General features: G+C 42.7%; 2 protein-coding genes across 2 annotated transcripts; one reads left to right on the plus strand and one right to left on the minus strand.

Annotated features, from left to right (window-relative positions):
- Positions 1 to 1779: 1779 nt before the first annotated feature.
- Positions 1780 to 10412, minus strand: EXOC1L (exocyst complex component 1 like). Its single transcript, XM_072132010.1, has 3 exons — positions 9917 to 10412; positions 4668 to 4798; positions 1780 to 2470 (listed from the first exon to the last, which is right to left on the minus strand). The coding sequence occupies exons 1-3, from the start codon at positions 10035 to 10037 to the stop codon at positions 2207 to 2209; spliced, it is 516 nt and encodes a 171-aa protein (XP_071988111.1). The 5' UTR covers positions 10038 to 10412; the 3' UTR covers positions 1780 to 2206.
- A 6663-nt stretch (positions 10413 to 17075) lies between these two features.
- LOC140125598 (uncharacterized) lies at positions 17076 to 87359 on the plus strand. The gene is made up of 18 exons (XM_072144519.1): positions 17076 to 17208; positions 17283 to 17356; positions 17621 to 17732; positions 20044 to 20118; positions 22004 to 22092; positions 22313 to 22475; positions 28342 to 28422; positions 34208 to 34272; positions 44512 to 44589; positions 67936 to 67996; positions 68298 to 68439; positions 69371 to 69450; positions 71959 to 72022; positions 80330 to 80401; positions 81568 to 81635; positions 81739 to 81801; positions 82950 to 82997; positions 87125 to 87359. The coding sequence occupies exons 1-18, from the start codon at positions 17179 to 17181 to the stop codon at positions 87344 to 87346; spliced, it is 1587 nt and encodes a 528-aa protein (XP_072000620.1). The 5' UTR covers positions 17076 to 17178; the 3' UTR covers positions 87347 to 87359.
- The last annotated feature ends 55316 nt before the right edge of the window (positions 87360 to 142675 follow it).

Raw genomic sequence — 142675 nt, forward strand, 5'->3', positions numbered from 1 at the left:
TCTTATTCCTTATACACATGGTACACATTCACCACACAGTATGTAGTCACCTTCACCTCTCTCACTTTAGTCACCGCACATCCTATAGCATACTCACATCACACATCACGCTGCACAACGGATCACCCCACACTGATATATTCCTTCATGTAATCGTTCATGTATCATCACCTCCTTGTCCTTTCACCAGCAGTCACACCCACACATATCACCTGCTCCATGCCATATCATTCACAGCACACTGGATCAGGGACATATAGTTCACATCTGCACTTGGCACATTCACTCAACATACACATGTCACTGTGTTCACACCACTTTGACACTTGGATCAGGTCCAACACATTATTTCATTATATTATCTATTAGGTTTTGATGGATGTTTATGTTATATTATCCCATTATAGATATTTGCCTGTGATGCTTGATCCCTGCTTTAATCCTTCCTCCTCCTATGGAATCCCTTGGAGAGCCCGGGAGTACTACAGAAACAAGAAAGTTCCTACTCAGGAATACTGCCCATTGAAATACATTTAGCCGATCACATTCCGAGATAAACACTATTGGACCGCACCATACCGATGTACTCACCTGGAGGGGCGGGCCGGCCCCCGTTCGGGGGTGGGGTCCTGCGGGTGTGTGCCGGCGGGGCGTGGCCTGTGACGTGTGCGGTGTCCCCACATGGAGGTGGAGGAGTGGGGATGCCGTGCGCGTGCGGGGCGCGCGCGGCTGGCGCACATGCGCGCGGGCTCAGCCTCGCGGCAGGCCGGAAATGACGTCAGACGCCGACATCATGTGAGCCACATATATGAGACAGGATCATTTGGTATCCAGTTACCCCTGAGGAAGCCGCAGGAACGCGGCGATACGCCTGGGGACGCTTTCTCCTCCTTACTCAGATGGACTTGGGTGATATTTATCTGCTATGTTACTATTTTACTCTGCTGATGCTAGCATGTTTGATCATCCATTGTTGACCTATTGATCTGTACTATTTGCACTTTGCCCACATGCATTGCCGGACTGTCAGGCATTAGTGAGGAGGATGACTCTGTCTTATTTTTACAGAGATAGGATGGCACATTAGGTAGTGCCCTTTTAGGTGTTTTTAGAGCATACCAATAAACATTTTCATGTTTTATCTTTATAAGTGATTGGTTTCTGGTTTATAACACTTACCTAGTAGTTTGTTTAGCATGCTGTGCAATTTCAGTGTTTTTTCCACATATATCATATATTAGTGGAGAGGCTATCAGCTTTATATACAGAATTATTCAGACTGAGCGCGGGATTTAACTTTCAAATTGTGTCGCAAGCTCAAGCACTTAGATGCACCACTAAAAAGATGGTGAAATCTGTCGGACCTGAGCGGGGAAGCGACACATGAAGGATATTGGGCGCACGATCTTAGTGAATCGCAGCACAGTGCATTATCGTCAGACAGTGCACTTTAGGTGAACTCCAGCGGGAATGTAGGTAAATGGGCCCAATTTTCTCCTTCACTTTCATACAACAATGCTGCAATACCTCTCATAACCATTATGAAAAAAATGGCATTTTCAAATATAAATCAGTCTGTAATCTGACGTAGAGGCTGCAGTGATCTGTGCTGCATCCTTTCATCAATTTATCAATGAGGGTGCCAAAAATGGGATCTCAGCAATCTAATATCAATGGTCTTTCGTAAGAAAAGGACATTCATTTAAAAATCCTTCTTAACTCCTTACAGACAGCAGTAATTTCCAGCGTCATCTATGGTGTTTGCCTAAAGGTATAATTCCTTTATTTATATATAGCGCACACAGATTACCAAATCAGTTCCTGTCCCCATGGGGCTCACAATCTAATCAACCTACCAGTATGATTTGGAGTGTGGGAGGAAACTGGAGGACCCGGAGGAAATCCACGCAAACACGGAGAGAACATACTAAACTATTTCAAATTGCAATTTTTTCTTTTTTACGTGAAACTTTGTCTCTTCTTACACTTGTTTTTAGATAACAATTACTACTTCTTTTTACTTATTCCTACAATTTGCTAACATTTGGAAAGTTCAGTAAAGTCTGTCATAAATCATGTACTCTACAACCTCAACGGTGCATGCTCTAACACTATGATATTTACTCAGGACAGATCTAAGGACATTTGACCGTGACTTTCAGTAGATCATTGAATTAGGTCATCTTATTATTGTGTACCATGTAACCTAAGGAATCGGACATAAAGATAAGCACAGAAGATTAGATGCATAAAAACATATTCTCATAAGCACTAAACAGTCCCCATTGTTGGAAGACCAGATAACACCATCTTCTATGTAGGAGGAGTCAAAATTTAACACCTTGATGTCCCTCTTTGTATGGAGAGTGTTCAGTTTAATTAGACATCGGGCAAAGGCGTATTTGGAGGCACAGCTGTAGGCTTCTACATTACAGACTTCTTCAAACATCATGTCAAAGTATGGGTTGTCCTGCAAAATAGTGAGCAAATGAAGAACAACATGAAGAGCAACATTTGGTAGGTTATGTAGGATTATTTGTTACTTAGGGCACATCTCCTTTCATTTGTGAGTAGTTAAAGGGAACCTGTCACAAGATTTTACCCCATGAAACTACTGGCTCTATCACATAGGGCATGAATGTCCTTTCTACTTTAGTGGTTTAAGAGGGTCAATTCGGAAACCTTCATCTTTGGTTCTATAGTATCTAGAAACATGCTTTTTGTGTCATAACAAAGATAAGAATCTCATCTTTCAGATCTTTTAGGCTTTTGGAGCTACAGAACCAGAGATACAGGCAGCTAAATATATAGTTGGAAATGCAAGCTGCAAATAAAGATCCAGTTCTCTCCTTTTTTTAACTACCTGTATTCCCAGCTCTGTACCTCACCGAACCATAAACCAGATGTGATATGAAAGCTTAGATTCTTATCTTTAATATTTAATTGTTGAATATCTACTATCTACTATTTTTTTAGATTTTAGCTTTATCATTGCCTCGGGTAATTGGTTATCCATAAAATCAATAAATTCATATGGCAAACTGGTGGCTACTGGTGTGCCAAATGCATAGACCCAAGGAAGCTTCATCAAGATTGTGCAACTGCCAGATGACTCTACCTTGTCATAAAGAAGAAGAACAACTTTTGTAGTATATCTCCAAAGGTTATGATGTATTTATGTATCCATGTATAAACTTTTCCTTCATAGGCGTACAGCATAATGGAAACAAATAAGCTGCATATGGAAGAAAGTTCTGTCTCTAATCCCAGCTATAGGAAGCTACTGTATAAGTCAATGTACAATGTACAGGGTAGCTACATTTACACAATCACAAAAAGTTAAGAGTATTTTTCTTTCTGGTGAACTTTATGGAAAACTTAAAAAGTAATTGGAAGTATGGAATAATGACTTCCCCATCTTATTTATGTAAACAAACACCAACCCTGGTCGCACTCCCACAACAATCTTAAAGTGCAGTAACTTGTCATGTGACCTTGAGCATCAATTACAGCTTGACGACAATGTCTCATGATGTTCACAAGGCCTCTAATTTTCTGCTGAGACCTCTCACTCTACTTGAATGGAAGTCTACAGGTTATTGAGGTTCTGGTGTAGAGATACAAGTCTCTACTTGTACAAGCAACTCCCATTCCATTCCCTAATGATGCGACCTCAATAAATTTTTCATCCATGAAGACGCAATTAGGACTGTGTTGTTGATGCACAATGACTGGATTAATGATGTTATTGGCGCAGTATGGGCTTGTCACTGTACCATTCACAAAGTTCTGTACTAACTAAACACATTTGAGACTTTCATCAGTGAACAGTAGTGAGGCCTGGTCCTTCGTTCATGCAAGGTATTGACACCTGTGCCCAGTGGTGTGGTCAGGTACCCCTAAAGGTTGCCTAGCACCAGGACTATGCTGATCGTTATATGACTATAACGATTTTGGTGTAATGTGACTCTTGGGTGAGGCTTCCCTCCATTACATCCTACTTTAAACCTCACAATGGGAAGGTACTGTTGATAAATTGTTAGTTGTCATCTTGGTCTCATAATAACAAAATGTGAGCAGCATGATGAGGAATACTGTTTAAAAAACATTTCTAATTGAACCAGGAAATTCATTGGTCCATACATGGGTCAAACACCTGTTGTGAATTTTGCTGTTAAGCTCCTTATTAAACAACAAATTATGCAACATTTATGGAAACAGTGTACAGTAGGGCATGTGCATTCAAAAGTTTAGAGACTGTCACATTAAGTTCACATGTAAAGTGTATAGTACTTGTTAGATTCATCCTCAACCTTCTCCTTCAAGCCAAATATCCATAAATGTTTTGTGAGTAGTATATAAGTGACACCATAGAGAAAGCCTGTTTCCAAGGAGCATAGCCTATAAGGTTCCCTACTGTTTAGCTCAATCTGATATAAGGAGATCCCCACCAAAAGTGTCATCAAATTGTAAAACTGTCATACATGCGTGGTAACGCTTGCCTTTTACCAAAACCCTTCCTGAATTCTAAGGGGGGTCAAGGGCTGCATTTAGCACCCCCAAAATATATCAGCTACAGTCTATAATTTGGTTCTTGTCCCCTGTATGTCATTCATGCATGTAAGATGTTTTGTGGTTATGAATAAATGTAGTAGTAATATACTTACGGTATCTGGCTCCTTGCCATCAATGAACTTCAGATCTTTTAGAAGCCATATCTCGGACACTTCATATATTTCATCTATACAAGCTCTGTAGTGTTTCACCAAGGATATATGAACTTCCTCCTCCTTAGCCACTGGAAGATAAAATTCAAGTTACACAGTGTCTGTAATGATATATAATGTACATGAATCATCATGCCTGAAATATTCAACGACTTTAATGTTCCTCCTGGGACTCTTTCAAGTGGCAATGAAAAAGACTTGATTATGTATAGATGTCTTTTGTCTATAATTGATCTCTTGTTCCAGATGTCAGGTTAGTAGAAAATCAACAAGGACAGAAACTATCTTTTTGTTATTTGGATACAACTGTTTGCTTTAATCAATTCCTACTGATTTTTTGGGAACATTTTCCCCTATAACAGTGCAAAAACTTATGCCTCAAAGTTACAGTTCTATATAACAATATTATTATAATGGAGGGCACACAGACATGTGCAGTGAGCCCTGATACTGAGCTCCCCAAACAAGCCTTACCTACTTCCCTCAGCGTCCCCTAACTGCCATAGGACAACTAGAAGGCAATCCTTCCTATCCCCATCCAAAACAGGACAAAAATAAAAAGGGAAGCATACACAAAAAACAGGTTGCAAAAGAGATAGCAATGAAGTACAGAATTTTATAAGAGTAGTCTAGACAGTAGCCAAGACCAACACGACAGCAATGCAACACAATAAAGGTTGGACTGAATGGGAACAAAACACTTTTATAAGACCAGAACCTCTTCTCCAGGTTGATTGGAGCAGAGCTCTCTAAGTCACAACAGTTAACTGTTGCTAGACCAGATCAGACTGAAGGAGTATATGGGTATGGTGCAATCACAATCATGTGTGTTCACACAGGCAGATTACATGAAATATAGAGACAAAATCAGTGTCTGCTCAGATGGAAACCCTGGACTGAGGATGGTGCTGGCACAGATGTTACAACTATCTAGGGTGTTCAGCAACTAAAGTGCAGAAAGTTGGCGACTCTTGGGGGAACTATAAGAAAAAGTATCAACATAGCGAGGCTCCAAGATCAAAAAACTTTCAGAATGGCAAACAACTTTTATTAATTTTAAATAAGCAGATTTCTCCCCCAGATGAGACCCAATTGATAATATAATAAGTTGATGAACCCTTGTTTATAGCAGTAGTTTGGCGACTCTTGGGGGTGGATGGAGAAAGTATCAAGATAGCAAGGCTTGTTATAATAATATAATAAGAGAAGTGATGCCTTTAAGGTATTGGCCACTAATGCAATAGTTTACTGGGGTAAAATTAAGGTTCTGGTATACTTTCTCTGTAGTTGCGGGTACCACTTCTTTATTGGTTGGCAGGGAGTGCCAAGGACAGAGGGGACGTTCGTATATACAAAAGTGCACAGCACTCTTGATCCACCGAAATCCAGCAGGACACAGGAAGTCCTGAGTCCTGCTGCCCGGTGGTAGCGCGATCCAGGGTTCCTGCAGACTACAGAGAAAGTTTACTGTGGAAAAATACAGACTAAGTGATCACAGAAACATCAACATTTAAAAAATAAATTGTGGTGAGGAGAAAGCGATGCATTATACAGCCACCGTAGCACCTATAGGGTACTTGTACATGAATTTACTGCACACAAGGAACCTTAATCCTTAATATGAAAGGACATGATTCTTTTTCCAGCATATAATGTTAGCAGCTTGCTTACATCACTTATTTGGTCTCAAATACCTACTCAGCAGATAATTGAAGTCTTTAAGTGAACAGGTTTGACCAACCCTTCCAGGGGTTTAGGCCTTTAGTAATTTTTCTTCCTGCAAGATATTAATTATCTGCTAAGTGGAATTCTTTTCTCCACTCTCATCTTGCAATGGTTAGCTTTCTACTAAAATACTGTCCCTGAAGACTCACCTATATTTAGGTAGTTACAAAGGCTTAGATCTCTTGGCCACAGATCAATAGAATCTTGGACAAATACTGTACCTATCCCATTATTATTTGCTATCAACTTTGTAACTTTTGTAGCACTACAAAGGCAAAAGTGATTGTAAGAAAAACTTTGGGGGTATTAAACCCTCAAAATCACAAGTAATGGAAAACACTTTAGTACAGTAGAGTGGATCCACTGATCCACTTAAAGGGAGTCTGGGTAGTCCACCCAAATAAGCATCTAGGTATATTGGGGGGTCTGGTTGTGCCTGCTGATGCACACGACTTCCTTTTTCTATTTGAACAATGGCTGATAAGCTTACACTTTACACAAGGGTGGACATCCCAAAGAAATAACATGCAGAAAGATGTAGACAGGTGCACCATTGGGCAGAGCTCCACCCACAGTGCACCAAAAGGTTAATTTGCATTTAAATGAAAATATTTTCATAAAGGACAGATTGCTGGGAAAGGTATCTTGGTAAGCCTCATTCCCTATACAATGACAGTTCTACTTGTGAGAGGATTTGTGGATACTGGGTGTTCTGTGTTGGCTTTGAGACATGAGTCCACCATCCACTAGGCAAGTTGAGCCCCACTTGCCTCAGGCAGCACCACCTGCAGCAAGATGGGGGGAGCATCAGGGGTGCAATCACCTGTTATAAAGGAGGATTGACACCTAAACATATAGGGGCACATTTATTTACAGGGTCACAGAAAGTGCATTGTCCGACTCTTATGCACCGTGCCACGATTCACTGAGATTGTGCGCTTGAATCCATGAATGTGACGCTTCCCTGCTCAGGTCTGACAGAGTTAACCATCTTTTTGCGGTGCATCTTAGGGCTAGCGAAACTATTTAAATCCGTGCTCAGTCCGGCCGTCGACACGCCACCTAATTTGTGTTGCATGGAGGCCTGCTGCGCCACAATAAGGGTTGCATGCGCCGCAATCCCAGCGCACGCGCTTCTTAAATACCTGTGCAAGCCGTTTTAGCCCTGAAAACAGTTCACAGTCCGACAAAAGTACAGCACGACCCTTAGTAAATGAGCCCCAGAGTCTCTTGACACCCAATGCCAGAATGGATGTGAGACGCTGCTTGGAGAACTGACCTAATTAAAAAAATATCCTGATATATTACTTCTGGATGTGGTTTAGGGGCCGCCAATCTATAGTTCACTTCAGGCAGCAGAGAGGGAATATTTATCCTTGCTTTGGTAGACAACTAGCCTTAGGATTTATACAATGGGACTCATTTACTAAGGGTCGCAGACCGCAGTTTCTTCGGACTTTCTCTCTTTTTGCGGGGATTACTCGGCTTGGACAGGTATTTAACAGGTGTCTGCGCCAGAATTGTGTCGCACACACCCATTTTCAAGTGACAGAAATGGGGAGGGGGGCGCGTGCCGTCAGACCATCCGACTGATTCGGACTGAGCGCAGGATTTAACTTTTTAATTGTGTCTCAATCTAATGCACTTACATGCACCACGAAGAAGAAAGTGAACTCTGCCGGACCTGAGAGGGGAAGCGACACATGCAGGATATAAGGCGCATGATAATGGGCCTAAGGGACATGCACATGTTTTCTGTTGGACTTTGCACATCCTTTTCTGTGCAAACTGCTTGCACAGGTTTTTAGGAAGTGTCCATGCCACATTTGTGTCGTACTACACTGAAGAGGGTGTTCCAGTGCTCAGTCAGACCGTGCGCCAGATTTAACATGCAAAGTCCGACAGAATTGTGTTGCATGCCCCATGTTAAAGGTGCACAAAAAAATAGTTGGTGAATTCTGCAGGAGCAGTGCATGGGGCGCCAGATTCAAAAAGATTGGGTGCCAAAAATCCTGAACCTAGCGCCCCCTACACTATACACAGGCAAACTGCACATAGTACAGACTGCACTGTTCTTAGTAAAAGTGCCGCCTTGTGAAACCTTCTTTTACATATTGAAAATTGCAATGTTTTTGTTGCCATTTCAAGGTTTACTTACATATTAAGGCTGCATTCACACTACAGTATGGGGGACGTATATACGGCCGACGTATATGCGGCCGATATACGTCCCCCATACACTTCTATGGGCTCGCGGCGCCCTACGAGAGCGGTACGGTGCAGCAGATGTGCGGCACCGTACCGCTCCGTAGCCCGGGAAAAGATAGCACATGTCCTATCTTTTCCCGTATTACGTCGCCGCGGCCACACATCGCTATGGAGAGGGGCGGGGGTGAGCTGCGCTCACCTCCTCTCCCCGCGCTGCCGTGTGCCCGCCGTGCTACGGTGCGGCGGGCTCACGGCAGTAGGAATGTAGCCTAATACTGTTTCGAAATGTCTTGTGTTTTAAAGCTGCAATGCTAAACCACAAAACAGATTGTTTTCAATATTTCATTGAAACAACTTGACAGCAAAAAGAAAAGTATTTGTAGCATTAAGCTATAAACTAACTATAAAGCTGTTGAACAGAAAGCTATAAGAAAAGCTATAGAAGTTATAGATGTATAAAAGCTAATGTGCTTCCATGGGGTATAGTAGATAAAAGAGGAAGATACATTTGGCTCATGTTGGCTTAGGTGCACCATAGGGTATTATTTATAGCTGAAGCTGACATCTCTCTATTTTTACAACTGACTGGATATGGGAAACGTATAAGTGCTTTAAAATGTGAACTGCAAACTTGTAAAGATGCCATGTGTGTGGACATCAAAAGAAATCAATGTCTTCATTCAGTTAACCATTCATTGATTTCTAGTCAGCAGCAAATGTTTAATCAAAATGTATAACATGCATAAGCCATAAAATAGAAAAGTCAAAAAGTGTCAATTTCACCAACTAATAGTGATCTGCATTGAGTGGTACAGTAGCATGAACAAAAAGGAAATGATCTTTTATTCTACTGGAAGAGAGAATATAAAATTGAGGTTAACCTTATTTTTAAAAATGTAAGAAATTTCACATCCAATTTTAAAATAAAATGAGAGAATTCTCTTTAAGACTACCAACCAAATTTGCATTGGAAATTAATCTTCTAGGGGGTTGGTTCATTCCAAGAAGATGGGCAATATGCATAATTTGTGTGAACTGAAAGTCATGGGAAATCTAGTATGGATTCAACTTCACACTGTGACATTGCTTTGAACTATCAGTATAAATTTACTGTGTGTTACAAAGGCAAACAACTTTCCAGAATGAAATCCAACAATCTACCTGAATCGACATTGATACATAATAAAATGAAGTCACTTAAAATGATTATAAATACTGCAAGTGAAAGTGAAGCTTTGACATACATGATATATTACCTGAAGCACAGAGATAAAACCTCTCCTTGCTTTTGGACTTTGTCTCGATGAACTCACACAAAGTGTGTCCTTTAGGCTTGAAAAGTTTTTTCTCCATGTCTTCCTTTAAGAGTGATGACATATCCAGTTGTTGATTGTCTTATGTAGTTAACAAATAATCCACATTCATAAGAATGATCTCCTCCTCGTCCCTCTATGTCCTCTGTAGGCCTTTAAGAACCATAGAACAGCAGCACCTTATCAGCTTCCAAGCGTCTGAAGAAGACCAATTTCATGGAAGTCTTTGTAGCCGATATCCTCTACGTTTATGTTGGTTGACCTCTTGCGCGCAAGGAGTTTGCATGAGAACTCATATTTTGACGTACATAGAGACGCAACTTGAACGTTCTTGTCATTTGTAGAGATTTTTAAACTCCAAAATGGGTGAAAAGGAAAGCTGTTTAGTTTCCATTAAAATAATCTGTTAACAGCTGTCTTGATGTATTGATTCAGCTCCTCTTCCATTAAGACTATTATTACAAGTAGCAAATGAAGGCAGGGCTGTCTTTTATACTGCTGAACACTTAACGCTTCCCACAAGTCTATACCCATGACGTTGCCTTAGAAAAAGGAGCCAGACAATTCCCAGTCCAAAACCGCTTTTTAAAACCATGCAGCATCCCTTGCATTATCACTAAGAGCACCACTTCATGAAACGAGCTGTATTCATTTATATTCGGCACTGCCCTTCACCGGGGGCCAAGAGTTATTTATTAAGAGACACTCTCTTGGTATCCAAAATCAATTTTCATTAAAAGTGAGCACAACAGTGCAGTATTTCTCCCTATGCTTCACTTTCACATACCCTATTCAACACTCAATCCGTTATTGTGGATATACGATCCCGTTGTGTGAACTGGATCTATATTACTGCAATGTAAAGTCCTCCTCCATCAATTATATTTAGTACTTAGCAATGAGATTGAGTTCCTAGGATGGTCGATTGAATAATAATGTGTTATTTTGATTAGATCAAGAGAGGAAGAATATTAAATCATCATAACAGTACAGCGATGGAAGGCCACTGTAGTAAATCCTATTATCTATGATTTCATGGAACAGAGAATACGCAGCACACTTCACTTAAAGTGTAAGTAAATATTTGAAAAAATTGCACAAATTAATAGTGCGGATGATAATAGTAAACTTTGTAATGCACTTTATTTAAGAAATATATTCCTGTGTCCTTCTTTTCCTTCTCCTTTGTTCCTTGTTTAAGCAGTTCCTACAAATTCTCACCTTCCTTCACTGAGAGTTCAGACATCAAAGAAGCTGATAATGTTCTTAATGACTTAACTGTTTACATACAGTCCCTGGAAAGTGATATATTCTCTATTCCAAGACTTAAAGATGCTATCTTTATCTGTTTTAAAAGGCTTTCATATGCTCACTACAGGAAAAAGAGCAGAAAAAGACATAGACATAGAAGCTGCATTACAATAGAGTTTACTATTATAACTTGCTCTATTCATTTATAGTTCATTCATAGTTACTCTTTAAAACCAAAGAAGGATTTCTCCCTCTTTCACCAGGAATTTAAGCATAAAAAGCATTAAAAGCATAACAGGAACAATGCTGGTACATGGGAGCTAGAGCAATGTAAGTACATTGGGGCACATTTACTTACCCGTCATTTGCGCGATCCCCGCTGTGCATTGTCCGATGATCATGGACTCCAGTGTGATTCACGTGCGCCCGATTTCCTGCTTGTGTTGCTTTTCTGCTCAGGTCCGCTGGAGTTTACCATCTTCTTCCCGGTGCATGTAAGTGCTTGGCTTGGGACACAAATTCAAATGTTAAATCCTGTGCTCAGTCTGAATCCAGTGGATCGTTCGTTGGCCCGCCCTCGATTTGTGTAGCATGAAAGCCGGCACCAAAATCCGATTGCGTGCGTCACAATCCCCTTTTTAATGCGGCGCAAAATGGTAATCATCAGAATATCCAACGTTTGTGCGGTTCGTGGACCCTTAGTAAATGAGCCCCATTGTCTTATTTCATTAAATCTCATCTGGCTTCTGTGGGTTTTACAGAATAGGTAGCTGATCTTCTTATATGTATTATCCATGGCCTCCTTTCATCTAAAATCCACTTTTTAGTTCATGCTATTTAGCCAGAAGGGCCTCTCCCCCCTGGCACTGTGACTGTAATAATCTTATATTTATTATCCATTGCCTTCTTCCTTTAAAAATAAACTTTTACTATTATGTTAATATGTTAATAAGCCTAAATGGCTCTAGTGGGTGTATCCAGAGCCCATCAGTGCAGCAGTGTAACAGGTGTCACGGGTGCTCCAGCGATCCCTGGTGCACCCGTGCCCCTACGTGTGCCCCCCATCCGGCCGCTGCTTCGGACTCACCTGTCCTGGCTCCTGCTCCCCAGCGGAATGCCGAGAACGTGTCCCCGCCTCCTAGGGCGCGCGCACGACTGTAGGAAATTTAAAGGGCCAGTGCACCGCTGATTGGTGCGCTGGCCGAAAACCATCTCCTTATAATTCCTGCCTCGCAGGATCTTTGTGTGCCTACACCATTGTGAAAGCTCTCCTGCGATATTCCTGCGTTCCTGTGTTTTCCTGCATTCCTGTGTATTTCTGCGCTCCAGTGTGTTTCTGCTTCGTGTTTCTGTGTTACCAGAGTCCCTCCGTGTTCCTGTGTTACCAGTATTCCTCCATGTTGCTGTGTTCCTGCGTTGCTGTGTTCCTGTGACCTTGCATCTCTGCCGCCTGCTCTGACCTTTTGCCTGGACCTGACCACGAGACCATGATCTCCTGCTAAGGTACCTCGACCTCAACTGCCTCCGCGGGCTAGTCGCACCTGTGGAACGACCTGGTGGTACCTTGCCACAGCAAGTCCATACCGTTTTGCGGCAGGCTCTGGTGACCAGGTGCCACTTAGACTCCGGTCCCAGGTGTTAGCTAGTACCATCTCCCGTGGTGGTCTAGAGGATCCACTGTGCCTGAATCCCGACAACAGGCTATTACAATGAGGCTAATAGGTTTCGTTAATAGGGGAGTGGAGACCTATTCATCTCATTGTGACAACCAGTGAAAAGACATCACTGAGGAGCCCTGGAAACAGCCACCAGAACCCCTCAGGCTAATTAGCATAATTTTAAAGGTTGATTTTAGAAGGAAGGAGGCCATGAATAACAAATATAAGAAGATATCACAGTCACAGTGCCTGGGTCTATGAGTAAGTGCCCCTGGTTTATCATGATGTTAGATTTGATTTTGATGGTAGATTTTCTTTAATCCTATCTTTCCCAACATCCTATTCAGGGCTTCTCTTGAGCTGCACCAATTCTCTGGAATTCCCTAACCTGGACTATCAGACTAATATGCTATCACCAAAACATCAAACGTGCTATTAAAACCTCTCTCTTTGTTAGGCCAATTATATTAGCTAACTCCAAGCACTCTGCATGCACAATGTATTCTGTGAATATAGATGGTGGTTGGTGTTTGACTCATGAACCATTATTTATTCATTTATATATTTATTCTGATACCGCATAAAAAATGTCTGGACCATTAAACGCTTCTACCATGTCATCCCTTTGTCCTTACAGACTGTAAGCTCTTGTGAAGAGGTCCCCCCATTCCTATTGGTTTATCTGACCATGTTATTACTCTGTAGCGTTGTCTTATTTGTACAGGCAGTCCCCGGGTTACATACAAGATAGGGTCTGTAGGTTTGTTCTTAAGTTGAATTTGTATGTAAGTCAGAACTGTATATTTTATCATTGTAATCCCAGCCAGAACTTTTTTGGTCTCTGTGACAATTGGATTTTAAAAATGTTGGGTTGTCATAAGAATCAGGATTAACACTAAAGCTTCATTACAGACGCCTGTGATAAATGTTACAGATGTTTATTGTAGCCTAGGACTAAAGTACAATAAATTACCAATATCCAGAGGTCCATTTGTAACTAGGGGTCGTATGTAAGTCGAGTGTTCTTAAGTAGGGGACCGCCTGTATATGTCCCCCATGATCTGTAAAGCCCTGTAGAATACTATGGCGAAATATTAAGATTTTTTTATTCATTGAGTATTCCACACTATTGAGTCTATATAAACCATTAAGTATCCAGCACTGCAGTAAACAAACACATCTAATGTTTTGTTGGTCATGAGCCCAGTATAGACATGTAAACATGCTAATACATGCATATTATATGTCTGCATAACAGCTCTGGTCTCTTAAATCTCTTGTTCTGGGAAATAGCACTTTCTGAGCAGGCGAGTAGTTGAGCAAAGCTTTCTCAGGTAATGGGGCTTATTTACTAAGGGTCCATGGACAGCTGAAAGGCCTCTTTCACTAGCCTCAGTGAAACAGAGACACATCAGTAGAGTGGGCTGCCACCAACTGCCCGTTTGATATAAAAGCGGTCCGTAACGTCATTATACTGTATTGGGTGAGGAGTCAACCCAGTAGCATGTCTAACCAAGACACAGATTTGGGAATTCCTGGATTGAGATAAAAGAACAACGCAGGTAAAATTTTATATGTAATTGCCTTAAAGGGGTTGTCCAAGTTTTGAAAAAAAAATATATGTGGCCGGGAGCGGGCTGCCTAAAACAATAAAGCTGTACTTACCTTCCGGTGCCCTCCGGTATCCGGCGCTGCTGTCGCTCCGGTCCGGGCGCCATGTAAACAAACATGGCCGCCGGAGCAGCGCTGCATTCAGCTTCCGGCCGGACCCGACAACCTTCCGGCCCCCATACACAATGCTGTGTATAGGGACGGATAGGCGTACCCAGCCACAGCCGGCCGAAAGCTGAATGCAGTGCTGCTGCGGCCATGTCTGTTTACATAGCGCCCGGACCGGAGCGACGGCAGCGCTGGATACCGGAGGGCACCGGAAGGTAAGTACATCTTTATTGTTTTAGGCAGCCCGCTCCCGGCCACATATATTTTATTTTTTTTTAAACTCAGACAACACCTTTAAGGGCACAAAACAGAACACCCAATAAGATATCTGTACAGTTTTATTACAGTGTAGATAACAAAAAGAACCAATTCACTTATTCAATTCTAGCTTCTCACTGGGAGGTTATAGGATCAGGTTTATGGTGTCATCAGATCCGCCTGGATCTCTGGATTCTGTTGAGGCATGACCCACTTCTGTATATCCCAGAACTAACTGAGACCAGGTACGCATGCGCCCCGCTGCCCTGATCCCAGACATGTATTTGGCCTTGGGCTGGGATGGACCATAACTGGCATATGGACTTCTTGGATTTATGATTCTTTGTCTCTTTGTAAAAAGTGGAAGGAATTCTAAGAAAGGTGTCGTGCTGCCAGATCTATGAAAGTGTTAGGGCTTACTCCCCCCCCCCCCCCCATGCAGGAAACAACACACTCTATCTTGTCTTCTATTGAAGCCTATACCTTCCATAGAGGTCATTAAGGTACCGTGTATACTTCAGTATAAGCTGAGTTTTTCCAGTGCAAAAATGTGCTGAAAAAACCTAACTCAGCTTATACTCAAGTCCTTAAAAAAAGAAAAGTGTACTCACCTCCCCCCCCCCCCCCCTGGCATTTCCTCTTCTTTCCATGGATTTTACGGCTTTCGCTCAAGTCAATTGCTCAAGTCATTGGCTGATGTAATCAGCGAGCGATTGAAGTCATGGTGCGTGCGACAGCAGGGGCTATACTGGGGGCAGGGGCTGCAGGCTATATACTGGGGGCAGGGGCTACGTTCTATATACTGGGGTGCAGGTACTGCTGGCTATATACCGAGGCCAGGGGCTGCAGATTATATACTGGGGGACAGGGGCTAGCTATATACTGGGGGCAGGGAATGCTGGCTATATATCGGGGTCAGGGGCTGCAGGCTATATACCGGGGGCAGGGGCCACAGATTATATATTCGGGGAACAGGGGCTGCAGGCTATATACTGGGGTAGGGGCTGCTGGACATATAATGGGGGCAAAGAGCTGGCTGTATACTGGGGGCATGAGCTGGCTGTCTATATACTTGGCTATATACTATTTTCCCAGTTTTCTTGTTAAAATGAGGTTCCTAGGATTATACTCAGGTCAGCTTATATATATATATATATATATATATATATATATATATGGTATTCAGGATAAGGCTTTGGGGGTTGGGACATGTGCAATGCATTGATGAACAAGACACACTGATACTATTTCCTCTCTTGCTGTGTATTTTATATTTTCATCATACCAGTACACATCTCATGTGATGCAGCCATTGCTTGTGCAATCCATTGACGCTATCCACTTTGCACAATTCCTAATTAGAAGATGCTCATGAACAATATAACTTCTAAGGCCCAGTTAACATCTGCATTTAAACTTTAAGTTCCACTTTCTGTATGAGGAGAGCTTAGTGGAAACTAAAAGCTGAAGGTCGACGGAAGGTCTTCCATTCACCTACTGTACCCCATAGACTTTTATGGACTCACTCCACCATCGATTACACATCTGCTATTAACAGCAGAAAGAAAGATGCTTGCTACTGCACTATTTTTCCCGCTATTTGTGTAACAGAACCTGCCGAACACAGGTGTGAACTTAGCCTTAGTCTCTGTAGCTACTGAACAGGGCAATTATGGATCTGGGGATATTTCTCTCAAAATTTGGTCATCCAAAAACTGCAACAAATACTTTATGCAAAATACTGGAAATAAGAGCTTTAATCTAAAGTAGTTATTCATTAATGAATGTTAATGTCTTTAGCCATGGCCATTGAGGATAGCTACTACTTTTTGAATACGGTTATTGAGAACATAAAATGGCTTATGGCTATAGTATAATGTAATCAAATGATTTAAGGATTTTGTGAATTATTATTTCCAGTGGTCCAGCTATACAGGGTGTAGGTGTAGGACTTCTTTACAAGGTCCAAAAACCCTTCTGCCACCAGTAATTAATGGCACAGAGAGCTGTTTTATCCACATTTGGGCACTGAAGTTCTACATGTTCAGATGAGTTCCTACTAGATTATGGCAAAGGAAGAAGGATTCCCTGAATAATTTGAGAAGTGACAAAAGATATGACGACCCAACACAGCGACTCATCCTCTGTTCCTCTGTGTTATAGAGCAATGCTTCATACAGGAAATATCATGCATTTAGTAAGCAATGTCTCCCTGGCTACACATACCACAGGATCATTGAAGTGAGTAAACAGGTTTCTTCATACAGTCGACTGTGTTAGCAACTCATTGTTGTCACAGGACGGTGTATTGGCTGCAGCATGAGTACTGAGCTCCTTGCTAACGAAAAGGTAATGAATGATCTCTGACTTATAATTCTCATAATTCCGATACACTAATATAATATATCATTTTATCTTTGCAGAGATGTTGTCAAAGATTCCAGCGTGTGGCCACCAATATCAAGCATGTGTGTGGGATGCTGCTCAATATGAAAAGGTATTATAGTAACCTGGAGACTTATGGTCAGAAATATAATATACATATTATTGGAATATTTGGGACTTGTAAGTTAGTGTCCAAAATACCATTGACAAGTTCTGAATGTTTTTATTGCTTTGCATGTGGCATTCTGGACATGAAAACACCAGGGTTACTGATCATCTATAACAAATAGTCTAAAACAAGAAACTTTTGACAACTATAAGACATTGAAGTCTATAATCTGTAAATGTATATGTTCTTTTTAATCATTTTTAACAGGTACATTGGAAGAAACAGTGTCGTTGAATGGGCGATCTTCCACCTCCAGATGCAGATTCACAGCAGAAGAGATTTGCTCTTTAACATCAGCAGCTTCTCAAAAAATAATTTGGTAATTAAATATCTTGTGTAAAACCTGAATTGATAATAAAATGAATATATAGCTGGTTCTGAAAGTATTTAGACCCCTTTAAATATTTCACTCTTTGTTTCATTGCAGCAAATTGATAAGATCAAAAAAATTCCTTTTGCTCATTAGTGTACACTCTCCACCCCATCTTGACAGAAAAAATATGTAAATGTAGATATTTTTGCTAATTTATAAAACCCTAATTTATAATTTATGATCCATCTTGAGATGGTTCTACTCCATCATTGGAGTCCATTTGAGTTTAATTAAACTGATTGGACTTGATTAGAAAATGCACACACCTGTCTAAATAAGACCTCACAGCTCACAGTGCATGTCTGAGCACATGAGAATCACAATGTCTAAGAAACTGCCCAAGCAGCTCAAAGACATAATTTTGGCAAGGCAGAGATCTGGCCAGGGTTACACAAGAATTCCTGCAGCACTTAAGGTGTCTAAGAGCACAGTGGCCTCCATAATCCTTAAATGGAAAAAGTTTGCAATGACCACAACTATGGCAGTCCAGCTGAACTAAGCAATCATGGGAGAAGAGCCTTGATGAGAGAGGTAAAGAAGAACCCAAGATCATTGTGGCTGAGCTCCAGAGATGTAGTAGGAAGATGGGAAAAAGTGCCAGAAAGTCAACTCTCAACGTAAGCCTCCACCAGTCAAGGCTTTATAGCAGAGTGTGACAATAGAAATCTCTCCTCAGTACAAGACATATGAAAGCCGCATACAGTTTGCAGAAAAACACATGAAGGACTCCAGGACTATGAGACATAAGATTCTCTGGTCTGATGAGACGAAGATTGAACTTTTGGTGTTAATTCTATGTGATATGTATGGAGAAAACCATGCTCATTACCTGCCAAATACAATCCCAGCAGTGACACATGGTGGTCGCAGCATCAGGCTATGGGGTGTTTTTCAGCTGCAGGAACAGGATGACTGGTTGCATTAATTGAAGGATGCATGAGGCCGAATACAGAGATATTCTGGATGAAAACCTCTTCCGGAGTGCTCTGGACCTCAAACGGCCGAAGATTCACCTTCCAACAAGACAATGACCCTAAGCACACAGCTAATATAACAAAGCACTGGCTTCAGAACATCTCTGACTGTCCCAGCCAGAGCCCTGACCTTAACCCAATTGAGTGTCTCTAGAGAGACATGAAAATGACCACCAACGTTTACCATCCAACCTGAGGGAACTGGAGAGGATCTACAAGGAAGAGGCAGAGGATCCCAAAGACTCATGGCTGTACTAGCTCAAAAGCTGCTTCTACTCAATAGTGAGCAAAGGGTCTGAATTCTTATGACCATGTGATAGTTTAGTTTTTCTTGTTTAATAAATTAGCAAAAAATATCTAAATTTCAGTTTTTATTCTGTCAAAATGGGGGGCAGAGAGTACAAAAACACCTAACTTTTTTGATCTTACCAATTGGCTGCAAAAAACAAAGAGTGAAAAATGAATAGTGTTCTGAATATTTTCTGTACCCATTTTATGTACATGGATGATTTATACAGAATTGGGAAAAAATCTTAGGAAGGTTTAAAGAAAATGCAGCAAATTAATCATACTTTCTAAACAGAAGTTCTAATAGTCTACATTTTTTTAATCAATAAACCAAAAGCAAAGTGAAGGAAAAGGGAAAGATCTAATTAAAAAAGTGACCACATGTTGCCTAAAAAACAGAAGCTTGCTCTGGCACCTCAAGCATCTTTATCCAGGTCTCTTTCTTACTATAAATATGCAAATTTAACAGAACCTTTCTATACAATTTGAAATTCTTCGAGAGGATCCATAACAAAAATTTGCAGTTCACCAATGTGTCCCACTTTAATGGTGAACTGAGTGGTTAGCATTTGGTCATTGCCAAAGTGCCCGGAGGCCAGTGGTGAACCTGAGCTAATACCTATTGGTACAGATGACCTTTTGCCCAACCAGTCTATTGGTTCAAGGTCTTACCAGGATGGTCTCAGTGTACATCTGGGGACAATTCAAGCCTTCCTGCTGTCCTATGAGGGATTTTGAAGTTGGAAAGATGCTTAGAGGATGCAATATCAAAATGCTGATCATTTGCTATTAGGAAATACCTGTGCCTAAAATGTTTTAACTCATCATATATCACAATCTACGGAAAATTCTAGAACAAAATATACACTGTGTGTTCCATTGAGTCTCATACATTTTTGGACTGCCAAACCCTTATATAGGATGCATTTATCATGGGTGTAATTATACAATAAAGCTGCAAAGTGTATTGATTTTCTTTTTAATTATTACTTTAGAAAAAGGATTTTGAAACACTGAAGAGCTTGTTATCTGTACGTCCAAGGCAGAGGAGTCCTGAAATTCTCCGACAGGTAGGATAAAAGGCTTATATTTGTTCTGGAATATTGATTATCCATTGTAAGTGTTGGTGCAGAGCTTTAATTGCACTTAAAATGTCATTCAATGCTGGGGCTATCAGGATGAACGACTCTTATCACCTGACCTGCATTCCTATACTGACACCTGTCTGAATAAACAGTAGAAAAGTTTAGGTGCTCATATTATGTATGAGTAAAATTGTAAACTTGTTCGGGAACCTCCAGCTAAGAATTAAAAGGTGGATTATACCAGTAGCATATTATGTTTTGAAAATTATTGTGACTAGTTGCCAGGAATTATTCCGTTTATTATTATTACGTAATTTTTACCTTTAGTCATTCCCATTATTAGTGTTATTTATTCATTGATATTGTAATAGCTTCAACATATTTAGCATGAAAATTAATAAGATGGGAGCTAGAACAGATCCATGGGATCAGAGGGAATTGAAAATTAAAAATAAGGAATGAATGGCAATAAAAATAAAGATAAAAAACATACATTTTCTCATAAACGTCAATAGAAAATAAAAACAAATAAAACTCAGATAATAAAACTTATGCAGGGTCGGAGAATAGACAGACAAAGACAGTAGGGCCTTAACACTAAACTAAACTCTCTTCCCAGCTGTCCCTGCCTAATTGCTCTACCTTCCCTAAGCAGTAGTATACAACTGGTTCCCATTCCCTTTCTGCATCATAGTGCAAACACAGACACAAAGACTAGATAATACAATACAAACAAAGAGGGATATCAACAAAAACGGGCCAGAACCGAGACAGAATAAACACAGCTGGTTTAGTACAAGACTATGGCAAGCAAAGAGCAATAGACCACAAAACCCTTTATGAGATGCCACAGCCCTGATTTAGAATATCATTGGATTCGTTTCCTTACATCAGACAGGGCAGCAATGAGAGTGGTGAGAGATTCTGTCAATCACAGATGATTAACTGTTGGTAAACTAGAACAGAGGAGACAGAGTTTGGTGGAATTAATCACGGCTACTATGAGTAAACCGGCATTCAGACTAGCACAGACAGAATGGAACAAAATGACATTATCAGTACATCCTCACCCGTACTTTTTGAACAGAGGATGGCACATGCACATATGTGTATATACATATATATATTGATTTATATGATCATTTCATTTAGGTCAATTGATTTTATTGCCAAAGTTTTTAGTCTTTGTTTTATTTCTGTTGTTTCTGTTATGTTTTTCATCTTTATCTTTATTGCCATTTATTACTAATAGGCAACATGTTCTGTTATTGAGAGTGGGGGTGTGGAAGAACATTCTTTATGCAACATATTTTGTATGTAAAATGCTTCCATACTCGATGTCTGATGGTCTCTTTTGGTGGATTGATGAATTCTTGATCTTATCTATTTCATATCAGTAGTTGTACTGGGTAAATAATCTTACTAAGGCTATATTCACATGACCGTATAGGGATCTATACACGTCCGACGTATATACGCAGTATATACGTCCCCCAGAGACAGCAATGGGCGCACGGCGCCATACGGGAGCGGTACAGGACATGTCTTATCTTTCTCCGGAATATGGCGCCTTGTGGCATACATCGCTATGGAAAGGGCTGGGGTGAGCAGCGCTCATCCCCTCCTCCTCTCCCCGGCACTGACATGTGCCATGCTACGGTACGGCGGGCACACATCGTGTGAATGTAGCCTAAGGTACAGGGTAAACGACTGGATCTATTGAGCCTCCATGTTGTAGGCCCTCATTTTGGCAGCATGTCACTTTTAATCTACTATTGCCATGATTGACATGAACTATACTAATACTATATACTATTCTAATCTATATAACTATTAAATACAATAAACAAAAGATTTGTTATTCTTGAAGATACAATCTTGTCTAAAGAAGAACAGAGCATTCCAGAGTCTTCGAGACAAGACACAACTAGCACTCTGTCAGCATCTCATCTACCAAGAGTAAGTCTTTAGATTGCACAGACACTTTTCAAGCGAAAACCGTGAAAACTCACCAAAATTTGCACAGAACCTTAATTTATCCAGATGTCATACATATTGGTAAAACTTCTATATCTCCCATTCTTAATACCCTAATAATGCTGACATTATGTAATTTCCAATAGATTTACAAATGTAGATAAAGATGCAGTAATATTTTATAGGGTTTATATTTTTGCAGATATGAATCAAAAACCTTAGTTATTAAAGAAGGACACATACCACGTGAGTGTTATATCATATTATCTGGACGGTTAGATGCAATGACAGAGGAGTCCTGTTTAAAGAAGCAAAGTTCTTCATCTTCCACCTTATATGAAGTTGAAGAAGGAGACCTTATTGGGGTAATTTCTGCATTTTGTTTAATGGAATGGAATTCTACGAAAGGGCTATTATGTTTGGTTTGTTAATGGGGTTTTCGAATATTTTCAAAAATTCCAACATTACTGGTCCAGTCCCAAGGTCTAGTCCACCCTGGTCCATTACTGGTCTAGTCTCCTTGTCTAGTTCTGACTAGTACTTATGTGACCACTGGTAATGATGTCACCTGATCCAACAAGGAGTGGTAGCCCTTATATCCAATGAACACTGCTAGGAAAAAAAGATGTTCTTTTGAAGGTTGAGTATGTTTTTTTCCTTTATTTTATATTTCTACCTGCTCCTTGCAAATTTTTGAAATTGTTATAAAAAGAAAAATAAAACTTTGTAAAATGAATATATGTAAAGTATAAAACATTCCCAAAAGCAAAATCACAGTTCACCAACTCAATAGCATTAATTGTAGATTTACACAAAGTAAGCCCGAGAAAATATCACTCCTAGGACATGAAAACACAGCACAGAAACACAACAAACACATGTTGTGAGTGTAATGTTCAATTTCTATGGCAATCTCTGAAGGGAAGAGATAAGATCTGGGGATATTTTTTGTTGTTGTGGTCGGGACCTATATTCAAAATGTATTCTCATATTCCTTGCATTTCTGCAAGGAAAAAGGAGGTCCTTAGACCCAATTTAAAACTTAACTTTTATTGTTCCTTATTGTTATGAACAAATTTAGATTTTACATAATATTTGTACAGAGGTTTCGGTGCTAGCCTATATTAACGTGAGTTAAAATCGTGTCGTGGTGGGAGTGGGTACTGGATTCTACTGTGATTAGGAGATAGGAATTTTGGATACTAGTCAGAGTAGATTTATATATACGCCCTGGTGTGTGTAAACCAGGGGGTATGGTATATGTATCCCCTCAAAAGAGGTAGCAAGTTCTTTTAAATGAAAGGCTCCTTGGAGATCCTCTTGTACTAGAATATGATCTGCTCTCTTATCATGCGGGTGATGAGGTCGCCGCTATTGCTAGGCTACTCTAATAGATCGTAGTTCCTATAGATTCTCTCCTGATTTCATCACTAGTTGCAGTGTGTCGCTGCAGATCGGCACACTGCTAGGTAGTGTTTGTACCCCTACTTTCCACCACTTCTTTAAAAGTATAGGCGTTCATACAGCCCCCCCGACATGTTTCGCCATATCTATGGCGTCCTCAGGGGGTATCGGGGCTGAACTGACGCGTTCGGCGTGTTTCCATTCCCTATATAACCTTGTGACGTGACGTCATTAGTGGGTGCGTTCGGAGGACCCAATCGCCTCACAAGCGAAATAAAAGAAAGAAAACACAGAAAATACATTCGCGACAAAAACGACTTCGAGACAGGTCAAATTTACACACGTAGACAACAACATCAGTTATACACGAAACCAAATAACGTCTCACAAAATACAGAGGTATCCGAAACAGAAACCTCTGGTACGGATGACACTGCCTCCGTATCTTCATTGAGGGGAGGCACCAAACGAAAAGGCAGAAATAGAAATAACCAACAATCAAAAAGAACGCCTCAGAACAGACAAACACCAAGATGGCAATCAGAAAATCCCTCAATTTACAGAAATTTCTCATCGCAGCCACAATCTTTTGTTACCTCCCAAACGAGTGTAAATACCCCCAGGCCGGGCGTTACTCAATCCCAAACGACCTCACTCTTGGGTCCACCAGCGATAAACACGGAGAGTCAAACACAAATTATGCCAAATATTACAGCCACGGGTACCCTACTCCCGTTAGTTGTAGCAGAGAGCACAATCGCACCACCAAGGACTCCTTTTTTAGGAGGAGGGACACAGTACCCAATCCCGAAAGAAAGAAACAAGTGGGGTTTCAATGTGAACTAGAGAAAGACAACATGGACATCTTTGCATTAAATGATGAAGATAAACTTGTTATCAATTTATCTTCACACACCCTAACTTTAGAACAACTAAAGGTTTTGAGGAGAGGTCTATCCTTTACACCAATCCCACATTTTAACAAGTTTCTTTGGATTAAAGACATCAACCTCTTCGCCCGTAAGCTGGCGTTACATAAAAATTATATCACATTAGATAAAGATCAAGAAAACATAGAGAAGAATGATAACATAGTCCTCAATACCTTACAACAATTAGAAGAAGAAAACATCGTAACCCCCGAGTCAATTCAACCACCACTTACCAACTTAAAACCTAAGTCCAGAACCACGCCGGCTTTTTCCCAATACCCAAACATTCAAACTTTTGTGGATACAGCCACTCAAATGCTGGAAGATTTACATCTATCCAAAACAGGAGCTACATCAAATTTGAATAAAGCCGAACAAAAAGCTCTGGATGAGCTGAGGGCTCTAGACCAAGTAATAATAAAACCCTCTGATAAGGGTGGCAACACAGTACTTATGAATCGTTTGGACTATATCCTAATGGCAAAAAAGTTACTAAATGATCGAGAAACTTATGAAATCCTCCAATCTGACCCAACCTCTAACTACTTAACTGAGTTGACTTTAATACTGGAGGAAGCGAAAGAGCATCAATTAATTACCTCAGATGAATATAAATACATGCTAAATCTCAAACCAACAGTGGCTACCTTTTATGCTCTCCCCAAAATTCACAAGGCAGTAAGACCAGTCCCGGGGAGACCAATCGTCTCTGGCAACGAAAACCTTACTCAGGGTATAAGTATCTATGTTGACAGAATATTACAACCATTTGTTTGGTCCCTACCATCATTCCTCAAAGATACGAAGGATCTGATAACCAAATTACACGATATCACAGTCACTTCAGAGACTCACATAGCCAGTTTGGATGTAGAGACACTGTACAGCAGTATTCAGCACGAATTGGGCTTGAAAGCAGTTCAATTCTATTTGAACACAAAAAGCATACAGTTTCACCAGCACAATCAATTCACCATTTCACTTCTCACTTTCTTACTGACTCACAACTATTTTCTCTTTGGCGGTACCCTTTACCATCAATTGAAGGGTACCGCCATGGGCACCACTTGCGCACCAACGTATGCTAATCTTTTTCTTGGATGGTGGGAGGACCAGCACGTCTTCACAGAAGAACTTACCCCCTATACCAAACACGTACTATTCTGGGGAAGGTATATAGATGACGTGCTGGTCCTCTTGGAGGGAGATATTCCCACCTTCCAAGAATTCGTTCACAAGTTAAATCAAAACACCATTGCCATGAGGTTCACCTCAGAAATCAACAAAAATAGCATTAATTTTTTGGATCTCACAATCAGCAAAGATCACACAGGTCACTTACACACAACAATATACCGGAAGGAAACTGCCACAAATAATCTTTTAAACTGGGAGAGCTGGCATCCACACTCTCTAAAAAGTGGTATACCGGTGGGCCAATATCTCAGAGCAAGGCGCAATTGCTCCAGAGAAGCAGATTTTGAAAGAGAATGCTCCAATCTCTATTCCAGATTTAGAGAAAGGGGCTATCCAAAAAAGACATTACACAAAGCCTATCACAGAGCCAAAACTACAAAAAGAGAGGACCTCCTTTTAAATAGACATAAAAAGACTGATACACATCTGGTTAGATGCATTGGAACATATGATGTCCACTCACAAGAAGTCTTGGGGGGTTCTGAAAACGTTATGGCCCATCCTCAGCAATGACAAAGAATTAAAAAACATCCTACCATCCTTCCCGACCATCTTAAAGAATTTAAGAGATCTATTAGTACACAGTCATCTCTCAGATAAAGTATCTAAAGGTAGCGACTGGCTACAACATTCATTAAAAGGATCCTACTCATGTGGAACTTGCTCCTTTTGTAAATATATGGCAAAAACCAAAACTTTTATGAATCCACCAGATCAAAAAACATATGAAATCCGCAAATTCATTAACTGTAAAACCACCAACGTGGTCTATGTTGCCAAATGCAATTGCCCGAAACTGTATGTAGGGAAGACAACCCAAGAATTGAGAAGAAGAATATCCTCACACCTCAGTGCCACTCGAACTGGCAAAGATACTTCTCTAGCTAGACATATACGCCTTAAACACAATGGCGATATGGAACATCTAAGATTCTGGGGAATTGATACCCTGAAAATTGGCCCAAGAAAAGGCAATTTAGATCGCCAACTGATGCAACTAGAGGCCAAATGGATCTATCAACTTAAAAGTCTGAGCCCACATGGACTGAATGAAGGTTTTACCTTCACCCCCTTCATCTAGGACCACCAAATTTTATAACTTCTATCGTACCAAAAGGCACAGTGAAACTGCTCCACGAACACTGTAGCAACCTTGTACTAAGTACATTACTTATACACTCTAAAATATCGAAATGTAATATAGGTGTTAGCAACTACTACGTTTATAACTGCACTAATTCCCCTTGAACCCTTAACCTATAGATGTGGACGTTACAATTTTTCTATAAACCCCCAAAAATAAATTATACAATTATACACCTTCATAAGCCTTCGCCGAGATATAGACTCCAATTGGAGCTAAAAAATCTGTTGATTTACATCCACTACGCTTACAATAGCCCTTCTTTAGGATTAATACATCAATTGCAATTGACAACGAATTGTCAAATCAACAACAGGGACTTACAATTATATTCACCCATCTGTGAAATTATAAGTCGGTACACATACATATACTTACCTGTGCCGAAAAATCCCAAGTCGGCACGCATGCGTATACCTACTTGCGCTGAGAAACTCTAAGTCGGCATGCATGCACATATACACCTGCACTGCAAAACTAAGTCGGCACGCATGCGTACATTCACCTGAGCCGATAACTTCTAAGTCGGCGCACATGCGCACATTCATTTACGCCGAAAAAATTACAAGTCGGCACGCATGCGTGGATATACCTATTTAGCCGACGCAACTACATGGAGGGATCGGCACCGAGATCTCTCCAAGTCGGCACGCAAATTCCTATCTCCTAATCACAGTAGAATCCAGTACCCACTCCCACCACGACACGATTTTAACTCACGTTAATATAGGCTAGCACCGAAACCTCTGTACAAATATTATGTAAAATAATGTTCAATTTCGACTCTCTTCCTAACACGGCACCACCCGTCACTGCCAGCCTGTGTACAGAGGCAGGCAGAGCGTTCCCGATCAATGGCTCATGGATTCTACAAAAGAAGTTCTGGCATTGGCAAGAGCACTGCATTGGTCAGAACTGCCAGCCTCTGCATAGACAATTAGTAAATGGGCATTGCCCATTTTACTGTTTTAAGCCCCACCCCCATTACTATAATATAACACTTTTTTTTATATCCCTGAACAAGCCATTTAAGCTAAGTTGAAATATCCTTTATAGTCCGCACCTTCCCTAAGTAATCAATTTAGCAATTTTTCTATCTTTACTGTCAAATGGGTGGTCTTCTACATCCAAGGACCACCCATCTGACAGTCTGAGAGTCTAGGTAGCATATCACATGCTGAAACTACACTGAGAGTATGCAAATTAGGCTCCACCGTCGAGAGTTGGAGCAGACAGCCTGGCTCCACCCATCTGATTGTATAGATCCACAAAAAATAATGCTGATTTCTCATTAAGTTTGTGGGCTACAGAAATAATTTTAGCTGTGCCAAAATCCATGTATCATTGCCAATGAAAGGATGTAAAGAATAGACATTGGTGAAGCAGTGCTGTCCGCATTACCCATGTCTTTTATCTTGTTATGATAATGATGATGCCCAAGGTATAGTCTCTTACATGTGTGATATCCTAGTGGAAAAACTATACAATGTGAACAGGGGGAAATGTTTCTGACCAGTTCTGAAGTTTCTTCCTTTTTATTCTTTATTATTGCAGGATATTGGCCTTGTTACCAATAAACGACTCGTATCATTTGTTTGCAAATCAGATGTGGAACTACTTGTGATTGATAAAGAGGTAATCAGAAACTCTCCAACCATTGTCATGCTTATTGTTTGTCTGGTTTTTTCCTTTCATCATAAAGGAGTGTGGTAGACTCTGACTTTCTGTAACTTATTGCTGCCCACCAGGACCAGTCTACATCTCTAGTACAAGTCTCCTGCTTACATTCTTTGAAGAGGTTGTACTAACATAGCAAGTTATCCATTATCCACAGGCTGATCACAAGATTTGAAACAACTAGTAATCCACAAAACAGTGGAAAGGAGGGGGGGGGGGTCTGTTTTCTCTAATGCGTAGAGCTACAAGTCTAGTATGGGTCCTGCCACTTGATCCACCGAAGTCTCAAAGAAATGGTGCTGTGTAGTGTTCTTTAATAGAAACATACCTTTACGGCCACAAAGCAATATAACAAAGCGGTGACAATCATCTTTATTAATGGAGATTCAATATCTTCACTGAGAATAATTCACTTCCTCCTTGGTTACTAGAATCAAGCTTCTTGGGAAATGGAGGATGTGTCCTTTCTGTTTGCCTTCAATCTCTGGTTTCAGGACCTTTGGAGAACCTTCAAACATCCTGAAATGGCTTTTGTGTTCATGTGTATTGTGAGCCGGAACAGATATAAAAACATTTCATGAGTGATGATCCTTTTCAGTATAAAATTTTGTAGATGGTTTGGGTGGCCTTGGGTCCCCTGGAAGGCTTGGGCCCCTGTTTACCACGCAAACCACCTGTATTATAATCCACTACTGCCAGGGGCACTTACTGATAGATCCAGGCACTGTGAGAGGAGAGCGCAGTTATACCAACGTCAATGTGGCAGAACTGCTACATAGTGTTGGGGGATTGTGTGTGATGATTGGGGAGGAATGCCCATGGCAGGATCAGAAAAGGTGGTCAAATAATTTAAGAATGAGGTGCTGACCAATGGCCACCCAACTAGTCTGCAAAACATGGACTCCCTGTAACCAACAGTTATTAAGGGATTGCAAATGGGCCTTCCAGCGCAACAAGGAAGATACAGTTTGTCACATATACCTTGGTATTGACGTGAATCAGGCAAACACTGAAAATGGTTTATTTGTTCCAAAGGGGACTGTCACGTGTCTATAAGCAGAGTGCCAGAGTCCTTATTAAGGTCACAGACCTTCATTCTGACGACCAGCACGGGTCCTTCATACTAACTTTCACAGCATAAAAATCAATGGTATATTATTGTTCTATACCATTACTTCTCAAAGTAGGGAAATGTATTCAAAGCCATTATATCTGCACATTCAGTAACTATAATAAAGCTTTAGTAAGTGTATTAAAAATATTCACACTTCTTGAGAAATGGCTGTGAATTGGGTATTTAAGGTAGCTACGTGTTAATACTTAAAGCCATGAGTCATGCATTGTTAATCGGTTCCTGCAGTTAGGAGCACAGGAGCATAATGAATGTTGTGGTGAGGAGTATATTGAGTGTACCGGTAGCTGCTGCCAATTTCCCGACAACAACAATTATGATGCATTTTTTAATAGCTTCTGCTTAGGAGGCACCAGTCATTGTGTTATCCTACCAAATATAACTCACATGTTTATAAGGGATGGCGTAGGCAACAGTGGTTCACCTGTCACAGCTGGGCCATGGAAAAGCAGCGGGCCAAGATTTGTTCTGGTTATGTAATACTCAGCCAAAACCATTTGTTTCATGTTGCTTCCATCCTTGTATTACAAGCCACTCTGTCATGTGGTTGGACCACCAGTCCTGAACCTCCTCTCCGGATGTCAGTCTACCCTACGTCAATGAATAGTTATCTAGAGAAGTATATGCAGGGCCGGCGCAAGCTCTGGGCATACCTGGGCAAGTGCCGGGGCCCAGAGCTGCTGGGGGGGGGGCACACATAAGGATGTACATAAGGAATCTATGAGGGTGAGAGAGCCTGTTTCTCGTGATACCATAGGGGATGAGGGGGCTGTGTATAAAATAACCATGAGGGGGCTGTTTGCTACGGTAAACTAGGGAATATTTGAGAGAACACAGACTGTTTTAGTTTCTGAATTTTTAATGCGGTCACATGAGTTCACTGCAAAAGGGCCCATTGAGGCTCTGTCACCCAGGGGCCTACTGATATCTGGAACCGACCCTGAATATATGACAACCAATCAAATCCCTCCAGCAACTCTTAGACATGTTCTTGCTCCAAATACCTGTCTAACCTTATATAGAAGGCAGAAGAATAGAATATAAGGGAATAGAACTAAATAATATCATATAAGAAACAAATGCAGCTGCTTCAACCAGTCAGTAGCCGTAAACCTTATATACAAAGGTCAGTAGGATGTTGTTATGCCAGATTTTCTCATATTGTTTGACTCACCTTGTTGTTTTCACTCTATAATAATCAGTGTCCCTGGTGACATTGAATTGCTAACTACTGTGTATCTAAAAACACTGCTTTATTTATTACATTTTTTGGACTATTCTCCACAAGTCCCAAAATAAATTTATGTGGTGCTAATTCAAATAGGATTTTCATTGTTTTTATTTCATTTTGAATATCCCTTCAAAATGTATCCAAATTATTATAGCGGACAATAGATTGCAGGAAATCAGCATGTTGGTTCCTGAACCTATTACATACTACTTCTTGTATCACAGAAAGGTGGTGGTGTCATAGAAATAAATTAAAATGTAACCATTATTAGTACATATAAAAAAAAATGATGATTTAAACAAGCAAGTAAAATAAATATTGGCAATAATGTGATGATGCACCCCTATGTTCTCCCTATGGTGTCCCTGATCACCTACAGGAGGAACAGTTACCACTAAATGCTTAAAGGGAACCTACCACCACGATTCTACCTATAAAGGTAGATAGGATGGTAGGTGGATGAATGGGACGTGAGGATGGCCCTTTTTTGGGCTAATCCTCACGTCCCGGTTATCTTTTAGTAAACTTTAATCCGCGGATATGTACATTTTCTTAAGCGGGTACTGGGGTGTGGAGTAGCCGGACATGAGGCTACACGTCGCGGCTACTCCCCGCCCCAGTAGCCTCTTTTCTCCTCCTACCATTTCATCTTCGGCGCGCAGCTACAAGGAGCCTCGTCCAAGTCCAGAGCTACTGCGCATGCGTAGAACACCGGAGATGCCGGGTACTCGGACTCAGCTGCGCGCCGAAGATGAAATGGTAGGTGGAGAAAAGAGGCTACTGGGGCGTGGAGTAGCCGCGATGTGTAGCCTCATTTCCGACTACTCCACGCCCCAGTAGGCGCTTAAAAAAATTTCCATATCCGCGGATCAAAGTTTACTAAAAGATAGCCGGGACGTGAGGATTAGCCCAAAAAAGCACTATCCTCATGTCCCATTCATGCACCTACCATCCGATCTACCTTTATAGGTAGAATCGTGGTGGTAGGTTCCCTTTAAGTGTCAAGGAGGGGGAGTCGATAAGATATGGTATTATCCCCTATTCCTGTCTACTGTACTCAATATGTGGCGAACTGCAGCTACCAAGAAAGGCCACTGGATGGCAGCAGAGTAATGTTTTCAGAGAACTAAAATCATTGATGTATATAGTGAAGCCATGTAGGGTCCTCTGCTGCTGGGGTAAGGCTTGTGGTCTCTCGCTGCTTTTGGTATAAAACTAAAAGTCTCAACGCGTTTCTTCCTCCTAGTAGATTGGGTGAGTCACCAGGACACCAAAAAGTACTTAGCTAGAGAATACATTCTACTTCTCGGCTAATAATGAATTGTTTTATTTCTCTTGGCAATTTATACAACTTTCTAAGTTTGATCACTTTTGAACCACAATAGAAATTTCAAACCTGGCAATTGATTTCTGGGAGAAACTCTGGTCTTCTGATGCTTCATGAACAACTTCTTATTGGAAACACTTGTCCAATTTGGCAGCATACCAGTAGGCGACCATGACCCAGACTATATGAATATAGACCCCCTCACCCTTTACATGCCGGGGTATTCAGATATGTAATGTTTCCTTTAGTTTCGGATATAATTGGCTTTTTCTGAGATTTGTGACTCTTCAATGGCTGCTTTAGTGACTGACTGTGTCAGGAGCTTAAAAATCCATCAAACTAAAAAAAAAGCCAGAATGTATCACTATTGCCCTGAGAAAAGACTCATAGGGGGGCATGTTCATAGGTTTTCTTTTCTTTGGTGTACAATTGAGACATTTAGGCCCGTTCCACACTTGCGAGTGTGATGTGATGAACTCGCATCACACTCGCAACGCATGCTGCCGGGAACGCACGGCCCGAACGCTGCACCGCCGGAGTGAACTCAGCATGTCAGTTCACTCCCCTGGTGCAGCGTTCGGGCCGTGCGTTCCCGGCAGCTTGCGTTGCGAGTGTGATGCGAGTTCATCGCATCACACTCGCAAGTGTGGAACGGGCCTTAAGGGTTGTTAAGGGTGAGGTTACACGTTGCGTTTTGGTTGCATTTTCAATGCGTTTTGATTTACATTACAACAGATGAGGAGAGGTGATTTGCCTAATTATATTACTGTTAACATTTGCATTTACAAAACACACATATTAGTGCATTGTTAACACATATGGTAACATTATGTTAACATATGTGTTAACATTGCGTTTAAATTGTGTTTTGTAAATGCAAATGTTAACAGCAATGTACTTAGGCAAATCACCTCTCCTCATCTGTTGTAATGCGTTTCAAAATGCAATGAAAATGCAACGTGTGAAGTAACCAATAACTGTAAAAAAAAATGTAAATGCAAAAATTAATGAATTAAAATAAAAATGGTTAATGTGCAAAATTTTAAACATTTAAAGCATGTGAACTAATTCCAATTTACATATTAAAGCAGGGTCCATGAAAAAAAATCCCTCCTTTCCACCTGCCCTGGACCAGATTTGCGCCTAAAAAAATCACAAAAATAAGCAAAAAAAAGTGATGCATAAGTGAAAAGTTGCATGGAACATCTGGAAAATAAAGATACCGTAAGGCACTGCACAAAGTGCAGAACAAGGTGTACTTTATAAATGACAAAAATTACGCAAAATTGATACAATTTAACTAGCAGAAATACAGATACATGTCCCCTATAGTAGAGCAAGTGCGGTTGGATAAGACTCTATAGCAGCAGTATAGTCTATGCCTTCTCAGGATTGGTGAGTGACTCCTGCATAAATTTATGGAACAACCTCTATAACAGTGACGGCAAACCTTTTAGACATTAAGTGCCCAAACTACAACCAAAACCCACAAATTATTCACAAAGTGCCAAAGCCACATTTTAAGCACTAACTTATTACTCCCTGCTCTGTCACATGTTTAAATTGTATAGGCACCTGAGGACACAAATACAGTAGAAAGGAGGAGAAGAAGTTGTAGCTTCCTTCTAGGGTCCTTGGCAGCCTGGGACTGCAAGAGGCCTAGTGAACCCTGCCCTGGGGTGATGGCAAGGGTGCCCATATAGAGGGCTTTGAGTGCCACCTCTGGCACCCGTGCCATAGGTTCGCCACCACTGCTCTATAACAATATCTCTGGTATATACATTAATCTAAGATACAAAGAGTAAGAACAATAACTTTCATCCTGAGGGGAAATTAATAGAAAACTTATAATGTACTTGAAACAAATAACTTAAACACTTTATAAATTAGTCAATAGTAATAATATTCCGCATAGTGATTTTTCGTGATACAGGAACAGTTTGCTCCGTTCCATAAAAGCTTCATCGCTTTCCTAATAATTCATAATTGATCCTAGAACAAAATGTAGCATTTACTCTGATTGACTGATGTTAAATCGTGTTCTGACTTTCAGGCCTTCAGAGAGATCCTGGCTGCAAAGGTACAAGAAGATTACTCGGCCTTATGTGATTTCCTAAGGTAAAACAAACTATGATCTAGTATGTCTTTATGGCATTACTAGTATGCCGTAACCTCAGGATCCATTCTCTACATGATGTTTTTTACTAACTTTATGGTTATATGTAAGTTTGTAAATGTTTTAAATGTAATGATACATAAAGAAGGGGATTACTTGAACCCTCTTTTCAAGGTTGTGGTTAAGTAAATAGTATTAAGCTACATTCCCACTACCGTATGGAGGACGTATATACGGCCGACGTATATACGGCCGATATACGTCCTCCATAGACGGCAATGGGCTCACAGCCCTGTACGGGAGCGGTACAGTGCAGCACACGTGCGGCACCGTACCGCTCCGTACCCGGGAAAAAGATAGGACCTGTCCTATCTCTACCCGTAATACGGCGCCGTGCGCCATTACTTCCTATGGAGAGGGGCGGGGGTGAGCTGCGCTCACCTCCTCCTCCTCTCCCCGTACACTGCCGTTGCCCGCTATAGCCTTAGATAGTATTCAGGCTTTAGGGCACAACAAACCTAAATGATTAGACACCAGAGTTATCTTAAAGGGGTTGGCCACTTTTCAATAAATCTGTTCCATTAGACATGTCTTTGCATGTATATGTACGTATGTCTTTGCCTCCTTTGATAGCTTCAGCCTTAACCTCTAACTGTCCGGAGATGTCTAACTGTCTAACTATCCGGAGATTTATGGGTCATAAATTTCCTTCTACAGCTCCTCCTATTCAGTAGAGCTCAGAGGCGTAAACAAAGAGGATCTGCACACAGTACCAAAGTAAGAAGCAGGAATGCTGAATCACTTGAAGAACATTCACACACTGGTGTGTATTGCCTCTGGCAGCATCTGCTCTTCTTCAGCTTCTTATGTCCTTGTTTTTAAGAATAAAAGGCTTTAAAAATAATGCAAGTTAGCCTAAGGGGCTCCAGGCTCCATTACAACCTATGGAGCCCGGAGCCCCTCAGGCTCATTTGCATAATTTAAAAATAGTTTTTCTGTAAAAACCAGGAAATAAGAAGATAAAATAAGAGCGGATCCTGGCAGAGGGTGCACACACTAGTATATCAGTGTTCTTGCTTTACAATCCTTGATCCTAGTATTAGATGTCCTTTAAGTAAAAGAGTAGCCAACCCCTTTAAAGGAAATCTACCATCAAAATCAGGCATGATAAACCAGGGGAACTCGCATATAATCTTATACCTTCTTGTATTTGGTATCCAAGGTCTCCTTTCTTCTAAAATCTACTTTAATTATAAACTAAATTATGCTCCACCAAAGCCCCTCTGTGTTGTAGCCACAAGGCTGTTCCACTATTCTACCCCCTGCCCCTACTCCTTGACACATACCCCTCCCTCTGCCTGATGTAATCCCACTGCAGTAGGGACGTTTCAGTACACAGTGGGAGGGGGAAGTGCTCCTGCACAGTTTAACAGCCTGATGAACCAGAGCACGGAGGGGCTCCGGTAACTACCCCCTGATATATGATATCCTAATCATGATGATGATTATTGTTGGATTATAAGCCTGAGGATTTTTTTTTTTTTTACTAGGATCAGCATAAAAACCTTTTATGTGAAAATAGATTAATCCAATTGATTGTGGATTAGTACTAAAATGAAACACTAGGGGGCACAAAAGAGTTTAACATTTGGAATTAGTAAAAGAAAATCTTATTTTTCATGCAATTTTATCTATAAATGTCTATAGCATTGACTGTATTGTATCAGACCTTCCTGTATGATGGATACGTTACATTTATATAGTGAAGGGTATCAGGATCGGCTCCCTATAAAGTAAGCTCTGTAAGTAAGTCAAGCTCTGGCTTACAAGTCAGTTAATGTTATGATTCCTTTGTGAATGTTTTGGGTTTAAAAAATAGTTTTTTTTAATTGGAAAGGATAAAATCACAAGTTCTGATAATCCTATGTGATCTGCTTATACCTATCACTGGCCACTGTTGGGCTTCATTTTCAGATGAACACTAGGTGGCGATGTAATTCTCTCTATTCACGTGAAGTTTGGCAAGTAACGAGCTCACATATTACAATATCAATAGTGAGTGATTAATGAAAGCAAAGACAGCCGTAATATGTTTCACTCATTATTCCACATAAAACCCATACATGTAATACTATTGTTCCCTCAATGTGGGTTATTTTATGCATGAGAGAATTATTCAAGACAAATCTGATTTTAAATGTATTTTGCTAACAAACGGCAGAGCTCTTCCATCAGATCACTGCAATATGCGTTTGTAATAGTATTTTCTCCATACTAAATTACCCACAGTGTAGAGGAGCTTCTAGAATTTAATAGTAAGTTTTATTTGTATACGTGATGGAAGGGAATATTAGTGGAATTCTTTGATAAAACAGGAATATTAAAGGGGTTGTACACCTTCAGCAAATAATTGATATTCTTTGTATAAGGAAAAGTTATACAAATTTCCAATATACTTTCTGTATCCATTTCCCACGGTTTTATAGATCTTGCTATAGAAAGCTTCTTTGTTTACTTCCAGTAGATCTTTCCTTGGTCATGGGATGTCACACAGGTGCATGAGCCGTTGTATCACAAAGCTCCGATTACTCTATGTGATAATAATGGCACATGACCAGGGATAGATTTCTATCCACTGGAAGTAAACAATGAAGCTTTCTATATCATGACAGCAAGCAGTGATCTAGAGAGCTGTGAGGAATTGATACAGAGACTATATTGAAAAATGTTATAACTTTAACTTACACAATCAATATCAATTGTGGGCAACATGGTGACTTAGTGGTTAGCATTACAGCCTGAAAGCCTTTTGGGGTGGATCCCAAAGCCCTTGACTGCTGCCGATTGTCTCATCCTCCTCCTCCGTTCCTGCTCTTCACTTCCCTCTCTACTACTGCCTGATGTAATCTCAGGACAGCAAACAGTTGCAGCACACAGGGGGAAGTCCTGCACAGTGTAACAGCCTGTGAATCTGCAGCACGGAGAGGCTTAGGGAACAACCCTGATAGCTTTTCAGGTTTATAAGCATAATTTTTGTGTACCTTCGACATTGTGACAAAGTTGAGCTCCTGACTTTGAGTCAGTGCCCCAAAGCAAGGTCCACAAAGACATAACTGGATGAGTTTTATATGGAAGGATAACACTCGCCTGCACAGAGCCGATAACCCATTCAAAACTCTTTGGGGTGAACTTGAGTTTAGGATGTAAGCCAATATCAGTCCCTGACCTCACTAATGTAGAAAGCTTTCCCGGAACATTAGAAACTTTTTAGCTGGAGAGGTATAAACTCGATATGAAAGCTTATGGATTTGGAATGGAATGTCATAAACACTCCAGTTAGTGTAATGTATAGATGTTCCAGAGCATTTGTCAGTATAGAGCAGTGGTGGCGAACCTATGGGACGGGTGCCAGAGGCGGCACTCAGAGTCCTTTCTGTGGGCACCCGGGCCATCGCCCCAGCACACCAGACAGGACTCAAAGAATCTTCCTGCAGTTCCAAGTGCAACACCCTCGCCGATGCAATGGCGAGGTAGGGTTTGCGAATACGTCCCACCTGCATGTAATCCCATTACACTACATGTTCCTGATAGGACATAGAGGTTTTGCAGTGGTTAATCCTGCCTGGCAAGGCAGAGGTTAAGTATTTTGTATAATGCAAGATGCTGTCATCCAATGATATGTGTTACATCCTGTGCTCTGTAAGCTGAGATGTGATTGGAGGAGCAGCCACCACCTGACCAAAGGGAGGTAATAAAACCTCCTGGCCAGGAATGTTCTAGGTCTTTCAGAGATCTTTTCAGAGAGATTCAAGTGTAGGAGAATCAGTGAGTGAGTGAGTAATCTCTGTCTAGCCCATACCAGAGCAGGAAGAGCCTAGCCCCTGCCTCTGAAGAGTGGAGCAAGAAGACTAGAGTTAGTGTAGTGAGGAAAGGGGTATTATCTTACCTTTAAAGGTGATACCTGAAGCCCTACAGGACAAGCTGAAGCTTCCTACCAGGACACAGCTGCCCCCCAGCCTGCCCTCTACTTCCAGGCTGGTGAACTATCTCCTGAGGCTCCCTCCAGCTCACATCTCAGCACCCTACCTACCTGTTAAAGGCACGTTTGCTGCGGTTCCTGCGGTTCAAATAAAGAACTGTAAGTTGTTTTCTTCAACTTCTGTCTCCGTCTGGTCCCTGCTAATACGGCTGCCTTCATCACCGGCACCCTGTCCATCACCCAGAGACTCACACTCGGGACATTAAGGGGTTGCCCCAGGGAGATCCGCTACAGCAGCCTCTCCCTCATTATTTCTTGCCAACACCACCCTGCTGGAGACCTGCCAGGCTGTAGGACAGCCCTCCGGTTCCCCCGTACCAAGCACCGTGACAATAGCGTGCTTAGGCCGCAACCGCCAGCCACTCCGGTACCGCGGGCCCCGGCTGTCTCCAGGTCTCACCTCAAGGGCTAGGCCCCGGTGGGGGATGTTGCAAGTGGCGTCACGAACAGGATTGATACTTCTGTGCCTTATTACGGCATTAAAGACTTTCCTTTATTAAAAAGACTGTGCTGCCTAACCCTGCTGCCATCCGGGTTTAGGCCCAAGTGATTGTGTGTTTCTGGATTGAACTGTGTTAATGCTGCCACGTGCTGTCGAGCGCCGCTCCAGCACTCAAGAGGTTAATCCCTGCAAGAACTGTTTCAGCTCTGCTACATCCGGCGCTGCCGCGCCTGAAGATTTTACCTCACGAGACTGTGGAGCAGCGAATAATTCAAGCCCGCCAAAACCTCCACTGGCGGGAAATCCAGATGACGCATCAAGCTCCACCCACGCGCGAATGGCGCGAACCCCGCCTCCTGTGGCGCAGGAAAAATTGGAGCCCGCCACAGCTCTTGGCGGGCTCCCTGCCTCAGAGAAGCGCGAGAACTTGAGTGGACTTTGGACAGTGAGGACAACACCATGTGGGGCCCTCCGCCCTTCCCTCCTGTGGAGCGTCCGGAATTTTACGAGGTCCTTGAGACTATGGTGGTGGTCTCTGCGCAGCCCGTCCGAAGACCCTCCGCTGGACATCGGCTGCACCGAGGATTGACTCGGGCCTTCGTCACCAGGACATGTTACCAAACGGTGACGCAGTAGCAAATCCCACCTGGGCGGTTCCTCATCCCTATCCCGGCTACCATCCCGGTACCGCGGGCCCACGTGGAGGCGCCACGTGGGGAGGCCCCGACTCCTGTCGAGCCAACGCCTGGGCCTAGTGTTGCCGCTCCACCTGCTCCGAGGCCTACTACTCCTGCTGCGCGGCCTGCTAGCCCCGCTGTGGTGGTTCCTGATCCTCCGGTGGTTCCTGCTCCTGTTCCGGCACCTACCTGTCGCCCAAGGAGATCCGAGCCTGAACCGGAGCCACGAGCCCCAGCACCGAAACCTCCGCAGCCTCAAGGCCGAGGTGAGGCCGCCCGCCGGCGACTCCTCGCTGTCTCAGACCAGCGACGCCGAGAGAAGGAGGCCCAGCGGTATATGGCCGGCAGATCCACAGCGGGAGCTTGGGTCGAGAAGAACCGCACCACCGGCATGGTCCGGTTCTTCGACAAGCGGAAGGGCTATGGCTTCGCCACCCAGGACTACACCGGACGGGAGGTATTTATTCCCCGCCGGTCAGTCAAGAGGCCTGATCTGCCCGAGAGACTGCACAACCTGAAGCCGGGAGAGTGTATCGAGTTCTCCCTGCAGGAAGGACCTCGAGGACCCTGGGCGGCTGGTGTGATCCGGATCCCCGACTCCGATGAGGACCGTTACTTCCCGCAGGACGACTGGTATGAGGACGACGAGTGGCCGGAATCTCCGAACACCTCTTCTTCCTCGGCTGCAAGTCCCCGGGCGGTGACCCACGTAAATGCCCCATCCACGGTAATCATGAGTACGGGTCCCATTGCCATCCATGGGCCGGGCATGATCCAGGGCGCCACCCCCACCGGCTCCCCTGCCGGGAGCGTTGCCAGGTCCCGCGGCTCTTCCGTGGGAGAAGACATCCCGGCTAGCGAACCTTGTCCGGAGGTTCCATCTAGGCCCACATCTCCCCTGGCTGGTTACCAATGGGGTGATGACCTGGCCCCGGAAGAACCGGAGCTGGAAGGAGCCGCGGCGCGGCCGCTGGGCTCTGTCTATTTCTTCATGGACCCCTCTGTGGTCCCTGGCTCAGTTGAGCCCCCGGCTGGAACAGCCGACACCCCGGGTGACAGCGCTCCTCCCCCTGAAGGTCCGGAGGATGTTGCTGCACCTGCAGTACCCGCTACTGCCACCGGGTGTCCCCAGCCGACACCTACTCCCGCTGAGGATGCACAGGATTCCCTGCTGACTTTGGATCCTGTTCCTGCTGAACCCAGCGAAGATGCAGAGTAACCCCTGAAGGGCTGTAGCCCATTTCAGGTACTGTATATATGTATATTTCTGTCCTTACCCCAAAGAGCCAGAGACTTTCCTGAGACTCTTACCCTTATTTATCTCAGTCAAGAGATTATACATTGTCTTGTGCTATGATAGCACCCCTTCCTCTGCCACAGCAGAGAGTTTCTTCAAAGGACTCTGTCCCTCTACACAAAGAGGAGACCCTTTGCTTCTTCATTGCACTTTTCCCCCACATCAAGGGCTGTACCCAGAAGATGGACTTTGTCATTAGAGACCTTCTGAGAGACTTTTGCCAGATACTACAAAGGAAAAGTGGCTATTGACTTATTATTTTGCACTTAATGCCTTCCTTTTTAGGTACGGACATTCTGCTTGCACCTTTTTATGCCTTTTCTTTGCAGGAAAAGAGACATTTACTACAGTGCTACCCTGAGTAGCCTATCTACCTCTGTAACGTTTGTAACGTTCAAGATGTGTACCCATTGGGCTCCTACGCTACCTGATCCCTCAAACTGAGGTTTGCACATGGGGGTAGTCCGTAAACTGCGGGTCTTTAGGGGACCGGGGGTGTTACAAAGATAGCACCTGGATGCCACTCATACATGGGTAAGGATGCCAGTCAGGAGGTACTTGTGTCGCATATGCTAACGCAATGCAGAGATAGACACCTTATATAATTGCCGCCAGGGAAGAAGCGTTGATAAAACAAATATACAGGCCTTGGTGCAAGGAGTGGATTACAGGACATGACACCACACCTTTCCTACTGTACAGTTCGGTTTAATGGCGTCAGCGACCAACTGTCATACAGCTACATGTTTGTCTTAGTCCGACACCAACCCAGGTGCCTGTCTCCAGGACCATGGGCGGTTTGTCCCTACATCTCACATAGCCTGCACTTCCCAGAAGTGCCCTTAGCCCCCTCTGTGCCCCAAACCATCTATAGTCGAGCCGAGGGCGGCTCTTTCAATTGCCCCCGGGGTATGCAACACCCTCGCCGATGCAATGGCGAGGTAGGGTTTGCGAATACGTCCCACCTGCATGTAATCCCATTACACTACATGTTCCTGATAGGACATAGAGGTTTTGCAGTGGTTAATCCTGCCTGGCAAGGCAGAGGTTAAGTATTTTGTATAATGCAAGATGCTGTCATCCAATGATGTGTTACATCCTGTGCTCTGTAAGCTGAGATGTGATTGGAGGAGCAGCCACCACCTGACCAAAGGGAGGTAATAAAACCTCCTGGCCAGGAATGTTCTAGGTCTTTCAGAGATCTTTTCAGAGAGATTCAAGTGTAGGAGAATCAGTGAGTGAGTGAGTAATCTCTGTCTAGCCCATACCAGAGCAGGAAGAGCCTAGCCCCTGCCTCTGAAGAGTGGAGCAAGAAGACTAGAGTTAGTGTAGTGAGGAAAGGGGTATTATCTTACCTTTAAAGGTGATACCTGAAGCCCTACAGGACAAGCTGAAGCTTCCTACCAGGACACAGCTGCCCCCCAGCCTGCCCTCTACTTCCAGGCTGGTGAACTATCTCCTGAGGCTCCCTCCAGCTCACATCTCAGCACCCTACCTACCTGTTAAAGGCACGTTTGCTGCGGTTCCTGCGGTTCAAATAAAGAACTGTAAGTTGTTTTCTTCAACTTCTGTCTCCGTCTGGTCCCTGCTAATACGGCTGCCTTCATCACCGGCACCCTGTCCATCACCCAGAGACTCACACTCGGGACATTAAGGGGTTGCCCCAGGGAGATCCGCTACAGCAGCCTCTCCCTCATCATTTCTTGCCAACATCACCCTGCTGGAGACCTGCCAGGCTGTAGGACAGCCCTCCGGTTCCCCCGTACCAAGCACCGTGACAATAGCGTGCTTAGGCCGCAACCGCCAGCCACTCCGGTACCGCGGGCCCCGGCTGTCTCCAGGCCTCACCTCAAGGGCTAGGCCCCGGTGGGGGATGTTGCACAAGCAACTTAAAAGATGCTGCTTTCAGTCATATTTTGATATTTATTAGACTACGTGGGACTGTAAGAAGAGGGACAGGACTGAATTATTTTTGAAGGATCTCCTGCTTGCCCCATGACCCTCTGTGCACAGAGGGAAACTGGAAAAAAGCTAAAATGATGCAAATCTTCCATCTTTCTGTGTTGCTGTCCTCAGGAGGCCAATATGATTGAAAGTTGTTGAACAGGAAGCAATAAGTTACTTCTTTAATATTTGGTTGGCACCTTGCGGTAAATAAGGGGGTTTTTGGGTTACAGTTTGGGCACTCGGCCGCTAAAAGGTTCGCCATTAGAGATGAGCGAGCACTAAAATGCTCGGGTGCTCGTTACTCGAGCCGAACATTTCCAGATGTTCGAGTGCTCGTTTCGAGTAACGAGCCCCATTGAAGTCAATGGGAGACCCGAGCATTTTTCAAAGGGACCATGGTTCGGGAATAAAATGTGTTATTTAATTGAAAAAGAATGTCTTCTGATAAGTTAGCAGATGTATGCAAACATCTGCAATCTATTCTTCACTGTTCCGTGCGTATATTATCTCCCGACAAGTTAGCAGATGTGAAGAACAGTGAAGAATAGAATAAAAACAGTGAACACAGGATGATTTAAGTGAAAAACGCAGTGAAGAATAGATTGCAGATGTTCGGCACATCTGCTTACTTGTCGGGAGATACGCTGTCTCCGTGCCCCGCTGTCTCCATGCCCCGCTGTCTCCGTGCCCCGCTGTCTCCGTGCCCCACTGTCTCCGTGCCCCGCTGTCTCTGTGCCCCGCTGTCTCCGTGCCCAGCTGTTTCCGTGCCCAGCTGTTTCCGTGCCCCGCTCTCTCCGTGCCCCGCTCTCTCCGTGCCCCGCTCTCTCCGTGCCCCGCTGTCTCTGTGCCCCGCTGTCTCCGTGCCCAGCTGTTTCTGTGCCCCGCTGTCTCCGTGCCCCGCTGTCTCTGTGCCCCGCTGTCTCCGTGCCCCGATGTCTCCGTGCCCCGATGTCTCCGTGCTGCTCCGTGCCGCTACCTGATGTCTCCGTGCTGCCGCTGCCCCATGTCTCCGTGCTGCCGCTGCCCCATGTCTTCGTGCTGCCGCTGCCCCATGTCTTCGTGCTGCCGCTGCCCCATGTCTCCGTGCTGCCGCTGCCCCATGTCTTCGTGCTGCCGCTGCCCCATGTCTTCGTGCTGCTCCCCGGTGTCTCTGTGCTGCTCCCCGGTGTCTCTGTGCTGCTCCTCGTTGTCTCTGTCCTGCTCACCGTGTTCTGCAATGTCTTCTTCACACATATATATTGTTCTTCACATACTATTTTGTTCGCACGGTTCCGCGCGTATCTCCCGACAAGTAAGCAGATGTGCCGAACATCTGTAATCTATTCTTCACTGTGTTCTTTACTGTGTTTTTCACTTAAATGATCCTGTGTTCACTGTGGTCACTGTTTTTATTCTATTCTTCATTGTTCTTCACTGTGTTTTTTTAATTAAATGCTCGATCTCGAGCAGGGGAAATACTCGTCCGAGCAACGAGCCGTCTCGAGTACCTTAATGCTCGAACGAGCATCAAGCTCGGACGAGCATGTTCGCTCATCTCTATTCGCCATCACTGGTATAGAGTATATGGGTTATGCTGGAAGCATGGCCACCATGCAAGAGGCCTTACAGCATTTGCTCCTCACTCCTCGGGTCTGATTGCTTATATTATAACAAAGGCTGAATAAGGAACATTCATTTTATTGGGGAGTGTCGCCCTCTGCTGGTCTCTCTCTGTACACTGGAAATTACTGCACAGCCAATCACTGTCTAAATGACATTGCTCATGAGCTCTTTATAATGTATAGTTCACATACATTGTGATTGGTTATACATTATTTTGTAATGATATGTCTCTTGCAGGGGTTTGCTATTGTTTTCATCTTGGCCTTTGGAGAAATTAGAACTTCTGGTTCACTGCTCTCTTCAACGAAGTTACAGGTCAGACATGATAAAATGCTGTAAATGTTTTATACAAGGAAGCTATATTTTTTACAGGTATAAGATAAATCAGAAAACTTCAAGAACTTTGTACTTTGCACCCATTTCTTATCGTTAGACAAGTTGTAGTAATGTTACAAATTTTTTTTTGGAGCGGTTCAAGGTATTGAGCCCCACAGGATCCCTAACACAATACTTGATAATGTGCATTCTTTTCAGTGATCATTGTAGCCTTGGACACTGAACCAAAAATCAGATATTTTTGATATGTCACTATGGGAATGACCCCTTTTCTTGCAGACAGGTGGGCAGTAAGTACATGTATTTCTATTTAGTCTCTTTTGGAGTCCTACAATATCCTGGAAGGCATCACTATGTAATTCACCTTATGACATGTACATACATTTAATTGAAGAAAAATAACTTGAAGATCAATTTCATTAAAGCAAAATAGAGCCATTGTCTATCCAGACCCATTAGCCATCAGTTCCCCCAGACATACCTGTCATCTTGTTATTGATTGGGACTATTAAGGGCATACATTGATTTCTCTTTACAACACTTATGGTAAAAAATCTCATACTATTACCAGTTATACCATTTGGTGTCTATTCATTTAATCTATTACTTAGCTTAAGTCTTGATGTTCTGCTTAATAGTAGAGAAGGTTGAGGAGCGGTTTGGGTCTCTATCATTATGTCTCACAAATTTTTCATTAGAATAACAGCCAAGTAGTAAACTGAACTGGTGTGCCAGACACAACCGATTGTCAGGGCTCAGGGTCAGTGAACCCCTGGATCACCCCGGACGATGACACAAGCCGACACCTGGGACCGGAATCTAAGTGGCACCCGGTCTTCACCAGAGCCCGCAACAAAGCACGATGGTCTTGCTGTGGTGTGGTGCCACCAGGTCGTTCCACAGGTGCGACTTGCCCGCGGTGGCAGCCAAGGTCCAGGTACAGGAACAGAGAGTGGTCTCGGAGTCTGGAACAGGCTGATATTCAGGGCAGGTGGCAGAGGTGCTAAGTCAGGGTCAGGTTCAAGGTCACAACAGGAGGTCTGGATATAAGGAACGGAATCATAATGGGAAGCTTTCTCTCAGGCATATAACTCAAAGATCCAGCAGGGGTTGATGGGAGCAGCCGGCTTGAATAATCAGCTGGCCCTTTAAATACTCGAGAGCTTGTGCATGCCAAGGGAACAGGGATGCATGCGCCGACCAACATGAAAGGAGGCAGAAACGCAGAGAAGTAAATGAGGGCTGGGGAGGGCGCCACCAAGGAGAGGGGCACGGGTGTGCCTGCGATCCGAGATGTGGCTCACAGGGACACCCATGACACCAATTAATAGGCTTGGTGTTGTTTTTGGAAGGAATAACTCATGTTTTGTAGCCTTACACAACCCCTTGAATGCAGCAACTAGAGATCAGCAAATCAACCACGATTCACTACCCTGAAGCTTGGCAAAATTTTTAAAGGCTTAGTTTTGTGTCACAATAGATTGAGGGGTGCAGGCCCTAAACTCACTCACAACCTTTGTCATCTACCAAACAAGACTTGCGAACCCTAATGGTCGACCTTTGGTCGACAATCCTTACAGTGCTGCTTTGTATCTCCCTCCTATATCCTACCCACATCTGTTGCAATTGACAAAGGCAAAACTGGCTAAAACATTACACATTTTTGAAGCTTGTTGCCGTCTTTGATTGAATTTTGACCATCTAAAAGGAGTGATTGGGCTTTGTTTTGTGATGCATTTATTACGGGTTGGTACCCTAACATTATAGCATGTGTATTAACAATGTGTGGCTTGTAAATTGCACAGGAAAGATGACAAGACACAGAGGGGAAAATAAACAGATAATAGACAGCACTCTGTTATCAGAACTGGGCAGATATATAGGAGTTCCTGCACACCGCCCCCAGCAACTGAGTGATTCAGGCTAACCATCACTCAATCCACAGATGAACACAAACTGAATTCAAAATGACACACCCAGCGTTCCCTAAGAAACAGATCCTGAAAGGCAGCTTTCAATCAAATGCATCCCTGTGAGTGTCTTTCAAGCAAATAAGCCTGAAACCTAATCCCATTCAGAGGGTTCTGAAATTTTAAAACCAATTCTCCAATCATTTTGTATATAACCCCATCTAGTCATCTAGTCATTGATTTTTATGAAAATCCCTTATTCCCTTACATAGTTTTGCGATGTATTACATCATTTAGCTAGCCACCATTTTAAAAGATTAGTCTGAAGCAAAGCTGAAAAGATTCACTTTTGATTCGGTGCCTTAAAAATAGCAGATTTCTGCCGAATCTACCAATGAATAGATTTGCTTATCTCTAGCAGCAACTAATAGGCAGCACTAAGGTGGAAAGCCATAAGTGACCTTACGTCCCTTACAGCAGTGTTCCCCATCCACTGGGCCATGACCCAAGACCAGGCTGCGGAGCAGCTGGTCCTGGGCCGCAGCTAAACTCTGTAAAAATATACAAAATAAAATACACACCTTCCCCTTCCCCCCACAGCTTCCTTCTCTTCTTTCACTTCTCTTCCGGGTTATTACACGGCGCTATTGACAATAGAACCGGGCATTGATGTGGAATAGAAGTGAAATAAGAGAAGACAGCTGTGGGGGGAACGGGGAAGGTGAGTATTGGATTTTTATTTTTGAGTTCGGCCAGGAAAGGGGACATTGAGGGAAGGGGGGCATGCTGCATTGAGGACAGGAGGCATTGAATGAGGGGGAATGCTGCAGGAAAGAGGACATTCAAGGAGGGGAACATGCTGCAGGAAAGAGGACATGCTGCAAAAAGGGGGCATTGCAGGAGGGGGGCATGCTGCAGGAAAGAGGGCATGCTGCAGGAAAGGGGGCATTAAAGAAGGGGGCAGCTGCAGCAATTGGAAATTGGACATTGGAGAGGGGCATACTACAGGTAAGAGAACAGTGGAAGCAGGGGAGACTTATACAGGAAATGGCACAATATAAGATAGGTGCACAGGGAGGTACAGTGGGGTACGCAAACATTTTTATCTGGACAACAGACCCCAACCCCCCCCCCCCCCCCCCCACCGGGCCCTGGAGAAAATGTATTCTCACAGCCGGTCCCTGGGCAAAAAAATGTTGGGGACTACTGCATTACAGTGTATGCCTTGGCTCGGGCCCGGCGCCAGCCCCCGGCCAACCTGGGCAAGTGCCGGGGCCCTGGGGTACTGGAGGGGCCCACTCAGGCCCCCGGATCAATTGTACCAGTGTCGCTATACACTGGTTCAGTGTGTATACAGGGGGAGAGGGGGGGGATGTTAGTGTGTCAGCAGGGGGGGTCATTGTGTCCACAGGCGGAGGGGGGGGGGTTCAATGTGTCTGGAGGGGGTCATTGTGTCAGCAGGGGGGGGGTTTCAGTGTGTCCGAGTTCAGTGTGTCCGCAGGGGAGCGGGGGGTTCAGTGTGTCCGCAGGGGAGGGGGGGTTCAATGTGTCCGCAGGGTGGGGGGGGGGGTTCAGTGTGTCCGCAGGGGAGGGGGGGTTCAGTGTGTCCGCAGGGTAGGGGGGGGGGTTCAGTGTGTCCGCAGGGGAGGGGGGGGTTCAGTGTGTCCCTCCCATCAGTGTGTCCCCGGGGGGTGGGGGGGATCAGTGTGTCCCCAGGGTCAGTGTGTCCGCAGGGGGAGGGGGCGCAGTGTGGCCAATGGAGGGCGGTCCAAGGAGGGGCCCACTAAGGCTCTGTCGCCCAGGGGCCCACTAAAACCTGGAGCCGGCCCTGCCTTGGCACTTCACCAATTGTATTGCCCTAATGGCAGCCCTCACTGCCCACAGAAAAACAAGTTTATAAAACAAGTTTCTAGGCATCATAATTTTCCTCTTTTCCTTTTTTGCTTTTGCTTTGAGGAATTTTTTCTTTATCTTTTCGTGCTAATCAGTTACACAACATACAGGAAGCTGCTGTGACCCATTATTTGGAGTAATTGATGGTTCCTGGAAATAGCAATCCCCTAAACATGTTACAGTCTTGCTGTACTATACACGAGTATATAAATAGTAAAGTGACCCAGGGACTCTAACCTACATGGAGCCATTTTCTTCATATGTTTTAGTGCTGCTTGTAGTTGCTTTATCACTATTATACAGACCATATCTTTCAGCTTTTATCTCCGTATTTTTTGGATTCCTGCCAGTATAATACAGATTTTGTTTCCAGTGTTCTTGCAGACTTGAAATAGCGCATGTTTCTTCACATTTCCTCAACAAATAAAATTAGAATCCTTCATTTCCTCAACATTTTGATATTTACACATCACTGCCCACATATGTCGTCCTCAAACCTTAGTAACCATGTGTCTTGGATCCAAATAATTAGAAAACAGTTATAATCACTTATCACAGGATGAACATTAAAGTTGAAATTCTAATAGAGAAATATATGTTATTAATGTCTTTAGAAGGTTTTTCTTGGCACTGTAACTACTCATGATGTAGCCATAGTTTAGGTCAGTAGTAGGTGATTGGTCGGGGTGTTGGGTGTCTGTTACCTGTAAACAGCAGTGCCAGCACCAATACACCATTGACCAGGCCGGAAGCAGATAGCTTTGTCCTCCATGTATCAGCCAAAGGAAGAACTGCTGGGGTAGGTCTGCACCTGCAGTTCTGCCTAACGGATGATACATTGGTGACAGCTATCTGCTTTTTGCTACAAGCCTAGTGTAATGGCACGGCAGTACCACGGTGCACAAATAACCTGTAAGTGTTACATGTCCAGTGATCAACTCCTAATAACATCCAATGGCTAGGTCAATAGTCAGTGGCGTAACTAGGAGTGGCAGGGCCCTATAGCAGACTTCGGCATGGGGCCCCCTTCCCACTTAAAAATTATACATATTTGTATACTCACACATGCAAGTTACAATCCCACATTTATACACTCATGCACATATGCTCATATAGAGCATATACACACACAATGACATTTACAAACACACAGCATATATACACACACATACAGTATATGCAGACGCCATACATTGTATACACAAACAGCATATACACATCACAGATGCAGCATATATACATCACATATATGTTATATACATATTATGCAGTACAATGTGCAGCAAAACGTCCACGTATAATGATGCACATCCTCCACTCTTTAGTGTGTCAGGTCACATGCTGGGGCCCCCTGACACTGTGGGCCCCATAGCGGTTGCTATGGCTGCTACCACTGTAGTTACGCCCCTGTCAATAGTACTATCAATGCCAAGAAAAACCCTTTAATATTAAAAACAAAGAGCGTTTAAGTGTTTTAAATGTAGCAAGTGTGCAAAAATGTGTTTGCAATTTTCTAGCGTAAATCACTTAGTAAACAAAAAAAGAGGTGTAAAGTCAGATTAGACAGTGCAAAATTGCACCACATTTATCACTCATCATTCGACACTTGGACAAATCTAGGGCAGTTTAAGGCTCTCAAAATTTCTGTTTTTTCAACTCCCATAAGAACTATTAGTGTAGTAACTTTATTATGATAACTTTTTTATACCGCTCGCCAACATTAATATACGTCATGCAGTAGTGTATTGTTGTATGGAGAGGGCTCAAAGGCTGAGCTCCCTCCACATGCGGCAGGTATCCGCTGTGGTATACAGCTGACACCTGATAGTAACTGCCACCATTAAAGCTGGCACCGATAGCTGCAACTAACCTGTTAGGTGTCAAAGTTGACCACGGCACCTTGCAGTGCATCAGAGCTGGCAACTTGGATTGACCATGAGCAGCCCCCATGGCATCATCGGTTGCAGGGCCAGTATTAGGGGTGGCAAACTGGACATTTGCTCAGGGACCCTTGTCCTTAAGGGGCCCCCTGCATATGACATGTTTTTTATCTATATATCTTTTTTCTATCTATCAAGTCACAATGCAAGAAAACTTAGGCAGCAGTCCAATGGTCCAAAATTCCAAGTAAGGTAAACTTTATTGAAATTGGGGCAACCTTTAGGTGTAATCAGCTTTTCAAAAAAGGTGAATACACCAAAACGTTGCCACAGGAGTGGTTGGTTTGTAGTTTGGCCTAGTGCCAGAATGTGTCATAGGTGGTCCAGGACAAAAGGCCTCCTTCAGGGCCATGCGAGAGATGCAAGAAGAGGGGGAGGCCGCAGTGTAGTGAAGGGCTCTCCTGGGTCACTCCCTTATGTATGTAGCAATAGATCCTGGGGCAGATGGTGAATGGATGGCCATGGTGTTAGTGGCAGGCCAGACATAAAACTTGGAGACAGAAATCTTGAACAAAAATGTACAGTCTCTAAAATGGTATGAATCGGCAGGAAACAGGCTGTAAGATTTCCTCTCTGCAGACTCATACAACGTGGTGGATTGTTGTGGATTCGTAGTTTAGAAGTGTACATCAGTGGTTAGAAGCTTGCTTGTTGGAGCCAAGAAGGGCTCTGCTGCTTAGGCAGCAATCTGGATGGCAGTCTCTGTGGTATTGGCATGCAGAACTGATAGTCTGTCAGTGGGGTATCCCTTTAAAGGGAGACTTACTGGGGCTTATTTACTAAGGTCCTGCAACTGCATTTCCGTTGGGTTTCCCTACGTTTTCGGGGCTCGTGCCGGGGATTGCATTGAACACGATCGCTGGCTTTCACGTGACACAAATCGGGGGGCAGGCTGACAGACGATCCAACAGATTCAGACAACAATGCTCAGGATTTAACATTTAAAATTGTGTCGCAAGCCATGCATTAAATACACTGGGAGGAAGATGGTGAACTCCGGCCTGATCGGGGAAGCGACAGATGCAGGATATCGGGCGCACGCTGGTAGTGAATCCCGGCAGACTTCATGCTCATCAGACATTCCAGATCGGGGATTGCGCAGGAACCAGGTAAGTAAATGTGCCCCACTGTCTCAGAAGACTGACTAATTCTGCGCTCCCTTGAAATCCAGACAGAGGGAATATTTATAAACTTCCAGATCTGGGGATTTCCAAGGACGAATTAGCGGCCTCAAGCTGCAAAAATGTTAACAAGTGGCAACATTTAATATAAACATTGCAGACATTAACCCTAGTGTTCTAAAGCATAAGATCTTACAGGCATAATACCATATTGTGGATTTAGATGGCAGCATAAGGATAGCAGGAAAATTAGGGGAACTCCTAAAATTAGCATAACAGAGCTGACCACACTCCGTCAGATAGTGTGGAGGACCAGCAGTCAAGTACATTTGTGCCTGTAGCTGTTGCTAAATTAGAACACATGTATGCTCGGACAGTCATTGGCAAAATATTTCCTCTTCTGTTTTTTTGAATAAAAAATACTAAACAGGCTAATAAATCTTGAAAACACTAGTGTGTCACAACACTTAATTCAGCAAATATAATAGACTAGTAAATAGAAAAAGACATAGGAGCAGAACTTTTTGTCCATAGTGTAGGAGGTCGTAGTCATGGTCCTAATTATTTCAACATATTTCAGCACATTGAATCATATTGATCGATAATAGAGAGCACAACAAAATGAAATCAAGTGCTGTGTGTATGCTCAGTGAGCGGCATTGCCATAGATTTCCCTTATTTTGGAGGTATTTATGACTGCATAATAAAAGTATTAAAACATATAAACAAGATAATGCAATTAAATCCTCTAAAAACAAGATAACTATGCTGTAGTGTTTATTAATGACTTGGAGATGTTTTTCCTGTTTATGGCAGTTTCTGGGAATCTATATTAAGCTTTTACATTGGGTTCTAAATTCTACAAGAACATTTTTTATACTTTTGATATATTATTATTGCTTTGATATATTAATGTGTTTATCAGCCAGCAGGATATAGCGCAATGACACACTCTGACATCACACTGACATAATCCATTACTGTAATGAATGTGAATTTCTCCATTAATAATTTCATCTACATTGTGTGGTTATAGTTCTGCTATATGCAACGGAAAGGTCAGGAATTACCCTCCACTGAGATCTATTTTACTAAATTGTTGGTAAAACAGAGCTATGGAGATGTGTCATAAGCCTCTTAAGAAAGAATTGAAAGAATGGTATTAACCTAAAGGGAGCGGCTTCCCCAATACTTGCACTAGGGGCACTGCAAAAAAACTTTTTTTAACTGTAAATCCTTTCCCAGAATTCCTAGCAGAACATATATGGCCTATGTACCACCTGTGAAGGAGACCTGAAATAACGATTGCTCCTAGGCCCTTTCATTTAAACCAGTTTCCTGCCAGAATCAACATTGACAGCAGACAAATAGAAATCACTAATGTGTATATGAGTTTTAAAATGTTCTGAAAATTCTGTAAAGTAGTTGCATCATGTAAATAAATAGATTTATGATATAGAAACACGTTTTGATGTAACTCTCTATATGCTATGATATACTGCTTTATGTATAAATACTATGATACAATTTTAATAAAAAGAATCTAAAAAAAAAAAGTTCTTAAAATGTAAGTGTTTTTGCAGCTTATAGATATAATTTATAAAAATTTTGCCTAACTATCGTAAAGGGCTAGTCTGGGATAAATTTTTTCAGTATGGGCGATCACTCCAGCGAGCTGTGCAGAACTTCACCTTCCACACTCTGTTTGTATATAGAGGTTTAGCTCATACAGAGACAACCTGGCGCTTTAGGCTGAGGCCTATGTTAGGGGCGGGCATATGTCCGCCTCGATGGAGAGGAGGAGGGGTGACCCCTCCCCTCTACATAGTGATGCACGGCGCACTGGCCATAACATGGGGAAAGATAGGACATGTCCTATCTTTTTCCCGTGTACGGAGCGGTACGTCCCCCATTGCCGCCTATGGGCAGACGTACGTACTGTTGAAAGCTAGTGGCCATATATACGTCCCCGAAGGTCTTGTAAATGGGGTTTATCGGTTTGTGCCCTGACAACACTGCCTCACCACAGACATTTGTTAATTTTATACCCCATGCGGCCCTAGTAAAAAAAGAAATATAGAATCCTGCACAATACCTTTAAAGAAGACCTGTCACCATCTCACATGTGAAGATTAACATATCATGATTAGAGATGAGCGAACATACTCGTCCGAGCTTGATGCTCGTTCGAGCATTAGCGTACTCGAAACTGCTCGTTGCTCGGACGAATACTTCGCCCGCTCGAGAAAATGGCAGCTCCCGCCGTTTTGCTTTTTGGCGGCCAGAAACAGAGCCAATCACAAGCCAGGAGACTCTGCACTCCACCCATCATGACGTGGTACCCTTACACGTCGATAGCAGTGGTTGGCTGGCCAGATCAGGTGACCCTGGGATAGACTAGCTGCTGCCCGCGCTGCTCGGATCATTCTGTGTCTGGATGCCGCTAGGGAGAGAGCTGCTGCTGGTCAGGGAAAGCGTTAGGGTGTTCTATTAGAATAGTGTTAGGCAGGAGTGATTCTACAAGAACCCAACAGCCCTTCTTAGGGCTACAATAACGTTATACTTTTTTTTTTTTTTATTTGCAGCTAGTACCATATTGTGAGGAATTTGCAGGGGGACTTGCTACCGTTGTGTTTAGCTCTTAGTGACACACATATCCACCTCAAACACCAAAGTGGGAAAATTTATTAGGAGTTTGATTTCAATTAGGCACAGTCTGGCAGTTTCTTTTTATTTTACGTTTATTTTTTCATAACTCAGCGTCATCTCATCAGTGTGCTTTCATACTTGGCTAGAAAATAGCCAAAGGAGAATCCAAACGGCTTACTTACGCCTACAATAGCGTTATATATATTTTATTTCTGGTTGATCTGCTGGTGGCTGTCCTTGCTGCAGTGCATCTACTACCAAATTGTGAGGAATTTGTAGTGAGACTTGCGACCGTTGTGTTTAGCGCTTAGTGACGCACATATCCATCGCAAAGACCGAAGTGGGAAAATTTATTAGGGGTTGGATTTCAATTAGGCACAGTCTGCCATTTCCTTTTTATTTTACGTTTATTTTTTCATAACTCAGCGTCATCTCATCAGTGTGCTTTCATACTTGGCTAGAAAATAGCCATAGCAATAGGATAGCATCGTTTGGTTTTAAAAACTAAAAAACACAAAAAAAAAAAAAAAACACAAAAAAACACAAAAAAAAGTTAAAAAAAAATTAAAGTTATAACTTTCATTTTCAAAATGTTTAACCCGAGGGCTAGGGGTAGAGGACGAGGGCGGGGACGTGGGCGTCCAACTACTGCAGGGGTCAGAGGCCGTGGTCCTGGGCGGGGTGAGACACCACCTGCTGATGAGGGAGCAGGGGAACGCCGCAGAGCTACACTCCCTAGGTTCATGTCTGAAGTTACTGGGACTCGTGGTAGAGCACTGTTGAGGCCAGAACAGTGCGAACAGGTGATGTCGTGGATTGCCGACAATGCTTCGAGCAATTTGTCCACCAGTCAGTCTTCCACGCAGTCCACCCATGTCACCGAAATCGGCACTCCTCCAGCTCCTGCACCTCAGCCTCCTCCCCCCAGTCGGCCCCCTCCCAGGAAAATTTGGCATTTGAACCGGCATACTCTGAGGAACTGTTTTCTGGACCCTTCCCACAGTCACAAACCACTTGTCCGGTTGCTGCTGAGCAATTTTCCGATGCCCAGGTTTTCCACCAGTCGCAGTCTGTGGGTGATGATGACCTTCTTGACGTAGTGGAAGAAGTGTGTAAAGAGGTGTCCGACGATGAGGAGACACGGTTGTCAGACAGTGGTGAAGTTGTTGTCAGGGCAGGAAGTCCGAGGGGGGAGCAGACTGAAGGATCGGAGGATGATGAGGTGACAGACCCAAGCTGGGTTGAGAGGCCGGGTGAACACAGTGCTTCTGAGACGGAGGAGAGTCCTCGACCAGAACAGGTTGGAAGAGGCAGTGGTGGGGCCAGACGGAGAGGCAGGGCCAGAGCAGGTGCATCAGCGCCAAATGTGTCACCTAGTGAAGCTCCCGTGGCGAGGGCTCCCGCGGCGAGCGCTAGATTTTCAGAAGTCTGGAGGTTCTTTAAGGAAACACCGGATGACCGACGGACTGTGGTGTGCAACCTTTGCCAAACCAGGATCAGCAGGGGTTCCACCACTACTAGCTTAACTACCACCAGTATGCGCAGGCATATGAATGCTAAACACCCCACTCAGTGGCACCAAGCCCGTTCACCTCCGGCCGTGCACACCACTGCTCCTTCCCCTGTGTCAGCTGATAGTCAGCCCCCTGCCCAGGACCCTGGCACAAAAACCACATCGTCGCCTCCACGATCCTCCACAGCATCCACCAGCGTTCAGCTCTCCATACCCTAGACGCTGGAGCGGAAACGGAAATATAGTGCAACCCACCCGCACGCCCAAGCCCTTAATGTCCACATCTCCAGATTGCTTAGCCTGGAGATGCTGCCCTATAGGCTAGTAGAGACCGAGGCCTTTCGCAACCTCATGGCGGCGGCCGCCCCTCGGTATTCGGTCCCCAGCCGCCACTACTTTTCCCGATGTGCCGTCCCAGCCCTGCACCAGCACGTGTCAGACGACATCATCCGTGCCCTGACCAACGCCGTTTCTGACAAGGTCCACCTGACCACGGACACGTGGACGAGTGCTGCCGGGCAGGGCCACTATATATCGCTGACGGCACATTGGGTTAACTTGGTGGAGGCTGGGACCGAGTCTGACCCTGCGGCTGGTCATATACTGCCGACGCCGAGGATTGCGGGGCCTACCTCGGTCCAGGTCTTTCAGGCCTACTATGCCTCCTCCTCCTCCCACCCCCCCTCCACCTCCTCCTCCGAACTACCATCCGTGGGCATGGCGCCATCAGTCGCTAGCTCTAGGCACAGCAGCAGTGCCGTCGCTAAGCGACAGCAGGCGGTGCTCAAACTGCTGAGCCTAGGCGATAAAAGGCACACCGCCCAAGAACTATTACAGGGCATCACGGCGCAGACTGATCTGTGGCTGGCACCGCTGAACCTGAAGCTAGGCATGGTTGTGTGTGACAACGGCCGTCACCTGGTGGCGGCTCTGCAACTCGGCAGACTGACACATGTGCCATGCCTGGCCCATGTGTTAAATCTGATAGTTCAGCGTTTCCTCAAGACATACCCCAATCTGTCTGATTTGCTCACGAAGGTGCGCCGCATCTGTGTGCATTTCAGGAAGTCCAGCACAGATGCTGCCACTCTCAGGGCAGCGCAGCGCCGCCTCCAACTGCCCGCTCACCGACTGTTGTGCGACGTGCCCACGAGGTGGAATTCAACATTAACCATGTTATCCAGAGTTTACCAGCAGCGCAGAGCGATTGTAGACTGCCAGATGTCAACTTCCACCAGAACTGGTAGTCAGGTCAGTCAGCTTCCTCAAGTCTACAATGAGGAGTGGACGTGGATGTCTGATATCTGTCAGGTGCTGAGTAACTTCGAGGAGTCAACACAGATGGTCAGTGGCGATGCCGCCATCATCAGCCTCACCATCCCGCTGCTTGGCCTGTTGAAAAACTCTCTGATCAGCATGAAGTTGGAAGCTTTGCGCTCCTCACAAGAGACGGGGGAAGAAGATTCCCTTGTTGATAGCCAAAGCACCCTTAGGTCTGTTTCTCAGCGCATATCGGAGGAGGTGGAGGTGGAGGAGGATGAGGAGGAAGAGGAGGAGAATGTTGGCGAGACACAAGAGGGGACCATTGTTCAGTCCTTCACTGTTCAGCGTGTATGGGCAGAAGAAGAGGAGTTGGAGGAGTTGGAGGAGGAGGAAATGGACAGTCAGGCCAGTGAGGGGAGTGAATTCTTACGCGTTGGTACTCTGGCGCATATGGCAGATTTCATGTTAGGCTGCCTATCCCGTGACCCTCGCGTTCAAAGAATTTATTCCAGCACCGATTACTGGGTATTCACTCTCCTGGACCCACGGTACAAGCAAAATCTTTCCACTCTCATCCCTGGAGAGGAAAGGAGTGTGAGAATGCATGAATACCAGCAGGCCCTGGTGCACAAGCTGAAACACTATTTCCCTTCTGACAGCGCTAGCGGCAGAGTGCGTAGTTCTGCGGGACAAGTAGCGAGGGAGAGTAGGCGAGCAGGCAGCTTGTCCAGCACTGGCAAGGGTACGCTTTACAAGGTTTTTGCCAGCTTTATGTCACCCCAGCAAGACACTGTCATCTGTCCCCAGTCTCGGCAGAGTAGGGCTGATCTTTACAGAAAGATGGTGAGGGAGTACGTAGCTGACCATACCATCGTCCTAAATGATCACACAGCTCCCTACAACTACTGGGTTTCAAAGCTGGACATGTGGCACGAACTGGCGCTTTACGCCTTGGAGGTTCTTGCCTGCCCTGCCGCTAGCGTCTTGTCCGAGCGGGTTTTCAGTGCAGCTGGTGGCATCATTACCGATAAGCGTACACGCCTGTCGACTGACAGCGCTGACAGGCTGACGCTTATTAAGATGAATAAAGCCTGGATTTCTCATAATTTCCAATCTCCACCAGGTGAAGGAAGCTCAACCTGAATAATTTATGCACTCCTCCTCCTCCTCATTTTCCTCCTTCTCCTCCTCTTTGTACACTAAAGCATAGGAAACTGGCTATTTTTTGACAGGGCCCACTGGCTCTAGCTATAGTACTTTATGCATTTAATTTTTCTGGAGGGCCACCTACCCGGTCCTCTGTTTTAAACAATTTTTGGGAGTGCCACATACAGGCACTCAATCTATTCAATTTTTCTGGAGGGCCACCTACCTGCTCCTCTGGTTTGAAAACTTTTTTGGACTGCCACATACAGGCACTCAATCTATTTCATTTTCCTGTAGGGCCACCTACCTGCTCCTCTGGTTTGAAAACTTTTTTGGACTGCCACATACAGGCACTCAATCTATTTCATTTTTCTGGAGGGCCACCTACCTGCTCCTCTGGTTTGAAAACTTTTTTGGACTGCTGTCAGGCTTGCGGGATGTGGATCCGCTGGACCACTGCAGACGATGACTCAAGCCACTACCTGGGACCGGAGTCTAAGTGGTACCCGGTTTTCACCAGAGCCCGCCGCAAAGCGGGTTAGACAAGCTGCGGCGTGATACCACCAGGTCGTTCCTCAGGCGTGACTTGTCTGCAGTGGCGGCCAAGGTTGAAGTACAGAAACAGCAGTCAAGCTCGGGGTCACAGTCCAGGCACAGGGTCAGGGCAGGCGGCAGAGATGCAACGTCAGAATCCAAACCGAGGTCAGCAACAGGAGGTCCAAGCAGAAGGGTACGGGAACACAGAACTACGACAGCAACACGGAGAGACACTGGAACACGGAGGTAGTCAGGCAACGCAGGAACACAGAGGGAGTCAGGCACGCAGGAGTCACTAGAACGCAGGAAACACTGGAACGCAGGCAAATCGCAACAGAGCTTTCTCTAAGGCTGTGGGGCACAAAGATCCGGCAGGGCTTGCAGGAAGAGGCAGGCTTAAATAGATTTGGGCAATGTGGCCAGCGCCAATTAATGGCGCGCTGGCCCTTTAAATTTCCTAGAAGTGTCGCGCGCGCGCCCTGAGGCGCGGGACCGCGCGCACACGGAGCGAGGCCGGGACTCGGGAGCGGGGGAAGGTGAGAAGCGCTGGCGCGGCGCCTGCGGGGAGCGAGAGGCACGGGTGAGCCCGCGACCCGCGATGTGGGTCGCGGGTCCACCCGTGACAGTACCCCCCCCCCTTCGACCTCCCTCTCTTCTTGGGTTGAAGAAATCTCTGCAGAAGATCACGGTCCAGAATATTGTCCTCCGGCTCCCAAGACCTCTCTTCTGGACCGAACCCCTTCCAGTCGACTAAGAAGAACTGCTTCCCCCTTACTGTCTTCATATCGAGGATGTCTTTTACCTCATAGGTGTCGGTGGAGTCAGCCACAGGGGTAGGAGGAGGTACTTGCCGGGAGAAGCGGTTCAAGATGACAGGTTTGAGCAGGGAGACATGGAAGGAGTTCGGGATGCGCATGGTGGGAGGAAGGCGCAACTTGTAAGATACAGGATTGATACGGGTCAGGACCTCGAACGGACCCAAGAAACGAGGACCGAGCTTGTAACCAGGTATCTTCAGCCGAATGTACCTGACAGATAACCAGACCTTGTCGCCAGGAGAGAAGACGGGGGGAGGTCTGCGTTTCTTGTCGGCCTGGATTTTAGTGCGAGCAGACGCCCGAAGTAGAGATAGACGAGTCTGTCTCCATACAGAGCTGAGGTCCTGCACCCATTCTTTCACCGCTGGAACATCCGAGGGAACTGAGAGAGGGAGTGGAGGGCGTGGAATTCTTCCATAGACAACAAAGAATGGAGCAGCACCAGCAGTCTCAGAATCCAGAGAGTTGTAGGAGAACTCTGCCCAGGGCAACAAAGTGGACCAATCGTCCTGACGAGCAGAGACAAAATGACCCAGATAGCAGCCCAAACTCTGGTTGACTCTCTCCACTTGACCATTGGATTGAGGGTGGTAGGCTGAAGAAAAGTCCAACTTCACCTGCAATTGGCCGCAGAGTGAGCGCCAGAAGCGGGAGACAAATTGAACTCCACGATCAGAGACAATGTGCAGAGGAAGCCCATGTAGCCGGAATATATGTTGGAAGAAGAGACTGGCAAGACGTGGAGCAGACGGCAGACCTGGAAGAGGAACGAAATGAGACATCTTCGAAAACCGGTCTGTTACCACCCAGATGACAGTATTGCCCGAAGAAGATGGAAGATCCGTGACAAAGTCCATAGCCACGTGAGACCACGGGCGACTGGGTATCGGCAACGGAAGCAAGAGACCAGCCGGTTTTAGACGAGAAGGCTTATTTCGAGCACAGGAGGTGCAGGATCCCACAAAGTCCCGAACATCTTTGACCAAGTCAGGCCACCAGCAGTAGCGGGAGATGAGGGCCACGGAGCGTTGCACCCCAGGGTGCCCAGCCAGGCGGGAAGAATGTCCCCAAAACAAAATCCTCTTCCGCAGAGCAGGTCGGACATACGTCTTGCCAGGGGGAAGCTGCCGAAGATCCACAGGAGCGGCTGCAACCAACTGTTCCGGAGAGATGATATACTGAGGAACCGGCTCTTCTCCAACAACATCTGAGGCACGGGACAGGGCATCTGCTTTGATATTCTTCTCTGCTGGCCGGAAGTGGATCATCAGATTGAAGCGGGAGAAGAATAGAGACATACGGGCTTGTCTAGGATTAAGACGTTGGGCAGTCTGGAGGTACGAAAGGTTCTTATGATCCGTATAAACACAGACTGGATAGCGAGCACCCTCCAAAAGATAACGCCATTCTTCCAGGGCAAGTTTGATTGCCAAAAGTTCCTTGTCACCAATAGAGTAGTTCTTCTCTGCAGGAGAAAAAGTTTTAGAAAAGAAACCGCACGTAAGAGTTCGGCCCCTGGGTCCTTTCTGGGTAAGGACAGCCCCTGCACCGACAGAAGATGCGTCCACCTCCAAGATAAAAGGCTTCTCAGTATCAGGTCTTGAAAGGATCGGAGCTTTAGCAAAGGCGGACTTTAACTTTGCAAAGGCCTCTTCAGCCGCTGGAGGCCAAAGGCGTGGATTAGCGCCCTTCCTGGTGAGTGCCACGATGGGGGCAACAAGAGTAGAGAAATGAGGAATGAACTGACGATAGTAGTTTGCGAAGCCCAGGAATCTCTGAATGGCGCGAAGACCCTCTGGACGAGGCCACTGAAGAACGGCAGACAGCTTGGTAGGATCCATCTGGAGACCCCTGTCGGAAATGATGTAACCAAGAAAAGGTAGACTCCGTTGATGGAAGAGACATTTCTCAAGCTTAGCGTAGAGACAATTGGCTCGAAGGCAGCCTAGGACTTGCTGTACGTGAGATTGATGAGTCTTGAGATCTGGAGAGAACACCAAGATGTCATCCAGGTAGACCACTACACACGTATACAGAAGGTCCCTGAAGATGTCATTGACAAACTCTTGGAAGACAGCTAGAGCATTGCATAATCCAAAAGGCATCACAAGGTATTCGAAGTGGCCATCTCGGGTGTTAAATGCTGTCTTCCATTCGTCGCCCTTGCAGATACGAATAAGGTTGTAGGCCCCGCGAAGATCCAACTTAGAGAAAATCTTGGAACCGCGCAGGCGATCAAACAGTTCAGTGATGAGTGGCAGAGGTTAGCGGTTTTTAACCGTGATCTTATTAAGTCCACGATAATCAATACAAGGACGCAAGGAGCCGTCCTTCTTAGTAACAAAGAAGAATCCTGCACCCGCAGGAGAGGAGGACTTCCGTATGAAACCTCTTTGCAAGTTCTCCTGGATATACTCTGACATAGCTGTGGTTTCAGGAACGGAAAGTGGATACACTCGACCTCTGGGAGGAGAAGTGCCCGGCAGGAACTCAATAGGGCAATCGTAGGGTCGATGCGGTGGCAAAGTCTCAGCCTGCTTTTTAGAGAAGACGTCAGAGAAGTCCTGGTAACACGTGGGTAAACCCTCCAAAGGCTTCTTAGACAGAGAGGAGGCCAATACAGGTACAGGCAGGGAAGCTCCCATACAGCGGGACCGGCACTCCGGACCCCAATGAAGTATCTCCCCAGTCATCCAATTGAGAACTGGGGCATGGAGCTGCAGCCACGGAAGACCCAACAGGATAGAGGACGTGGAGCGAGGTAGCACGTAAAAGGACAGTCTCTCTTTGTGTAACACTCCGACTTGCAAGGACAGAGGCTTGGTGCGGTACAAGACCGGGTCAGAGAGGATCTGGCCACTTACGGATGAGATGACCAACGGCTTCTCAAGGCGAACCACTGGGATGTGATGCCGGGAGACCAGGCATCCACGAAATTCCCTGCAGAGCCGGAGTCCAGGAATGCAGAGACTTGGATCTGGGGACTGGCGCCAACGCTGAGAAGCACCGGAATCAACAGACGTGGAGAAGCTTGGCAGACACCTAGGGACGCTTCTCCCAAGAACCCTAGGTGCTGGCGTTTCCCGGACGCTGAGGACGGATAGGACAGGACCAGATGAAGTGCTCCGGACTAGCACAATAAAGACAAAGGTTACCCTGGCGCCTTCTGATGCGTTCCTGGGAGGAGAGTCTAGCTCTGTCCACCTCCATAGGCTCCTCTGCGGATGGTAAGACCTGAGGCTGGAGTGGTCTTTGGAAGACCAGGGCCAGGCGGGGAAGGCGTCGTGGACGGACTTGAGGTTGCTCGAAGCGTGATTCCTCCGCACGCTCTCTAAATCGCACTTCTATCCGAGTGGCCAAGGTGATGAGACCACTCAGAGTAGACGGAAGATCACGAGCGGCCAGAGCGTCTTTCACATGAGAGGCGAGACCCTTCTTGAAAGCGCCTGACAAAGCGGCGTCATTCCAGGCAAGTTCAGACGCCAAAGTACGGAACTGGACCGCATACTCTCCCACGGAGGAATTCCCCTGGCGCAAGTTCAATAAGGCAGACTCGGCGGAGGAGGCCCGAGCTGGTTCCTCAAACACGGCCCTAAATTCGGACACAAAGGCTGAGAGAGAGGCCGTAACCGGGTCGCTTCTGTCCCACAGGGGTGTAGCCCAGGCCAGGGCTTTCCCGGAGAGAAGGCTGATTAAAAACGCCACCTTAGATCGTTCCGAAAAAAACTGTGTCGGCATAAGTTCAATATGCAGGGAGCACTGAGTTAAAAAACTTCTGCACATCTTAGGATCTCCATCATATTTACTGGGCATGGACAAGCGCATCCTGGGTTCAACAGCAGGGAGAGGAGTCGTAGAAGTCGCTTGAGCAGCTTCCTGAACCTGTTGCGGTTGTTGGTTGGCCAATAGTTGCTGCAACATGGCAGTGACCTGCTCCAGCTGATCACGCTGCGCAGCAATCTGCCGGGATTGGTGGATCACAATAGTAGCGAGGTCAGGCTTGCTAGGAGACGGAACCTCGGCGGGATCCATGGCCGGATCTTACTGTCAGGCTTGCGGGATGTGGATCCGCTGGACCACTGCAGACGATGACTCAAGCCACTGAGTCTAAGTGGTACCCGGTTTTCACCAGAGCCCGCCGCAAAGCGGGTTAGACAAGCTGCGGCGTGGTACCACCTGGTCGTTCCTCAGGCGTGACTTGTCTGCAGTGGCGGCCAAGGTTGAAGTACAGAAACAGCAGTCAAGCTCGGGGTCACAGTCCAGGCACAGGGTCAGGGCAGGCGGCAGAGATGCAACGTCAGAATCCAAACCGAGGTCAGCAACAGGAGGTCCAAGCAGAAGGGTACGGGAACACAGAACTACGACAGCAACACGGAGAGACACTGGAACACGGAGGTAGTCAGGCAACGCAGGAACACAGAGGGAGTCAGGCACGCAGGAGACACTAGAACGCAGGAAACACTGGAACGCAGGCAAATCGCAACAGAGCTTTCTCTAAGGCTGTGGGGCACAAAGATCCGGCAGGGCTTGCAGGAAGAGGCAGGCTTAAATAGATTTGGGCGATGTGGCCAGCGCCAATTAATGGCGCGCTGGCCCTTTAAATTTCCTAGAAGTGTCGCGCGCGCGCCCTGAGGCGCGGGACCGCGCGCACACGGAGCGAGGCCGGGACTTGGGAGCGGGGGAAGGTGAGAAGCGCTGGCGCGGCGCCTGCGGGGAGCGATGTGGGTCGCGGGTCCACCCGTGACAACTGCCACATACAGGCACTCAATCTATTTCATTTTTCTGGAGGGCCACCTACCTGCTCCTCTGGTTTGAAAACTTTTTTGGACTGCCACATACAGGCACTCAATCTATTTCATTTTTCTGGAGGGCCACCTACCTGCTCCTCTGGTTTGAAAACTTTTTTGGACTGCCACATACAGGCACTCAATCTATTTCATTTTTCTGGAGGGCCACCTACCTGCTCCTCTGGTTTGAAAACTTTTTTGGACTGCCACATACAGGCACTATCCAAATTTAATTGTCTCCATAGCAGCCTCCACACATTGGGGCAAATTTACTTACCCGGTCCAACTTGGTGCAGGCTGGGACCGAGTCTGACCCTGGGGCTGGTCATATACTGCCGACGCAGAGGATTGCGGGGCCTACCTGGGTCCAGGTCTCAAAGGCCTACTATACCTCCTCCTCCTCCCACCCCTCCTCCACCTCCTCCTCCACCGAATTACCATCCGTGGGCATGGCGCCATCAGTCGGTAGCTCTAGGCACAGCAGCAGTGCTGTCGCTAAGCGACAGCAGGCGGTGCTCAAACTGCTGAGCCTAGGCGATAAAAGGCACACCGCCCAAGAGCTATTACATGGCATTCCACACCAAACTTGTTAACTTTTTCGCCACCCTGCTGTGTAATCCACAAAATATACTGGCAAACTTTTATCATTTACCGATATTATTTCAGCGCTTCTTGCGCATCTGTTTACATTCCCCTCACTCGCCATATCCCAAACTTATAAGAACGCTACTACACTTGATCTTATACAAAAGGTTCTTAGAAGTGCTGTTTGGGGAGTAGCCTAGAGACAGGGGCTTGGATTGGCGAAAGCTCGCCTGGAAGCGGAGCGCCAGCTCCATCCCAAGATCCAACTAACATAGTTTTAACTGCAGCACCTTTAATCTACTACTAGTTCACTGCCTCCATAATAATAATAATAATAATAATCTTTATTTATATAGCGCCATCATATTCCGTAGCGCTTTACAAATCATAGGAAACAAATACAAATGTAATGTAACAGAGCACAACATTTGTATGGAACAACAGGAGTGAGGTCCCTGCTCGCCAGAGCTTACGGTTTATGAAGATGATGGGGTAACACGAGGTAAAGAATATTTAATGGTCAAGCCATTCTTCTTAGGGAATAGAACAAAATATAATAAATGGAATTGCTGTCGCTTGAACCACTCAGCCGTCATCTTATATACCAGGTCCAGGTTGAATGGGACTGCAGAGAAGTCTGGTGCCTGTTGGTTGCTGGATAACAGATGGGAGGACGACACAGGACGGGTTAGTAGAAGAGTTAAAACTTCATGCAGTTAATGAGTGTTATAGGCTTGCCTAAAGAAATGGGTTTTAAGAGGACGTTTGAAACTTTGGAGGTTAGGTATTAGTCTGATAGTCCGGGGCAGAGCATTCCATAGAATTGGTGCAGCTCTAGAGAAGTCTTGGAGACGCGAGTGGGAGGTCCGCACTAGGGTAGAGGTTAATCTAAGATCACTGGCGGATCTAAGAGCACGGGTTGGGCGATAGACTGAGATAAGAGAGGAGAGGTAGGGGGGTGCAGCATTATACAGAGCTTTATGGATGAGGGTTATTATTTTAAACTGTATTCGAAAGGAGACTGGCAGCCAGTGCAGCGACTGGCATGAACTGTAGGCATACATGGTCCCCTTATCAAACGAGCTGTGTCAGGCAGAATTTTGGGTTGTTTTCATGGCTTCCACAACAAACTTGTTAACTTTGTCGCCACCCTGCTGTGTAATCCACAAAATATACTGGCAAACTTTTACCATTTACGGATATTATTTCAGCGCTTCTTGCGCATTAGTTTACATTCCCCTCGCCCGCCATATCCTAAACTTATAAGAACGCTACTACACTTGATCTTATACAAAAGGTTCTTAGAAGTGCTGTTTGGGGAGTAGCCTAGAGACAGGGGCTTGGATTGGCGAAAGCTCGCCTGGCAGCGGAGCGCCAGCTCCATGCCAAGATCCAACTAACATAGTTTTAACTGCAGCACCTTTAATCTACTACTAGTTCACTGCCTCCATACATGGTCCCCTTATCAAACGAGCTGTGTCAGGCAGAATTTTGGGTTGTTTTCATGGCTTCCATGTCAACTTTGTCGCCACCCTGCTGTGTAATCCACAAAATATACTGGCAAACTTTTATCATGTACCGATATTATTTGACCGCTTCTTGCTCACCTCCTTTGGTTCCTCTCTGCCACCCATTGGTTTGAAGCCTGAGTCCATTTAGGGTATGTCGCCATGCCACTCTCTAGCCTGCCGCTGCTGCCGCTGCCTCTGCATGCCGTCCCCTATAGTGTCAGGGTCAATTATTGGATGTTTTACATGCTATCTAGCTTCATTCTGTCACTCTGTCATGGCCATGCTGTTGCCCATAATTTTGGCATAATGGTGCGTTTAAGCAGCCTCAGAGGCATCCATGCATGCTGCCCCTGCTGTTTCCTGTCCATTTCCGTGGTGTTTCTATCCTTTTCTGAGGTTCCCAGGTGTTTGGCCAAGCTTCCCTGTGCAGAGCCTTGGTCCCCTTGAAAAATGCTCGAGTCTCCCATTGACTTCAATGGGGCTCATTATTCGAGACGAGCACTCGAACATCGGGAAAAGTTCGTCTCGAATAACGAGTACCCGAGCATTTTAGTGCTCGCTCATCTCTAATCATGATGTATGGGGTGCTACACAGATTCATAGGCACTTTATTTCTAGCCCCCATGGTTGATGAGATATCAGTTTTGGTAACTGACCATTGTAATCCTCTCCTCTGACAGAGAGGAGGTGCTGGATCAGAAGAGTGAGCATGTATGTGGTAGTCTTGAGACACTTGGATTATCATAACATATACACCCCCTCCTCTGCTCCAGCACCTCCTTTTTGACAGTAGAGAGGATTAAAATGGGACTGCTCAGCAACCGTGGAGACTAGTAGGGGAATTCAAAGTGCTCCTGAATCTGTGTAGCAGACCCGTCATTATGGTATATTAATCTTCTCTTGTGTAAGGTGGTGAAAGGTCCTCTTTAAGAGGATCTCTGAAAACACAATGGGGGAAATGTATCAATCTGTCTATGCCAGAATACTGGACTAATTTGCACCTGAAATGCTGTGTGCCACATTTATTGATGGTTTTTTGAACACTTTTAGGCAGTTTTTAAACTTGCCAGAAAAGAGGGAGTGTCCTATGTAAAACGGGATTTGGTCTCACAGGTAATAGCCAGTGCGCCGGAAAATTTAATATTGTGCTGCAGCAAACTAGACCAACTAATAGGAAGTATAGAGTACGACTCTCCAGTCTTATACTGCACTAGATTACAGGAGGTCCCCTACTTAAGGACACCAAACTTACAGACAACCCATAGTTACAGACAGACCCCTCTGACCTCTGGTGAAGCTCTCTGGATGCTTTACTACAGTCCCAGACTTCAATAATCAGCTGTAAGGTGTCTGTAATGAAGGTCTATTGATAATCATTGGTCCCATTACAGCAAACTCCAATTGTCACTGGGGCCACATTTTTTTTTGTCTGGATCTATAATTATAAAATATACAGTTTCGACTTACATACAAATTCAACTTCAGAACAAACCTCCGGACCCTATCTTGTACGTAACCCGGGGACTGCCTGTATTCATCCAACATCAGACACAATGAGAAATCTGACGCAGCAGAGATCTATCTTGTTCTACTCTGCACTGGTCTAATGACCGACACATTAATACATCTTGCCCAATGCACTTTCCTTATAGGGCCGGGACAACAGTGGTTGTGGATAGCACCAAATCTTCGTCATTGGTGTTAGTGAAATCTGTAAGTACAAATACAATAAGTCAATCAATCTGCAATCTATCCATTATCTATCTACCTATCATTATGTCCTCTATTTAGATAGATCTATCTATCTAGATCAAAAAAAGATAGCAGCATTCCAAAAATAAGTTGTTAAAAAATCCCTAAGTGATGTCTATTCCATATTTTATGCAACGTTTTGGCTAATTGTAGCCTTTTTCAAACTCTTATGTTATCTATTTATTTATCTATACATCCATGCATCATGTTTGTTCCATCTAATTTATAGAAATATGTTATTGGATCTGTATATCATCCCTAGGGTAAATGTCTGAGAGTGGTGCACCTCACCCAGGATAGGCCTTCGACTTCTTATATGACATCAAACCACCGATTGGTGTTCAATCGCCTTCCTACTGTGCTTCAACAGGAGAAAAGAGCATGTTCTCCACATACTTTTGAAAGTAAGTTTTTCCACATCTGAAGTACAACATATGCGATACAGAAAACATACATGATTATCTTCATAATTTTACCAGGCCTAATTTAAGTCTTTACTGGGACTGTAAGTGCAACATCCCCCACCGGGCATAGACTTTTTGGGCTTGGGGGCAGCGTTGTCTAGTACTCGTCTGGGTCACGATTCTGGGTATCAGGCCTCATCCACGCCTGGCAGGTAATCCAATTGGATACGCAAGAAAGGAGGGAGAGCCTGGGGCAACCCCGTTGTAGATGTAGGGATCCCTAGGTGATGGTAAATGGGGCCCCCTTGAGGTTAGCGGCTTTATGACGGGGTCACTCACAGACAAGGGATGTCAACCATAAAACTCAGTTTTAGCAGATAAATCTTCAACTGGTTCAAGGTTGCTGGTTGGATGGGGTTCAGCAGAGGTAGCTTACAGCCTGGAGATGGGGACCTGCTATGCAGTGCTCCAAGGCAGGTACTGGTTGATAGCTCAGAGTCCTGCAGGGGCCTGTTGGCTACAGGCCCTAGGGTGAGGAGTGCTGTGCCTCAGCACTAGGCTGTGGGATCTCCCTCAAGAGACCTCAGGAGAAAGAGACCAGAACTCTCCACCCCAAGGACTTTTATAAACTTTCCTTGGGAGTGTCCAGCTCATTATCCACCCAGCACCTTTGTACAATACAGAAACAACAATATTATATTGGTCAATAATAACATTCATTCAGAGATGTCTAGTAGTAGATTTTCCTTTCAGAAACACATATAAGCTTGGCCAAGCCAAGGGTGCATGTTTATGGGTAGTCTTGAAGAATAGCTCTAAATTGTAAGGCGGGTTTTGTCCTAATATAGTATTAGTAATATTCCAATTATATTTGATAAGATAATCTTCATAGCCATGTAGTACAAATGTGCTTTGTTGTTTTTTTAATCAGGATCTATTTTACCAAGATCATCCTATTCAGCCTCAGTCAAAGCCCCTTCTGTGGAGACACGAACGAGACCTCGTCCACAGGTCATAAATATGTTTCACTTAATTCATTAAATAAGTTAAAACATAACTAAACTTTCAAAAAAAGATTGTTTAAAATAAATACTATAGATGATACTAGTAAACGCTGTAATATATTTAATTAGAGAAATCTTTTTTCTGTGTTTTTATTCATCTGCCATTCTTCCTTATTTAAGCAGTTTGTGTAAATCTTGTAACCACTGACAGCTGAGAGATAAAGAATCCTGATAAAGTGTCTAATGACTTAACTCTTTATGGAAAGTCAATGGATAGTCTAATCTCATCAGAGACTGGAAACATTAAGGGGAATATTCTATAGGAAAGAGTTAATCATTGGCTCATCTGTCCTCATCTGTCTGAAGTGTATAGTCCTCAGAAGGCTTTCAGATACATTATTCACTACAGGAGAAAGAGTAGAAAAAAGGCACAGTGAAGCTGATTTACTTAATGATGTGTAGTACAAAACTTACAAAAATCAACTGCTCTATTCATTTCTGAAATAAAAAAAGTTGCTTCAAAGGTTTAGTTACATTTTAAATGCAGTAACCATATTTCAGTTTTTGTTTCACAATAATGGGGGGAATGTACTGTTAAGGGGATTTTAAATACAGTGCCTTGCGAAAGTATTCATCCCCCTTGAACTCTACCACTTGCCATATTCATGCTTCAAACATAAATATACAAAATTGTAATTTTTTGGCGAAGAATCAACAAGTGGGACACAATTGTGAAGTAGAACAAAATGTATTCGATATTTAAAGCTTTTGTAATAGATAATAAACTGAAAAGTTGGACGTGCAATATCATTCAGCCCCTTTAAGTTTATACTCTGTAGTGACACCTTTTGCTGTGGTATCAGGTCTCTATCAGTTTTCCACATTGAGACAGCTGGAGCTCAGTGAGGTTGGATGAAGCATTTGTGAACAGCACGTTTCAGCTCTTTCCATGGATTCTCAACTGGATTCAGGTCTGGACTGTGACTTGGCCATTCTAACACCTGGATACGTTTAGTTGTGAACCCTCCATTGTAGATTTTGCTTTTTGTTTGGGATCACTTGTTGGAGGATAAATCTCCATTACAGTCTCAGGTCTTTTGCAGACTCTGCCAGAATGGCCCTGTATTTGACTCCATCCATCTTCCCATCAATTTTAACCATCTTCCCTGTCCCTGCTGAAGAGAAGCCCAAACATGATGCTGCCCCCAACATATGTGACAGTGAGGATGGTGTGTGACAGGGTGATGAGCTGTGTTGCTTTTACGCCAAACATATCGGGGCAGATTTATCAAGCAGTCTGAAAGTCAGAATATTTCCAATTGCCCATGGCAACCAATCACAGCTCCCCTTTAAAATATTCATGAGCACTGGTGAAATGAAAGCTGAGCTTTGATTGGTTGCCATGGGCAACTGGAAATATTCTGACTTTCAGACTGCTTGATAAATCTGCCCCATCGTTTGGCATTGTGTCCAAAAAGTTAGATTTTGGTTTTACCAGAGCACCTTCTTCCACATGTTTGGTGTCTCCGAAGTGGCTTGGGAGCAAGTGTATTTATCCAGAGACTTGATTACACAGGTGGATTATATTTATTATTGTCAGTCATTTAGGACAACATTGGATCATTCAGAGATGCTCACAGAACTTCTGGAGTTTGCTGCACTGAAAGTAAAGGGGCTGAATAAAATTGCATGCAAAACTTTTCAGTTTATTACTTTTTGTAGCAAAAGGTATAAATGGGTGCTGAATACTTTCACAAGGCACTGTAAGTTTAATGGTTATGTCCATCTTAAACATTTAGGGCTTATCCACTACATATTCCATAAATATTTGACAGATGTGGGTCTCACCTCTGGAACATGCATATGTCTATCAGAAAAGAGTGTCTCCTCTTATAATTCATGGTGAGGTGGTGACTGTCCATAGAAGATGGTTTGCCTATTCATTTCTTCAGGAGTCATTGAAAAAGCTAATCTAACTAAAACCATGAACTGAGAACATGCATGGTTGGCCACCTCCCAATTTTCTGTATGGATGCCGTGGCCCATTCTGGAAATGATTATTATTTGTTGTGATCCTTTGGTGTAAATAATGGGATAATTCAGTTTAACAAATAGTAATGTCATACGGCAGCACTATCATCTAGAATTATATGTAAATTATTATACAGGTGAAAGAAACATTTGCATAATGTGTATATTACAGCAGTTTTCATATGAAGACATTTTATGACTGTTTCCTGTCCTCAAAAAAGAATAAAATCGTGTAGCGTCAGAATGATCATGTCATTGCATGCGGAACTGATCGTGTGCAGCAATTAGGGAGTCGCCTGTTAGGAGTTACAGTAGTCACAATACGGAGGCTTAATGATAGATCACTGCATGAAATGACGTTTTAGGCAGTACGTATTTCTTGAGTCTATGTAGCGCCGTTGTGACGCTACTTACAGCAGCCTTGAGCTGACGATTTCTTCTGTGACAAATGACCTTCATTTACTTTTGCTTAATGTTTTTGCAGACTGCGGCACCGTCAACCTTCTCATTAAAAGACAGAAGCATTCATAGTGATTTCCACAGTGCAGGTAATAAATCTATGGGGAAAACCAAGTTATATGGATGGCACAACTGGTGATTGCCTCTATTTCATGATCTCTCAGCATGCTGCTGACGTGTTGTGTGACTACAGTAACATCATGGAATTTAGAATGAGTCATGAGGATGTCCGTCTCATAATTTCATGTATTCACTAAGGGAGGAACACACACATATTTACGGCAATGCCTTCTGGAAGAGCTGTCACCCTGCAGGAGGTCAAGTTAGTTCAAGATAGTTCCCATTATAAAGATTTCCACTTTTTTATCACTGTCTTATAAATTTGACCATTATCTGAAAAGGTAAGACACTGAAGCTAAGCTAAAATTGTACGTTTTAATTCAAAACTTACAAAACAATAAAGCCATAAACACAGAAAATAAAAGTCTAAAGTAATAATAGTTGTAAAATGATTGATTCGATAAATGTAGATATATGTATAGAAATGTATCAAAATTTTGTATAGAAAAATAAATAATATACGTAAAAATGATAACATTATTTAATAGGAGCTTAAAATAAATCGCGCTCTTAGAAGGAAAGAGATAAAGACAAAAAAAATCGAAATAATGTTAATACAATATTATAAAATGGTCACTGCTAGAGAGAATGGGACAAAAGTAAGGGTCTTGTGAAACAGCTAGATCATATAAAGCCGAAGTGCAGAGTGCATTAATAAGGAACACAATTTGGAAGTGAATCAATGATCATGCAGCAGTCAAAAGTTGTCAATTATAATAGATCCAGACAAGGTACACATTTTAGAATATACACATATTATAATAGTATGATATCCTACTATGACAGCACCTGGTGTAAAACATATTTTTCTTACCATGGGGGCTTGTTCATCATACGCCGGTGCTCACATGCCAGCATATAGGCCTGTTGCTGCTCCAGCGCCGCTGCATACGTCAAGAGGCTCTGGCGTCTTGATGTATGCGACATGGGCCTGCGCAGTATTTACTTCGGCACCAAACCCTGCCTGGCATCAAATAAATGTAGCTGGCAAATTTTTACGTATGAAAATGGCCATTCCATTTCATTGGTTTTTATTTTTTTGCGCAATATATATATAACATATAATATATTTTTTAACCTATTTGCAGAAAACAGCAGGCAATAAAGGCCAGAGTCATACTCTTCTTCTACATCGTACTTGTTTTCTTCTCTTATGATGAGCCCTTATGTAAAGTTTGTTGATAGGAATTTATAGCACACGAAAAATATTGGCTTTATGTAGACCACAGTAATAATGGTCAAAGATCAAACATCAGGCTTAGTTATACAGATTGACATGCTGGACTAGCCTAAGAGGTTATTAACCAGCCACAATGTGCTTATACGTTCTTTTTATTCCTATTGATACATGGGGTCATCACACAGGGCATGACCCGTTCTTCATTCCAATTCATTAGCTAAAGTGTTGACAGGATGTATTCGCATAGAGCAAGAAAAGTTCCCATACCTGTCTTCATTTTTGTTTTGTTACAAGTGAATAGTTATTTTACTTCACATACTAATTTGTTAATGTATTTCAAGTGTTTAGGAGGCAAGAGATGTTTGTGAACAAATTTTAACCAAATATACTGTAATAATTATTAAACGTGCATGTTGCGTGTAATCTCTACATGAACCTTTTCAAAATAAAATTGGATATAGGCTGTTATTATTATCCATGTCATAGTAAGCTGTTAAGCCTTAAAGGAGTATTTCCACAAAGACACGTTTCTTAGATGTATTCAGGATAACAAAATAACACATTCTTTAATTCACTGTTATTAACAAAAATACAGCATTTCACAGATATAAGTCCAACCTGTCTCTATCAGTCCTGCTGTATACAATTTAAGTTGCCCCTAGACACGACCCTATAACTTCTGACTTAGGGTCGGGGAAGCCATCCTGGATTTCTGTGTGAGGGCTTCTGTCTCTCTCTGCTCCCTGCCTCTAGCCCCTCCCATTCCAGGACGGAGCTCACACTGATACAGACACTGATTTCCTGCTGGCAGCAGTTTGTGGAATGTAAAGCTACAGACAGATAAGTCCTTTATCTGGGGAGGGGAGGAAGGCACAGTAGATCTAGCACTGTGTTGTGGAATAGCAGAGATGTAGTTGACTGTGTCATTGTGTGTAATAGGCATCTCATGTATCTTATCATCTCTGATCTGTGTCATCTTTTTTTCTATGTGTCAGATACTAGTACAATGTTCAGAGGTTAAATAAAAGCATACATAAATCTGTAGCCTGATAATGTAACCACACTGTCAGCTCACAGAACTAGATTGATCATAATGTGTCTGCTTAGAGAGTGCCCGCTCTGGAATCTTACAGTGACCATCACTGAGTAAAAGAAGCTAAAACGGCAATTAAACTGAGTAACATTGTGAAGTCATGGGTTAAAAATTATTTTTATTGTGTAAACATCATTGAAATTTGAGAATTTTCTTTTTTGGGAAAACCCCTTTAATGCACAATTTGTAACAGGACCCCTAATATTTTGTCTCATGTATGATATCCTCCTCCCCTTGTATGTCCTAGGAGGCTTTTTGCCACCCTCAAACACTGTTGTACAGGTGGGACTTCAGCTTCTGCTTCAGCACGTTCAAAGGTCAGAGGTAGATTGGGAACTAAGGGGTAGATTAACTTTTATGTTTGAAACTTGACATTGGTGTAAAGTACCTCAAAATATATTGCAAATTTTTCTATCTTGTTTAAAATAATCCAAGTAAAAATGTCATGGCGGTCTTATATTGTAGGTGGGTTTTGAAAACCATTATGTAATGGCTCTAGGTATTTTCCAGATTATAATAACCTGCACCTAACAAGATAGAAACCAAAGGTCTTGTATTATTATAAACAAAGGAAAGGATTTATAATAAGTCAGTTTTTCTGACATAATTTACAGACACAATTGATAAAGTTGGTGTATCTTTGGTCTAACTGTTGTGTTCTTGGATGTCTATACATACCGTAAAAAGTAGTAATAGCAACATATGCTACAGTGGCAGCTTTTGCACATTAATATACAACAGTGAACAAATTTTAACCATTTCTTACCTCTCACCTATATAAAAAAAATTAATCCTTGTCCCACTTAAAGGGGTTTTACAACCAAAGACAATTCTCAAATCTCAATCCCCTAGATCCCCAAAAAATACCATTTTAACCCCTTACTTTAAGATTTTACTGAGTGTTATTGCTGTTTTAGCTCCTATCACTCCCTAGGCTGCTCATTGCAAAATCCCAGGGTGGGGGCAGGGACTCTCTAAGCAGACACATTATTATCCATCTAGTTCTGTGAGGTGAAAGTGTGGTTACATCATCAGGGTACAGTTGTATATACACAGTGGCGTAACTAGGAGAAGAAGGGCCCCATAGCAGATTTTTGCATGGGGCCCCCCCTTAAAAATATTCATACATACACACACGTTTATAAAATTACTAACATTTACACACTTAAATACACAACATAACATTCTACACTCCCTTTTATACACTCATCCACACATAGATACGTATACACTCATATGCACACATTTCTGTACTCATATATACATTTATACACTAATACATACAGTATATACAAACTCCCTGTACATACATACAGTATATATGCATCAAAGTTGCATGCATACTGTTTATATACATACATATAGCATACATCATATTCTTTTACATACGGTATACACCCAATGTGTATATACAAACATGCAGTATAAAGACACCATATACACACATACTGAATCTATATACAGTATATACACACAAAATGCATATATATACAGCATATAATCACACATTCAGTATATGTAGCATATACACACACAGCATATACACACACACAGCCATAATTCGCCGTATAGCAGGGCCCGGGCGGTGGTCAGACCAGGTACAGAAATGCAGCGCAGTGTGCAGACATTGTGATTGTGCCACTGCCCGGGCCCCTGAAGCTCACGGGCCCCGTAGCAACCACTACGGCTGCTACGGCAGTAGTTACGCCATTGTATATACACTTTCATTTGACTTCTGACATTGTACCAACACACTGACACATAGAAAGATAGAGGAGACGGATCAGAAATGATGAGATGCCTATTACACACAATGTCAGCTCTCCTTCTTCTCTGCTATTCCACAAAATACTAGACCTCCTGTGCTCTCCTGCTGTGCCTCACCAGATAAACAACTTAGCTGTATGTAACTTGTAATTCTCCTCTTGTGCTGCTGCCTCAGGAACTCAGATTCTGTGTCTCAGTGTGCAGCAGTGAGTGATCTCCATGCTGTACTGCAGGGGGCAGAGCTACAGTGTTGATACCAGAGACAGACAGAGACAAGCTCTGTAAAGCCTCAGGCAGGATGGCGTCCCCAGCCCTTAGTCAGAAGTTACAGGGTCGTGTCTAGGGGCAACTGAAATTGTGAACACCAGTTTTTGGTTTTGTATTTTTGTTAATTCACAGTGAATTAGAGAATGTGTTATTTTCTTAAATATACTCAGAATAACAAAACAACACATTCTCTAATTCACTGTTATTAACAAAAATACAGCATTTCACATATATAAGTCCAACCTGTCTCTATCAGTAGAATTGGTGTAAACAGTTTAAGTTGCCCCTAGACATGACCCAGTAACTTCTGACTTAGGGTCGGGGAAGCCGTCTTGGATTTCTGTGTGACGACTTCTGTCTCTCTCTGCCCTCTGCCTCTAGCCCCTCCCATTCCAGGACAAAGCTTACACTGATACAGACACTGAATGTGTTATTTTGTTATACTGGGTACATATAAGAAACTTGTCTTCGTGGGAATACTCCTTTAAAGGAAACCTACCATGAGGAATCTACTATCAGAAATAGATCAGATGGTAGATTCCTCCTGTCTCTGCCCTAATCTTTAATTTAATGATCCTGGAACCTAACTTCTTAAACACTTTATTTTAGTAATATGTAAATTACCTGCATAGGCTACTGGGGTTGGAGTAGCCTTATCCCCCAGTTTCCGGCCAGGCTAGTACACGCCCCAGTAGCTTCTGCACGTAATTTACATATTACAAAAATTAAGAGTTTTTAACTATTTATATTAGGTTCCAGGATTATTGAATTACTGATTAGGGTACAGGCAAACAGGAGGAATCTATCATCACATCTACTTCTCATAGTAGATTCCTCATGGTAGGTTCCCTTTAAGTGTCTGGAGTAAAAAACGGAAAAAACAGGAGAAAGAAGCCCTTTAAGTGTCTAACTTTTTGAGATAATGATCAAATATAAGAAAATGATAATAATCCCAGTGCCTGGCCAGGCTAGTACATGCCCCAGTAGCCTTTGCAGGTAATTTACTTAAAATAAATGGGCACATTTACTTACATTGCTGCTGAAGTTCACCGAAAGTGCATTGTCTGTCTATAATGCACTGGGTCACGATTCACTAAAATTGTGCGCCCGATATCCTGCATGTGTCACTTCCCCGCTCAGGTCTGACACAGTTCACCATATTTTTAGTGGTGCATCTAAGTGCTGGGGCTTGGACACAATTTGAAAGTTAAATCATGCTCAGTCCGAATCAGTCAGACCGTCCGACGGCACCCTAATTTGTGTTGCATGGAAGCCAGCACAACTGCGCCACAAAAGGGTAGCATGCACCCAAATCCCAGCGCGCACACTTTTTAAATACCTGTCCAAGTCGTGTAATCCCCCAATAAGTGAACAGTCCCACTAAAAGTGCAGCGTGCGACCCTTATTAAATGAGCCCCAAAGTGTTTAACAAGTTAGGTTAGATTCCAGGATTATTAAATTACAGATTAAGGCTGCATTCACACACATGTATATATATATACATTTCTATGGGCTCACGGCATGGTACGGGAGCGGTACAGTGCAGCACACGTGCGGCACCATACTGCTCCGTAGCCCGGGAAAAGATAGGACATGTCCTATCTTTTCCCGTATTACGGCGCGGTGGCCCATATGTTCCTATGGAGAGGGGTGGGGGTGAGCAGCGCTCACCTCCTCCTCCTCTCCCCCCGCTCTGCCGTGTGCCCGCCGTGCTACGGTGCGGCGGGTAACGGCAGTGTGCATGTAGCCTAAGGCAGAGGCAGCAGGAGGAACCTACCATCAGTTCTACTTCTGATGCTAGATTCCTTCTGGTAGGCTTCTTGTAAGTCAGTATCCAGTCTCCTATAACGTCTTCCATTTAAGCCAGTTGTCAATCATGTCTAGTAAATATTTAATAAATGTCTAATACGTGAGAGTCGCATCAAGGGAATCCTCACATATTAATATAATGTGGGTCATGGAATTTGTCTATTTAATTAAATAGGTGAGAGGTGTCTGTTTTCACCACAATACAACCAAATTAATATATTAGTTAAAACACATATATACAACAACCAAGCTGTATAGCCCAAAAGCAGTACATTCTAAACTACAGTAGTCACTAAACTGTTGCTTACTTGTTGACTGTACTAAGTAACTGAACGCCATTGTAAGTGATTGGCTTTGTGATTTCCTATCTGTGTCACACTACCTCAAAAAACAAAAAAAAGGATAATTACACTTCATTTTTCATGAAGAGGCCTCTATATTACATGGTAATGGCTGGTCAGAACCCTTAGAGCAGCATTCACTAGTGAGACCCTAAAGCTAGAAACATGGAAAGATCTAATCAGAGTAACCATTTGTTTCCAACTAAGTGGCTCCAAGTGTGTGTGGAGACTGATCTAAACCACAAATTGTTACATGTTATTTGGTCATCCTTCAGTTCCTCTTGAAATGGATCATCTGAAATTGGAAAGTGGAAGGCTAAAGAGCAGTTCTCATTAACTTGTACATGCAGAAAATCTGCCTCATTTTGGGAATTTTCAGTAAATCGAAAAACATTTGACTTGAGATTTGAAACAATAGAAAGTTGAAATCCTGCTGGCATATATGGGTATGACCCATCTCAGTTATCGCATCTCATTTACAATGTGTAGGGCACCCTTAGACATTCGTAAAGTTTCATTTCTTAAAGTGAACCTGCCACCAGGAATGTCATTTTTAGCTGGTGACAGGTTCCAAAAGCTTGTGTTTTTTGCTGATTTTAAAAATGTCTTTGTTGGCATTCTGAATCATTTTAGTACTCTATAATAGTTTATTTCACATTACCTGGCTCCCTGTCAGCAGAGTTTGGTGAGTCCCAGGAGAAAAACAAGTGCGGCCTGTGTGTGCCTGTGTCTCCTCGTGTATTGTTCCTAAATTCCACACCATCCCCCTTCCTCCCCTGTTTATTGGACATGGCAAAAAGTGGGGAGGGGAGAGGGAGCTTCATGATTTTGGAGGAGAGGAGACTGACACAAAACACACACAGGCTGCAGCTGCCCCTCTTGGAACTAACCACAAGTTACTGTGAGGGAGCCAAGTTATGTGAAATAAATTATTATAAACTACTGCAATAATGCAGAATGTTAGCAGAGGCATTTTTAAAATAAGCATAGTATAGGCTATTGGAACCTGTCACCAGCTAAAAATCTGAATCCTGATGACAGGATCGCTTTAAATTAAAACAAATAATGGAGCGGTAATGTGGTGCTGGGATGTATACTGTGATGGAGTGTAACAGCCTCCGGAACTATTTACAGATCTTACATGGTTAGTTAGTGAGAAACTGATTTATGATTCAGAGCTAGAGAAAACTTAAGGTAATTAGAGCAGCCACTTTATGAACAGGCCACAGGGAATCTGTAGTGTACAGATGTGTCCATCCTTAATGCAACTTGGGTAAAGACTTCCAATTTATCTACAAACCAATTCAATAGAAAACATAACAAAAACATTCCCCATAAAGGGATGCACTTCAACCACTGGTCACTTTCCATTAAATGATCATAAATATTTCAAACTGCAACTACTTCTTAAATACAAAGACATTGGAACCTTTTTACTAAGGGTCCGCGGCTGCACTTTCGTCAGATTTTTCAACTTTTCGGGGGTTGCACAGCTGAGACAGCTATTTAAGAGGGGATTGTGTTGCATTCGATCGGATTTTGGTACAGCTGCGCTGGCTTTTATGTGACAGAAATCGGGGGCGGGCTGTCAGACGATCCGACTGATTCGGACTGTGCGCGGGATTTAACATTCAAATTATGTCGCAAGGCAAGCACTTACATGCACCAGGAAGAAGAAGGTGAACTCCGGCGGACCTGAGCAGGGAAGCGACACATTTACCTTCACTAAGTGCCAGATCTGTTTAGAAATAGAGGTAATGTCTTACGTGACTGGAATTTTACAGCTTTTGCATTGAGACCATTTTCTGTTTTGGCTCAGAGAAGGAACTTGGTGACAATGGAAGACATGGGCAGCAACATGTAAGATATATTTTATTACACATCATGCCATGTTAGATATTTACTGTGAAAATGTTTCACTTTTTTATAATCGTTCAAAGATGGTTATATATAAATATGTTGAAATTTCTTTTGAATCACCGTTAGTTTGTGTATCCACAGTGTGTATGTGCTGGAGACAGTCACTTCCTAATCCACCTGGTGGTATACAGTATGTGCTTCTCCAGACTGCACTCCATGATCCCCTCTTTTTCACAGCTTGTACCTCTAAGTGCCTGCACCTTTAGGCTTCATTCGCATGACTGTATTGGGGTCTCAGATTTGGCTGCACAAATTGTGGCAATGTGACAGCCCCCAAAGAGGTCTATTACACCCAGTCATGGTGCCACAAAATACAGACCAGGTCCTATTTCTAGGTTAATTTGTGGTGTGGTCTCTTGGCTTCTTATGGAGAAGGGAGGAGCGCTCACTTCTCAACCAAGCTGTGTGCTTCCTCTGGGTTCTGGCCCGGTAAAGCACACGGTCATGTGAATCCCTTTTTTCCACCCCACACCATCATGCCTTACTTTTCCTCTAGCTTGCATTAAAAGTTGCCTATTTCTCAATGAAATACCTCTATGTATTGCCATCTTGTAAATCTCTACAAAGGATTATAGTATGTGGCCAGTAATAAAATAAAAAAAAGTAATACCCACCTTCACTTGACTATGTGAGGGTGGACCTCAGAGTCCTCATGTTATGCCCGGTAACCAGCTGCTTTGCCATCAGGCTAACCTGGTAGTGTCTGGACAGACTAAAAAAAATAATATATGATCTGGTCTGCATAGACTTTATTATATGTTACTTATCCAGAACAATAATGATCTTGATGGATACAGGATAGGGGATACATATATTATCACAGGGGTCAGCGAAATGGGGGATCGCAAGTTGTTCCTGCTATGGACTTGGGCTTTTGTCCATGATTTATACAGATCAGGAACTCCCATAGGACTCAGAGAAAGCTCTTACCTCTCCATTGACTTCTCCTCTCTGTTCTGCTCAATTGACTTCTATGGGACTTCCGTTTGGCTAATAGGACAGACGAAACATGGAAGTCCAGAGCAGGGGAACTTGCAATCCCCCATTCTGCTGATTGCTGCTGATCCAATAGCTGAGCACCCCAAACTGCATCCCTTTACAGAGATCATATAGTATATTTATTTTCAATTATTTAAGCAAGAAGTCAGTCTACAAGGGCTGATAACAAGCTGTACTCGTTCCTTATAACGCATAGTAACCAAAGAGTATGAAACTGGTTCAAATTGTTGTAGAATAAATCATTGTGTAGAATAAATCAATCAAAGTAAGATGACATTCTAATGTTGTATGCACCTTATTGTTTCATAGGTTAACACATCATCCTCAGTACGATTTGTTACTGTTGGGACTTTGGAACGAGGCAGCATCTTTGTGAGTGATTTTATTTCTAATATTTTCGAAAATATCTGTAGAGCTTAAAGTGTGAACCACATTAGAAAATTGCTATTGCAAAGTGATTTCTTCTAAACTAATTGTAACTCTCAATACGATTAGTCAAGAGATATTGTACATACTTAGCATATTTATATTTCCTGGGAACACATAACAAAATATCTGGATTTACAATCATTGGGGAAGATCTATCACCACCTTGTCTGGTTTCTTGTACTGCTCTATGAAATGTTTTGGTCTCAGTAGGGACTTTTTGGTTTCATTTGAGACCAAAATTTCTCAAACAGCAGTACCAGAAACCAAGGTGGGTCTCAATCATCTCAATCACCTCCCCCATAGTGATCTTAGCTGCTTGTCCTGTAAAGTGACTTGTAGGAATGACAGCATTAGATTCTAATAAGTTATAGACATGCCTAACATATATCTGGGCATTACATATATGTGCAAGCTGTCAAGTACATATGATCTCTAACACATTAACATTGGTTGTGGTGGATCATTAGCCAAAATTAAGCTTCTCTCATGTAAAAGTGGATGCTGTAATAGGGGGCAGAATTGACTACCAAGTTTTTGACATTAGTTAAATTCTGGATCAATTCAATGTTTCTCTAATATGTAGGTGTTGGTGGTATAAAGATGGGCATGGCTGCCTCCCAAGCTTCTATTTTTCATGTATGCATCTCAATGGCATAAGGTGGACATGAGTGACTTTATACAAACTACTAAGCTATATAAATAAAGTTTATTATTTATTGAGCATCTTAGTTTCTAATGCAGTGATGTCATACATTATGATTCTATAGTTGATAAACTCAAAAAATATTTTGTAGACAGACCTTTATGTCACCACTTCTGATCATGAAGTCACAAAGTAGACATTCCCATACAAAAAACTCTAGGACTTGCTGCTCCTTCTGGCAGGGTGCCAGGTAGGCTTACAAAGTTAATTTTCTGGGGATAGGAACTATGAATTTTTAGCTAAAAACAGTGTGGACAAGAGCTAGTATAGTGCTATGGGAACTTGTAATTAGGTTAATTAGTGAAAATTTGCTGACAGGTTTCCATGATAGGTTTTGTGACTAGACATTCTGAAATTACATTGCATATTATTTTATTCTCAATTGCAGGGACTGTCAGAAACAATGTTCAGGTCCTCTAATCTATGCTTCAGCCTGGTAAGCGTTTTCATGCATCTCATTCTGTATATAAAAGGGGATCTAGATGAACATGGAAATGATCTAGAAATGTTAAGGGGGAGAATTACTAGGTAAAATAAAGCCATATTTCTGGTGTAATATATGCCTAATAAACTTCTTAACCCCTAAACGTCCAACGTTCATGGGGTGAGCCTTCTTCATAAAGAGGTGGGGTTTGCTGCATATTGCTGCAAACACCCACTGCTATTACCCACGATCGTGAGCATTAACTCTTCTGATTCTGGCAGCATTTAAAAGACAGTGGCGCATGGGCGCCGCCTTCTTTGTTATGATCTTCGCTTCCTGAAATGTCATAGGGGAGATGCGTTCACTTGCCATGGCAGCCTCGGGTCTCTGTCAGACCTGAGGCTGCATGGCTTCTGAAGATTCGTTACAATGAGCCAGTAATGCATACTATGTAAAAATGCCACATACTGCAATATAATAGTATAACAGTTAAAGTACCCTAGAGGGTCTAAAAAATAGTTGAAAAAAAGTTGAAAAAAAATATTCCATAGAGCTGATATTAAACAAATTACACGTAATACATCCCAAAATGCTCAAAATACAAAAACGGTTATTCCCAGTGGTGAACCCTATAACAGAAAATAGCACCCAAATGTCCAAAACACTCCTTTACACCATTTTACATTACATAAAAATGTAATAAAAAGTGATCAAAAGGTTGCACAGTCCTCAAAATGGTAGCAAAGAAAACGTCAGCTCAGTTTGCAAAAAATGACACCTCACAGAGCTCTGTACACCAAAGTATGAAAAAGTTATTAGTGTAATAAGATGGCGAAACTATTTTTTTTTTTCGTTCACATTCGTTTAATTTTTGAAAAAGTATTAAAACACAATAAAACCTATTTAAATTTGGTATCACCACGATCATACCGAACCAAAGAATAAAGTAGAGATATCATTTGGAGTGCAGAGAGAGAGTCCTAAAGACTGAGCCCAAAAGACACAAATGCTTTTTTTTTTTGGCCAGTTTCACCACATTTGGAATTTTTTTCCAGCTTCCCAGTACATGGCATAGAATTATAAATAATGTCATTGAGAAGTAAAATTTGTTATGTAGAAAATAAGCCCTCATACAGCTCTGTATATGGAAAATTTAAAAAGATATGGATTTTTGTAGGGTGGGATCGAAAAATGAATGAAAAAATGCTGGGCTCATAAGGGGTTAAATCCTTTTTTAACACACGATTGCACATAAAATTGGCTATGGCCTAAGTTATAACATGTTATGCCCCAAAAGATGTGTTGGTTTGCCAAAATTTTTGCATATTGTTCAAGGATGAACTAAGCCAACAAATAGAAAGTGTTAGATAAGACTGGGCAGACAGATTTACAGTGAGTACGGAAAGTATTCAGACCCATTACAATTTTTCAGTTTGTGTTTCATTGCAGCCAATTGGTAAGGTCAAAAAGGTTCGTTATTGCTCATTAATGTGCAATATGCACCCCATGTTGACAGAAAAAAACTGAAATTTTGGGGATTTGTAGATCCTCTCCCTCTTCTCTGCAGATCCTCTCCAGTTCCCTCAGGTTGGATGGTTCACGTTGGTGGACAGTCATTGCCAAGTCTCTCCAGAGATGCTCAATTGGGTTTAGGTCAGGGCTCTGGCTGGGCTGGTCATAAATGGTCACAGAGATGTTCTGAAACCTCTGCTTTGTTATTTTAGCTGTGCGCTTAGTGTTGTTGGGGGAAATTTAACAGAAGTGACTGAGAGTAGAAATTTTCTTATCTCCTATGGAAATAATTTCATTTACTCACAGCAGTTTATAAAATGAAAGACGAGCTCTGATTGGTTGCCATGGGCAACTAGAACATGTGTTTTTTTTGCAAGCTGTATGTGGCTTTCATATGTCTTGCAATGAGGAAAAGCTTCCATCGGCACACTTGGCTACAAAGCCCTGAATAGTGGAAGCTGCAGTGATAGTTGACTTTGTGGAACTTTCTTCCATCTCCCTACTACATCTCTGGAGCTCATCCTTAGTGATCTTGGGGTTCTACTTTATCTCTCCTACCAAGCCTTCTCTCCCACGATTGCTCAGTTAGGCTGGATGGCCATGTCGAGGAAGAGTTGTGGTCGTCCCAAACTTCTGCCATTTAAGTATTATGTAGGCCACTGTGCTCTTAGGAACCTTGAGTGCCACAGAAATTATTTTATAGCCTTGGCCAGATCTGTCCCTTGCAGCAATTCTATCTCTAAGCGCATTGGGCAGTTCCTTAGACCTCATGATTCTCATGTGCTCTGACATGTACTGTGAGCTGTAAAGAATTAAATCAGGTGAAGTCCAATCAGTTTAATTAAACTTAGCTGGACTTCAATGAAGGAGTAGAACCATCTCAAAGAGGATCAATAGTAAATGGACAGCATCTGAGTTAACTATAAGTGTCACAACATAGGGTCTGAATATTTATGGCCATGTGATATCTAAGTTTTTCTTGTTTAATAAATTAGCAAAAATATCTGCATGTCTGTTTTTTCTGTCAAGATGGGGTGCAGCATAAAACTGTCCTGTCTAACTTTTTTTTAATCAATGTCTTGACTAACTTTACACGACCTAACTTTTGCATGTAAGTTTTGCATGTACCTTAACATGTATAATAACAGATAATTGTGACAGTCTGAAGGTATTGTAAACTAGAGGAGAGGTGTCCCAAAAAGTCTTTAGGAGTGGGGACAGAGGGTTGTTATATTGTAAAAGAACATAGTTTGAGGGTTGAGGTGTAATAATGTATAAGATTGGGGGTATATTGGGAACATAATATAGTGGGGTCATAATGGGTTCATAGTATAGTATGGGGACACAAGAACAAAATCTACCTGGGGGGGGGGGGGGGTCATAGTCTAATTTTAAAATGTATTCTTTCTAACAATGACCAAATATAATGAAACAAACAAATGTTGATAGTTGATTGTATAAACAGACCCTTTTTGGGGATGCCCAGCCTTCAGAGGTCCTAGAGCAGCATAGACTGTAAATACAACCTTGCCTGTTACTGAACGCCTAGTCTTTCTCATGGAATAACTAAAGTCATTGTAATGTAAGGGAAGGTTGACCTGAAATGAAATATTTTACAGATGATAAGAAGTTTAGCATTCGTCTCCTCAAACATCTTCTCAGTTAGAGAGGAATATTAATAGAGATGAAATGGCATAATAATTAGTTCACTTTTAGCTCCACAGCATAAGAATTAGTCATTTTTTCACCACTTAACCCAAAATCTTAAAGTTCACACCTAGAAAAGTGCTGAAGTACTGAATCACAGAATGACCAGAGCCCACAGAATCAGGATGCAGTGATTCAGTAACAAGCACACTTTAATAACATTATGACTGAGACCCGGAAGCCACAAATGTCTACAAACCAACTATACAGAATATTTTAATTGCCATATTGATAAATAATTAGATCCCCCGGGGCCCATTTCTGGTAACAATTAGCACGGCAGCAAACGACCAACTCTCCAGTGAGCTCAGCCTGTCATTTCAGTGCTTGCGTATAAAGGTTATTTAGGAGGAACTAATACACGTTTGGAAGTAAGATATATAAAGTACATGACAAACATGTACAGGTCATGTGCTACAAACAAAGCTCTATCATCTCTGCCCTTTTTAGGGAACTTTAACTCAAAAACTCAAAGATGAAGATAAAATTAACAAATCATTAAATAAAGGGCACGGTCCACTATGTAACAGTTTACAGACCTTCTACTAAACACAGTAACTCTCTGGAGGCACAAAGTATGAACATACTATAATATATACTGGTTTACTTAAATGTTCAAACTTTACAGGGCAAATGTTGCCAGTCACAAATAGAGGCTTAAGCAATAACTGATTTTATTCAGGTTTTAAAACCCAATGTACAGATTACAATGAGACTTACGGTACTTGGAGCCCCTCAGGCTTATTTGCATACAATCCTTCATCCTGGTGGTAGATGTCCTTTAAGATAGGTTCCCTTGAAGCCAGACACAGTAGTACTACTGATCTATAGAATACCTGACCCTATGAATAGCTTCTGAAATGCAATGGATGCTTTTGGTTGACTTTTTCCTTTCGGTGACTTGCTGTTTGCTTTACCAGATAAGCGAAGGCGCTGACTGCATTTTTATTCCAACTAAACTCTTTCTTGATGAGGCGCCTGTGAAGTCCAAACAAATTGCACAAGAGTTGGTGGATGGATTCCCAAATGAGGCAAAGATCCGAGAATCCTATGCCTCACTGCAAATGTGGAGAGCCTACAAGGAGAAATGTATTGGAAAGTCAGTAGGAGAAAGCTTGAATGGTCCACATTTTAGGAAATAAATAATGAGGAACTTAAAAGAAAAAAAAAAAAACTCACAAAATTTGATGTAATCAATGACTACAGCACCAAAACATTGCCATATAAACATAACTGTTTGCTGGCTTGTTATTTGGCGTTTTTTGGTGTGATTTGTCCGATTACTAAACTAAATTCAATACCTCTATCTTGTAAAGATGGAAAGACAAAGTTTGGAAATTAAATCATAAATCTTGTGTAGTTCACTATACCATGCACATAACAAATAGTTTTGTTAATGAGATAACACTTGTATATAGTTTTTTTTGGAGTTTTTAAAACAAATTTTGCTCTCTATGAGCACTTTTTTCAAAGTGTTTTTGTGTTACCCCATTCTTTGTGAGCCGAAACTCTCATTTTCCCATCAACCTAGCCGGTTATAGTTTTGTTTTTGCAGGACGATCTGTTTATTTTTTATTGATATTGTTGTGGAGAGCAGTAAACTTTTTGATCACTTTTTTGATGGACCTTTTTAGGTGTCAGTGTGGGTCCATCGATTAGAAAATCTGGTGTAAAAATAATATATTAGATTTCTAGTAAAAGTTTTATGGATGTGGAAATATTTACAGTTTTTTTAATTGTTTTTCTTTTTTTTCATAATAAAATATTTGTAATTGGAAAAGAGAAATTTTGTATTTTCTTGTATTCATAAATATTAAAATTGAAAAATATCTTTTTCATTGTTCTTAGTAGTGGACTAGACTATGGGACTGTTAAAATGCACTGCAGGATGCAAGTCCCACAGCTGTGCTAGCTGTGGATGTGGACCACATGTTAATAATCAGCATACATTGCAGTACATTGCCCATGAAAGAAAGTTTTCAAATTTTAATCCCCTAGTGATGTTTACACCAAAAAGATCATTTTAACCCCTAGGCGCACCAGTACGTTATAGTACGTCCCCGGGGCTAGATGCTTAGCGCACGGGGACGTTCTATAACGTCCTGCTTCTGGCACCGGCTCACGAACGGAGCCGGTACCAGAAGCAGCGGCTGTCAGCTGTCTAGTACAGCTGACAGCCTGCGCTAACACCCACGATCAGAGCCGGCTCCGATCGCGGGTGTTAACCCCTTACACGCCGCGGTCAAACATGACCGCGGCATGTAAGGGTGTTTGTTCTGTGGATCGGATCCCCCGGTAAGCGGCACGATCCACTTCTGGGCAGCTCCGAGGACTGGCATGTGCCCCGGAGCTGCCCGGTCTCCATGGCAGTCAGACCCTTTCCGGGTCAGAGCATCACTGGTTCAAGTTCAAGTATGTATAAGTAAAAATATGCAAAAACAGTTAACACTACACATTATAATAAATAAAAAATAAATACATAAAAATATAAGCCCCTAAAATGTCACTTTCCCATAAAAACACTTAATAAAGTATAAAAAACACAAAAACACAAAAAACCCTGCATATTTGGTATTGCTGCGTCCGTAACAATCTGTATAATAAAACAGAATCGTTACTGGACCCGCATGGTACACGCCGTAGAAAAAAAAACGCAAAAACGTTCCGAAAAAAGATAATTTTTAATTAATACCCTATAAAAAATGCTCTAAAAAGTAATTTAAAAAATGTTATGCACTCCAAAATAAGCCCACTAAAAAGAACAACTCTTCTCGCAAAAAATAAGCCCCTAACTAGATTTGTCAGCCGAAAAATAAAAAAGTTATGCATATGAAAAGATGATGATGCTAAAATGAACAAGATTTTCTCCAAATTGGTTTTTATTCAGTACAATTGAATAAAATACACAATGGCCCCACATATTTGGTATCCCTGCGTCCGTAACAATCTGCATAATAAAACAGAATCGTTATTAGATCCGCAAAGTTAACCCCGTAAAAAACAAAACAAAAAAAAGCTCCAGAAAAAAGATCATTTTCAATTAATACCCTATAAAAATGCTCTAAAAAGGGATTTAAAAAAAGTTATGCACTCTAAAATAAGTCCACTAAAAAGAACAATCCTTCTCGCAAAAAATAAGCCCTTAAACAGATTTGTGAGGCGAAAAATAAAAAAGTTATGCATATGAAAGACGGTGATGCTAAAAGTAACATTTTTGCCAAATTACTTTTTATGCACTAAAAATGGGAAAAAAATAAAAAATCTATATAAATGAGGTCTTTTTGTAATCGTGGCGACCCATAGAATAAAAATAATATACTATTTTTATGGTATGGTAAACAGCCAAAAAAAAAACCCCATAAAAATCTTCCTGAAAAGTGATGATTTTCATTTCCTCCACCAACAAAGAGTTAATAAAATCTCACCAATTGGCCTATAGATTCCCCCAAATTACGTACCAGAAAAGTGCATCTCATGTGGCAAAAGAAATAAGCCCCTATAGGTCCACATTAAAAAAAGAAAAAAATTATAGCCTGTACAATGTGACATAGCAAATCTCATCTGGATGGCGCCTCCTTCCCTTCTATGCCCGGCCGTGCGCCCATACAGCAGGTTACCACCACATATAGAGTATCCGTGTACTCGGGAGAAATTGGGTAACAAACTTTGTGGAGCTTTTATTCATTTAATCCATTGTAAATGTTTAATTTTCCACCCAAAATGAGTGTATTGTGAAAAAATATTACAATTTGCAGACTGCACCTCCATTTTGTTTTAACCCCTATAAAACACGTAAAGCGTTAACAAACTTCTTAAAAGTGGTTTTTCATACGTTGAGGTGTGTAGTTTCCACAATGGGGTAATTTATGAGTCTCGCTATTATTTAGGCCTCTCAGTGTCAATTAGAAGTTGAGCAGGTCCATCTAAATACAGGTTTTGGTGATACCTAAATTCTGAGCCTCATAACATTCTAGTAAAATATGTGGAATCTTAAAAAACCATGCCAACATAAAGCAGACATTTGGGAAATGTAAGTTATGAATTTATTTGGGAGCTATGACTATCTGCATCAAAAGTAGAGAATTTAGAACGTTGAAAATAAAGAATTTTTCCAAATTTTTGCCAAATTTAGTTTTTTTTCATAACTAAACACAAAAGATATCATCCAAATTTTTAAACTAATTTGAAGTACAATGTATCACGAGAAAACAATCTCAAAATCCCCTGGATATCTCATAGCGTTCCAAAACTATAACCACATAGTGACACAGGTCAGATTTGAAGAATGGGGCCGCGTCCTTAAGGCCAAAATAGGCTGTGTCCCCTAGGGGTTAACCTTCTACCTTTACAATTTACTATTTTATTGCTGTTTTAGCTGCTATCACTCAGTGATGGTCAGAGTAATATTCCAGATTGTGGGCAGGGACTCTCTAAGCAGACACTTCATGATCCCTCTGTGCTATGAGATGCTGTGTGCTGACAATGTGCTTAGATTATCAAGGTACAGGGTTTATCTACACTTCAATTTAGCTTCTGAACATTCACTAGTATCTGACACACGGAAAAAGAGAGATCAGAGATAATGAGAGCCATAAGATGATTTTAAAACACATCGACACACTCCAGCCTGCTAGATCTCCTTTCCCCACTATAAAAAATGTACCTTATCTGTAGGATGTAGAGAAAGTCTCTGTACAGTTCTGCTTTCCAAAAGGAAGTGCCTCACACAGCTCCGTACACCATAGTATGAAAAAGTTATTAGCATGAGAAGATAGCGAAACATTTTTTTTCATACACATTTGTTTAATTTTTGAAAATTTACTAAAACAAAATAAAACCTATATAAATTTGGTATCACCTTGATCATACCGAACAAAAGAATACTGCAGAGGTGTTATTCGGAGTGCAGAGTTAAAGTTGTAAAAACTGAGCCCACAAGAAAGTGACGCAAATGCATTTTTTTTTTCAAATTTCATCACATTTGGAATTTTTTTCCAGCTTCCCAGTACACGTCATTGAATAATAAATAACGTCACTGAGAATAAAAATTTGTTATGCAGAAAATAAGCTTTTACAGGTGGATTTTTGAAGGTGGAGAAAGAAAAATGAACAAAAAAACCCTGCATCCTTAAGGGGTTAACAATGATATGAATTTCTTTGCATTCTCTTTGCCATGATTCATATTGAATGATTCTGATCATTTTCAATGTATTTTACCTTTTTAGCAGGGTTAATTAATTAAGCAGGGTTTAATAGTTAATGTAATAATGCTTCCCTGATTGGCAGTAAATATTTTAGTTTAGCTCAAGTTACTTTTATCGATCTCCTTCGAAGGTGATAAATGAGCTGACGATACTGAGGCCTAAAATACCACAAATGAGTAAGCCTAGCACATAAAGGTCACCTGCACCTCTTCTTGTCTGTACTGAGATGTGCACTGCATATGAGAAACATAACGTTCATGGTTACAACATCGAAATGTCTTGGATATGTATAAGCTCAGGGGAAGTTACCTTCATGTAGAACCGAGCCTGCTGTGCGCTCATCATCTGACTGGTGAATCACTGAAGACATGTTCATCTCCGAAGCCGTTACTTTACCTAATTAGCCAAATATTGTACTATAAAGCTGTAAGACTCATTTCCCTTGTTTATCAAGTCATTTGTAATCTCTTTAGAATTCAAACCAATTTACTTGTCAATTTATAAAGCGCTACACGGCTAATGTATTGTAAATCAGGCTATTAATGTTAGAAATTAAGTATGGAAAAGGAAAAGCTGAGGATCAATCTACAAGTTTTATTTCATGATATACCATAATTAGTAAGTAAGGTATCAAACTTTATATAATGTCTCTGGGTGTAAGATGTACAGGCAGTCCCCTACTTAAGGACACCCGATTTAAAGACAACCCCTAGTTACAGACGGACCCCTCTGCCCACTGTGACCTCTGTGGATGCTTCACTTTAGTTCCAGACTGCAAGGAACAGTTGTTATTAATAAACCTTGTTCCCCTTACAGTGGAAAATTTTGAAAATCAAAAAAAAAAAATTGTCTGGATCCACAATTATAAAAACAGTTCCAACTTTAATTAAATTCAACTTAAGTAAAAACCCAAGAAACCTATCTTGTATGTAACCCTGGGACTGCCTGTATATATAGTTAAATAATCTGATTAAAAAAATTATCTAAAAACTCAGAGGTGCCATGTGATATATGAGAGTGTCATCCATGGTTGTAAAATGTACAAAACTCCTGCCAAAATTATAAAAGTTTCTTTTGATCGTTCTTTTTCTTTCTGTTTATAACTTGCTTGACTGACAGCTACGTATACTTGCCAACAGTCTAAGACAATTCCAGTATTCCCAGTGGTGAATGGAAGGAATATCTATCTATACACACACACACATACACACACACACAAGAACACACATCCAGCATATGCACGCCCATCACCCCAGCTCACGGGGCCCATGACATTGCGGGTAACATTACAGCTGCTACCCCTGGCTGCTACCCCTGTAGTTATTCCCCTGACTCCACCATCAAGTCTTGCCTATGCTTCACTTTTTCAGGAACAATATCAAAAAGTATTCAATTTTATTGCTATACATTTGTCATATTAGGGGAAATTTGTCCAGCATTTCATATACCCTGTGGCTGAAACCTAATAAATAAACAGAATCTCTGGTCTTACATGTGTAAATCATAACATATAATAAAAAAATTTCATGAAAACTAGATTTATAGTAAACCAGGGATTTCATATAGATTGATACGAAGTAGGTAATAAAATATGGAGTGAACCTGGGCCCTGGCTTGTACTCAGTATGGCCCACCCTTTTGCAGCTAATTTACATTTCTGGTAAATCCCCACCTTTATGCTCCTGTACAACTTTGGTTATAGTTTGGCTGAACTGTGGTTATAGTTTGGACAATACTGATTGGCTGAACTGTGGTTATAGTTTGGACAAACTATAACCAAAGTTGTACAGGAGCATAAAGGTGGGAATGAGAGCTGAGGAGTCTGCAGCACAGACAAGTCACATGTTGTTTTTTTAAATGTATCCAAATCAAAGCCCAACCCCTGGGACTACACAGAGGATTCTGTCAGGGTGCAAGGTAAGTTATAACACACAATTATATTTATGCAAATGCTCAGAGAAAGCATATTTGCAATGCAGCTGTAATGGGCTTTTGTAACTAGTGAAAATGAGGTCCCTGGTGACAGGTTCCCTTTAAATAGTTAAACTGTCTAGAATAAGTTTGCACAGTTTAGCCAGGATCTGCAAATCTGTACATTAGTGTTGAAACATTGGTGTATACATGGACAACATAAGTTCTTCAGAGCGAGTATTCTCTATCTGTATCCCAGAGCAAAAAAGGACTGATATTAGAATTTAGGTTTTCTAAATCAAACAATGCATTTAATACATCTCAGTACATATAAATGTGTCTCTAAAGGAAATAGAAAACACATGAGGAAACAATACGTGATTTAAGCTCCGATGTAATGATAAACTGAAACAACCAGGTCCATGCTTGCCAGACGTACTCTGGTATTTGTGTCAAGTCATATGTTATTTGATTTTTTTTTTTACTTGTTTTATATTTCTATGTTCTTTTGAAATTCAGCCTACAGAAAGATCTTGTCTTGTCCTGATCTTGTTTAATCCAACATTATTTGTACTGAAATATCAGACTTGTTGTTATGATTCACCAGTGTGCCAGATCATGACCTTACTTACCCTTATGACAATATACTGTCCTTTACCTTCTGTAGACACTGGACGAGTCAGATTTCATGATTTTTCTACATCTCTGATCTAGAAGTGCATTGTTATAAACTACTTTATTATATAGTTACTTAAACCATTGTAATGGGTACACCAGCTATTAGTGGTTTATAGTACTAGCCTTCTTATATAGGAAAGTGACACATTCTACACCCCTCTAAGCTTTTTGGGCCTGGTTACGTCTCTGCCAGCCACTATCCATATTTTATATTAGTATAAAAACCTATAATACATAAATGTATAAATCATTACAACAGATAAAGGTGTTGAATCAATCACATCTGAGGCTTCCAATTTAGCCAGTACCTATCTACATATCTACTGTAGTATTACTTGCTAATGTGATTTCCTACATATTTAGTCCCTTACTGGGAACATTGTGGAGATGGACACTCTGTCAGTGCATGTGCATAGGCTGACAATCAGATGGTTCCCATAGTGGCACAAAAACAACTGTATAAAAAATATAATAAAATGTAAAAAATTAAGCCCTATCCAATATAAAAATCCCATATAAAATAAAAATCAGCACACAAACACCACATATTTGAAATTGATGTGTCTGCAAAAAGTCTGTACAAGAAGAGATGAGTGGACCCAATGTTCCCATTTGGGTTTGGCCGTGTGCCCCGAACATATTGCCGATTCGTCAGCTGAACAGCCAATCCGGCAAATTAATATTTCTAGCAACTATTTATGGCTATACAGGCAGTCCCCGGGTTACGTACAAGATAGGGTCCGGAAATTTGTTCTTAAGTTGAATTTGTATGTAAGTCGAAACTGTATATTTTATAATTGTAGATCCAGATAAAAAAAATTTTGGCCCCAGTGACAATTGGAGTTTAAACATTTTTTGCTGTAATGGGACCAAGAATTATCAATAAAGCTTCATTACAGACACCTTACAGCTGATTATTGCAATCTGGGACTATAGTAAAGCATCCAGAGAGCTTTACCAGTGGTCAGAGGGGTCTGTCTGTAACTATGGGTTGTCTGTAAGTCGGGTGTCCTTAAGTAGGGGACCGCCTGTAATTGGCCACTCAAACAGTAACACTGGGTCTGCTCATTTCTAATCACAAGTAAAGATTCCTTACTTGGTGCATCAAATTTAGGAGGTACCTTTAAACTCTGTATTCCCAGTAATCTAAAGTTGGTCAGGGGTTATCAATCTGCCGGATTGGCTGTTCGGCCGCCAATCCTGTAATATGTCTAGGTCACGCAGAACAGACCTGAACCCCAAGTGGAAGGTTTGGGACTGCTCATCTCTAGCCTTCCACTTTTGAGCGTCTTGTGTGTCCCCTTGTCTATGCCCTTTTTAGTTTCCTTTTTGTAAATATCGCCCCCTTGTGGTACAATAGTTCTTATATGTTTTCTTACATCGATAAAACAAATAAAATACAGTTAAATACCAAATACAGGAAAAACATATTTGCTAATATAGCTGCTGTTTGCTCAGATTAATGTGGTTCCTGGAAACGACTGCAGATCACGTCAATGTGAAATGCAAGAGACATGAAACATTTTGTAAACATGCAGCAATTTAGATAAAATTAACAAATTCTATTGCTATAAATCCATGACAGCAGCAGCATTAATTAACTGAAACGCCCCCTTTATATAATTAATGTGACTGAGATTTCTGCGTCTGCCATAAAGCTCCAATCCACAGAATAAATAAACTGAACAGAAAACGGGTCTGAGTTTTGTGACACACAAATGATTCTAACTAGAAAACTAACCTTTTCATTTAAAGGCCAGGACTCCAGAATAAACAAAATTAACCTTCTTTTGAACACGTCATGTTATCCAACAGAACAAAGATGGCCAGAATAGACTTGTCTTCATAACAATATGCATAGCAAAGTCTACCAATGTATTATTTCACAACTGGAATCTCTGCAGGCTTTCTAATACACATGGCACATTGTGGCATTTATATGCAAATCGAGCAGTGACACTATATCAGCATGGACTTTATGGCAACTCTTGGGTTATAGTAATGGAATCATGGAAACATCATGACCAATTTCCTGTCAAAGGTTGAAGAAAAATTACTGTTTAGAGGATATGTTGTGGACAGATGAGAAGAGTAATCTTTCAAATATAAAATAATAATATTAAAAAAATATATTCCAGTGTCCTTCTTTTACCACTGCCTTTCTTTCTGCTGTTAGCAGTTTGTTTAAATCAATTTCCCCTTGAGTTAAAGTGGAATGAAGTGAAAGGCTTTCAGATACACTACTCACTACAGGATAAAGAAGCAGAAACAAGTCACAGAGACGCTGTAACTACAGCAGTAAGTGCCTGATACTGTGTTACCTACCAAAGCCCCTGTCTTGTTGCTGTCACTGGTGCTCCACATGCTCCTCAGCTTTGGTCGTTGCACACCATCCTGCTTCTGGGCATCAACTACTGGATAAAAGGCCCCCTTTTCTGCTCAGAGCTGCCTGAGCATTGTGGTTCATATGATCCCAGTGAAGATGAGTTAATCTGCTGTAGATTGGGTTATCTGGGGCACATGTATCTTAAATTTGGATTTGTGCACCTTTTTGGCATTTCTGCTGTTGAGATGTATCCTATTGGTTTTTCCTTATTGATACATTAGGTATTTCAGGAGTTGAAGGAAATCTACAATCTACGAATGATAAACTGGGGACTTATGGATCCAGGCATCATGACTGAAGTAATATTCTTGTGTTTGTTATCCAAGGTCTACTTCGTTCTAAAATCACTTTTAAAATTATGCTAATATGCCATAAGTGCTCTGGGGGGGGGGGGGGTGTAATCAGGGCCCCTCCATGCTGCAGCTTCACAGGCTGGTACACTGTGTAGGAGCACTTCTCACCCTCCCCCTGTGTAAGATTGCAGCTGGCGGAGTGAGGTGCAGCCTGTGAATTTACAGTTTGGAGCGGCACTGGTTTTGCCCCCCCTCCCCCCATAGCCCTTCTGGGTCATTAGCATAATTCTGAAAGTTACTTTTACAATGAAGGAGGCCATGGGTAACAAATGCAAGATCACCATAGTCACAATTCCTGGAGGCTGGATCTATGAGTAGGTGTCACTGTTTCTACTGCTTGATATTAATGGTATATTTGATGGTATGCAGCAGAGTCTATAGTATATTGTCCGCTCTCCTGCATATCAGTGAAACAAGAACTCCATGCATCATATTATGCACAGAGGTCAGTCCCCAGTAGAGTGATCAGCTTGGGGCACAGCACTTCTCACGTCCGTGATCACGAATGTGAATCCTGCCTTATTCAGTCCTCAGTTTTCATTGATCACCAGGATGCAAAAGATGAACAACTTTAAAGAAAGAATTCAGAAATTATATTAGTTACATACTTTCTTATAATTAGGCTGAGTAGACTGACAGGTTAATAAACCATAAATTAAACTCCCACATACTCAATAATTAGACTTAATTTAGTAATTAGTTTAAGGATAACATTTCAAAATTTTCACTTTTTATTAAAAATGCTTTCTTGCACTTTTAATCCTAATCATTCTTGAAGTAATTGATGTAGGAGTGATGTTCATTCTACATTAGGAAGGAAATAAGAGATATTTAACTCATTAAGAAGAACATTGCAGTTCTGTCCATAGTGAAATATATGTAGATGTACCCTAAACGATCTGTTATATTTTACACATCCATGACTTCTGTATTCTGACATACATGATTTGTGTGGGATTAGATTACTGAAAATAAACACATCAAGAGGAGGTTGATTATTTATATACTATAGTATTGTTCATCACCTTATTGTCTATAAGACAACATTCTGTACCTATAGATTTGAAATGATACCATTTTGTCAATCCCTGGATTATGCTACAGTGTTGTTCTCTACCTACTTACACTCTCTGCACAATGGGGGATCAATTCTTTAAGACTAGGGTTTTTAACACCAGTCTTAAAATTCCCCCCCACCGGTGGTTGTGCACCCAAATTCACTCAGGGGCTCAGGAATACTGGTAAACGTGGGTGAAAACTCCACCACTTCCGACCTGTAGAACAGATCAGCCATAGTCTTTTGCCATAGTGTCTGCAGGTTTTCCAGCGGAGACTATGGTAAATGTGGCTGGCTGGCCCACCGGATTCCTGAAAAAATCATCTGTTCAGTCCTAGGGGTTGAGCTTTGGTTTGGATGCTTCTCAAATTACAACATGTGACTTGTCTGTGCTGTTCACTCCTCAGCTCACAGCCCCCACCTTTGTGCTCCTTCACAGGAAACAGAGCTCACAGTGTGGTGAGCTGACATCAGTGGGGAGGGAGGAGCTGTACAAATATGATGCAAATGGACAATAACGGAAACCATCTGAAGTTCATTAAAAACAATGTACATTTTAAGGGATCAGTTATAATGGTGTATACAAAAAATTTCGATTCAATTGGGTACCTGAAAATTTCCAGACTTGTAGTAATTCTACAAATAGATGTGTTCATCTAGTTAGAGTCATTAGTTCTCACTGCAGTGAAATGAGCTCCTCAGGCACTTCACTACTGGTAAGTCTCCAATGTACTTGTGTTTATACAAAAGGAACCAATCCAAGAAGGTAGAGCCTCAGGGGGAGCTGAGAGAGATGCAGCTTGAACCAATCAGGATACAAGAGGTGTGACTACATCAGACTCCCTGTAGACATTGTAGCCAAACTGTGGTCACAGCAAAGCCCTGGTGGAATTAAAGTGGTCCAGGAGTTATCACTGTAGATTTTATCTCTAGAAATTCTTATTATATATAATTTTAGGCCCCATTCACACAAACCCCCCATAGACGGCAATGGCCACACAGAATAATATGTGCGGCATTGTACTGCTCCATACACGGGGAAAAGATAGGACATGTCCTACCTTTCCCTGTGTTACGGGCCATGCGTCGTGGATCAATATGGAAAGGGAAGGGATCAACCCCCCCCCCCTCTTCTCCATCGTGGCTGTCGTCAGTGTGCGCATGGGGCCTTAGAAAGGACTCTTTAACATTCACTGAAACAAACACAAGAATCTATTTCACAAAAGTGAACCAAGACTGTCCCCCACTAGTAAACACAACATATACACAACAATTCAATGGAGAAAACTAATAAAAGCTGTGTATCTAATGACACAGGGTAGACTTTTTCTACAAACTACCAGATAGTAATTACTGTAGCTATTCCACTTGCTGTCTGCCTTGGGATTCGATAGCAAAGTTATATTGTTGTTCCAACTTGAAATACAGCGAGTCCCATGAGTATTGGAGGATGTTCTCATTAACTAGGATTCCACTGCTATGTATCACCCAGAGCCACACAACACAGATCTCTGCTAAACAGTCACCGACTCAGGACCACAATTACTTTCCCACAAGGTGCAGAGAGTCAGAGCAAAGAATTTGTAGATTTGATTCTCTCTATGGCAATGATGCTTGTGTGTATTGTGTATAATGTATAAGTCACCAGACAGTCATCACATCCATAATGTGGATTTCTAATTACTAATACAATAGCTTCTCAACTTCTTAGTTCACCACTAAGGATATAGCAAATGAAATAAATATATTCACTTAAATTAAAAGTTGAATTAATGAAATGTTTAACCACGTTTTATACCAAAATCACATTTGAATGGAAGGGATTTTGGGATATTTCTTGTGATAGAAAATAGTTTTTTTCTCTACTTTTCTGGCTCTTTTCTTCCTCCTCCCTCATCTGTCCTACTAGAGCAAGGACTACTGGACACATGGAGCTTTCAGATTACATAGAAGTCTATGGAAAGGGCAGGGTGAAGGCTGAGTTCAGTAACAGAGGAGAGAATGGGGCACAGAGAAATCTGATGCTAAGTGGAAGGCTTTTTACTCACACTGCTGGGTTGGACATTTAATTAAAGGGGCCATCTGGGGAGGACATTTCACTAAAAGGGGCATCTGAGGTGGACATTTCATTAAAGGTGGCATCTGGGTTAGATATTTAGCGGCATCTGGTGTGGACATTTCATTAAAGGGGGGCATCTGGGGTGGACATTTCAGTAAAGGGGGCACCTGCTTTGGAGCGTGGGAGGAAACTGGAGGACCCGGAGTAAACCCACGAAAACTCTTTGCAGATGTTGACCAGGGTGGGACTTGAAACCAGCGCTGCAAGGCTGTAGTGCTAACCACCAAGCCACCATGCTGCTATACTTTTGATTAGTAGTTATCAATTCCATACAATTTTCTTTGAATTTCCCTCACTGTGCAGAGCCAGGCATATTTTCACCTGTGTTCTGTTTTTCTTGTTTCTTATTTTTAATGATTCAATAAAATCATGTTCTTTTATTTATTGATGACTTGGTTTCGAAACATTTCATCTTTTGGTGTAATTCTTTTTGTGAAAACACCGTGTTCTAGCAATATATGGAGTCATAGTAACATATACAAGGGCATTTGCTATGAAAAAATACAAATATATACTTGATTAACAGAATTTTGACAATTCTGCACAACTTTTTTATGCAGGGGAACAATGAGGTCATGTAATGATCGTAGTGACATGATTCATATTTTACCACCATCATCATGAGTTCTTAAAGGTTCCTAACATTATAAAAAATAGTATACAATTGATGATTTTAAGTCCCCTCTCATCAGCTTAATAACATTTATCTATGTTCTTTTTTTTGTAAACTTTAAAGTTTAAGAACATTTTACTTTGCTGTGCTTTTTAGCTTAGTAATTACTGAAGAGGAGCACATTTTAACAGCCCATTAGAACCAAGCTAAGTAAATGTTTTCTCAAATCCTGCCTTGACACTACTTCACATGAGGAGTTTTCATGCAGCTGCTGGTAAGTAAAGTGTCCCTGGAAATTGCTCTAAAATGGATTTACATTTGCCGAAAAAATGTTAATTTCCCGTGTAGCCTGAAGGCTTTAATCTGCATTTCCATTATCTAATAGTTCTTTTGGGATATACTGTTAAGAGGTGAATACAGTGAATATGCAAAGTATAAATCAAATGAAAGTAAATGTAGAAGCACTTGGCATGGCATAAGTGACGTGCAATTGACATGGACTTGATAAAAAATAAGAAACTTCAATTACAGAATTGAATTCTTGCCAGAGTATATCCTTTCAAGAGGGGAGGGGAGAGGACACCAGAATTGGACAATGTGAGTTTTTTCATGGCTACAGAGGTACCCAGTGGTGACTATTGGCTACAGAAGGTCCTTGTTGTGACTGTTGGCTACAGAGTCGCCCTCTTGTGACTATGGGCTGCTGCAACTATTGGCTCCAGAGGGACACTGCAAATAAATAGAGGGGCACTTTGGCTATTGGTCGCTGTGGCTATTGGCTACTGGAGTAGAGGCACTGTAAGTATTGACTACAGAGGGGTACTGTGACTTTGGGGCACTGTGACTGTTGGCACTGGGGTACATTTATCAGAAATGACTGAGGAAAAACTGTTCTAGTTGCCCATGGAAACCAATCAATGCTCGGCTTTAATTTTATAAATAGCAGTAAGAAAATATAGCTGAGCTCTGATTGATTGCCATGGGAAACAGACATTGATAAATCTCCCTTACTGTGACTATTGGCTAATGGAAACCTTCTGACTATTGACTTCAGAGAGGCACTGGGACTACTGGCTACAGAGGGGCAGTGTGACTTTAGAGTACTATCACTATTGGCTTCTGGGGAAGCTGTGACTATTGAATACAGAGGTATGATTATTGGCTGACAAGGGGCACTATGATTATTGGCTACAGAGGAGTATTTTTACTACTGGCTATAGAGGGGCAGTGTGACTATGGGATTCTGGGGGCACTGTGACTAAGGGCTACTAGGGGCATTGTGACTGTGGAGTACTGTGACTATTGGCTAGAGTGGGGGTACTGTGACTATTGACTCCTGGGTGAAAACTGATACTATAGTGGTTAAAAAAGAAGCATTGTCACCATATTGGCTACAGTATGTGTGCACTCTGATAATGGATAACTGGGGGGGGGGGGCATTGTTTTATATTGGCCACACTAGGTGGTAGGTGGGCACTGTTACTCTGTTAGCTAATATGGGAGCACTGTTACTCTATTGGCTATTCTGTGTGAATTGTGGCTATAAAGGCTACTGTGGGCGCACTGTTATTATATAGGTTGCTCTGAGTACACTGTTATTATACTGGCTACAGTGGAGAACTGTGACTATGAGTTACTGGGGGCACTGTGAGTTTGTTATACTGGTACTACATTTGCTGTTGTGGGATATTGTTACTTTGGGAAATTAATTAGCTACTGTGGGGGCATTGTTATTGGCTACTGTGGGAGTACTCTCATTATATTGACTACTGTGGGGACACGGTGACTGTGGGGTACTGTGAATATTGGCTACAGAGGAGCACTAATGGCTACAAAGCGGCACTGGGACTAAGGGCTTCTGGGCTACAATGTGTCTTTGGCCAACCCAGGGTACTGTGACTGTGGACTACTTAGGGAACTGTGACTGTGGAGTGCTGTGACTATTGGCTGCTGTGGGGGAATCTGTATGCAGGTTTATCCACCCCTAACCAATCTCATGTTGAGTTAGCTTATAGCTTAGCATGTCCAGCGTTAGGGCACATTGCTTGCGTTATTGGCACAGTCTGGTATACCTTATAAAAGTATTTTTATTCTTTATGCAACTTAGGGATTTAGATCATCCAAGGCATTATTTCTCATCCATGTGCACAGCTCCTCATATGTATCGATTCATTCTTGTTTGGTGCATGCACATGCTGTGCTGTGCTGTGCTTCCAGTAGCAACCTCCTCCGTAGGTCAAATGTCGGGAGTTTGGGACTTGCAGATGGAGGCCGAGAGCCATGCACAGGTGCTCCAATATGCCCAATATCTCCTAATATGCATAAAAATATAACTAGCTTTTACAGGATTACTAGACTGAAATCAATAAATATGACTTAACGCACGACAATGTAAGTTCATTACACATGAGATTGGTTTCTGGTGCTAATGGATTCCCTTTAAGAAAAGAAGCAGGTGCGCCACACACAACTAAAAAGTAATACCGTAATCAGGATCAAAAATGTCCAACTTTTCTATTTCAAAAATCTGACACAGATGAATTCTGAATGTGACACTACCTTACATCATTGTGTCCCTACCACAAACCATCCATCCATGTGTATAGATAAATCAGTGCCCCGGTCTAATATGCAGGCGAGAAAAGTTTTTTCTTTCCAAATAGCTCCTTGGTGATCTCACACTGTGTATTAATAATTGTTAGTAAAACCTTGCACTCATCCAGCACATTATCCACTCCCAATGAATTTGGACTATAAGACAACACATCTCAAATAAAACTGTCTGATTCGAGTTCCTCTCACAGCAGGGTTTTCCAAAATGATTCATGTTAATTTATCTCTCAGCTTGGTGCCAATGTGTGATATATTACGGTGCTCATTTTCAAATAAAATTAGTAATAATGTCTTATCAGAAATAATTGGTTAATTTTTCGCGAGTGTTTCTTATTGAGATAGTGTCATGTATGCTGACTTTTGGAATTCTTTCTCTTGTTATTAGAGGAGTCTTTTATTTAAGATTAAGGATTAGCATTTTTAGATAATTCTACAAATAATTTTTAATATAATTCAAATAAGAAGATTAAATGGGTTCTCTATGGGCTCTTTCATATTGTCGCTGGTGCTCAGCTTCAGTTGCGCATCCATTGCGCCTCTGTATTCTCTTCGAGTCTGCAAAAAAAATTGAATAACGGATCAGTGAAAACACAAGCCAATGTGCAAACACCCATAGAAATCATGGTGGCTCAGTGGTTAGAATAACAGCCTTGCAGTGCTGAGGACCTGGGTTCAAGTTCTAGGGTCAACATCTGCAACAGTTTGTATGTTTTCTCCGTGTTTGCGTGGGTTTCCTCCGCTTTCCTCCCATGATCTAAGAACATACTGGTAGGTTGATTAGATTGTGAGCCCCACGGGGACAGGGACCGCTTTGACAAACTCTGTATAGCGCTGCGGAATATGTTGGCGCCATATAAATAAAGGAATTATTATTATTAATAAATCAATGGTTTATTATTTATTATTATTGAACTATGGATGTGAAAAAATGTCTAAAACTGACAAACACTGGCCTGTATATAGGAAGGGTCATTAAATGTAGATCTATGGGGTCAGACACAGGGGCTCCAAACCGACCACCTGATTACAGCACAGTATGGAGCTGGAAGCAATCACTGTTTAGTGGCTCAACTGCAATAGCCCAGCATGACCACTACAGACTGTGAAGTGCTGTCTGCTTCCGACTCCATTCACTCACTGATATCAGTTGATTGGTGCAGGGTCGGAGTAAGGGATTATCAACAATCTCCAATTATTGATCTAGCTAATCTAACAGACCCTTGGTTTTAATAGACCATTCTCAAAGAAATCCTTAAAGGATACCCATACTCGAGCAGCCTGATTGCTGTTATCACATGGGTATTACCCCTAATAGTTGGGCGTTCATTTCTACGGTAAGCAGCAGTCGGGGGCTTGGGATTGTATGGCCTTGCCATAACACAACCACAATCAATGTCTTTTCCTTGCAAAAGGGATGAAACTTTGGATAACATTGTTTTGTAGTTACCATGTAGTCATAGTTTAGATTATTGCATAGGTATACTACTTTAAAGGGCATGGAAAAGAAAGATTACCAGGGTAAGTGCAAAACCCTAATAGGGCCACCCATGTTATACTTTCCATTGAAGCAGAGGGTAACATGGCAGCCACTTTCTGGCTTTCTCCAAGGTCTCGTGTCTGGTAGGTCAGTGGTCCTGTTGAACGTTACAGAATGCAGTCCCCTCTATGAGGATGTCTTTGGCACTCCCCTGTATGCAGTGACCAGGGAGTGGTATTCACATAGTGCTATATATTCAGTAAGTACAATGCCCCCTAACATACCGGAAGTCCACAGGACATGGGAAGTCACAGGAAGTCCCAAAAGTGGCTGCCGGCTATATTACCCTCTGGCCCAACAGTCTGCTCCAATGGGTAGGAGGGGGAGGTTGTGAAATATGGGTAACCCTGTTAGGTTACTGTACTTACTCTGCTAAACATTATTATTTGTGAACAACCCTATTAATAAAAAGGATTTGTTCCAAGCAAAGGCTAAGTGAGCACTGTAAATTAAAAATTGTCAAACAAAAGTATAAGTATTGCATTTCCTGCCCAATCACCCCCCAATTAACCAAACATTTTTATAAATTCTATACCCCCCAAATGATGCAATTTAAAAAAAAACTCGGTCAGCAAGCCATGATAGCGTTATAATTGCTGGATTTAAAAAGTTATGGCTTTTGAAAGTTTCTTTGACTTCTTGACCGAGAACAGGCTGGCAGCTTTAGGGTTAAACAATTTATTCTTTAGGCTTTGTTATATCATACTTATTAAAGGTCTTCCTTTCCATCATCCTATTGCCAGGATTATGCTACGGATATGGAACATGCCTTATAGCATGGCAATTACGTGTGGCTTTCTCTGTTAGCATGAACATAGGAAGGAAGCCGTTAGCTCTCGTCCACTCTTACTGGTGCGGTGTGTAGTGACATTTTTGTCTGGTAATTAATCGCCTGAGACCCTAATTATCCAAAGTGTTCATGAGTCCAGTGCAAAGCTAATGAGAGGAAAATGTGAGGTGTTTACAACCTAAACCTGAAACATTTCCAGTTTGTGCTCATTTTTCTATCCCTAAGGTGTTGCCAAGTATATGGAAATCAGCAGCGTGGTATATATCAGTGTGTCAGACGCTGCTTATTAGAGCCACTGTTTGTATTGCTTGCCAGGCTTGTATTACATCTCCTTATTTCTAATACCACACAATTATTATTTGCAAGCTACAAAAAGTCCCTTTAAAGTACCGATCACCATTAGTTTATAAGCTAGTTACTTTCTTTTTGGGGTATTCTTAAATAAAATGGATTAGACCTGTCATAAATCAAGTGTGTAAAAATGGTGACCAGATTAGTAGACATTAACCCCTAGGGGACTCAGCCTCTTTTGGCCTTAAGGACGCGGCCCCATTCTTCAAATCTGACCTGTGTCACTATAAGTGGTTATAGTTTTGGAACGCTATGAGATATCCAGGGGATTTTGAGATTGTTTTCTCGTGACACCTTGTACTTCAAATTAGTTTAAAAATTTGGATGATATCTTTTGTGTTTAGTTATGAAAAAAAACTAAATTTGGCAAAAATTTGGAAAAATTCTTTATTTTCAACGTTCTAAATTCTCTACTTTTGATGCAGATAGTCATAGCTCCCAAATAAATTCATAACTTACATTTCCCAAATGTCTGCTTTATGTTGGATGGTTTTTTAAGATTCCACATATTTTACTAGAATGTTATGAGGCTCAGAATTTAGGTATCATTTTTCAAATTTTTTGTAAAATCACCAAAACCTGTATTTAGATGGACCTGCTCAACTTCTAATTGACACTGAGAGGCCTAAATAATAGTGGGACTCGTAAAATACCCCATTGTGGAAACGACACACCTCAACGTATGAAAAACCACTTTTAAGAAGTTTGTTAACGCTTTACGTGTTTTATAGGGGTTAAAACAAAATGGAGGTGCAGTCTGCAAATTGTAATATTTTTTCCCAATACACTCATTTTGGGTGGAAAATTAAACATTTACAATGGATTAAATGAATAAAGGCTCCACAAAGTTTGTTACCCAATTTCTCCCGAGTACACGGATACTCTACATGTGCTGGTAACCTGCTGTATGGGCGCACGGCCGGGCATAGAGGGGAAGGAGGCGCCATCCAGATCAGATTTGCTATGTCATTTTGTACAGGCTATAATTTTTTTCTTTTTTTAATGTGGACCTATAGGGGCTTATTTCTTTTGCCACATGAGATGCACTTTTCTGGTACGTAATTTGGGGGAATCTATAGGCTAATTGGTGAGATTTTATTAACTCTTTGTTGGTGGAGGAAATGAAAATCATCACTTTTCAGGAAGATTTTTATGGGGTTTTTTTTTTGGCTGTTTACCATACCATAAAAATAGTATATTATTTTTATTCTATGGGTCGCCACAATTACAAAAAGACCTCATTTATATAGATTTTTTATTTTTTTCCCATTTTTAGTGCATAAAAAGTAATTTGGCAAAAATGTTGTTACTTTTAGCATCACCGTCTTTCATATGCATAACTTTTTTATTTTTCGCCTCACAAATCTGTTTAAGGGCTTATTTTTTGCGAGAAGGATTGTTCTTTTTAGTGGTCTTATTTTAGAGTGCATAACATTTTTTAAATCCCTTTTTAGAGCATTTTTATAGGGTATTAATTGAAAATGATCTTTTTTCTGGAGCTTTTTTTTGTTTTGTTTTTTACGGGGTTAACTTTGCGGATCTAATAACGATTCTGTTTTATTATGCAGATTGTTACGGACGCAGGGATACCAAATATGTGGGGGTTTTGTGTATTTTATTCAATTGTACTGAATAAAAACCAATTTGGAGAAAATCTTGTTCATTTTAGCATCATCATCTTTTCATATGCATAACTTTTTTATTTTTCGGCTGACAAATCTAGTTAGGGGCTTATTTTTTGCGAGAAGAGTTGTTCTTTTTAGTGGGCTTATTTTGGAGTGCATAACATTTTTTAAATTACTTTTTAGAGCATTTTTTTATTGGGTATTAATTAAAAATTATCTTTTTTCGGAACGTTTTTGCGTTTTTTTTTCTACGGCGTGTACCGTGCGGGTCCAATTCTGTTTTATTATACAGATTGTTACGGACGTGGCAATACCAAAAATGCGGGTTTTTTTGTGTTTTTGTGTTTTTTATACTTTATTAAGTGTTTTTATGGGAAAGTGACATTTTAGGAGCTTATATTTTTATGTATTTATTTTTTATTTATTATAATGTGTAGTGTTAAGTGTTTTTGCATATTTTTACTTATACATACTTGAACTTGAACCAGTGATGCTCTGATCACTGGTTTAAGTTCAATACACTGCTCTACAATACTATTTTATTGTAGAGCAGTGTAAACTGTCTGAGCATGCTTGCGCATGCTCAGACAGTTTACAGTCAGACCCGGAAGGGGTCTGACTGCCATGGAGACCGGGCAGCTCCGGGGCACATGCCAGTCCTCGGAGCTGCCCAGAAGTGGATCCACAGCGCAAACACCCTTACACGCCGCGGTCATGTTTGACCGCGGCGTGTAAGGGGTTAACACCCGCGATCGGAGCCGGCTCCGATCGCGGGTGTTAGCGCAGGCTGTCAGCTGTACTAGACAGCTGACAGCCGCTGCTTCTGGTACCGGCTCCGTTCGTGAGCCGGTGCCAGAAGCAGGACGTTATAGAACGTCCCCGTGCGCTAAGCATCTAGCCCCGGGGACGTACTATAACGTCCTGGTGCGCCTAGGGGTTAAATAAAATCTACAATAAAAATCAATCATGGATAAACAAGGGACACTTACTCATAGATCCAGGCACCGTGACTGTGGTGACCTTCTTATATTTGTTATCCATGGCCTTCTTCTTTCTAAAATCAACTTTTAGAATTATTGTAATGAGCCAAAAGGGCTCCGGTGAGGGTAACCAAAGCCCCTTCATGCTCTGCCTTCACAGGTTGCTACATTGTCCCGTCCCCCTGCTGACACAGCAGTTCCCTGTGCTCCTGCACATTATAACAGCCTTACCGCTCACTGGTAACTACACAATTTTATGGCAGGCAGGGTCTGGCATAGAACTATACACCAGCTTAGCCGCTCCTCATGAAGCCCCGGCGTAAATCTCCCCCTAAAAAAAAATCTCAGTTCATCAGTTGAAATCTCACTTAATAATCCTACACATGCAGAAAATTGTCTGTCAGCAGAATCCAAGATTTAAAGAGGTTGAACAAACTTTGTTATCCCCCATCCACGGGAGAGGGGTTAACAAAGCGGATCCAGCTCTCACAAATGAATGATGGATATTGGAGAAGTCATCCCTTTTGATTTGTTTGTATTGCTTAGCATCGAAATTTCTTCAGTAGAGAAGGTAACTGTTCATTGCAGACACTTACTCTCCAGACTTAGTTCCCATTGGGGTACACCAAACCTTACCAACCCTTCCAGAGAACAGCAACACATGGTGACACCTTGACAGTGCCTGGGGACCCAGTATCCTAGTGGGGCCACAAAGGGCACTGCACCACAGTAGCTTTATTGAAGATGCATTAAAATTTCCAAAGTGACATCCAATAAAACAGTTTCAAATGCATATACTGTACATCATTCTTTATCCTGGCTCAGCCATGATTATGAATGGTTCATCCGTCAGCTGAAACATTAAATGCCTTATCTTTATATTGCTGTGGTTATGGACTAGGCATATAGCCTTCCACTCTCAAAGTGTAGAACTACTCCATCATAGCAAATGTACTACCACAAGAAAAAACGGAGTTACAACGTTCTTTAATAAAACCAAAATTATAAGCTTTATTCAATACATAAAACATAAAACAACTCGCAAATGTATCATCATGTAATGACCAATGTGACAGAGGATATCCAAAAATAAGTCCCATCAGACAAAAACACTCAGGCAGTACAGGGTATATTGCCCTATTCCTCAAAGGGCACATCCACAGAGTAGTATCGCCTCCATAAAAAATCATGGTAAAGGTAAATATGAGATATGCGCCTGAACACTGAGCTTATAACTAAAAGACTAGTGTCTTACCCATTTCCTGCAGTCTGAGGTTAGCTCCCGGACTCCCCAACGCGCGTTTCGCCCACGCTTCTTCAGGTGGTACGAGACTCATGCTGGGAAGCCAGATTTTATATGCTTCCAGATGGACCTAATTGGCCCATGCGCCTCAAACAGCTGCCGGATCCGTCGCCTGCACCAGTGCGCATGCCCGGGGTCCGACAGCGCTATCGGAAAAGAAAGTTACATATTAGTGTGTAAGCCACAATTCACATGACTCCACATGTGCTAAAAATAGTTGTTGAAATATCTGTAGTAAAGACAAAGGATATAAAAATGTTATAAGCACTAACGGCACTTTATTCACAGGAATGGATTAATATGTCCTTATATATACTGATACCAGGGTCGGACTGGCCCACCGGAGGACCGGTGGATCCACCAGTGGGCCCTTGATACCTCTGCCGTGGCAGGGGCCGCCATCCCCATCGGGGGGCCCTGCCAGCAATGTCGCGCTGGCCCACAATGGGCCCCCAATATCTCTGCTGCAGCAGGGTCCTCCATCCCCTGCTGAGGCCCCTGCCAGTGAGTAACAGCAGTGCTACTCGATGAGGCCATAAGCGGCCACTCGAGTACCACCTTTGATGTAATGCGCGGCCATTGCTGTGCCTGCGCGACGCGGCCTCTTCTTTTACCCGGCCCGCATCGCACTGTGACCTCTGATGCGCGGCAGCGTGATGATGCACTCACGCTGCCGCGCGCCTTGTTCTTGACAGTTTCTCTGCCACAGGGAGAAGACACGCGGAGGACGCGGGAGCGATGCGACAGGTAAGTGAATTTCATTATTTTCATCTACTAGACTAAATATATCATAGGGGGCCACAGTAGTAAGGGACAACATATAATTGGGTACTCCAAGGGGTCACTAGAAGACTATAGACTCTAAAGGGACTGGTTTACCAAATATATAATTAATGGCCACTAGAGAAAATATGCAGTATAGTAAGGGGGCACAATATTTAATAAGGGGGGGTTATTTTACATAATTACAGTAGATAGGAGTAGTAGTACTGTGCTGTGTCCATATATGCAGGATAGGAGTAGTAGTACTTTGCTGTGTCCATATATACTGGATAAGAGTACCGTATTTTCCGGGCCATAAGGCGCACCGGAATATAAGGCGCATTAGTCCGATGCGCCTTATATATGTAATAATTCCATATATAAGGCGCATCGGACTATAAGGCGCAGGGTCGGGGGCGTGGCGGAGGTCCGGGGGCGGAGCGGAGACCCGACGGGACGCGACGGGACGCGACGGGACGCGACGCGGAGAAGAGACGCGGCGACGCGGGAAAGGTGAGTGGGGAAGGTGAGGTGGAGGAGGGCAGCGGACCATACTTACATAGGTCCCCGCTACCGGAGACAGCAGATCTCCAGCGGGAACTGCAGACCAGGCGGCAGAAGTTGTTCGTGCCGCGTGGTCTGCAGTTCCCGCTGGAGATCTGCTGTCTCCGGTCTCCGGTAGTGGGGACCTATGTAAGTATGGTCCGCTGCCCTGTGCCATACATAGGGCGCACCGGACTATAAGGCGCACTTTGTATTTCCAAGGAAATCCAAGGCTTTTAAGTGCGCCTTATAGTCCGTAAAATACGGTAGTAGGACTGTGCTGTGCCCATATACACAGGATAGGAGTAGTAGTACTGTGCTGTGCCCATATATACAGGATAGGAGTAGTAGTACTGTGCCGTGCCCATATATAGATAATAGGAGTAGTAATACTGTTCTGTGCCCATATATAGATGATAGGAGTAGTAGTACTGTGCTGTGCACATATATACAGGATAGGAGTAGTAGTACTGTGCTGTGCACATATATACAGGATAGTAGTAGTAGTACTGTACTGTGCCCATATATACAGGATAGGAGTAGTAGTACTGTGCTGTACCCATATATACAGGATAGGAGTAGTAGTACTGTACTGTGCCCATATTTACAGGATAGGAGTAGTAGTACTGTGCTGTGCCCATATATACAGGATAGGAGTAGTAGTACTGTGCTGTGCCCATATATACAGGATAGGAGTAGTAGTACTGTGCTGAGCTAAACATAATGCAGCCGCTGTGAACTCCTGTGAAATAATGAATATTTCTAGGCAGCGGTATGGTGGGCCCCCAGAATCAATTTCTCTGGTGGGCCCCAGGCACCCCAGTCCGACCCTGAATGATACTGATACAAAATTTCGATCAGAATACTGGCCTTAGGTCACTTTCACATGGTCACTATTTTGCATTAATATTTGTAAGTCAGGAATGGTCCAAAAACACAAAATAAGTTTACTTTCTCTGGTAAAGGGTAACCAAGGGTATGTGGTGTCTGTTTTGTGATCTTAATGACCTCAGTTTCCTCTAGCAGATCTAAATAAACTGGGGGACCAGAAGAAGGCCTCCTACAGAGATCTACATATTAAGCCCTGGGTCACATTCTGAAAGGAGCTGTCTCTAATGAAATAACCTTAGTAATAAGTTCTGATTTCTGAAAGTTCTAAACAGTTTGTGTTGAAATCTATCGGCTTATTAAAATAACTCCCACCACTTTGATAAACTGTGTTTTGCTTGACTTACTCGTTTTGTGACCTTAAGAGCTTTCCTAAATTATGTACAGAGAAAAATATCACTGAAATAGATGACAGGTGGAGGATTATGCAATACTAATTAAATTCCATGTAGAGGAAATATAACTGTAATGTAGAATACTTGATAAAACGGAGACAATGGGAAGATTAATAAAGCGAAATGCGCCATTTATTATGGATTTTAGAATGGAACAAAGTGAAAGTCGGGCTTCCGCAGTAACATCCAGGATTGCGATAGTGTCTAACCTTATGGACACCACAGTCATCATAAGGCCAAGGACCTTCAGTAGATAACAGGCTGACTATGTAGTATGCTGCAATACATCAGCATTGCAGTATATTGCACTGAATAAGTGATCAAATGATCACTTGTTCATGTCTCACGCTTGGACAAAAGCAAACAGTAAAAAAAGTTTTAAAAAAAGTGCAAATAAAAAATTATTAAAAAAGAATAAAGTCCCCTAATGTCTCCAATCACATGTAAAAATCACACACAACATTAAAAGGTGAAAATCATCGCAAAAAAATTACATATTGGGTATCGCGACATCTGCAACAACCCATACAATAAAATAAAATTGTTACTGAACCCACACGGTGAACACTGTAAAAAAAAATTCTGATATTTTCAGATCCAAACCTCATAAAAACTGGATAAAAAAGTGATCAAAACATGATAGCAATAAAAAGTACAGCTTGTCCCATAAGAAACAGCCCTAAAACAGCTCTGTAAACAGAAAAATACAAACATTTTGCCCATTAATACGTGGCAATACAAAAACAAGCGAATTCCACAGAAGCTATAAAAAAAAAGCTATATGAAAGGGGTATCTCCGTATTCATGGTGACCCATCGAATAAATATAAAATATTATTTTTATGGTACGGTTTTATGAACGGCTAGAAAAAACAGCTTAAAAACCCTAAACCAGAATTCATTATTTGTCTGGGTTAATAAAATCTCATCATCAATGACTTTATTAGTTAACTAACTTAGTTAATCCCACATATATCCCATATGTCCACATTAAAAAAGAAAACAAACATTTTATAGCCTGTAAAACGTGACAATGCAAATGCTCTGGATGGCGCCTCCTTCTATTCTATGCCCGGCCATGTGCCCAGCAGGTCAACGACACACAGGGCGGACCGACTCGGGCTCTTTACCATATTTTTAGAAAGTGGATTATTTTGCAGAATGGAGAGTAAAAGAAGGATAAGGTAACAAGTATCATGTAAAATAATTACAGTTTGTAAATTGCACCTTCATTTTGTTTTAACCCCTTTGAAACATCTAAAGGGTTAACAAACTTCTTAAACTTGATATTTCATTCGTTGAGGTATGTAGTTTCTATAATGGGGTAATTTACAGGGTTTTTACTATTATTTAGGTCTCTCAATGTCACTAAAACTAAAACTGAGCAAGTCCCTGTAAATATAGGTTTCAACAATTTTAATAAAAATGTGAAAAATTGCGCACAAAATTCGAAACCTCCTAACAACCTAGAAAAATTTGAAAAATGAGAGGATGCATAAAAAGCCATGCCATCATGAAACTTACATTCCGGTAAGTTGGTTATAAAGTTATTTCAATATCTATCTGCCTGAAAAGTAGAAAATTTAGAACTTTGAAAATGGACAATTTTTCTACATTTTTGCAATTTTCAGTTTTAATCATAACAAAAAACAAATATCATATGAAATTCAATGTGTACAGGTACAATGTGTGATGAGAAAACACTTGCAAAATCCCCTGGATATATTAAAGGTCTCCAAAGTTATAACTTTTTATAATGACACAGGGCAGATTTAAAAAATCAGGTTTGTTCCTTAAGCCCTAAAATGGTTTAGTCATTTCTTAAAATAGAAAACATATACGATCAACTACTAGGAGGTCCCTATCTATCTTTCTGTAATTACAGGGAAGTAAAGTGAACAATATATATCATCAATTCTACAACTAATCTCATGTAACCCAAGGAGTTGTCACTGTTACACAGGTTTATTCTCTGCTCTAAGCTACACTCACTACTACAGGATATAATGTAATAAATTCTCTGCTTCTACACTATATCTAGTAAATGCCTGCACTATGTCATGGTGAGCTCCTTGCCTTGTCACTGCTATAAAAACTACCTCTACTTAAAGGGATTATCCACAGTTTTAAGATTGATGGCCTTACTTTTGGAAAGATCATCAATAGTGAGGGTAACGCAGGAGCATCAATTGTCTGTACGGCACAAGGCTTAACTATTATATTGCCCTCAGATAAGCGTACGTGTAGATGTGTGTTACTAATAATGGGAGTTCTCCAAATCCATTGGTGCAGACTAATAATAGGAGTTCTCCAAATCCATTGGTGCAGACTAATAATGGGGGTTTCCAAATCCATTGGTGCAGACTAATAATGTGAGTTCTCCAAATCCATTGGTGCAGACTAATAATGGGAGTTCTCCAAATCCATTGGTGCAGACTAATAATGGGAGTTCTCCAAATCCATTGGTGCAGACTAATAATGGGAGTTCTCCAAATCCATTGGTGCAGACTAATAATGTGAGTTCTCCAAATCCATTGGTGCAGACTATTAATGGGAGTTCTCCAAATCTCAAATTGCAGACGTACAATTTCCCATGTATCTTACTGCAGGTTTTTCGAATAGGTTAGGAACACTTAAGATGTCTTTTTCATGCCAAATTCATTTTAGTGGATTAGGCAGCTTGATAAATGTAGTTCTGTTTCTGCACACTAGGGGGGGGGGGGTTATTTATGATTAATCCAGCTCCGAGGGACAGTTTTTTGTCTGTTTTTGGAGAGCTGCTGCCCATGAGCTGCTGTCATTAAAGCCACTTTGGCCCTTTAATAAATGTTCATATACTCTGTGGGAAAAAGATGCAAAATAGTAAAAGTAAATAAAAAGTTCCAGCAGGGGACTGGAGTGATTATTCAAACATGAATCTGGCTCTGCACAATGTTGCACTTGCGGTAGTTTTATGTTAACGCCAGATTAATGAAGTGGTGGAAACAGTTCTGTTCGACTTTTTAGTATGGAAAAGTTCCAAAAAGCTCAATGACGCTTTTTTGAGACTTTTTTACGCCAAAAAAGCAGACAAAACCAATGATAAATAACCCCCTAAGAGTTAATGGGCCAAATGTATGGATCACTTGTTTTTCTGTTGTTTTTGCACCACTATATTGTTGCAGGGTTTTTGTGCCACTTTTGCAACTAAACTAGCCGCACAGAAAAAATAACCATGTTTTCCTCATTTATCCTACCAATGCAGATGTTTTGCTGCGCTTAGTAATGATTCATCTTTAGTGACTTGTTCATTTAGGCGCAAAAACACTCCAGCATGAAGGTGGCATAGACTGAGAAGCAACACTGAGCTGTTCTGCAAAGGAAAACAGGATAGCACAGCAACAGAGCTCAGACAGACACTACCGACACTATGTGCAGCCTCGGTTTACAGTTCAGGAGCTTCTATTTACAATCAATCTGCAAAAGCAGCAACTCAGAGCAGGATAGAAAAGAAGCGTGTAGGAGCTTGCAGAGAGTACAAAGAAGGGTCCCCGTGTAACAGGATGACCACACTAATGTGTGAGGAGGAATACTGGCCAGAATTACAGGGGGGCAGCAGGAGATCAACACCGGAGGATCCCCTCCAGGTGAAGCCCCTGTTGAGGAGATCACTGGATGAAGATTGTTTCACACCTGGGCTCTGCTGTGAGGGTTATTTTCATGCTGGGGTGCGGAAGAGAAGCAGAGAGGAGCTTGTCTAACATTGTGCCTATATTGCGCCTAAAGTAAAGTGATTAATAAGAGGAAGGAACACAACTCATCACAGATGGTTGTAGCTCGTGATAATTTTGGCGCAACAACGAGACTTGAGCGCAGCAACAGTGATACATCAGGCCCAACGTTTGGAGTGGATTTGTGACTTTTTGGCTAAAAAGTTACCAACTATTTCTTTCCCTTTGGGACAGGAGTGCATTTGTGCCTATATTTGTAACTTTTTGAAAAGTTGCACTTAAAAAATCTATCTAGCACATCTGGACTTACATGATAAATCTGGAGTAAGTTTTCTGAAGTGAAAGTTTTGGCTCATGCCAAAAGAAAAGTTGCCAATTTTGCACAATTGGGAAGATGCATCAATTTTGAGATGGATGTTTCTCAGGCACTCGTGTATAACTACTGTGCTCAGATAACTATGTTCCTTTACCGGCCTGGTGTATTGGATAAGGGGGCATCTGGAGAAAATTGGGTTAAAATCTGTAGTTCATTGTATGCATCTGATCTGCAGCTAAATATATACAGTACTGCAGGTCTTTGACTGAACAGGTCATGATCTTTTCTTATTATTACATCTCGTTCTAAGAGCATCTATAAAAAAAATTCCATGCGTGAAAAAGACTGTTGTTAGCTGCTTATTTGATAACCTGTTCTTCTATGTGACTTGAGCTATAAATTGAATTGGATTAATAGCTTTTTTAAAAATAAATGCAATTATAATAATTACGCTGCTCTTCTGAGTTCTTTTTATAATAAACTTCTTTGTGACTAAGGTATTTTGATGCCTGGATGTCCATATCAAAACTTATTGATTCTAAAATGACACATTTTATGGGTTACTACTAGAGATGAGTGAGTATACTCGTCCGAGCTTGATGCTCTTTGAGTATTAGCGTACTCGAAACGGCTCGTTGCTCGGATGAGTATCTCGCCGGCTCGAGATCGAGCATTTACTTAACGAAACACAGTGAAGAACAGTGAAGAATACAATGAAACACAGTGAACACAGGATCATTTAAGTGAAGGACACAGTGAAGAACACAGTGAAGAACACTTTGCAGATATTCCATACATCTGCTAACTTATCGGAAGACATGCGTGCCAAACGGTGTTCTTCACAATAGTATGTGAAGAACAATGGGGCAGATTTACTTACCCGGCCCATTTGCGATCCGTGTTCTCTGCGGTGGATTCGGGTCTTCCGGCGATTCACTAAGGCAGTTCCTCCAACGTCCACCAGGTGTCGCTGCTGCGCTGAAGAGCATTGGAAAGCACTGGAGTTCACGATTTCTCCGAATCCGTCGGGTTATCATTCGGCCACGCCCCCGATTTCCGTCGCGTGGATGCGCCACAATCCGATTGCATGTGCCAAAATCCCGGGGCAATACAGGGAAAATCGGCGTAAATCGGAAATATTTGAGTAACACGTCGGGAAAACGCGAATCGGGCCCTTAGTAAATGACCCCCACTATGTGTGAAGAGCACATTGCATATGTATGGAAACATCTGCAATGTGTTCTTCACACATATTGTTCTTCAGATACTATTGTGAAGAACACCGCTCGGCACGCATGTCTTCGGATAAGTTAGCAGATGTACGGAACATCTGCAATGTGTTCTTCACTGTGTTCTTTCAATGTGTTCTTTCAGTGAAAACATCTGCAAACATCTGCAATGTGTTCTTCTTCAGTGTTCTTTCAATGTGTTCTTTCAGGGAAAAATGCTCGGGTCTCCCATTGACTTCAATGGGGTTCGTTATTCGATACGAGCACTCGACCATCGGCAAAAGTTCGATTCGAGTAACGAGCACTTGAGCATTTTAGTGCTCGCTCATCTCTAGTTACTACGTTTTATTAGACCCTTTTAATTTTTAAATTTTTCCTTCAACTTTACATTCATACGTTACCAAAACAGTATCTGTTTATTTTAAGTCTTATTAAATCAATGAAAAATTGTAAAAATGTTAATTTTCTCTAGCTTTCAATCTTTAATATTTCTACATTTCAAGATTATTTTTGTGTTTCTATATATCACTTCTTGCATTTCTACATTCATATCTTTTTTGTTACCAGCAGGAAGAATTGTACAGGTGGTCCCCTACTTAGGGACACCCGACTTACAGACAACCCATAGTTACAGACAGACCCCTCTGACCTCTGGTGATGCTCTCTGGATGCTTTACTATAGTCCCAGTTTGCAATAATCAGCTCTACGGTGTCTGTAATGAAGCTTTATTGATAATCCTTGGTCAAATTACAGCAAAAAATGTTTAAACTCCAATTGTCACTGGGGCCAAAATTTTTTTGTCTGCATCTACATTTGTAAAATATACAGTTTAGACTTACATACAAATTCAACTTATGAACAAACCTCCGGACCCTATCTTGTACGTAACCTGGGGACTGCCTTTACTTCCAAGTGGCTCCATTTAAAAAAATGCAAATGTGATGGACACATGGGGGCAGATTTACTTACCCGGTCCATTTGTGATCCAGCGGCACGTTCTCTGCGCTGGATTCGGGTCTGGCCGGGATTTATTAAGGCAGTTCCTCCGACGTTTAAAAAAAACGCATTTTTTAAAAAAAATGTGTCGCGGAGCTTGCACTTACCTTCACTCAGCCCGGCTCAGTGTATTCCAGTGCGTTTCGATGCTCTTCAGCGCAGCAGCGCCACCTGGTGGACGTTGGAGGAACTGCCTTAATAAATCCCGGCCAGACCCGAATCCAGCGCAGAGAACGCGCCGCTGGATCGCGAATGGACCGGGTAAGTAAATCTGCCCGCATGTGTCCATCACATTTGCAATTTTTTTAAATGGAGTCACTTGGAAGTAAAGGCAGTCCCCGGGTTACGTACAAGATAGGGTCCGGAGGTTTGTTTTTAAGTTGAATATGTATGTAAGTCGAAATTGTATATTTTACAAATGTAGATGCAGACAAAATTTTGGCCCCAGTGACAATTGGAGTTTAAACATATTTTGCTGTAATTTGACCAAGGATTATCAATAAAGTTTCATTACAGACACCTTACAGCTGTTTATTGCAAACTGGGACTATAGTAAAGCATTCAGAAAGCTTCACCAGAGGTCAGAGGGGTCTGTCTGTAACTATGGGTTGTCTGTAAGTTGGGTGTCCTTAAGTAGGGGACCACCTGTACAATTGTTCCTGCTGGTAACAAGACGTCACATGATTCTGGAAATTGAAAAATAAAAAAGATATGAATGTAGAAATGCAAGAAGTGATATATAGAAACACAAAAAGAATCTTGAAATGTAGAAATATATGTGTGTCAGGTCCCCCAGAGGCATATCTATGATGTATGAATATACTATTACACAGAAAAAAAGGCAAATGGACAACATAGAAAGCAAACACAGTCAGCATCTATGTTCTGTTAGATCTAAGTCAGAAGCAACAGGACAATCAGCTCAGTGAAGGAGTTACATGGATTGGTTTTTGCATTTATGAAGCAAATGAAGAATAAAAGAAATTGAGGGGAAATATGTTCATTGTCTTTAAATAATGAAGTGTGAATTATGCTTGAACCTATTTAACATTCAATGAAGAGGGAGTTTGTCACTGAATTGAGGATAGAGATTATTGTGAAGGACTAAAGGTCTAACATTTCCAACAATCAGCTGGAATAATTGTAAGTCGTTGTTCATCATTTCATGAAACATTTAATTAAACTAGTGACATCTTTCAGAAAATAAGCAACAATGCACCTAAGATGTCTCCTTTGTATCCTGAACCTCATTAGTGTCTGTGAAATGACACGTATAGCGAGCTGCGCCTCACTTTGGTCATCTTTACTTATCTAAAAAGGTCATGGCATTTTTGCATCATGGGACTCAAAAGTAGTTATACAGCTTAACATAATAGGATACAGGCACGTCCAATAGATACGGGAGAGAATAAGCACACCAGCTCCAACTAACTAACAGTCTTTTATATTGTATAAGTTATGACATCGAAGCCATTCTGGAACAATCCTGACATTTCATTCAACTCTTAAAGGGTTTTGTCGGAAATTAGGATATTGATGCTCTATCCTTAGATCATTAATATCCTATAAGTGTGGAGTAAACATCTCTATTATTTGATATCAGCAGCCACGGCATCAAAACTGCACCAGCAAAACAGTGGAGCCATTGTGATCCAGTCCGTGTGCAACTTACCAAAATTACTAAGAGGTTCCTACTTCTTAGTAATTCCGGCACAACACTTGTGGTCCAACCTAAGGCTCCTTTCACACTTTTTCTGCGCGTGCTTTTGACGTGCAGAACTTGCATTGTACTCTGACCCATTGTAACTAGAGATGAGCGAGCACTAAAATGCTCGGGTACTCGTTATTCGAGACGAACTTTTCCCGATGCTCGAGTGCTCGTCTCGAATAACGAGCCCCATTGAAGTCAATGGGAGACTCGAGCATTTTTCAAGGGGACCAAGGCTCTGCACAGGGAAGCTTGGCCAAACACCTGGGAACCTCAGAAAAGGATGGAAACACCACGGAAATGGACAGGAAACAGCAGGGGCAGCATGCATGGATGCCTCTGAGGCTGCTTAATCGCACCATTATGCCAAAATTATGGGCAACAGCATGGCCATGACAGAGTGACAGAATGAAGCTAGATAGCATGTAAAACATCCAATAATTGACCCTGACACTATAGGGGACGGCATGCAGAGGCAGCGGCAGCAGCGGCAGGCTAGAGAGTGGCATGGCGACATACCCTAAATGGACTCAGGCTTCAAACCAATGGGTGGCAGAGAGGAACCAAAGGAGGTGAGCAAGAAGCGCTCAAATAATATCGGTACATGATAAAAGTTTGCCAGTATATTTTGTGGATTACACAGCAGGGTGGCGACAAAGTTAACATGGAAGCCATGAAAACAACCCAAAATTCTGCCTGACACAGCTCGTTTGATAAGGGGACCATGTATGGAGGCAGTGAACTAGTAGTAGATTAAAGGTGCTGCAGTTAAAACTATGTTAGTTGGATCTTGGCATGGAGCTGGCGCTCCGCTGCCAGGCGAGCTTTCGCCAATCCAAGCCCCTGTCTCTAGGCTACTCCCCAAACAGCACTTCTAAGAACCTTTTGTATAAGATCAAGTGTAGTAGCGTTCTTATAAGTTTGGGATATGGCGGGTGAGGGGAATGTAAACAGATGTGCAAGAAGCGCTGAAATAATATCGGTAAATGATAAAAGTTTGCCAGTATATTTTGTGGATTACACAGCAGGGTGGCGACAAAGTTAACAAGTTTGATGTGGAATGCCCTGTAATAGCTCTTGGGCGGTGTGCCTTTTATCGCCTAGGCTCAGCAGTTTGAGCATCGCCTGCTGTCGCTTAGCGACGGCACTGCTGCTGTGCCTAGAGCTACCGACTGATGGCGCCATGGCCACGGATGGTAATTCGGAGGAGGAGGAGGTGGAGGAGGGGTGGGAGGAGGAGGAGGTATACTAGGCCTTTGAGACCTGGACCGAGGTAGGCCCCGCAATTCTCTGCGTCGGCAGTATATGACCAGCCCCAGGGTCAGACTCGGTCCCAGCCTGCACCAAGTTAAGTGTAGTAGCGTTCTTATAAGTTTGGGATATGGCGGGTGAGGGGAATGTAAACAGATGCGCAAGAAGCGCATGATGCGCATGGAGCTGGCGATCCGCTGCCAGGCGAGCTTTCGCCAATCCAAGCCCCTGTCTCTAGGCTACTCCCCAAACAGCACTTCTAAGAACCTTTTGTATAAGATGAAGTGTAGTAGCGTTCTTATAAGTTTAGGATATGGCGGGTGAGGGGAATGTAAACAGATGCGCAAGAAGCGCTGAAATAATATTGGTAAATGATAAAAGTTTGCCAGTATATTTTGTGGATAACACAGCAGGGTGGCGACAAAGTTAACAACTTTGATGTGGAATCCATGAAAACAACCCAAATTTCTGCCTGACACACCTCGTTTGATAAGGGGACGATGTATGGAGGCAGCTATATGGACGACTTTTGGAGGTAGCAATGGACACAACGTGTGGAGGCTGCTATGGAGACAATTTAATTTGGATAGTGCCTGTATGTGGCAGTCCAAAAAAGTTTTCAAACCAGAGGAGCAGGTAGGTGGCCCTCCAGTAAAATGGAATAGATTGAGTGCCTGTATGTGGCACTCCAAAAAAGTTTTCAAACCAGAGGAGCAGGTAGGTGGCCCTCCAGAAAAATTGAATAGATTGAGTGCCTGTATGTGGCACTCCCAAAAATTGTTTAAAACAGAGGACCGGGTCGGTGGCCCTCCAGAAAAATTAAATGCATAAAGTACTATAGCTAGAGCCAGTGGGCCCTGTCAAAAAATAGCCAGTCTCCTCTGCTTTACTGTACAAAGAGGAGGAGAAGGAGGAAAATGAGGAGGAGGAGGAGTGGATAAATTATTCAGGTTGAGCTTCCTTCACCTGGTGGAGATTGGAAATTATGAGAAATCCAGGCTTTATTCATCTTAATAAGCGTCAGCCTGTCAGCGGTGTCAGTCGACAGGCGTGTATGCTTATCGGTGATGATGCCACCAGCTGCACTGAAAACCCGCTCGGACAAGACGCTAGCGGCAGGGCAGGCAAGAACCTCCAAGGCGTACAGCGCCAGTTCGTGCCACATGTCCAGCTTTGAAACCCAGTAGTTGTAGGGAGCTGTGTGATCATTTAGGACGATGGTATGGTCAGCTACGTACTCCCTCACCATCTTTCTGTAAAGATCAGCCCTACTCTGCCGAGACTGGGGACAGGTGACAGTGTCTTGCTGGGGTGACATAAAGCTGGCAAAAGCCTTGTAAAGCGTACCCTTGCCAGTGCTGGACAAGCTGCCTGCTCGCCTACTCTCCCTCGCTACTTGTCCCGCAGAACTACGAACTCTGCCGCTAGCGCTGTCAGAAGGGAAATACTGTTTCAGCTTGTGCACCAGGGCCTGCTGGTATTCATGCATTCTCACACTCCTTTCCTCTCCAGGGATGAGAGTGGAAAGATTTTGCTTGTACCGTGGGTCCAGGAGAGTGAACACCCAGTAATCGGTGCTGGAATAAATTCTTTGAACGCGAGGGTCACGGGATAGGCAGCCTAGCATGAAATCTTCCATATGCGCCAGAGTACCAACGCGTAAGAATTCACTCCCCTCACTGGCCTGACTGTCCATTTCCTCCTCCTCCAACTCCTCCAACTCCTCTTCTTCTGCCCATACACGCTGAACAGTGAAGGACTCAACAATGGTCCCCTCTTGTGTCTCGCCAACATTCTCCTCCTCTTCCTCCTCATCCTCCTCCACCTCCACCTCCTCCGATATGCGCTGAGAAACAGACCTAAGGGTGCTTTGGCTATCAACAAGGGAATCTTCTTCCCCCGTCTCTTGTGACGAGCGCAAAGCTTCCGACTTCATGCTGATCAGAGAGTTTTTCAACAGGCCAAGCAGCGGGATGGTGAGGCTGATGATGGCGGCATCGCCACTGACCATCTGTGTTGACTCCTCAAAGTTACTCAGCACCTGACAGATATCAGACATCCACGTCCACTCCTCATTGTAGACTTGAGGAAGCTGACTGACCTGACTACCAGTTCTGGTGGAAGTTGACATCTGGCAGTCTACAATCGCTCGGCGCTGCTGGTAAACTCTGGATAACATGGTCAGTGTTGAATTCCACCTCGTGGGCACGTCGCACAACAGTCGGTGAGCGGGCAGTTGGAGGCGGCGCTGCGCTGCCCTGAGAGTGGCAGCATCTGTGCTGGACTTCCTGAAATGCGCACAGATGCGGCGCACCTTCGTGAGCAAATCAGACAGATTGGGGTATGTCTTGAGGAAACGCTGAACTATCAGATTTAACACATGGGCCAGGCATGGCACATGTGTCAGTCTGCCGAGTTGCAGAGCCGCCACCAGGTTACGGCCGTTGTCACACACAACCATGCCTGGCTTCAGGTTCAGCGGTGCCAGCCACAGATCAGTCTGCGCCGTGATGCCCTGTAATAGTTCTTGGGCGGTGTGCCTTTTATCGCCTAGGCTCAGCAGTTTGAGCACCGCCTGCTGTCGCTTAGCGACGGCACTGCTGCTGTGCCTAGAGCTACCGACTGATGGCGCCATGCCCACGGATGGTAGTTCGGAGGAGGAGGTGGAGGAGGGGTGGGAGGAGGAGGAGGCATAGTAGGCCTGAAACACCTGGACCGAGGTAGGCCCCGCAATCCTCGGCGTCGGCAGTATATGACCAGCCGCAGGGTCAGACTCGGTCCCAGCCTCCACCAAGTTAACCCAATGTGCCGTCAGTGATATATAGTGGACCAACATGGGGAGAGAAAAAGAACTGGACCGCACATCCACACATCACACAATGATCTAATGCCGCTAGGCTACATTATATAACGAACTCGAGGTTCTTAGTTACATTTTGATCAAATTGTATAAGCCCACCAACCACTTCACGGTGACCTCTTTATGGTGGGTCCCTACGCTATTTTGTGCAGCATCACATGGCGTCCACCCCCGCTGCAGCACAGCGCCGGCAGGGACCAAGACCCGGTTGCCCCCCAGTACCCATACTGGCGGGCATAGCCCCCATGGCTCCGGGCCCAGGCCCCCACCAGCGCCACACCACAGAAGCGGTGGACGCCATGCAACACCGCACCATGTGAACAGGAAAAAAGGCTCACCATGTGTGAACAGGTGTTAAACTCACCGTTCCATGTGGTCTCAGACGCTGGCTGAGAGGAAGTAGGCGGCCCCTAAATGCAGTCTCCTGCTAATTTAAAAACACCTGGGTCGAATGGGGCGGAGTGCTGGTACCAGGAAAAACAAAATAAATGAAGGGATAGAATGTACTAAACCAACATGGGGAGAGAAAAAGAACTGGACCGCACATCCACACATCACACAATGATCTAATGCCGCTAGGCTACATTATATAACGAACTCGAGGTTCTTAGTTACATTTTGATCAAATTGTATAAGCCCACCAACCACTTCACGGTGACCTCTTTATGGTGGGTCCCTACGCTATTTTGTGCAGCATCACATGGCGTCCACCCCCGCTGCAGCACAGCGCCGGCAGGGACCAAGACCCGGTTGCCCCCCAGTACCCATACTGGCGGGCATAGCCCCCATGGCTCCGGGCCCAGGCCCCCACCAGCGCCGCACCACAGAAGCGGCGGACGCCATGCAACACCGCACCATGTGAACAGGAAAAAAGGCTCACCATGTGTGAACAGGTGTTAAACTCACCGTTCCATGTGGTCTCAGACGCTGGCTGAGAGGAAGTAGGCGGCCCCTAAATGCAGTCTCCTGCTAATTTAAAAACACCTGGGTCGAATGGGGCGGAGTGCTGGTACCAGGAAAAACAAAATAAATGAAGGGATAGAATGTACTAAACCAACATGGGGAGAGAAAAAGAACTGGACCGCACATCCACACATCACACAATGATCTAATGCCGCTAGGCTACATTATATAACGAACTCGAGGTTCTTAGTTACATTTTGATCAAATTGTATAAGCCCACCAACCACTTCACGGTGACCTCTTTATGGTGGTCCCTGGTGGGTACCAGCACTCCGCCCCCTTCGAACCAGGTGTTTTTAAATAAGCAGGAGACTGCATTTAGGGGCCGCCTACTTCCTCTCAGCCAGTGTCTGAGACCACATGGAACGGTGAGTTTAACACCTGTTCACACATGGTGAGCCTTTTTTCCTGTTCACATGGTGCGGTGTTGCATGGCGTCCGCCGCTTCTGTGGTGCGGTGCTGGTGGGGGCCTGGGCCCGGAGCCATGGGGGCTATGCCCGCCAGTATGGGTACTGGGGGGCAACCGGGTCTTGGTCCCTGCCGGCGCTGTGCTGCAGCGGGGGTGGACGCCATGTGATGCTGCACAAAATAGCGTAGGGACCCACCATAAAGAGGTCACCGTGAAGTGGTTGGTGGGCTTATACAATTTAATCAAAATGTAACTAAGAACCTCGAGTTCGTTATATAATGTAGCCTAGCGGCATTAGATCATTGTGTGATGTGTGGATGTGCGGTCCAGTTCTTTTTCTCTCCCCATAGTGATATATAGTGGCCCTGCCCGGCAGCACTCGTCCACGTGTCCGTGGTCAGGTGGACCTTGTCAGAAACGGCGTTGGTCAGGGCACGGATGATGTTGTCTGACACGTGCTGGTGCAGGGCTGGGACGGCACATCGGGAAAAGTAGTGGCGGCTGGGGACCGAATACCGAGGGGCGGCCGCCGCCATGAGGTTGCGAAAGGCCTCGGTCTCTACTAGCCTATAGGGCAGCATCTCCAGGCTAAGCAATCTGGAGATGTGGACATTAAGGGCTTGGGCGTGCGGGTGGGTTGCACTATATTTGCGTTTCCGCTCCAGCGTCTGGGGTATGGAGAGCTGAACGCTGGTGAAATGCTGTGGAGGATCGTGGAGGCGACGATGGGGTTTTTGTGGCAGGGTCCTGGGCAGGGGGCTGACTATCAGCTGACACAGGGGAAGGAGCAGTGGTGTGCACGGCCGGAGGTGAACGGGCTTGTTGCCACTGAGTGGGGTGTTTAGCATTCATATGCCTGCGCATACTGGTGGTAGTTAAGCTATTAGTGGTGGAACCCCTGCTGATCCTGGTTTGGCAAATGTTGCACACCACAGTCCGTCGGTCATCCGGTGTTTCCTTAAAGAACCTCCAGACTTCTGAAAATCTAGCCCTCGCCGCAGGAGCCCTCGCCACGGGAGCTTCACTAGTTGACACATTTGGCGCTGATGCACCAGGTCTGGCCCTGCCTCTCCGTCTGGCCCCACCACTGCCTCTTCCAACCTGTTCTGGTCGAGGACTCTCCTCCGTCTCAGAAGCACTGTGTTCACCCGGCCTATCAACCCAGCTTGGGTCTGTCACCTCATCATCCTCCGATCCCTCAGTCTGCTCCCCCCTTCGGACTTCCTGCCCTGACAACAACTTCCCCACTGTCTGACAACCGTGTCTCCTCATCGTCGGACACCTCTTTACACACTTCTTCCACTACGTCAAGAAGGTCATCATCACCCACAGACTGCGACTGGTGGAAAACCTGGGCATCGGAAAATTGCTCAGCAGCAACCGGACAAGTGGTTTGTGACTGTGGGAAGGGTCCAGAAAACAGTTCCTCAGAGTATGCCGGTTCAAATGCCAAATTTTCCTGGGAGGGGGCAGACTGGGGGGGAGGAGGCTGAGGTGCAGGAGCTGGAGGAGTGCCGATTTCGGTGACATGGGTGGACTGCGTGGAAGACTGACTGGTGGACAAATTGCTCGAAGCATTGTCGGCAATCCACGACATCACCTGTTCGCACTGTTCTGGCCTCAACAGTGCTCTACCACGAGTCCGAGTAACTTCAGACATGAACCTAGGGAGTGTAGCTCTGCGGCGTTCCCTTGCTCCCTCATAAGCAGGTGGTGTCTCACCCCGCCCAGGACCACGGCCTCTGACCCCTGCAGTAGTTGGACGCCCACGTCCCCGCCCTCGTCCTCTACCCCTAGCCCTCGGGTTAAACATTTTGAAAATAAAAGTTATAACTTTAATTTTTTTTAAACTTTTTTTTGTGTTTTTTTGTGTTTTTTAGTTTTTAAAACCAAACGATGCTATCCTATTGCTATGGCTATTTTCTAGCCAAGTATGAAAGCACACTACTATGCCAGATGAGATGACGCTGAGTTATGAAAAAATAAACGTAAAATAAAAAAGGAAATGGCAGACTGTGCCTAATTGAAATCCAACCCCTAATAAATTTTCCCACTTCGGTCTTTGCGATGGATATGTGCGTCACTAAGCGCAAAACACAGCGGTCGCAACTCTCACTACAAATTGCTCACAATTTGCTAGTAGATGCACTGCAGCAAGGACAGCCACCAGCAGATCAACCAGAAATCAAATATATATAACGCTACTGTAGGCGTAAGTAAGCCGTTTGGATTCTCCTATGGCTATTTTCTAGCCAAGTATGAAAGCACACTGCTATGCCAGATGAGATGACACTGAGTTATTAAAATAATAAACGTAAAATAAAAAAGGAAATGGCAGACTGTGCCTAATTGAAATCCAACCCCTAATAAATTTTCCCACTTCGGTCTTTGCGATGGATATGTGCGTCACTAAGCGCAAAACACAGCGGTCGCAACTCTCACTACAAATTGCTCACAATTTGCTAGTAGATGCACTGCAGCAAGTACAGCCACCAGCAGATCAACCAGAAATCAAATATATATAACGCTACTGTAGGCGTAAGTAAGCCGTTTGGATTCTCCTATGGCTATTTTCTAGCCAAGTATGAAAGCACACTACTATGCCAGATGAGATGACGCTGAGTTATTAAAAAATAAACGTAAAATAAAAAGTAAATGGCAGACTGTGCCTAATTGAAATCAAACCCCTAATAAATTTTCCCACTTCGGTGTTTGAGGTGGATATGTGTGTCACTAAGAGCTAAACACAACGGTAGCAAGTCCCCCTGCAAATTCCTCACAATATTGTACTAGCTGCACTACTAGTGCCAGCAAGCCCAGCCACAAGCAAACAAAAAAAAAAAAAGTATAACGTTATTGTAGCCCTAAGAAGGGCTGTTGGGTTCTTGTTGAATCACTCCTGCCTAACACTATTCTAATAGAACACCCTAACGCTTTCCCTGACCAGCAGCAGCTCTCTCCCTAGCGGCATCCAGACAGAGAATGATCCGAGCAGCGCGGGCAGCGGCTAGTCTATCCCAGGGTCACCTGATCTGGCCAGCCAACCACTGCTATCGACGTGTAAGGGTACCACGTCATGCTGGGTGGAGTGCAGAGTCTCCTGGCTTGTGATTGGCTCTGTTTCTGGCCGCCAAAAAGCAAAACGGCGGGAGCTGCCATTTTCTCGAGCGGGCGAAGTATTCGTCCGAGCAACGAGCAGTTTCGAGTACGCTAATGCTCGAACGAGCATCAAGCTCGGACGAGTATGTTCGCTCATCTCTAATTGTAACCAATGGGTCTTTTCAGACTTGCACTGAAAACTGATTGCACTCTGATGCAAAATGTGCGTTTTTTACTGACCAAACTCTGATCGCACCCTGATCAAACTCTGACGTGATCTGCAACGCAAGTGTGGAAGGGGCTTAACTTACACTTTAGCTACAACCTGCTCCAGGTTTCTGGCACAGGATTTAGTAAATTGGCTTGCTGGGGTGTCCGTGTTCCCCATCACTAAAGGTCCCCTGTTCTTAAAAGTGTTGTGTGTGAGACCAAATGGCCAACAGTTGCAAATTCCATTGCAAGTACCAGGAATTGCTAATTTTCCATTTGCTAATGGACTTGTCAGACACCCATCATTGTGATATGAATGACCTATCCTAAGGACAACCCCTTTCAATAATTTTTTTTTATCATTGACTAGAATAATGAGCATGAACTTAAGTTGTATTTATTTAAAGCATACAGTATATTAAGTCTACCATACAAAGGCGCATTTACACTGCCGTTGCCCACATGTGCAGCACCATACCGTTCCATAGCCGGTAGACATGTCCTATCTTTCCCCGGAATATGGCGCCGTGCCCCATATTTTTCTATGAAGAGAGGCTGGGGTGAGCGGTGCTCATCCCCTCCTCTTCTCCCCTGCCGCCTATGTTAGTGTGATTTTAGCCTTATAGTGTGACAATGAATCGTGAAGTCATAGCAACTCTATGAACAACCATATAGTGAAATGATAATAATAATGAGGAATGTTTCATGTTTTGTCCATAATTCCCAATTCCATAGCAGTTTCTGAATAAAAATCAATGATCTCATTAGCAAGACTGTTAAGAGTTAAATTTTAATAATTCTCCATAGTATGGCTTCACATTGGCACCAGGGATGCAGTAACCTGTTTAGTAGATATTAAGTCATTTAGCACAATACAGATCCACAGACAGACACAACAGAGGTTCATCTGTCAAGCAAGGCGTATGATCTATGATATCCGGACCATATTAATATAATTTTTCTATTTCTGACTTTCTCGATAAATGACGGCCAGTAAATTGTTTAATTCCTATTAATACAATAGTGCTGGCGCTACTCTAGAATGTGTATTGCCTAAACTAAGATGACATAACTAAGTCTTTTTTCTAGATGATCCCGGTGTGTCAAGATTAAGGAAGACAAGCGGCAGGATCAGGATGATGAAGAGGGCAGGTGAGTATATGTAGTTTGTTTTTTTTTTACTTTTTTTAACTTTTCTTTTACTTTCTTGAGTTGCAGATTTCCTTTAAAAATTATCTTTATGGTGTAAACATCAATAGAGGATTAAAATGTGAGAACTTTCTTTCATGATCAAACCCCTTTAATATGAGCTTGGTTACTAAAGGCAATGAGTATAAGACGCTTATGTGTGAGGTAAAATGGATAAAGACATTGACAGACAGAGAGAGAGAGACAGACAGAGACATACTTAGAAATACAGACAGATAGAGTCTTATTCTGCAAAAGATTCATATACCGTATATTCAGGCGTATAAGACGACTTTTGAAGACAGAAAAATCTTCTGTCTTCTCTGGGGTCGTCTTATACGCCGGTAATCCCGACCGCCCGCTGTGTATTCACGGCAGCGGTCGGGTCGCGCTGCATGGAGAGGGCTCACGGGCTGAGCCCTCTCCATAGCCGGTAAGTCTTTGCTGCATATTGCAGCAAAGGCTTACCGGTAACACCCGCAATCGGTGCTAGCACCGATCGCGGGTGTTTTCACAACGATGGCTGCCGGCAAAGCTGCCGGCAGCCTCAAAAAGATAGCGGCGCATGGGCGCAGCCATCTTACCTGGGATCGCCCCTCCCCGTGACATCATCGGGGGCGGCGATCCGTCTCCATGGTAGCCTCGGGTCTTCCGAAGACCTGAGGCTATTTCGTTTTAACCCCTTCATTACAATGTGCTGATAGCACATTGTAATGAATGAGGAGGAAAATCCCCATATACTGCCATACTGTAGTATGGCAGTATATGATAGGATCGATCAGACAACCTAGGGTTAAAGTACCCTAGGGAGTCTGAAAAATAGTATAAATAAAAATAAAAAAAAATTAAAAAAAAATTTATAATAAAAAAAACTAAAATTTCAAATCACCCCCCTTTCCCTAGAACTGACATAAATATAAATAAACAGTAAAAATCATAAACACATCAGGTATTGACGCGTCCGAAAATGCCCGATCTATCAAAATATGATAACGTTTTTTCAATGCGTTTAACCCCGTAACGGAAAATAGCGCCCAAAGTCGAAAATGGCACTTTTCTGCCATTTTGAAAAATATAAAAAAATCTATAAAAAGTGATCAAAAGTTAGTACAGTCCTAAAAATGATATCATTAAAATAATTTTTGTACAGGAGGTTTTCATTTTTGTAAATGTATGAAAACATTATAAAACCTGTACAAATTTGGTATCCCCTTAATGGTACCGACCCAAAGAATAAGGTAGACTTGTCATTTGGGGCGCTCAGTGAAAGACGTAATATCCAAGCCCACAAGAAAATGACGCAAATGCGTTTTTTCACCATTTTCATTGCATTTGGAATGGCATGGCATGGAATATTTAATAAAATAAAAATTTAAGGTACAGTATGGTAACATTTACAGTAAAATGGACAATGGTAATGTTGTTGTTGTATGCCTTATGTTTATGACAGTTTTCCTGCTATATACCTGCATGTCATAAGAATTTACATTAAAAAAAGGACCATGTTAAATTCAAATCAGTTTTTTTTAAAATTTTTACCGGTGTTTTGTATGCGTTGGAAAAGGGGTAGTCTTATACGGCGAATATATCTTAAACTATATTTTAAACAGGAAAGTAAGGGGGTCGTCTTATACACCAGGTCGTCTTATACGCCGGAATATACAGTAAGTGTCTAATGCTGGATGTTAAATTGGTCATATTTTAAGATTGTCTAGTCTTACTCTGCACCTACTATTAGTTGGATTACTTTACGCCAGAAAACTAGGGCAAAATTATATCGGATCAGGAGTATTTATGGCGCACTGACCTTTTTGATGCAGGACCACGCCCCTTTTCAAAGGCCACAACCTTTTTGTTGAGCTAGTCATAGGAGAATAAATTCCCTATTTTGTTTTTGTTGTTTTGATATGTAATATGTATAGTCTAGGGCAAATGGGGCAACTATGGTGATGCTTTTTGTAGTGTAGCGGGCATTTATAAGAGTCTCAGTTACAGGGGGAACGAACACATGTGACTGGTAATGCTGATCAGAGCTGGACTGGGTCTGATTACACCCAGCAGCCCTGATTAATCCCTTTAGACAGCCGGCTCTGTTCCTCTCTGCATCGCGCTACTTTAGCGCAGTGCTGTGAGGAGCAGAGAAGGCAGAAACGGTAATGAAAAACTGCAGACTCTGGACCTGCGCTCGCTGATGTCTAAAGCGAGAGGCCCAAGAAGAGTTAAGAACATTACACCTGTTTGAAACACGCTGGCTGTTTAATTAGAAGTCACTTTAAATTGACAATAACATCACAGTGGGGCTCATTTACTAAGGGTCCAAACACCGCACTTTCATCAGGTTTCCCGAATATTTCCGTTTTGCGCCAAATTGCCCCGGGTTTTTGGCGCACACGATCGGATTGTTGCGCATCGGCGTCAGCTTGCACGCGACAGAAATCAGGGGGCCTGGCTGTCGGACAACCTGACGGATTCGGAAAAAACGCTTAATTTAAAAAACAAATTGTGTCGCAAGATCAAGCACTTAGATACACTAGGAAGAAGAAGGTGAACCTCGGCGCAGCAGCGACTCCTGCAGGAACTCGGCAGCACGATCTTAGTAATTCCCGGCAGACCCGAACCCTCGCAGTCTCCTGTTATATGCAGCGCTTTATCTTGCAGCCGGTCACAGAACTGGCACAGGCAATAGCTAATGCGCCAGTGTGTCACTAAATGTCTCTCTATGCCCGCTTCGCTTGGAGGTGGTTAAAGTGGCCAGGCATTATGACTTTATCCAGGTTTGTATACAAATATTTCATCTATTAAGTAGAGAGGAGCATGTAGGACCCCCCTGTCCAGCTGCACCTTATGGGCAAGTTTATATTTTAACCACTGCGACCTCTTTAGTTACTTCACTGGTGCAAATCATTGCTTATCCCATTTTTATGCCACAATTATATTCCTAAAATAATGAAATAACTAATCCTTTTTTATCAAGAGTAAAACACCTCAGGATTGAAGAAAAGCTGTAGATGACATGAGCTTTATTGGAAAAGGATATATTGAAATAATACATTTTCCTACGGCTATTTCTACCTTGGTGACCAACGCTGAGATTCTTCCTTGTGGATGAGAAACACCTTGTGGTGAGTTCTTGTTAATTGTCTGTTTTTTGTCAGCTTCTTTTCGGGCATCAATAACACATAAATGGGTGTTCGTTTTATTTTCGTTTGCTCTTATTCATTTTCTTTTGACAGTTTCATAATCATTTGGCTAAAATCATAAAAGGTATTAAAAATTCTTCCAACAAAAGGGAAAAATACTTTTTCATAGCTTAAAGGGGTTCTACCAACAATGAAGATTCATGAATACGATGTACAGGACTGATCAGTGAGGATCTGACCTATGAGATCCACAACAATCAACGACGTGGGGCCTACAAAAGCCCCTGAGGGCCGGTTCGACCACAGCTCTGTTTACTTCTATAGGGCATTCAGGCCCCATTATTTTAACCATCTGGCAGATCCTGCCAGAGGGGGCACGTACGTGCGTATAACTATGCTTGGTTTATAATCCCTTATCCTGGTGGTAGATGTCCTTTAAGATCTATAAAAATAAAGATTACCAATGACATAATCCAATATAGAGACCTAAATGGTACAAACGGTTTACAACATGCATGTAGCCTCTAAGTCTATGGTATCCGCTCATCTATACACATTATCCAGAGGATGCCAGATACTTGCCAGCCAGCATTCTGTATGAGTAAAGGAGTTTAGGAGGCACGTTCCTACATATATATGAATCATGATATGGAAAAACCCAAAGAGAGACACTGCCATTAGTGACACATGGATTAATATATTAGTTCATGACAGAGAAGAGGACTTACAGGAAAATGAGGCTAAATATTAACAAACTGGTCAGAAACACAACACCCATAATTAAACATTAAGTGACTGTTCTTTTCTTTGTAATGATTTGATGAAATTAATTTTGCGTAGTTTGCAGGAATACTGCACATCCTTATTACTTTCCTATTTCCAGTCAAAGTGGTTTGAGAAAGTCATCCCAAGTATTATACTACTTTTTATCGAGGGGATATCTGGTATTGGAAATGTTTATATATATAAATATATTTATGTAGATAATCAAAAGGTGGAACTACGGGGCAGATGTATCAGGGTTTATACACCTGGAATTGGGCGTACAAGCTCTGAAATAGGTGCCATTCTTGGCACACGGCACCAAGTCTTTGCTTAATAAAGGATAGGAATAGCCGAGGAGGTGATATAAAACCAAAATTTTTCTACACATTGGGGGTGCTGCCTTTTTTCTGGATTTTTTGGATTATCCTTGAGACAAAGGGGCACATGTATCATAGTTTTGTCTCTCTGTGGTGAATTTTAGAGACATTTGGCGGCTCTTTTTTGCACCTTATGTATGTTATGTATGTTCAGTTTTTCCTATCCTGGCAGGCGCAAATTTTGGCTTCTTTTTGAGACTTTTTGTTGCAAATGTCTCAAATCCACATGGACACAAGTCACATGAGGGGGTTATATGCAGGGGTGGACACAAGCCACGTCTGGGGGTTATATGCAGGAGTGGACACAAGCCACGTCTGGGGGTTATATGCAGGAGTGGACACAAGCCACGTCTGGGGGTTATATGCAGGAGTGGACACTACTGTTAATTTGGGATTTAACATGTTGCATTTTTAATGCGTTGTGAAACTTATTACAACAGCTGAAAAGAGGTGATTTTCCTAATTACATTATTCCTAATTCCTACATTCCTACATTCCTAATTACATTACATTTGAATGTACAAAACGCATAGTAAACGCAATGTTAACACATGCGTTAACGCAGCGTTTATATTGCGTTTTGTAAACGCAAATGTTGACAGTAATGAAAAAGGCAAATCACCTCTCCAGGCAATTAAACAGCTATGTGTAACCTCACCCTTAGAAGAAAGCAATAAAAAAAAATTAAAAATAAAAAAAAAATTAAGAATTTCCATAAGAGAGGTTACTGTGCAAAATGTTAAACAGTTAAAGCATGTGAAATAATTCCAATTTACATGTTAAAATCGGGTCCATGAAATAAAAAAAAACTTCCTTTGTACCTGCCCTGGACCAGGTGCAGAATTGCACCAAAAATGGTGCAAAAATGTCGCAAAAACAGCAAAATGTTGCATGGAACATCTGGAAAACAATGATACATAAGGAACATTGCACAAAGGTGCAGACAAGGCGTAATTGAAAAAGAACAGAGATAAAAGTCGCAAAAATGGCGCAAAAACGGCAAAAGTCACTAGCTGAAATTATGATACAGGTGACCCAAAGGAATAAGAATCATTTATATACAAATAGGTCATTAAAAGATAAGCTAATATGTAGTTTGTTGTTATCTCATTTTTTAATTTTCAATTAAACTATAATGAAGAATTAAAATGCTACTGGCTCCTTAATCAGTCGTGTGGGCATGAGACTGCAGTTGGTAAGCTGGAGGCACATGAGGCAAATATTTATATTGGACTGAATGTTAGGACATTGGGGGGACAGGATGGATGCATTTACATAGGACTGCAGGTTAGGAGGCTGGGTGGACTGAAGGGATTTATTTACATGGGACTACATGTTAGGAGGCTGGGAGGACAGGAGGGATGTATTTATATGGGAAGGCATGTGAGGAGGCAAGGGGGACATGATGGATGCATTTACATAGGACTGCATAATAGGAGGCTGTGTTGACTGTAGGAATTTATTTACATAGGACTGTATGTTGGGGGCTGGGGGGATGTATTTACATGGGGCTGCATGTTGGAGGCTGGGTGGACAGAATAGATGGATGCATTTACATGGCACTATGTTGGAAGGACTTAAAGGAAACCTACCACTTTCCAATAGGGCTTCTAAGTTCCGAATACCGTGCACCAGCTCAGGGTGTAATGCTTTTAATCACTTTTTTAATTTTTATATTGGAAGCAGCTTTGGCGCACGGTGGTACCCGCTCGACGCACCATGCGCACGACCGTACGCGCGTGACATCACCGGTTCTCCGGCACTTCCTATTCAGTCGCATGGTGCACCAAGCTCGTACCACCATGCGCCGAAGCTGCTTCCAATATAAAGATTAAAAAAGTGATTAAAAGCATTACAGCGGTTTATGAACATAATGAAGATATGCTCCGGCACCAGCTCACCAGCTCACTCATTGGACATCTCATAGGTCATTTGCATACAGCTTTAGGACCTCATTGCTTAAGCTTACAGGCATATAGAGGGACAATGAAGGGAAAGAGGCAATGCTTTCTAAGGGCAGTTTCTGAAAATATATTTAGTTTAGAGGGTTATTTTGCCTGACAGGTTCTCTTTAAGGAGTTAGTATCACTGGGCAGGGCATTGTTTTTAACTCTGTTTGTTGGTGGATTTAAAGGGGTTGTCTCGTATATCAAAATATGTGAATGGAGCTCAATACATAAGAACAGCACTAGAACTGAGCTTTGTACCGAAACATAGCACCAAGACCAATTCCTGGCCCCTATATACATATATACAGTATCCCATATGATTTTACATGTACAGAGCCCTCCATAATAAATAAATACATACAGTTCCTTCTATAAATTCACTCTGTGCACCTGTTATAAATATAGATATATTCTCGGTCCCCTCTTTTAGATACATCCTGTGCCCTCTCTATTAGATGTATACTGTCCCTGGGGTGAACCAAGCCTGAGGCGAAAAGTGAACAGGTGACCGACCCCTTGACAGCATGTAATAAACAGTGCTTGATCCAGAAGTCACGATTAATGTCCTGCTCACAGACTGACCACAGTGCCAGGGATGAGATTCCTTGCATCAAAGTGATATATAATACAGGGAGTTCCTGCTTCCCCCAAAATGGCAGCACCAAACTGTAATATGATCCACAGGGAAACGGATATTGTGCACCATATATCACTATGATGCAAGGAGTCACAAGTCACCGGACAGCACACAGTCTGGTTTTCATGGACCAAGCTCTGAAAATGAAGGGGTTATCCGAGATTTATAAATAAATTTGTGACGGGCTGGGGCGGACAGTTTAAAAAAAATGTGAACTCACCTGCTCCATCGCTGCTGATGTCCCGTGCCGTGGTCCGTATGATCCATGCCCCTGCTTGTTTACAGGGCCACAGAAGCTGTGTTCTGGGAGCTTGCAGCTGGCAGAGGTGGCCGGGCACTCCCATCCGTCCCTATATCTCAGCATTGTAGGCACTGGGATATCGTGACGGATGCGAGTGGCCCACGGACAGAAAGGGTGGGATCTGCAAACTACTATTAAGAGTTTAAGGGTGATCCATGGATGAAAAAAAATATATACACGGGGGTTAAAAATAACAAAGAGCTTATACTTACCTCCTCCAGCACTTCTGTCCTCCCAGTGCCCCGCTCATTGCTGTTTGTTTACAACCAGTGCCACGTGCCTGCTACACACTGAAATTGCAGTAGCAGGCCTGGGACCGGAGTAGTGTCCTGTGTAAATAACAGCAACAGGGGGCGTGTTGGGAGAACGGGAGCGCTGAAGGAGGTAAGTGTAAGTTTTTTTTATTTTTACAACCTTCCCAACCATGTAAAAACTTTTTTCATTCATGGACAACCCCTTTAAATGTTTAGATATCTTACACATATCACTTCCATGCAAATGTTATATACATATGCATATTACACACACATTAATATATACATGACAAATACTATACACACGTGTGTACTGTATATACATACATGACTCATATTACACATATTAATATCTATACAGAGAAAGACACCACACCAACACATATTGTACATACAAACACAAGTTACATATGACACACATACACTCACCGGCCACTTAATTAGGTACACCATGCTAGTAACGGGTTGGACCCCCTTTTGCCTTCAGAACTGCCTCAATTCTTCGTGGCATAGATTCAACAAGGTGCTGGAAGCATTCCTCAGAGATTTTGGTCCATATTGACATGATGGCATCACACTGAAAGGAGTGGCACCCAGTGTGGTCTTCTGCTGCTGTAGCCCATCTGCCTCAAAGTTCGACGTACTGTGCGTTCAGAGATGCTCTTCTGCCTACCTTGGTTCTAACGGGTGGCGATTTGAGTCACTGTTGCCTTTCTATCAGCTCGAACCAGTCTGCCCATTCTCCTTTGACCTCTGGCATCAACAAGGCATTTCCGCCCACAGAACTGCCGCTCATTGGATGTTTTTTCTTTTTCGGACCATTCTCTGTAAACCCTAGAGATGGTTGTGCGTGAAAATCCCAGTAGATCAGCAGTTTCTGAAATACTCAGACCAGCCCTTCTGGCACCAACAACCATGCCACGTTCAAAGGCCCTCAAATCACCTTTCTTCCCCATACTGATGCTCGGTTTGAACTGCAGGAGATTGTCTTGACCATGTCTACATGCCTAAATGCACTGAGTTGCCGCCATGTGATTGGCTGATTAGAAATGAAGTGTTAACGAGCAGTTGGACAGGTGTACCTAATAAAGTGGCCGGTGAGTGTACATAGCCAGCAGATACATTATACAGATATATACAAATACATCTAATGTTACAAACACATGCAGTCATAAAGTTACTATAAACAACATATACGCATGTAGTAATATGTACCTTTTTTGGAGAAAGATAAGTTTTCAAACCTGTGCAAGAGAAAACTCAAGCATGAGGCAATGACAGGCTGTGTCTAGTGCAGCACCCTTCCCCCTCCCTGCTGGTCCCAATCATAAACTGCAGTAGTGGATTATAATACAGGTGGTTTGGGTGGTAGCAATGGGCCCAAGCCTTCTAGGGGGCTCATGGCCATCCAAATCATTCACAAAATTTTATACTGAGAAATACCTTCACCAGTGAAAGGGGTGCTGCTGTGGGTGAGGGCACAGAATGAAGTTGGGGGCAGAGTATGAAGTGTAGCTGCTGCAAGGGGCAAATGTATGATGAGGAGCAGGTGGGGAGGGGGCTCAGTATGAAAGGAATCTACTAGGTGGCAAAATATGAAGGAGAGCAGGGGGGCCCGAACATAAAGTGACCACAATGTGACCACATCTTCTTCAGTATACAGCATGAATCAGCAGCTCAGATAACAAATGTCGGGAGACAGCAAAACGAAAAAAACTAGGACCTTTCATCTCTAATTTCTGCAGTGTACTTTTCATTACCAATGAAGGGAGTCTTCTGGGCATTGGTACTTTTCATTACCAATGAGGGGAGTCTTCTGGGCATTACATTACTGGGGAAGGCTGCTAGGCATTTCATTAGTGAGGGAGGCTGCTGGGCATTTCATTAGTGGGGAGGCTGCTAGTCATTTCATTAGTGAGGGAGGCTGCTGCACATTTCATTAGTGGGGATGCTGCTGGGCATTTCATTAGTGGGGAGGCTGCTAGGCATTTTATTAGTGAGGGAGGCTGCTGGGCATTTCATTAGTGGGGAGGCTGCTGGGCATTTCATTAGTGAGGGAGGCTACAGGGCATTGCATTAGTGAGGGAGGCTCCTGTGCACTTCATTAGTGGGGGAGACTGCTGGGCATTTTATTAGTGAGGGAGGCTGCTGGGTATTTCATTAGTGAAGGGGGGCTTCTGGGCATTGCATCAGTGGTGGGGGCTGCTGGGCATTTCATTAGTGAGGGAAGCTTCTGGGAATTTCATTAGTTGGGGAGACTGCTGGGTATTTCATTAGTTGGGGAGGCTACTGGGCATTTCATTAGCGAGGGAGGCTCCTGTGCATTTCATAAGTGGGGTTGGCGTGGGGCTGCTGGGCATTTCATTAGTGTAGGAGGCTTCTGGGCATTTCATTGGTGGGGAGGCTGCTGGCCATTTCATTAGTGAAAGGAGGTGTCTGGGCATTTCATTAGTGGTGGAGGCTGCTGGGCATTTCATTGGTGCGGGGAGGCTTCTGGGCATTTCATCAGCGGAGGGAGGCTGTGACCATTGCATTTGCCACCCTATGCTTTTACTCCAGTCAATAAGTTTCTTAAATTTTTTGTGGTAAAATAAGGTGCCTCCACTTATATGCAGGTCAGCTTATACCTGAGAATATATGGTACTTGAGCACACCCTGGGACCTCTGTGCCTCTCCAACTCTTATTAGTGGTGAGCCTTTTTTGGTATTTTTACATAATTTTGAAGTGGAAAGAAAAGTGTGAGAGGTAAAGGGAGGACGTACAACCAACATATGTCCCATAAATAATTAAAGGAAATCTACCATCAAAATCAAGCAAAATAAGCCAAGGACACTTACTCATAGATCCATAACCTGTGACTATGGTAATCTTCTTATATTTGTGATCCATGGCTTCCCTACATCTAAAATCAACTTTTAAAATTATGTTAATGGGCCAGAAGTGCTATGTGGGGCTTTACCAACTTCACAGTCTTCTACTATGCAGGAGCATGTCTCACCCATCCCCAGCCCCGCTGTGCAGTTTCCCTTCCCTCTGTCCGCTGTTATCTTAGGATCTTATCTTGGGAGGTAACGCCTCCCAGAGCGTTTCTGGCTCATTAGTAAAATTTAATTCAACATAAAAGCTGATTTTAGATGGAAGGAGGCCATGGATAACAAATATAAGATGATTACCCCAGTCATAGTACCTGGATCTATGAGTAAGTGTCCCTGGTATATCATGATGGATTTTGATGGTAGATTTTCTTTAACTGGTTCGCGACCACCCCCCGTGTATTCACGGCGGCGGTCGGGTCACGCTGCATGGAGAGGGCTCACGGGCTGAGCCCTCTCCATAGCCGGTAAGCCTTTGCTGCATTGTGTGATAGCACATTGAAATGAATGAGGAGGAAAATCCCCATATACTGCCATACTGTAGTATGGCAGTATATGATAGGATCAATCAGACAACCTAGGGTTAAAGTACCCTAGGGAGTCTGAAAAATAGTAAAAAGAAAAATAAAAAAAAGTAAAAAAAAAAAATTATAATAAAAAAACCTAAAAATTCAAATCACCCCCTTTCCCTAGAACTGACATAAATATAAACAAACAGTAAAAATCATAAAAACATTAGGTATCGACGCGTCCGAAAATGCCCGATCTATCAAAATATATTAATGGTTTTTCAATGCTTTAACCCAATAACGGAAAATAGCGCCCATTTTGAAAAATATTAAAAAATCTATAAAAAGTGATCAAAAGGTCGTACTGTCCTAAAAATGATATCATTGAAAATATTATCAAATTTCGCAAAAAATGAAACAACCCACAGTTCCATACAACAAAGTATAAAAAAGTTATTAGCACCAGAAATTGGCAAAATCAAAAAAATAATTTTTGTACAGGAGGTTTTAATTTTTGTAAATGTATGAATACATTATAAAACCTATACAAATTTGTTGTCCCCGTAATCGTACCAACCCAAAGAATAAAGTAGACCTGTCATTTGGGGCGCTCAGTGAAAAACGTAATATCCAAGCCCACAAGAAAATGGCACAAATGCGTTTTTTCACCATTTTCATTGCATTTGGAATTTTTTTCCCGCTTCCGAGTACATGGCATGGAATATTTAATATCATCACTACGAAGTGCAATTTGTTACGCAAAAAACAAGCCATCACACAGCTCTTTACGTGTAAAAATAAAAAAGTTATAGATTTTTGTAGGTGGGGAGTGAAAAATGGACATGAAAAAACAGGAAAAGGCCCGGTCCTTAACCGGTTAAAGAGGCTGTCCAGGATCCAGTCTGACTTCTGCCCATTGTACAGCACCTGTGCTTGATATTACAGCTCAGACTTTATCTTTAGGATGATACCAAGCTGCAACCAAACCATGGTGTAAATCAACATGCCATCACTGGAGCACCTCCATCACTGGAGCACCTCTTCATGAGACAATTTGATGTTGATCACCTATTCTAGGGTCGGAAATTAAGGCCCTTTTCACACTTGCGTTTTTCACGTGCGTTTTCTGCGGATGCTTTTTGACGCGCAGAACTTGCATTGCACTCTGATCCATTGTAAACATTTTTTTTCACGCACACACACACGCGTTTTTTTAGCGCGCGTTTAAATCTCGACATGCTCTACTTTTGCAAGTCACGCGCGTGAAAAATGCACCATACAAGTCTATGGAGACGCATCAAAAACGCATTGCACTCACACACGCAAGTGCAATGCAAGTGCAATGCGTTTTTCACGCATCAATTGCCATAGAAAAGATAGAGCTCAATACTGAGTCCATTTTATTTTCTGTATACACATACTGTATATACAAACTTTAACATGTATGATAGATAGGAAACCTCAACAGACTGTACTTATGGTACATAATTTCCTCTAAGGTTTATTATAATGCATAATAAACTACTTAATAGGTAAGAAAAAGTTACAGAAATAAAAGCTCACCGATCTGAAGTTTCTGTAATTATTTACTTCCAAATAATTTGGAAGTACTTCATT

This window comes from Engystomops pustulosus, chromosome 1, assembly GCF_040894005.1.
Source record: "Engystomops pustulosus chromosome 1, aEngPut4.maternal, whole genome shotgun sequence".
Lineage (NCBI taxonomy): Eukaryota > Metazoa > Chordata > Amphibia > Anura > Leptodactylidae > Engystomops > Engystomops pustulosus.

What these genes read in the sequence shown, in the direction of transcription:
- LOC140125598 (XM_072144519.1), top strand. Translation starts at nt 17,179, where the DNA reads ATGAGTACTGAGCTCCTTGCTAACGAAAAG. An exon ending in TCTCTTCAACGAAGTTACAG is followed by an intron (nt 44,590 to 67,935) that starts GTCAGACATGAT and finishes CTTTCCTTATAG; the next exon opens with GGCCGGGACAACAGTGGTTG. An exon ending in CATTGGTGTTAGTGAAATCT is followed by an intron (nt 67,997 to 68,297) that starts GTAAGTACAAAT and finishes TATCATCCCTAG; the next exon opens with GGTAAATGTCTGAGAGTGGT.
- EXOC1L (XM_072132010.1), bottom strand. Translation starts at nt 10,037, where the DNA reads ATGTCATCACTCTTAAAGGAAGACATGGAGAAAAAACTTTTCAAGCCT. An exon ending in GTTTTATCTCTGTGCTTCAG is followed by an intron (nt 4,799 to 9,916) that starts GTAATATATCAT and finishes TTTATCTTCCAG; the next exon opens with TGGCTAAGGAGGAGGAAGTT. An exon ending in ATGGCAAGGAGCCAGATACC is followed by an intron (nt 2,471 to 4,667) that starts GTAAGTATATTA and finishes ACTATTTTGCAG; the next exon opens with GACAACCCATACTTTGACAT.